The following is a 144,179-nucleotide window of genomic DNA, read 5'->3' as shown; positions in this document are numbered from 1 at the left end:
AGAACTGGAGAGACAGTGACTTTCCGCTTTCAGCTAATGCTATGCTTACAATATTTCTTACAGTTCTAACATTCTAGTCACAAGCTTGTGTTTCAAATTTTAGTTTTCTAACTAAAATAAAATTATGATCAATATTGAATAAAATAACCTGCCATGTCTCTTTGACATTAATTTTAAAAAACTCACTAACCAAGAATAGCCAGGAGTTCAAGATAGGGAGACTCTGTCTCTACTATCAAAAAAAAAAAAAAAAAAAAAAAAAAAACAGGAAGGGGAGGGATATGGATTTTTCTTTTTAGAGGAAAGTTGTTTAAAAATAGACCACTTGCTGTTTAATGAATGGCTTGAAAACTATATTTCTGTAAGTCACTATTGCTTAAAATAATAATTCCTTTTAAATAGCATTATGGCTCTCTATTTTGATGTTGTTGGTGTACTTCTAAGATTAGCCATAACATGCTCTTTCATAGGGACTACATCTTGTTTATCTTTATATTCCTGATAGAATGCATAATTGTTAAAAGTTTTACAAATGATTTTACATACTTTACATTTTGACTGAGTTAACAATACATCCTACATTAGCACCTTTCCTTACCTTCCCTGTGTTCTTTCCTCATTTCCTTGTGCTTTTTGAATAAACTACTTAGATTTCCCTCCTTGACTCAGGATCCACTTCTGGAGGAACCCAAACTAAGATACGTTTTTAGACATGAACTCAACCAACAGGTAGTTAAAATCATTTATCCTTATGAGAAATAAGGGAAATAGATGTTGCTTTTCATTATAAGCCTATAAGTGCTATTTGACTATTAATAAATGCTGTTTTGATAAATAGTCAAATAGATATTGACCAATAATAAGGATAGATTGATAGATTAATAGATATATAATATCAGGTAGGTCTGTCACAGCTGGTAGTTAATCCAGCCAATTTATAAAAATCACTGCAAGAATCAACCCCATAATTAATAAATCCAAAATTTTCTCCAAATACCAAAGCCAGGGTGGAAGGGTAGATAAGACACAAGAAATAACAGGAAGAAAGGGCGCTTGAGAAATTTCTGAGGTCACAACCCAGCTTAGCCTTTTAGATTCTCCCCCTCAAGCTCCTTCTTGTTAAACTTCAACTGTGTTCGCAGTACAAGCTCCTGCTAAAATCCAACCTAGTTCCTGCATCTTTTACGTGGTGTCAAGAAACTAAAAACTGTAGTATCTCCCTCTATCATCATTACATTTCCAAATTTCTTGCTGACTGAGACGTACACAGCTTGCTGACTGAGTCATGCTCACCTAATTCTACTGATTTAGTGTATTTCACTTGTACTAATATAACTCAGAGTATTTATTATCAAACACACAGTACTGCACGATTATATATTTTCCTCTAGAAATCCTTTAAGCAATTACATGTTATATACTTCTCACTTAACCTAATAAATTTCTGTACTTCACAACAATAGATTCCCCTTCTAATCAATATAAAAATATATTCTTCTCACTGTTTAGGCTAAAATTTATTCTCCAAGAAGGCACACCTATCTTCCAGTGTCCCTTTGTGGCTCTCATACCCTAGATAGACAGCAATATATTTCTGTTGGGGTGTTACTACACAGTTTGAACATTATAGATCACCCTCTTCTTAAGCAAAAATAGCCCTTATTCTTTTGAGCAAGGTTTGAGATATTACAAAGGTTTTCCTGGCTGACGGATTCCTGGCTGGATTTGCCTGACTGTCATGGACACGTGGAAACCGTCTAGAGACTAATAAAGTGAAGTTGGATTTTTGTGATCCCGAGTGAATGGTCTGCTACCAATGTCTTGACATTGCATGTAGACTGAATTTTTCAATGAGGATAGTAGTCACAACAAAGCAATGCTTTTAACTCACTTTTTGAGTCACACAGCAATGAGTTGTCCCCAGAAGTAGCCTAGTTTGGGATTACAAACTCCTAACTGAATCATGGGCTCATTTATAACAAATTTTAGAAATGTGAATGTTTTTGTCTTAAGGAACAGCTATTCTTAATGCCAAGCTTCCAAATTTTTATTGAAATATTAATCAGAAGAAGACATAAGGGTTGGTGATCGGGACAGAGACCCAGTCCAGGGAGCTTACAGAACCAGGCACACAGACTGATAATAATTTACAGAAAAATATGACCATGTAATAGTAAGATAAAATGTTACAAGAAACACTCTGAACTGTAACATCTCCCCTCCAATCCAAAACTGTGAAATAGCCATAAGACCAAAGAATTACTTGAACAACTCCAGTTTGATAAGTGGATGAGTTTATTAGGAATTAACATACAAGACACTTCTGGACAGTTACAGGTCAACTCTAGAGAACCTGCAGGCTCTCGTCTTTAAACTACTTTTAGGCTAATATTCTGGATCTTTGCTTACTGTGCTTAAGGGATGTGACTGTTTTTCTCGGTAAGTTCACAGATACCCTCTGGGATGTTGAGGTTCCCAGGAACATCTGCTCCTCAGCTGGGTACCATGGCCTGCCTCACTGCCTGGCCTTCAACTTTCACTAAGCAGGCAAATGAACCCTTAAGTAACCTGGTGTCCCCTGCCACTCTACATAAAGAATGTAGGGCATGCAACAATAACTGGTCTGGAAGATGAGAGAAAACTTCCCTGAGATCTGAAGGATATACATTAATTCCCTAAGTGAAGTGGAGGATGCTGCTGATAGTAGAAATAATGTTTTTCCATCTATTTGTGCCCTCTCTTATTTTCTTGAGCAGTGGTTTGTAGTTCTTGAAGAGATCCTTCACATCCCTTGTTGTGGGTAGGGAAATAGGGGAGGGATAGCATTAAGAGAAATACCTAATGTAGATGACAGGGTGATGGATGCAGCAAACCACCATAGCACGTGTATACCTATGTAACAAACCTGCACGCTCTGCACATGTACCCCAGAATTAAAGTACCATAATAAAAAAAAATAATAATGTTTTATGTGAGAGAAACAGCATGAGCAAAAGTTCTGAGTCAGAGATGAGTTGCCTCAAGAAAAGAGATAATAGATCAGAAACTGAATACCATATCCTGCAAACATATTTTGTTTTACAGCACAATATTTTTTTTTTGCTATTAGCTGCTGGCCCAGATTTAAATGTTAAGAGATAACACAGAAAACTCTACATATCTACTTTCAATTGGAAATGAAGATGAAAGGGAAATACTGCAGCCATATCCTTGTAGAGCACTGATTAGCTTAACTGTATTGGCCTCCGTCAGATGGAGACCAATATTATTCTCTATTCTCTCTCCCTCTTGCCATAGTTCACACATATTATTGTATATTGCTTTACTAACTTCTGGTCTGGACAATTTAATATTAATTGCCATGCTACATAATTATTCAAGATATGGTGTAATCATTTCACCACTGTGTCCCCAGCAGAAAACCCAAAATATAATATAAGCTAAAAAAACTATCCTGAATAGAGTATAGATACAGCATTTGAGGGACAAATGTAAGCTACAGAGTGATACAGAAGGAGAAATGTAAACACCACAAGAAAGGAGACTGAGAATTAGGCATGAGACTGTATTAAGTGATTTTTACGTTATCGTAAGGCAAGAGAAAACCATCAAAACGGAAATCTAGGGAGTGAAGATTAGACTCGCCAAATAAGGAATTCTCCCCACACTGAGGGGAGAAAATATTACATATGGGGTATACTTCAGAGTTTTTAAAGTATATTCAGTGTATCTGTTTTTTTAGTTTTTAATGCAAATTGTGAGGTATATGTTGAGATATCTCATCTATGTCCAGATGGAGAAACCAAGACTCAGTTCAGTGACTTGCCCTAAGCCACAGGGCTGGTAGATTTCTAGAGTTAAAGTCTCCCACTATTATTATGTGGGAGTGTAAGTCTCTTTGCAGGTCGTTAATAACTTGCTTTATGTATCTGGGTCCTCCTTTATTGGGTGTGTATATATTTAGGATTGCTAGCTCTTCTTGTTGCATTTATCCTTTTACCATTATGTAATGCCCTTCTTTGTCTCTTTTGATCTTTGTTGGTTTAAAGTCTATTTTATCACAGTGGGAGACTTTAACACTCCACTGTCAATGTTAGACAGATCAATGAGACAGAAAATCAACAAGATATCCAGGACTTGAACTCAGATCTGGACCGAACAAACCTAATAGACATCTACATAACTCTCCACCCCAAATCCACAGAATATATGTTCTTCTCAGCACCACATCATACCAACTCTAAAATTGACCACATAATTGGAAGTAAATCACTCCTCAGCAAATGTAAAAGAACGGAAATCATAACAAACAGTCTCTCAGACCACAGTGCAATCAAATTAGAATTCAGGATTAAGAAACTAACTCAGAACTGCACAACTTCATGGAAACTTAACAACTGGCTCTTGAATGTTGACTGGATAAACAACGTGATGAAGGCAGATATAAAGATGTTCTTTGAAACCAACAAGAATGAAGACACAACATACCAGAATCTCTGGAACAATTTTAACACAGTGTATAGAGGAAAATTTATAGAAATAAATGCCTATATGCGAAGCAAGGAAAGATTTAAAATTGACACCCTATCATCAAAATTGAAAAAGCTAGAAGAACAAGATCAAAAAAATTCAAAGGCTAGCAGAAGACAAGAAATGACTAAGGTCAGAGCAGAGCTGAAGAAGAAAGAGAAACAAAAAACACTTCAAAAAATTAATAAATCCAGGAGCTGGTTATTTGAAAAGATCAACAAAATAGACCACTAGCCAGATTAATAAAAAAGAAAGGAGAGGAGAATCAAATAGATGCAATAAAAAATGATAAAGGGGATATTACCACAGATTCCACAGAAATGCAAACTACCATCAGAAATTACTACAAACAATTCTATGCGCATAAACCACTAAACCTAGAAAAAAATGGATAAATTCCTGGACACTTGCACCCTCCCAAGCCTAAACCAGGAAGAAGTCGAAACCCTGAATAGACCAATAACAAGGGCTGAAGTTGAGGCAGCAATTAATAGCCTACCAACCAAAAAAAGCCCAAGTCCAGATGGGTTCACAGATGAATTCTACCAGACATACAAAGAGGAGCTTGTACCATTCCTCCTGAAACTATTCCAAACAATACAAAAAGAGGGATCCTTCCCAAATCATTTTATGAGACCAACATTATCCTGATACCAAAACATGGCAGAGACTCAACAAGAAAGGAAAACTTCAGGCCAATATCCATGATGAACATAGATGCAAAAATCTTCAATAAAACTGTTTTGGTTTTTAGATGTCACCAAATAAGTGAGGACATACGATATTTGTCTTTCTATGTCTTGCTTATTTCACTTATTATAGCAACCTTCAGTTCCATCCATCTTGTTGTAAATGGCAGAATTTCATTCTTTTATGTGGCTAAATAATACTCTATTGTGTATATGTACATTTTCTTTATCCATTTGTCTATTGATGGACACATAGGATGCTTTCAAATCTTGGCTACTGTGAACAGTGCTGCCACAAACATGGGAGTGCTGATATCTTTTCAACATACTGATTTCCTTTTTTTCTCTGGATATATACCCAGCAGTGGGTTTGCCAGATTTAGTAGCTATATATTTAGTTTTTTGAGGAATCTCCAAACTGTTCTCCATGGTGGTTGTACTAATTCACAATAACAATTGCATGATGCTCTCATTTATTAACTATGGAGTAAAGGAAACATGTCTATATTACATGTATGTAAAAATTGCAAAATACTCCCAAATCAGAGAAATGTACTTCTAAATTAACATTTTAACTTAGGAAAATGCCTACATTATTACTTCAGTTATATATTTGAATAAATTTACTTGCTATAAAGTATATTAATAAGTAATAACAGAAATTTGCATATGGCCTACGATTATTTCTATTTTGCTTATCTTTAGTTATTTTTTCCTGCAGCTAGAGTGATATTTTCAAAACAATAATCAGGATTTTTCATCCCCTAATACATATTGTTAAAGACCATCTGCTACTGTTAGAGCAAATCTCCACAACCCACCATGACACAACAATCTGGTTCTTGTCTATAATTACAAGCTCTTCCCCAACAGCCCCATTCCCCAACTCCCTACAAAGAGTGCTCCAGCCACAATGAATGTCCCTTCTGTTTCTCACATGCACTTAGCTTTTAGAGTTTGCACTTACTATTTCCTCAACCTGAAATGCTCTTTGAAAGGCCTTCACAAGTCTAGTCTGTTGTTGTCTTTAATATCTCAGCTCAAAGGTCACTTCTAAGTTTTGGAAATGGAACCCAAACTAAATGAAAATGTAAATCCCTGGGTTCTTGTGCCAATTGTTGGTGTATTTGCTATGAAAAGCAGACCTTGTCTTTTCTTTCTTTGCTTTTCTTTTTTTTTCTCTTCTCCTCTCCTCTTCTCTTCCCCTTCCTTCCTTCCTTCCTTCCTTCCTTCCTTCCTTCCTTCCTTCCTTCCTTCCTTCCTTCCTTCTTCTCTCTCTTTCTCTCCTTCTTTCTTTCCTGCTTTCTTTTTTTTCCCTGCCTGTGTTATAAGGAAATATAGTTTTGATGGCTGAATTTTCCTAATTCTTATTGGGTTTGAACAGTGGAAGGTACTGACAGGATTGGAAGGCAAAGGAAAGAGATGCCACACAAAGGAAAGAGATGCCATTTCTGGCAGTGTCTGCACACTGACATGTCTGCTTGAGGTTACAATGCCTTCAGCAAGCCCTAAACAATTTTAACTTCCACCCTGGGGCTTGGATTCCCATTTATGGTAACAAAGCCTCCTCTCTCTGTCCTCCAGTAAGTACAATTTTTAAAATTGTATAAGATGCCCAATTTGTAATTTGTTGTTTGTTTTTAATTCTCAGGCTTTGAAGGTGTTGATGGTATTTTCAAGTATTGATCACTGTTGTCTTGCCAAGGCAGAGAAGTAGATATATTGCTTTTTCCACTGACAGTTTTTCAAAGTATCTGAAGGCCACAACTATGTAACGACAGAGTGTTTTCTTCTTCCAGTTGAACAAGCCCGATTCCTAAGAAACAGTGTTTCACGGGTTACCTCTAAGATCTCTTTGGGTACTAAGAATCATATAAAGCATCTAATTTGGCTTTTGTTCAAAATTATGATTAAGAACATGTAAAACATTATCTGAATACTGTTGTTATCCTCAGGAAATGAAAACTTCCTCAGGAGTAAATTGTGTGTATAAAAAAGTAAATAAAAAGACCTTATTCTTATAATGACCTTTTTGGGATACGTCCAAGTCTGGTGATCTGCTCAGTCTTGCTGTATAAAGATCTGGATTTCAGTAATTTGTTTTGATGGTTTATTCCATGTTCTTATTTTAATTGTCCATTGAGACGTCCATAATGTAATTAAGCCTTTAGATTACTTTGCAAACATTTCCTTACCTTCCATATTCTTGGCATCTCTGTGATACTAGACACTAATATATCAACAGCCAATGTTGAATGAAATAAAAGTTTAATTTAGACATTTAGGAACAGTGTAACTGGAACGGTTAATAGAAAAAGTATAGTATCTAGTAACTCTGACATGGAGATAACGTAAGCTTACAAAATATATGAAGTAAAAAAGTAATCCAGTTTTGAAGTTAGTTTGGTAAGTGACACTTGGGAGAAGACGCCCAATGTGAGGTAAAACCTTCTTTTTTACCGTTTGTTTCTTTGTTTCTTTCCTTTTCTTTCTTTGCTTCTTTCTGTTTTACTTTGTATTTTTTGTTTGTTTGCTTGTTTTTTCTTTTGTTGTTGTTGTTTGGCTTTACTGAAATAACATTTACCCTGGATTTTCTGACCCCTTTTGTTTTTGTTAAAAATAGTAAAAAGAGTCTCTGAGTGTCTTAAAATAGGTTCCATTCCTTCTGGAATATTCCTACTCAACCCTCTTTATACCACCAAAACTCTGATAGAGTTGGTATTTTCATGTATCTCAAAAGTGCTTTTGGCTTTTAAATTATTTCATTATGTTCTTCTTTCTTGTCATTTTAACAGAAGAAAATAGAATCCCTGACTGCATTGTCCCTCTTCCTCCATCACTCACCTTCTGGTAAGACTTTTCTGTTTCTTTCATATTTCTAGTTGCCATCTTGTGATTCTGATATTTCTTTGATGTGTATGCTTAAAATTGATGTAGAAATTCTAAAATTATCATTTTAAAGATTGCCTTCTGATACTACTAAATTTTTTGTGTACTAGTGCAAAAGTACCTAACACACACACACATACACACACACACTCTCTTCAAAAACCTGTGGGTCTCTCAATACAATGTCTCTTAAATTCCCTTATTTATTCGCTAGGTATATTACTAAACAATTTAAATCTCACCAGTTAAAACAGTGAATTGGGTAAGTGAAATCTTGGCCTAAGAACGAAGTCCTGCAAGAGCAATTGTTAATTCTACCTTCTCTTCCTCTCTGGCATCATACACTCACAGCCACATTTCATTTTTGTCTTTTCTGTTGGTTGAATGTGTCTAAAGATTTTCAGTCAAAATTTAGGTAAATTACCTAATGTTTGCTGAGTGTATTCTATGAAGAGTAAAGTAAGGAACAGTTTAGTTCAACTCTGTCTCCTCAACCCCTCTATGATACTTGGAACCCATGACCATGTTGTTTTCTAAAGAATTTAATATTTGAGAGGAGGCAAGGATTACATTTTATATGTGTGTATAATCATATATATAGTGCATTGATGTTTTGTCAAAAATGTTAGTAGAATGAAGGAAATCATCATAGTGATGCTACTTTTGACTTAGAAGGGCATAAATAACCCTTAAATCTTATTGCAGAAAACAGATTTGTCACAAATCTTAAGGGCATTGGCAAAAATACGCTTTGACAGTACAGATCTCTTAAGAGAGAGTTTTCTGGCATTAAACACACATAAGTGGCCTGTCTCAGTCTGTTTGGGTTGCTAAAACGAAATATACTAAGTAATTTATAAATAATAGAAATGTATTGCTTACAATTTGGGAGACTAGGAAGCTCAAGATCAAGGCACTAACAGATTGGGAGCCTGGTAAAGGCCCATTTCTCATAGATATGTGTTCTCAAATGGCAGACGGTGTTAACAAGCTCCCTTAAGCCTCTTTTATAAGGACACTAATCTCATTCATGAGGACTTTGCCCTAATAAATTAATCATCTCCTAAAGGGCCCATCTCTTAGTACTGTAGCATTGGTGATCAGATTTCAACATATGGATTTTGTGGGAACACAATTACTCTGACCACAGCCTGGCTCAACTCTTGGGAGAAAGCTCCATCATGGATGGAAGTATCAGGGGGATTGAGTACTCCTCCTTGCATTTAATGGTGCTAACCCATCTTGGCATCTTGGCACCTTGGCACCTCTCTTGACCTATCTTGAAACTAATTGGGGGATTAAATGAAGACAACCAGGAATTTGATTATTTTTGTGATGGCAAGAAATCTTGGAGGCTTCTCATTGAATAATATATTACATAATATGATCTATCAGAACAGTAGACTTTAGAGGTATTTTAGATCCATCTACTAAACTTTGCAAATTAGACAACTGAGGCTAAACTACTACAAAACTCTGTGAATAAGCAACATAGAGAGGGCTCAGAATCAAAGATTTCTTGTTCTTGGCTTATTCCTTACTCTTCAACATCATATTAATACAATCACAAACGAAAGTAGAGATCACTGAGAAAAACATCTGAAGTTAGCCTTGTCATTATCACAGTAAACGTCACATTTTGTTTTCAATAAGAATTGATTCAAAATGAAGCATTTCTGTTACATATATGTATATTTTTATTAAATAACACATTATGTGGGATTTTTCCCAAGCCAGATCACAATATAATAAAGCAATCCATCTTTCCCCAGCAGAGCACAACAAAGAAGTGGATCTTGAATGAAAATGTTAACATCAGACATAACCACTGAAAAGTAATAACACTACAACAAGATAAGGCAATTTACATGAGTATTTCATAAAGATTTGCCTCTGGAGAGTCTTATATAATTTTTCTCCTAAGCCTTGATTTTGTTTTTAGTTTTTTAAAAAGTGTAGTGATTAGTTACATTGCCTTTGAGAATTAGATACATATTTATATAGAAATAATGTCTTTGAATATCTATACAGAGATGATGCACAGGGAGAGCAACGGATATTCAGAATAAGAATCTCATTTCTATAGGATGCACCAACTGCATCAGCAACTCATTGTAGTTCTTTTGTAATGTGAGCACATGAGCTCCATTAACATTTGACTCTGATTTGAAGCTTTTGAATTTAGGAGGCTCAAGAAATCCACCTGAATGCCGCCTGCTTTCATGAGCAAGAATACCTGTAACGTCGTTTGTTCACAGCGTGTAGCTGGGCTACAGTAGGATGTAGAGTTGGATACCCTGGTGTTGATTCCAAAAAGAATTTTAAGCTTTCTTTTAAAGTTCCCATGAGAGGTTTAATCTTCTTTTCTTGCTCCCTTTTTGCTTCTTCACAATGCCAGGCACCTTAAGAATCCCATTGGGTATCTATTGTCATTACAAACTTTTCTCTTGATATTATGGCTTTACCTCCCACTTCTGGCCTAGAACCTGCCTCTTCCCTTGGAGCTAAGAATATAATTATCTTTTCCAGCTTGACCTACTTCACTGTGAGGAATATTTTAGTACCTGTTCTATTTATCGTTCTACTTCTAAGTGTCTAAAACAACTTACTGATTTGCTCTAGCACATTCTCCAGGACTAATTACAGCATCTATCTAGATTTTTGAGTCCCTAATAGAACTGCCCACAATCTTTTCCAGGAAGGAATCATATGGTTGACTGTACCTAGGTCAAGCCATGCTATTCAGCAAAACCAAGTTGCAGTAGGAAAAGAAATGTTCAGATACCATTAGAGGAGGCTTAGCTTACTTTCTCAAATCCCAGAACATGCCAAGATTTCTTGAGCATGAGCTGGTGCCAAGAGGTGGGCAATGAGTATATGGATGTGATAGCAAATGGTATTTTCCAAAGATATATTCACCAATGCATATCATATCCCATTTACTCTTCTTACAGTATAACATTCAAATTCCTTGAACAATGAAAACACAGGGACACAGAGAGGGGAACATCACACACCAGAGCCTCTTGGGGGATGGAGGGAGGGGAGGAATAGCAGGGAGTGGGGGGATTGTGGGGGGATAATATTAGGAGAAATATCTAATGTAGATGACCGGGGGATGCATGCAGCAAACCACCATGGCATGTGTATACCCATTGTAAGGTATATTGCCGAGTCAAAATGAGGAAACTGAGGCCAGTGTGAGAAAATGAGAATCCAATTTATTCAGCTCTCAGGCAAGGTTCTGTGGTCCGGGAAGGGGCTAGAGAAGTTGCGCTGGGCTTATCAGGGCATGGGGTTTTATAGGGAGTGGAGGTAGTTGATTGGTCATTAGGGAAACAAAGAGCAGACAGTTTCATCGGTGAGGGGGGTTGACTGGTCATTAGAGAAACAAAGAGCAGACAGTTTCATTGGTCAGGGGAAGTCAAGGTGCTGATGGGGCGAGCTGCCATTGGTAGCCAGGTGGGGCTACTGGTGGGTTGACCGGCTGGGGAGGTCAGTGTTAAGCTGCCATTGGACAAATCTTTGGCGGGCTTTTTAAATTTTGAAGGGGTTGAGTGAGGAATGCAGGAGTGGGTGCGTGGAGTCTGCATGTTGAGGCCAGATAGGAGTAGGTGTGGGGAGCCAGCATAGAGAGGCCTGATAGGAGTGGGTGTGGGGAGCCAGCATGGAGAGGCCTGATAGGAGTGGGTGTGGGGAGCCAGCATGGAGAGGCCTGATAGGAGTGGGTGTGGGGAGCCAGCATGGAGAGGCCTGATAGGAGTGGGTGTGGGGAGCCAGCATGGAGAGGCCTGATAGGAGTAATGTGTCTGGAATGATGACTTCATTATCCGGCATGGGGAGAGATAAGTGTGTCCATTTGGCTCCCGGCGAGGCAGCCGGCCTTACACCCATGTAACAGTCCTGCATGATCTGCATATGTACCCCTAAACTTAAAGTATAATTTAAAAAAAAAGAAAAGGAAAAACATTCAAATTCCTCTATTAAGAGATAGGAGCTATGTATATTTTTTCCTTTAACTTAGGAGACCTTTGTCACTGCCTCAACTGGTGGAATATGGTACAAGTAATGCTCAGTAACTTCTGTGGCTGGTTTATAAAAGGCAATATGTCTTCTCCAAGTCTCTCTTGAGGTCCTGAATTGCCCCAAGCTGGTATGTGAGAAGGCTGGCTGCCTGGGAGCCACCATGTGCAGCCATATGGGAAGACCATGTAGAAATAGGCTGAGATGACTTGAGGAGTCTGTGTTGTAAGAGTCTTCAGCTGTTTAAATCTTCCCAGACCAACCACTAAACATAAGTAGGCAAACCTTCAGATGATTCTTGTCCCCAACTTTCTAGTCACCGCAGCTGAACCTAGTAGACCAGAAAGAAACTGACTCCACTGATCCCTGAATTACTGTTTTGTGAGCAAAATAAGTGTTATTGTTGAAAACTGCTAACTTTAGGGTTGTTCTGTTATGAAGTCATAGCAAGTAAGATACATATGTTCCTTGGTGTTCCCAATGTTTTCAGATATTGAATTAGCTATCAAACTGAAATTTGCATTTCACTTGAAAGCCCCAGTATCAAGTTATCTGGCAGGTTAGAAGATCTGGCAACATTGAGCCAACGTTTCTACACAGCAAAGTCCAATTGGAGATGAATGGTTTCTGTCTTTCAATGAGGCTTATATTGCCAAGTGTTCCACAGACTTCACCACTCCCAGCCCACTTGGTCATTTAGATTTTCTGCTGGTGACTTTTGGCAGAAATTTGACTTTCTAATTTGAACTCTAGAAATGTGGAGTATGACTCTCCTTTCTCTTCTCAAAAATGTTAAGTCAGTATAGGAAATTACGCTAGGAAATAAATCCAGGTATTGGACAATGACATAATTTAATGCTTGGCCTACAAAGCAGTGCTTAGGTATTGCTAAGATTTATATTTAAAGAGGATCTGGGTTCAAATCTGTCTATTTTCATAGCCACAACAATCTACTAGCAGGCAGGCAATTAGGAAATTGTTTCATTTTCCATGTTTAGGAAGTGAAGGGTTATAGAAGTTGCAGGGACAGTGAAACTTCTACACCTTATTCTACATAAGCAGTAGAATGTGCCCCATTAATGCTCCTGCATTTCCTGGCTGCTGTGTGATCACTTCTTTGTTGCTTCCATAGTTACCACCTATCTATATCTATTGTAAAAATGAATCTGATTCATTGGATTCTGAAAAAGACTTTCTCCTCTTTTGTAATGCCCTTTAGGGAAATATTTACTCATCTGTTTGATTTCCATTCTTCTACAAGAGTAGCATCTTAATGAGACAGTCAGGTGGGAAGGGGTCCCCAGAGAAACTACAACCAGCCTGTGCACTGGGAGAGTGTGCACAGGGGTGGAGCCCCAGAAGTTCACTTTTTGCAGTTGGGGGCAGCCTGGCCGCTTCTCTTCCTGGGTGGAACTTAAAGTTCAATCTGCGAAGTGGGAAGCATAAACTAACAAGAGTCTCACTCTGGCTTTGTGGAGAGTCCCTGTTTCTCTTTTCTTCCTTTCCACCCAATAAATTCCATTTTTCTCCCCCTTCAAATCATCTGAGAGCCTAATTTCTTGTGGTTCTATGGCAAAGACCCCACCCTTTCTTTAGCTGAACTAAGGAGATAGTCCTACACCATTAGAACAACACTGGCCTCAAGATATGTCTCAGGCACTTGGTCAGAACAGTACTAGGGGACCATCTGAGAAGGTTCCTATGTTTTTCTCAGAAGAAAAACATTTTAAAATGAAGAAGAAAGAAAGGAAATAGACAGGCAGTCCATTCCAATTGTTCATCACTCTGTAGACAAAAGGAAGAGACTGGTAAGACATGAGGAAGGAACAGTCCTCCAGAGTTTGTCTGAAGAATGGAGAAAGAGGTAGATCTGGAGGAATTTCCTGAGGCATGCTTGGAGAATGAGAGATTATCTATAATATTTCTTTCACAATGTAAACTGTTCCATCTTGTGACAATTTTTGTCATGAATTGACTCTTCAAGAATATTTGAACAATGAACAGGCCTGGAAGATACCAAGACAGAAGGAAGATTTCTTTTCTCAGCAAGGAAATGAAAATAATGTCCTCTTCTGGGCCAAAGGCAGGCAGGTTTACCAGCAGACCTTTTACAGGATTGGGGGTTTCTCAAGCTTGGGTGTCCTCTGGTGTGATACAAGCTCACTGTGTGTGCTAAGTCCGTCAGACCCACTCCACATCACTCCCACAGGACTTGTGGCAGAAGGGGAACTGGAAAGAACGTGAAGCTTATGAAGCCTGCTGTGCTCTGAGAAATAAGGGTCTTTGTCTCTGACCCAGAAATCTTGTGTCTTCTTCCAGCAACCATGAAACAGGGACAGGTTCACAATTTAGTTTGCAAGCGGGGGAAATCACAAAAGTAGCAACAGTATTTCATTTGGTCTTAAAAGGATCTTGGACCATTAGTGATAGATTATCTTTGATAAAGGGCTAGTATTTCTTTCTTTTGCAACAGGAGAAAGAAAGATATATAGGTGGCTACAATCCCATTTAATCTATACTCACCACCCCACCCCAATTCATACTCCTGGGCAAGTGTGTTCAACGTGCTAAGATCTGAAATTTGGAGTCAAAGCTGAACTGATCTGCAATTTGGGCTCTTTATGTCTTCCACTGGCTTCAAATTTAGTGCGTAAGAGAATCACATTCAGATGCCCTATCACAAGGCAGACAAAAGAAATTTGCCACTGCAATGGCACAGAGAAGATTCGGAGTGGAGGTCTCTGAAAAGTATTTTGGAGGGAAGACTGTGCTAGGCAGAGAAAATAAGTAAGTCTTTGACAGTCCGTTGTGTGAAGGCATTTGGTTAGAGGAAACAGCTTAAGGCAAGGCCAAGAGGCTAAGATGAAGCCAGAAATGTAAGTTTCTCATGCTTCTCATAATGGACAAATAAAGTAAGTCCTCACTGGTATCTCGCAGATAAGGATAACAGAAGCTTCTCACATCACGCTCAGAGGTTCCCAACTCTTTTCACAGACTCTTGGTTTCCCAGAAGAGAAAGGAGGGTAATAACCTGATTTAAAAACTTCTCCAAACTCACTGCAGTAGAAGTTCCTTTGTTTCATAAAAATAAATATATACACGTATATATGTATGTTTCATAAAAATATATACACATATGTATGTATACATACACTTGCTTTTCTTTCCAAGATGCATTTACAACACTTTCAAAAAGTTTCCAAATCATGGGTATCGGCTGAATCCTTTCTATATATTTGAGAAATCACATTCCCACAGAATGGGGCCAATGTCTTTCCCAAAGGTTATGTGACCAACACGTGACAGAGCTGGTTCTGAAAGCAGATGTGATGGACTGAATTGTTTTCCCCCAAGGCCATATGTGGAAGCCCAGAGCCTGCTGTGTCTGTATTTGTAGATAGGGCCTTTCAGGAGCTTACTAAGGTTAAATGAGGTCATAAAGATAAAGACACCTACTCCAATAGAATTGACATCCTAATAATAAAAAGAGACACCGGAAGTCATATGTACAGAGGAAAGACCCTGTGAGGACACAGTGAGAAGGTAGCCATCTGCAAGCTAAGGAGAGACGCCTCACTAGAAATCCACCCTTTGAACCCCTTCATATTGAGCCTTAAGCCTCCAGAACTGTGAGAAGATAAATTTCTGTTTAAACCACCCAGCCTGTGGTATTCTGTTATGGCAGCCTGAGCAGACTAATCACACCAGGGCTTCCATTTCTATACTCACAGCTTTTCACTACAGCAAGCTTTCTTTCATGATAACTGCCAAGACATCTTCAAATATAAAGCCATTCAAATCTATCAAAAAGTCATTCTTGTCTGCATTTGAGTTTTTCAGGGAAAAGGATAAAAGTAACTCATCGACTTGTTTTTCATTTTTGCAGGTTATTTTCCTTATTTACTGCTGGATAATGAAATGATAAAAGTGCTCAAAGCACTTTTTAGTTGGTTATGAAGAGAAATCAATACTGCTTTGTGTTTCAAAAAGGAAAGGCATGCAAGGACGCTGAGGTATTAAACACAAGTGGACTGGATAGTTATTTGTGAGGGGTTGCTCACAATTGAATTACTATTTTAATGTCATAACATGGTAGCACTCAAGATTACCTTTCACATCTAATCATACCATTTACATGGAAGTGGGAAAATGCTTGTGAAGTGGCCAAATGCTATTCACCGAATGGATAATGATACCATTAGAAATTGCTCTAGAGGAAAAATAATCAGATTTCCTGCCAGGCTCTGGGGAAATGTAATGTCCATTCATTTGGAAAAAAAAAAAAAAAGGGAAAAAAACAAAAAGGAAAAATAAAATCTACAAAACACATATATTTGTAAAAGGGCAGCTTATGTCAAAACAGTAACAACAACAACAACAACAAAAACACTGTAAGCTTAGCCACTGCCTTTTGGCTCTATTCTTGACTTTAATACTTGAGTTAGGTCTCACTGATTTTATCACTGGTAATATTAAAATTCAAAATCACTAACATGTAAGAACACTAGGCTTTAGGGTTTACATAAATTATTATGTCATTAATCTTTACCGAATCCTTTGAGAATAAGTACATTACCATCATCCCCATTTTACAGAGGAGAGTGTTGAGGCTGAAAGAATGTGAAATCTGTCCATAGTTGGGAGATGGCAGAAAAAAGATTTAAGAACAAGCCTTTATATCTCTGTGGAGAAGTAGCACAGTGCTGTCACCAAGAGCTCTTACTGCATACCCCAAAGAAACATTAAGACGGATAGTGCACATTTATGATGAGGCCCAGGCCGCCTCACTCAGGCCCCAGGCTGCTTCTGTAGCCCATGTTCACACACCTACGCCCTCTTCCCATTCCTCTAATCATAACAGACATACATTCACCAAACGTACCAGATTTTTTATGTCTTTTTGTCTTTGATTCTCTTGGAATGCCTTTCTATTTGTTTTACTTTTCTGGTTCACTTAGCTCATCTATTGCAACCTCCAGAAATACTTTTTCAACTCCCTCAAAGAGTTTGCTCTTTCCTCTTCATCTCCAATAGCATTCTGTTGCATCTCTCAGGGGAAGTATGGAGTGATGCAATTAACTGTTTACCTGTCTTTCCTGCTCAAATGTAAACCATTGGAAGCCCAGATTTGCTTTTCAACATACCTGATATCTAAATACAGAAATGTTAGTATACTTTATATGCATTGTTTGTATTTATATTTTAATTTTTGTATATTAACAAATACATAAAATTGAAATATTCTAGGATTACAGAAATCTACTCATCATAGTGAATGTTTATTTAGCACTTTTTATATCCAAGGTTCTGTGGTGAGCACTTTATATATATTAACTGATATGTTCTTTACATAGCCCTGTGATGATGGTACCACAAACTATTCCCCTTTTCTAGAAGAAGACATTGAGGCACAGAAAGGTTAAATATCCTGCCCAGGTTGACACAGATCTTAAGTGGAGAACCTGAATATTAAGTATAAAAATCTGACTCTACATTCCACATCATTAATCATTAAGCTTTTCTGAATAACTAAGAACCAAATATGCTGGAGCAAAGGAGAGCTTCTGTGTTCCTGGGTGGCTGACTGTTAGGGATATCAAACAGAATTAGGTAACCCCTGTCCATGTAAAAAATCCCTCCTCTTCTCTTTAAAGGCTCTCTACATGTAATTGGATCCAGCAATAGCCTTCTAGTGTTGACAGTTACAAAAACAAGCACCTATCATTTTAGAGCACCTATTTTCGGATGTTGATACTTGTATCAAGTGTTTAAAAAATGCACAATTCTAATAAGCACTCATGAAATGAGTGGCCTGGAGCACCTGCCATGCAAGCGATTTTCTCAGAAATTCATTGTGATCTGTGTTTTTAAGGACAGAAAATTCAGAACTTCTCTTGAAATGGCACGACTGAGAAAGATGGATCCACCCTTTTAGTGAGGTCCTCATTCGCCTTCTGCAGATTAAGGGACAAGCAGACCTCAATATAGCACTTGATCTGCTGTGAGGAGGTGCTTCTCAGTTTACTGAATGGCCTTGTGTCAGTCTGATCCTTTCCCAGGTGAGGAGCAAGAGGGGGTTAGACCAGTTGACTCTCACTCAAGGCCCCATCTGCCCTAGCATTTGGATGCAACACAAGGTTATTGTTATAAACACAGGTTCATTTGTACTAAGGCTTTGGTTTGAATCCTGCAGATTATTGGATGTGCCTGGCTGGGAAACTTGCAAAAACACTTGAGCCTCAGCTTTCACATCTTTCAAACAGGAATACTAGCAATGCTTGCATCAGATGACTGATGATTAAACGACAGAATGAATGCCAAGCAATCAACCAAGCACCAAGCACCAGCATTCATTTCATCTCATGTAATCCTCTTTACCAATCCATGATGGAGTGGGGCTATCATGATTATCATTTTACTGATACATAGAATGAGGCAAATGGTAGAGGAGAGACCTTCATTTTGGCAAGACAGAGATGTTTCTCAGCTAAATTATACTGCCTCTGTTTGCTCCATTCCTGGTGCTTGCAACATCTGCAGCATGAAACTTTTTGACTGCACTGGCTGGTGACGAAGCAGTCATAGAATGTAGCCCCAGATGTACGAGGAAAAGACAAGTGCCTAGAGACAAGCAAGCCATTAATTTCTCAAAGTAATAGTTAGAGTCATCCTTCCTGGACACTCACTCTGTACACTAGCAATATGCCAGGCACCAATCCAAATGATTTACACAGATTAACTCTTTTAACTCTCACAAGCTAAGTGTCACAAATACCCAATTTTACAAGTATGTAAACACAAACATACATATATAAAAATATAGGCACAGTAAGGATGAACAACTTGCTCAGCAACACAGCTAGTAAGTGATTGAAATCTAGATTCAAAACTAGTCCTTCAAACTTAACCATGGTTCCTCCCTAATTCTCCCCTGACCGCATTGTGTCCCTAAATCTGACACAGCCAACCATGTCCATACATTTCCCAGTGTTGGCCACTTTCTGATCAATTTTAATATTTAAAAAATGAACATCTTTCATCAACTAGATAACAATTCTTCCTGATAACTTTTGTGTGAAAAAAAGTTTGCTAAAGAGAATAATACTGAGATAAATACATACTACCCACAAAAAATATAGTGAATTTGAAGAAGTCAATGGGAGCCAAAGAGGCTTCTTATCCACCAAATTTAAACAAGATTTTTTTTTTTTTCGAGCTAAAACCTATGCTATGAATCTTCTTTCTTTTTTATCTGCTCTCACCATGGTGAAAGTGGTAGGGAATACTTTAGATTAAGAAAAGATGTCCTTACTAGAAAATACTAAGTTAAAAAAGAAAAGGAAAGAATTTACAGCGTGCAGGTTACTTCACTTGGTGAGGAAAGAGGATGGTGGGAAGAATCAGAGAGTGGATTTTGAATGACCTCATCTTCCATCTAACCTGCTCTCAATTCTATTTCAGCTTTTGATGGAGTTTTTGGCCACCTCTAACCAGGAGACACACTGTAGCCACAGAGTCTATCACTCCAGACTTCTACCTTTATAGCTGTACCCTACCGTATTCTATGGCCCTCTTTGAATGTCATCCCAACCCCTGGGCTCTGAAGAAAGATCCTTTTTGTTGCATAAAGATAACTTATCTTGCCTTCCAGCCATAGGCTGTTTTTTTTTTTTCCCCCTATTTCTTTTTGGACACTATCTTCCCTCCCGAGGATTTGCCCACTGTAAACCTGGTACTGTTCTACCCTTAATAGTGGCTTTTTCATCCCCACAATCATAGGTATTTGCTGATGATCTGCAAACTTTGTTCCTGACAAACCTGGCAAAAGCTTAGATTTCCCTTAATGCTCCGTCTCCTTAGCTTGACCCAGCTTATTTTTGGCTTGAGTTTAAGTCTCAGTACATTAGCTGAGCATGCTTAACTGATCTATAAAACAGCCAATGAGTAATAGCAAATGCCCTGCAATTCACGCTGATTAGATTCAGGTTACCAGTTTAGCCCACTTCCTTAGATTCTTTTGATGGATCATGAGTCCAGATGTAAAACATAACTTTCCTTCATTAAATGTTTGTTGATATGATGATGCATTGATACCTTAAGAGGTGTGGAGAAAGGAGAGAGAGATAAAATATAATCTATCCCAAGGAACGTGGGCATATAGTAAAAATATAAAAATAAAAATTATCTTTCTAAACACTCAGGGGAAGTGGTATAGAAATAACTATAGTGAAATGCTGTGTTCTTATTTAATTAGTGCAGCTGGCTGGAGATGAAATGTGTGGGATATGCTTTAAAAATTCCTCAAAATCATTCATTAGCTCTTATCCAGTGGTATTTACTACAGTTTTCCAAAACGTGGTCTCTTGATAGAGTCCATCCTTATGACTTTATGAACTTGTTACAAACAAGTCATGCACCCCACTTCAGGCACAAATTATCAGAAACTCTGAAGGTGGAACCCGCAGTTCTTGAAGTCTAATAACCACTACCCTATATGTTAGGTCTATTGTACCCTGCTCCCTGTGTCTCCAAAAGGTCATAAAAGTGATTCAGTCTGGTTAAGACTCAATTGAAGGAACACTCAGAATTAAACCCTGGGGCTCCAGTAATGACAGCAAACTTCTGTCTAGGATCATTCAGTGACACCTGAGCTCACTCATTGTAGTGGTATTGGCACCATATTCCTTTACCAGAGGACTGTACTACCTCCATTGTGTCCTGCTTGGTAAGCTATTGATCTTTTAAAAGTCAACTTACTTGTCATTTTCCCTATAAAGTCTTTCTTGATTTTTCAAGGCCTAACTTAAATGTAGCACTTAGATCCCAAATATTATACTTTACATCTTCTCCCCTAGACTGTGGCCACTTCAATTTTAGAAACAATGTTTTATGCCTCACTGTATTTCCCAAAACTATAGTACAGTCTGATATTTAGCAGGTGCTCTAAATGCTTATTAAATGCCCAAATTTATGCATGAAAATTCCTGGGATGGTCAACCAAAATCCTGACATTTATGACCAGCAGAATTTCTGAGTGGTCAGTGTAAACATTATATTGATTGCTTACTCTTTTGAATGTAACTCCTGCCTCAGTCAAATAAAATGTGTATACTTGTTATTAGTATTTTTATCTTTCCTTGACCTATGCCTCTGCAATTAAAAATGGTGACATATGTGGTCACAACTGTCATAAAGCTAATCTTCAATTTGCTAATCTTCATCGTACCATGTTAATATGTCAGATGAACATATTTTGAATATTTCTTTCATAGTGTCACTGGAAATTTATGAAGGTTTCTATTTCTGTTTTCCACTTGTGATTAGGAATATATTAATTTTTATTATTGTCATCATTATTTATGTTATAAATAAAATATGTTATATAACAATATAGTGCTAATTTATAGCATTAATATTAAATATATTATATAACATATTATATATTGCATTATAATATATAAATATACTATGCTATATTATATGTGATAAATATATATTATTGTTAGAAATATATATTATTTATGTCATGCATATTAAATAATATAGAAATATATATTATTTATACTATTATTAGCTCTTAAAAAAAAGCCAGACTTTCTGTAAATCCTGCTAAGGAGACAACAGTGCCAATGCTCTTGCTTATTTTTCTACACTTCTTTTTTCTGACACAGTATCTTGTTCTTTTGCCCAGGCTGGCTGCAGTGGTGTAATCATAGCTCATTGTAGCCTCGATCTCCTGGGCTGAAGCTATCCTCCCATCTCAGCCTCTCAAAGTGCTGGATTACAGGCATGAGCCACTGTGACTATCCACAGCTTTTGATGAAAAAGACAAATTTCAAGAGTATTTTGTCAAATATATATTTTTAAAGTAAAAAAAGAAGCTATGAAATTATGAAATGCAGGCATCTACTGTGGGGGCTGGCTGAAGTATTCATGGATTTGAAGTATTTTTCTCTCATAAAGATATGTGCTATGAAATATTTAAGGGCTAATTTTGCTCATCATCTATGTTTATTTCCTGACTAAGTGCTCCTGACCCTCTAATCATACAAAGTGGCAGGGCATCTACCTAGCTTCAGCTTGAGGGCTCCAACCAACTTGATTCAGGCAAAGTGGCAGCAGCATGGGCTTTCTCTATTGTTTAATAACTCACAGGACTGCTCCGAATGAAAGCAGGGGCTGATTTTGCTAAAGGTGATTTTCCTAGAAGTAAGTTTTGCAGGATAACTGAGGAGAGTAGCATTATGCAGTAGATAGAAACATGAATTTCAGGGTCAGACAATTCAGTTCGACATCCACCTTCATCATTTACAGGTTGTGTGACCTTTGATGAATTTCTTAACCTTGCTGAGTCTCAATATCTTTACTTATAAACAGAATGATGCCTATTCGAAACTTATTTTGAAAATTAGCATTATATGAGGTATCAAATGTTTGTAACCTGATAGATGCTCACTATACATTCATCCTCTTATTTCATTATTTAAGGGGAAGCTACCAAAAGAGATTCATTTAAAATAAGATAGTTGATTCAGGCTCATTAGTCAGAGATCAAAGGGAGTTTTTACTGTAATAATATAGGGAATCATTAACTCCAGAGATATGCATAGGCACGGAGGAAGGTTCTAATGCAGGAACAGTGAAATAAGTCAAATCATATCAGCCTCTTTGCTGCGATAATGATTTACTCTACAAACCAGATTCTTTTCTGGTAATATACATTTCAATAAATGGGAATAGCATCTATGTAGCTGTTTAACAACAACAACAACAAAAAAGCCAGATGCAGTGACTCCTGCCCTAATCCCAATGATTTGGGAAGCTGAGGCCAAAAGATCCCTGAGTCCAGAAGTTGGACTGCAGTGAACTATGAGTATGCCACTGCATTCCAGCCTGAGTGAGAGAGCAAGACCCTATCTCTTTAAAACAAACAAACAAGCAAAAACAAACAAAAAAACTAAACAAACACAACAGCAACAAAATCTCATAAAATCAAGGTTTACTGATAGCTTAGAATTTAGGATTAAAGAAAAGTAAAAAATCTGAGCTTTAAAAATTCAGATTACTTATTTACTGTGTCATTAAAAAATACATATATTATAGAAAGCTGTGAGGTATAAGTATTTTTAATTATTTATGTTTGTTGCTGCTGTGTTTTGGTCTGAGAAGAACCCTTCCGTTTTATAGAAACAAGAGATCAACTTGGAGTGGTAGGAACTGAGTCACCCTGAGATAATTGTCATCCAAGTATCCCCAAAATTAATCACTGAAATATAAGCGCACTTCAAAAAGAAATAATTTATATGTTTAATTTGATTTAGTTTAAAAATAGCTGTCCTGAAGCTTGTTGTGTGGGATGAGACCGTAAGAAATCCTGGATCTCTGTGTTTTGGATGATAATTCACTTTTACTTTCCCTTTCACCTGAAATTTGTACATGAAGGAACTTTGAGGCTCAGAAAGAGGAAGACTCAAAATCTAAAGGGTATATTTTACCACTGAACTGCTACAATTTCATTAAATGTTTAGAGTGTCTCTCATCTGTCCATCTATTAATTTCATGCATATTTTCTCTTGATTGTTAGCAGACTTGATTCTGAGGTGGGCTAAGATAGGTGTGGAAGTTTAAGAAATTGAGGATGAGCTGAAACACCAGACTGGTTTAAGCATCTTGGATAGCACACTACTTTACAAATGGAATGCCCTAGATGTTTTTTTCTAAGATGGTCAATGACCTGTTAGAAACTGAGAAAAAGCAAAACAAAACAAAAAACAAATTCCTGTCTCTGTCTACTTATGTTCCCTGGCCTCTTAAATTGTTTACTGTCACTGATAGGCTATTGCTCATACCATTCATTTGCTTGAAAGTACCCACTCTAGTTTTTTTCTGAATATTTGAATCTAATACACCTTTTAAAACTTGGTCAGTACAGTTCACAGAAATCCCTTTTGTTATCTTCAACTGAGGATAGCCACTCTATTACGTGTTTTTTCTTATACTATCTAGCTTAGAGAAAATAAACATGTTGACTAAACATTAGCTACCTCTTTTTTAATTAAGCGTCTACTATAGCCACATTTACACTTGTTAATTTAAATTTAAATTGTATTTGCACTTCCTACATAATTACATAAGATAAGCACCATGCTTTCCCTTTTATCCCTCCATCTGTAAGTGTCTTCATTGAGTAGCTAATCTGTAATAACCTTAAGTTCCAGGAAGACATTTTATCCTTGGATGTTTGGCACATAATAGATTATCAAAAGCTATTTTTAGTATATTTAAATGCCAAAAGTTATTTTTAGTATATTTAAATTACCTTTAATATTGAATTACTTTACTTCTGAATATATCTTTATCATGTTGAAGATACTTCCAAAGATTCTGATATCACTTGTCATTTGTCCCACAAGATAGAAGGATACATCCATCTTTAATGTGTTGGAAGGGAAGGCAGGCCTTCACTTTCACGGCAACCATCCTCCACCAACAAATAGTAGAACATTTTTACTAATATAGTGCAGGAATAATGCATCTGCAGTCAATGAGTTAGCTATTGTTTAAATCTCCAACTGAGATGCTAGATGTGTATATGAGAAAGGTAACTGAAAATGTTGAGAAAAGTTAACCTATAGAGAACTATTAATAACTTAATGATATATGAAAGGATAAACTCAGAACACAAAATTTACCATATATATATATATATACACACACTCAGAAAATAAAATTTACCACATATATATGCCATATAAATATATATATATAAACTCAGAAAATAAAATTTACCATTTATACACAAATATACAACTATATATACATCATATAAATTTATATGGTATATATAAATTATATATATGGTTATATATATATTTGTGTATATATGGTATTTATAAATGTGAATTTTATATATATGGTGTGTGTATATATATATGTGTATAAATATATATATATATACACAAACAAAAATTATATTGGGATCTAAATTCAGAAAATAGAGTTATACAGTAAAAATACAAACATTAAATCATAACATAAAATTATACATACATAGTTTACAACCTAAATTTAGTAAAACTTAACTTATTTTCTATTTTGTGTGTGTGTGTGCATGTGTGTTTCAAACAGTGGTAACTTTCATTTGGTGGAATTAAGGGCCATTTGTTTGATTGCCTAGTTTTCTCAATATTCTATATTTTCTGTAATGAAAACATAGCCTTAGCTTTTGGAAAAAAATAAACATAGTAACAAATTTATTGGACAGAAAGTTAATGTTATTTGTGTGTATGAATCTTCTTACTCTATATTGACATTTATGTTTATTGACTGAATAGTAACTTGCATTACAGAATTTTGCTATTTTACCAAAGACAGATAACAAGAATAGGAAATCAACTTCTGCTGCACTTGTCTGGTTAGATAGGCTCAGTTTATCAAAGAAAATAATTTACATAAGCTTTTTAAAAATTATATAATATTTATAAATATTTATGGAGTTCATGTGATATTTTCTTACATGTATAGAATGTGTGATGATGAGTATATTTGAGGTGTCCATCATCTTGAGTATTTATTATTTCTATGTGTGGGGGACATTGCAAGTCCTCTCTTCTACCTATTTTGAAATATATAATACATCATTAACTGTAGTCACCCTACTCTGTTATTGAACATTAGAACTTATTTCCTCTACCTAACTATATGTTTGTACCCATTCATCAATGTCTCTTCATTCTCATCTCCACCCACACACCCTTCCCAGCCTCTGGTATCTCTCATTCTATTCTCTACCTCCATGAGTTCAACTGTCTTAGTTCCCACATATGACTGAGAACATACAATATTTGTCTTTCTGTGCCTGGCTTATTTCGCTTAGCATACTGACCTCCAGTTCTGTTGACGTTACTACCAATGACATGATCTCTTTCTTTTTATGGTCAAATAGTATTCCATTATGTATGTATACCACAATTTCTTTATGTATTTCTCCACCGATAGATACTTAGGTTGATTTCACATCTTTTCTATTGTGAATAATGTTGCAACAAACATGAGTGAATGGCTCACTTTGGTACACTGATTTATTTTCCTTTAGATAAACAGTATTTGGAATTTCTGGGTTGTATGGTAGTGCTATTTTTAGTTCTTTGAGAAATCTCATGGGAGCTGTTAAGTTCATGTTCTTTGCTCTTTTGCATTTGCAGTATTGGCCTAAACACTAAATGCACATCATTTAACAAGTGTTTCTAGAAAAACTGGATACCTTCATTCCAAAACAACTGCAACAGCAACAAAAAACTTAGATACAGGTTATACAACATTTTCATATTTATCTGAAGTTAACTAGAACCTCATATCGGTAACTAATCCAGATGCTTCAATCTCAGATCACTATTTCCTGGAATGTACTTATGAGATTACGTTTCTCAAATGTTGTCATGAAAAAGTCAGCTGCATAATTTTTATGAATATTTACCAAGATTTCAGAGCATGACACCAGCACATTCAGATTAAATAGTCTTAGGTAGAACCACTTATTTTTAATTTTTAACAACATTCCAGGAATTCTGAGGCAAATCATCTGGTGAAATTTATAGGTAGTGACCACTTCTCCCTTCTCAATATTTTCCTGACAATAGAGGTCTGTACGGATTGATAATCAAACACAAATCTGATTCAAATTTGGTCTCACCATACAATTAAATTTACTCATTAAATTAATGACTTAGCATCCCTCTTTTTCAGAATTGTCAGGATTTAACTTTATTTTAATAGACTACCTTCAAGTTGGAAAAGCACTGTGAGGTTTTTAAAAATAGCTGCATCATATTATATCCCCCAAAAGAAATCATTCAAGAAAGGTGAAGAAAATATTTTGAAATTAGATACTCTTTGCAGATACTTAAATTTGTATTGCATAGACCAAGATAAAGGGTTCAAGTTTAATCTTCAAACTTTTCCCAATTAAGGAATGCAGTGTACTCTAACTAGTCTTTGAGTCACTATCCAGTGAGATACTTTAAAAAAAATTTTCAAGCACCTATTATGTGCAAATCACAGTGGGAGCTTGAAGGAAGCATTAGACACAGCTCCTTTTATGGTAAGAAATAAAAACTCTTCGGCTTAGATAATCAGGGTTTGAAAGTGTTATTGCATTGATTAGACATAAGGACCATCTCTCACATTTTTTTCTGTAATAACATACGAAATGTAGATACCAATTTCAATAGAGAAATGCAAATCAAAACTACAATAAGATACCATCCCATGCCCGTTAGAATGGCGATCATTAAAAACTCAGGAGACAACAGATGCTGGAGAAGATGTGAGGAAATATGAACACTTTTACACTGCTGGTAGGAGTGTAAATTAGTTCAACCATTGTTAAAGACAGTGTGACCAAAAATACCATTTGATCCAGCAACCCCATTACTAAGTATATACCCAAAGGATTATAAATCATTCTACTATAAAGACACATGCACACGTATGTTTACTGTGGCACTATTCACAATAGCAAAGACTTGGAACCGATCCCAATGCCCATCAGTGATAGACTGGATAAAGAAAATGTGACACATATACACCATGGCATACTATGCAGCCATAAAAGAGGATGAGTTCATATCCCTTGCAAGGACATGGATGAAGCTATAAACTATCATTCTCAGCAAACTACCACAAGAACAGAAAACCAAACACTGCATGTTCTCACTCATAAGTGGGAGTTGAACAATGAAAATACATGGACACAGGGAGGGGAACATCACACACTGGGGCCTATCAGGGGGTGGGAGGCTAGGGGATGGATAGCATTAGGAGAAATAGCCAATGTAGATGACGGGTTGATGGGTTCGGCAAACCACCATGTCAGGTGTATACCTATGTAACAACACTGCACGTTCTGCACATGTACCCCAGAGCTTAAAGTATAATAATAATAATAATAATAAAAGAAAAAAAGAGTTGTTGGATCTGCACAAATATGCTCAAGTGATTTTGAGTAAGGTGCAAAAGATTTTAATGGAGGAAGGAGAGGTTTTTTAAGAAGTGGTCCAGGAGCAATTGTATATCCAGAGGCAAGAAAATGAACTTCAACCTTACCTCTTACTTTATACTGAAATAAATTCAAAATGAATCATAGACTTAAATGAAAAATTACAGGGAAGATTGTAATTCTATTAGAAATTAAAAACACTGGAAAAAGGTTTTAAGATCTAGGACTGAGCAAAGCTTCCTAGGCTGGGCACTAAAAATGCAATCCATAAAAAGAAAAATAATAAACTGGACATTAATAAGCATAGAAAAGTGCTTTATGAAAATCTCTGTTAAGAAGATGAGAGAACAAGCTACTGATTGGGAAAGGATATTTATAACCTCATGCCCAGGAAAGGACTAATTCTAGAATATATAAATAACTTTTTAAAACTCAAAACACACACAATCCAAGTAGAAAATGGAAAAGTCTTGTGAAAAAAACATTTCACACACACAGAAATGATGTTCAACCTCATTAGCCACCAGAGAAATGCAGATTCAAACCACAGTGAGATACCAATACACACTTAGCAGATGGGATAAATAAAAAATCGTGATGGAACCAAATGCTGGTGAGCATTTTCTAGAAAATAGATCATTTATACATCATTGATAGGTATCTGCAGCTGCTCTGGAAAATATTTTGGCAGTTTATTATATAGTTGACCCTTGAACAGTATGGAGTTTATAGTGCTAACCCCCCATGCAGTCAAAAATTCACATCCAATTTTTGACTTTCTAACGTGTTAACTAATAAACTACTGTTGACGGGAAACCTTAACAAAAACAGAAACAGTCAACTACACTATAAATTGGCTAGAATCTGCATATATTTTTTTCATTCATAATATGCCTAATTTTTTCCAATTTTTAAATATTTAATAGGTTTAAGTGGTTTGTCTGAAATTTTTTTCAAACTGTCACAGATCTCCAAAAATTTTTACAACGTATTTATTGAGGAAAATTCACGTATAAATGGATCCACGTGGCTCAAATCTGTGTTGTTCAACTGTCAACCGTATATCTAGACATGCAAATATCATGCAAACTAGCAATTGCAGTTTTAGGTATTTATCCCAGAGAAATGAAAGTTTATATTTACACCAAAACCTATGCACAAATATTAATAGCAACATTATCTGAAATAACTAAAAACTGGAAACAACACAAATGTCCATATGTGAGTAAATGATTAATCAAACTGTGGTACCCTCATCCCATAGAATGCTACTCAAATATGAGCAAGCTTTTATAAATGCAGTAACTTGAATGACTCTCAAAAGAATTATGCTGCTGAGTGAAATAGCAACTCCAAAACTTTTACATATTGTGTGATGCCATTTACAAACATTGTTGAAATGGTTAAATTATAGTAATGGAGATCAGATTAGTAGTTGCCATAATTTAGCAACAGTAAGTGTGGGAGAGAGGAAGTATGATTATAAAAGGGCAAGAAAAGGGATCTTTCTGTGATGAAAATGTTGTCTCTTGAATGTATGAATTGATGTTAATTTCATGGTTGTGATACTGTGCTATATTTTTGCAAGATATTACCATTGGGAAACTTGGTGAAGTATGCTTAGGAAGTTTCTGAGTTATTTCTCACAGGTCTGTGTGCTAATGTATCATTTATCTCCGTGTTTTTTAAGTTAGTTTAATTTTAGAAGAAAAAGTGTTTGGTGAGGGTTATAAAGAACAATGAAGATTGAAATGATTTTGAAACCAGAATGCCATATCCAGCCATTTATATGTTTTCAGGCAGGCATGGCCATAGACAGTTTACATGCTAATCACAATTTTTGAATATATTATTTCAATAAGTACTTATGGAAAAGATTAAATCTTTGAAAGAGTGAACAAATACCAGAAGTACAATCAAAAGAGATGCTAGACTTAAACTAGCTTGAAGTAAGTTAGGCTATACTTAAAAATATTTATGAAATAGTTACAATGAATAAACAGAATTATTTTGTGAAGTACATACATATGCAAATATATGAGAAATTGTGTTATTTTTGAAGACAGCGAAAAGTGCCCTGGATGTGGAAGGGAGAAAAGTTGACAGTGGCAGCCATGGAGGTGTGCTGCTCAATATTCCTTGAAAGAATTTTCAGTCAGAGAAAAGTTATGCAGTTAGCTGACTTTTGCTATTACTCAAATCAGTCTCCTTGAGCATTTGGGGATCAGAGTTTTAAAGATAATCTGGTGGGTAAGGGCTTGGGAAGTGAGGAGTGCTGATGGGTCAGGTTGGAGATGTAATCATAGGGGGATCAAAGTGAGGTTTTCATTTTCATTTTTTTATTTTATTTTAAGTTCCAGGATACATATGCAGAATGTGCAGATTTGTTACATAGGTAAATGTGTGCCATGGTGGTTTGCTGCATCTGTCAACCCATCATCTAGGTATCAAGCACCACATGCATTAAATATTTATCCAGATCCTTTCCCTCCCCTCGTCTTCCCCTGACAGGCGATGGCAGTGTGTGTTGTTCCCCTCTCTCTGTCCACGTCTTCTCATTGTTCAGCTCCCACTTATAAGTGAGAACATGCAGTGTTTAGTTTTTTAAACTGTGTCTGTTTGTTTGGTGATTTCTATCCAACCTGGGATTCATGAGCAGTCTTTGCTTTGCATCTTCCCCTTGGCTACCCAGTAAATTTTCTCAAATCTGCATTGCAGTCTGAGGTTTTACAATCCAGCTTTCACTCCTCTTTCTTTTCACAGGAAAGAATCTGCATTCTGAGTTGGAGCTTTCTCTGCTCAACCACACTTGCTCCCTCTTTTGAAAGCATTAAGCCCCAATAAGCCTTTTGCATTCCTCCCTCCATTTCAGCATCTGCTTCCCAGAAGACCTAATTAACACATGCCTTCTGACTTTTCCTTCTTTTTTTTTTTTTTTTTTTTTTTTTTTTAATTGCATTTTAGGTTTTGGGGTACATGTGAAAAACATGCAAGGTTGTTGCTTAGGTGCATACGTGGCAGTGTGATTTGCTGCCTTCCTCCCCTTCACCCATATCTGGCATTTCTCCCCATGCTATCCCTCCCCAATTCCCCACCCCCCCGCTGTCCCCCCCACTCCCCCACAACAGACCCCCATGTATAGTGCTCCCCTCCCTGTGTCCATGTGTTCTCCTTGTTCAACACCCGCCTATGAGTGAGAACATGTGGTGTTTGATTTTGTGTTCTTGTGTCAGTTTGCTGAGAATGATGTTTTCCAGGTTCATCCATGTCCCTACGAAGGACGCGAACTCCTCGTTTTTAATGGCTGCATAATATTCCATGGTGTATATGTGCCACATTTTTCCTGTCCAGTCTATCATCGATGGGCATTTGGGTTGGTTCCAGGTCTTTGCTATTGTAAACTGTGCTGCAATGAACATTCGTGTGCATGTGTCCTTATAGTAGAACGATTTATAATCCTTTGGATATATGCCCAGTAATGGGATTGCTGGGTCAAATGGAATTTCTATTTCTAGGTCCTTGAGGAATCGCCACACTGTTTTCCACAATGGTTGAACTAATTTACACTCCCACCAACAGTGTAAAAGTGTTCCTATTTCTCCACATCCTCTCCAGCATCTGTTGTCTCCAGATTTTTTAATGATTGCCATTCTAACTGGTGTGAGATGGTATCTCAATGTAGTTTTGATTTGCATTTCTCTAATGGCCAGTGATGATGAGCATTTTTTCATATGCTTGTTGGCCTCATGTATGTCTTCTTTTGTAAAGTATCTGTTCATGTCCTTCGCCCACTTTTGAATGGGCTTGTTTGTTTTTTTCTTGTAAATCTTTTTTAGCTCGTTGTAAATTCTGGATATCAGCCCTTTGTCAGATGGGTAGGCTGCAAAAATTTTTTCCCATTCTGTTGGTTGCCGATTTACTCTATTGACTGTTTCTTTTGCTGTGCAGAAGCTGTGGAGTTTGATTAGGTCCCATTTGTCTATTTTGGCTTTTGTTGCCAATGCTTTTGGTGTTTTGGTCATGAAGTCCTTGCCTACGCCTATGTCCTGAATGGTTTTGCCTAGGTTTCCTTCTAGTGTTTTTATGGTGTTAGGTCTTATGTTTAAGTCTTTAATCCATCTGGAGTCAATTTTAGTGTAAGGTGTCAGGAAGGGGTCCATTTTCTGCTTTCTGCATATGGCTAGCCAGTTTTCCCAACACCACTTATTGAACAGGGAATCCTTTCCCCATTGCTTGTTTTTATCAGGTTTGTCAAAGATCAGGTGGTTGTAGATATGTTGTGTTGCCTCCGATGCCTCTGTTCTGTTCCATTGGTCTATATCTCTGTTTTGGTACCAGTACCATGCTGTTTTGATTACTGTAGCCTTGTAGTAGAGTTTGATGTCTGGTAGTGTGATGCCTCCTGCTTTGTTCTTTTTGCTTAGAATTGACTTGGCTATGCGGGCTCTCTTTTGGTTCCATATGAAGTTTAAGGTGGTTTTTTCCAGTTCTGTGAAGAAGGTCATTGGTAGCTTGATGGGGATAGCATTGAATCTGTATATTACTTTGGGCAGTATGGCCATTTTCACGATATTAATTCTTCCTAACCATGAACATGGAATGTTTCTCCATCTGTTTGTGTCCTCTCTTATTTCGTTGAGCAGTGATTTGTAGTTCTCCTTGAAGAGGTCCTTTACATTCCTTGTTAGTTGTATTCCTAGGTATTTTATTCTCTTTGTAGCGATTGTGAATGGCAGTTCGTTCTTGATTTGGCTCTCTTTAAGTCTGTTATTGGTGTATAGGAACGCTTGTGATTTTTGCACATTGATTTTGTATCCTGAGACTTTGCTGAAGTTGCTTATCAGTTTCAGGAGCTTTTGGGCTGAGGTGATAGGGTCTTCTAGATATACAATCATGTCGTCTGCAAATAGAGACAATTTGACTTCCTCCTTTCCTAATTGAATACCCTTTATTTCTTTTTCTTGCCTGATTGCTCTGGCTAGAACTTCCAGTACTATATTGAATAGGAGTGGTGAGAGAGGGCATCCTTGTCTAGTGCCAGATTTCATAGGGAATGCTTCCAGTTTTTGCCCGTTCAGTATGATATTGGCTGTCGGTTTGTCGTAAATAGCTTTTATTATTTTGAGATACGTTCCATCGATACCTAGTTTATTGAGGGTTTTTAGCATAAAGGGCTGTTGAATTTTGTCGAAGGCCTTCTCTGCATCAATTGAGATAATCATGTGGTTTTTGTCTTTGGTTCTGTTTATGTGGTGAATTACATTTATAGACTTGCGTATATTGAACCAGCCTTGCATCCCCGGGATGAATCCTACTTGATCATGGTGGATAAGCTTTTTGATGTGCTGTTGTAATCGGCTTGCCATTATTTTATTGAAGATTTTTGCATCTATGTTCATCATGGATATTGGCCTGTAGTTTTCTTTTCTTGTTGAGTCTCTGCCAGGTTTTGGTATTAGGATGATGTTGGTCTCATAAAATGATTTGGGAAGGATTCCCTCTTTTTGGATTATTTGGAATAGTTTCAGTAGGAATGGTATCAGTTCCTCTTTGTATGTCTGGTAGAATTCGGCTGTGAACCCATCTGGGCCTGGGCTTTTTTTGGGTGGTAGGCTCTTAATTGCTGCCTCGACTTCAGACCTTGTTATTGGTCTATTCAGGGTTTCGACTTCTTCCTGGTTTAGGCTTGGCAGGAGGCAGCTGTCCAGGAATTTATCCATTTCCTCCAGGTTTTCTAATTTATGTGCATAGAGTTGTTTGTAATAATCTCTGATGATGGTTTGAATTTCTGTGGAATCTGTGGTGATATCGCCTTTGTCATTTTTTATTGCATCTATTTGGTTATTCTCTCTTTTCTTTTTTATTAGTCTGGCTAGTGGTCTGTCTATTTTGTTGATCTTCTCAAAAAACCAGCTCCTGGATTTATTGATTTTTTGAAGGGTTTTTCGTGTCTCTATCTCCTTCAATTCTGCTTTGATCTTAGTTATTTCTTGTCTTCTGCTAGGTTTTGAGTTTTTTTGATCTTGCTCCTCTAGCTCTTTCAATTTTGACGATAGGGTGTCAATTTTAGATCTCTCCTTTCTTCTCATGTGGGCACTTATTGCTATATATTTTCCTCTAGAGACTGCTTTAAATGTGTCCCAGAGATTCTGGTATGTGGTGTCTTCATTCTCGTTGGTTTCGAAGAACGTCTTTATTTCTGCCTTCATTTCATTGTTTATCCAGTCAACATTCAGGAGAAAGTTGTTCATTTTCCATGAGGCTGTGCGGTTCTGGGTTGGTTTCTGAATTCTGAGTTCTAACTTGATTGCACTGTGGTCTGAGAGACTGTTTGTTATGGTTTCCGTTCTTTTGCATTTGCTGAGGAGTGATTTACTTCCAATTATGTGGTCAATTTTAGAGTAGGTGTGATGTGGTGCTGAGAAGAATGTATATTCTGTGGATTTGGGGTGGAGAGTTCTGTAAATGTCTATTAGGTTTGCTTGTTCCAGGTCTGAGTTCAAGTCCTGGATATCCTTGTTAATTTTCTGTCTCGTTGATCTGTCTAATATTGACAGTGGTGTGTTGAAGTCTCCCACTATTATTGTGTGGGAGTCTAAGTCTCTTTGTAAGTCTTTAAGAACTTGCCTTATGTATCTGGGTGCTCCTGTATTAGGTGCATATATATTTAGGATCGTTAGCTCTTCTTGCTGCATTGATCCTTTGACCATTATGTAATGTCCTTCTTTGTCTCTTTTGATCTTTGTTGCTTTAAAGTCTATTTTATCAGAGATGAGAATTGCAACTCCTGCTTTTTTTTGCTCTCCATTTGCTTGGTAAATCTTCCTCCATCCCTTTATTTTGAGCCTTTGTGTATCCTTGCATGCGAGATGGGTTTCCTGGATACAGCACACTGATGGGTTTTGGCTTTTTATCCAATTCGCCAGTCTGTGTCTTTTGATTGGGGCATTTAGTCCGTTTACATTTAGGGTTAATATTGTTATGTGTGAATTCAATCCTGTCATTTTGGTGCTAGGTGGCTGTTTTGCCCTTTGGTTGATGCAGATTTTTCATTGTGTTGATGCTCTTTACCTTTTCGTGTGTTTTTGGTGTGGCTGGTACTGGTTGTTCTTTTCTATGTGTAGTGCCTCCTTCAGGAGCTCTTGTAGAGCTGGTCTGGTGGTGATGAACTCTCTGAGTTCTTGCTTGTTCACAAAGGATTTTATTTTTCCTTCACTTATGAAGCTTAGTTTGGCTGGATACGAAATTCTGGGTTGAAAGTTCTTTTCCTTAAGGATGTTGAATATCGGCCCCCACTCTCTTCTGGCCTGTAGGGTTTCTGCTGAGAGATCTGCTGTGAGTCTGATGGGCTTCCCTTTGTGGGTAACCCGACCTTTCTCTCTGGCTGCCCTTAGTATTTTCTCCTTCATTTCAACCCTGGTGAATCTGATGATTATGTGTCTTGGGGTTGCTCTTCTAGAGGAGTATCTTTGTGGTGTTCTCTGTATTTCCTGGACTTGAATCTCGGCCTGCCTTGTTAGGTTGGGGAAGTTTTCCTGGATAATATCCTGAAGAGTATTTTCCAGCTTGGATGCATTCTCTTCGTCACATTCAGGTACACCTATCAAACGTAGATTAGGTCTTTTCACATAGTCCCATATTTCTTGTTGACTTTGTTCATTCCTTTTTACCCTGTTTTCTCTAATCTTGGCTTCTCGTTTTATTTCATTGAGTTGATCTTCGACCTCTGATATCCTTTCTTCTGCTTGGTCAATTCGGCTGTTGAAACTTGTGCATGCTTCACGAAGTTCTCGTGTTGTATTTTTCAGCTCCATCAATTCGCTCATATTCCTCTCTAAGTTGTCCATTCTTGTTAGCATTTCGTCAAGTCTTTTTTCAAGGTTCTTAGTTTCTTTGCATTGGGTTAGAACATGTTCTTTTAGCTCACGGAAGTTTCTTATTATCCACTTTCTGAAAGCTGATTCTGTCATTTCATCACACTCATTCTCCGTCCAGTCTTGTTCCCTTGCTGGTGGGGAGTTGTGATCCCTTGTAGGAGGAGAAGTGTTCTGGTTTTGGGTGTTTTCATCCTTTTTGCGCTGGTTTCTTCCCATCTTTGTGGATTTTTCCACCTGCTGACTTTGTAGTTGTTGTCTTTCTGATTTTGGTAATTTTAAGTCTGCTGTGGCAGAACTCATAAACCCCCTGCTCTTCCCCCGAGGTGTTCTGTCCCAGGGAGTTACTGTTTTCTGATGTTCCCCTGTGCGGTTGCTGTTTTCCCTGCCCACAAGGTGGCAGCCTAGTCACACTCAGGTTGCAGAGGCTTCGCTAAGCTGCTGTGGGCTCCACCCAGCTTCCGTGTGAACTTCTGGGTGTAGTTAGAACTGCTTCCGCTATGTTGGCCCGCCCCTGTAGTGACGGAGTCTCTGTAGTGGCGGATTGCCTTGGTACAGAACAGCAGGGTGCCTATGGAGAACGCCCCTCCTCCACAGAGCTGGACCGTCCCGGTTTCAGTTGTGTTTCAGGTCTTCTTGCTGGGTAAGAGGGGACACCGTCTCATCCGATCTGCCTCCGGAGCCGCTGCGTTGGCTAAAGCCGCGGCTCTGAGATTCGTGGCGCTGGCCTGGCTCCCCGTTTCAGCTCCCCTTGGTGGCTTATAGGGGACTCAGACTCTCTCACTTTATACAGTGAGCTGTTGCCTCAGGGTGCCGGCCCAGCGGCTGCGCCGTTCAAGCCAGCGGCGCCAGCGGCGCTGGCGACCCGTGTGGCTTCTCTGCGTGTGAATCTCCTGTTCTGTGGGCAGTAAAAATCAGTCTGGAAATACGGCGTCCACTCACCCTCTGTGCTTTCTCTCGGAGCTGCATTCCCGAGTTCCTCCTAAGCGGCCATCTTGGATCTCCTGACTTTTCCTTCTATCTTTCTAACAGATACCTTCTGACTTTGCCTTCTAACTTTGTTTCTCTGTGGTCAGTTATTTGCTCAGGTTCTTGAGAATCCACACATCCTAACTCTCCAGTTGTATACATGCATGCATACATGTACTTACATACATGTATGCGTGCATGTATTTTGAAGAAGTATACATATACCTATCTCTTTTTATTTCCTTTCTCATTTTAGATATTTTTCCTATTTACACCTAATACAAAATCACTATCCCCTGCATAGGCAGCCATTCTGATACATTTAGTACATATCTTTGTCATAAGCTGTATTTAAGAGGATGGTGAGTGAATTTCAGTAAGACACTCTAATTAAACATGTCCTAGAGAGAAAATGATACTCTCACTAATAAACATCGTTTTCCTCAAAGGTAGCCAGGAATATAAATTCAGTTTCCAGCCTGCTAAAAGCTAGCTTTGTTTCTAGCCCAAGTTGCTTCTTCCCCTGTTCAAAGCATGTGGTTTTACACCTCCTTCTTCGTCCTTGCCATCTCATTTTAGAAATCTCCCTAAGAAAATATTGAACATTTTGTGCTCTCGTCAGAAGTACATTCAGTTCTTTGACCTCTTGCAAACTTTCTTTATTTTCTGTTTCATTTCAAGACTTCTATTAATTGAATCAGATCTTGAATTTCACTTTGAATGAAGAAGACTTTGCTGAGAGTTCTGCATCATCTTTGATAAGAAGAGAGACTGCTGATTTTCAGCTTTTATTATAACCTATTTTGTTCTGTCAAAATGTCCTTTAATACAGGCTGTTTTTAATCTCTTTAAATTAATGGATCTTGTTAAATGGCTCTTAAGAAAATCATTTTGATAATGGTTGACAGATTTTTTTTTTTTTGCCCCAGTTGGATAGTTATAGTTTCTTTTTTAATAAAAAATAAAAAAAGGGGGGCCAGGGGAAAGCCTTTTCTAAGCTGCGTTATTTTGTGTCCCTGAAGGATATTTCCCAGTGTTGGTTTTCCGGTTTTCTGTGACCAAAGAGTGATTTAGTTGTAGGGGGAAAAAATGACTTAGATACACATCAAAACACAAGACCTCCGGGACAGAGAAGTTTAAGAAATGCTGATATTTTTGGTTTGTAACACACTTTTGTTAACTTTGTTTACAGCCTTGCTCCTTGTATTACAGTCTTTTGTACATTGACAAGCTATTTTTTGTGAAGCTACAGTTATACTCCAAGATGATCCTCAAAATATACTCACAGGATGACTTTAATTCTGACCCATGACTTCATTTAGTACTGAAGATACTAGATTTTTCATATCACTTACTTTTTAGATTCACGTTTTAATACGTTTGGAGTATACTTCATTAAAAGTCTAAGGACATGCTATATTATGCCATCATTACCACTCAGGACTGGGACAAGGAAGCAGAGGAATAGATCAGGGATTTGAGTTATTGGACCTCCTCTACTTAAACGATGATACTTTTGAATAAATTATTCATGGTTGTGTAGGCATAGCCTTCAACTACTCTTAACTTTCTCTTTCTAGTACCTCCATTCCTCCAAAAACATATGTACAATTCACACAGTATAGCAAAAGCAGATCAAAACATTAAGCTTTAAAAAAGTTATCAAATGCCCAGACATGACATATATGATATGTGGGAACTGCAGCCCTATTCAGAACAGGAAATATCACAAGGGGGAAGGAATGTAGAGAATGGCTTATGAAGGAAGCCAACAAATGAAAGATATCTAACAATAGCAAAAGGAGGATACAGGAAGATATTTACACTCCGTGTTAGGAATGTTAGGACCTCTACGTTCCATGTTAGGTTAGTTTCTGGGTCTTTCTTTCACTGTGGCCTTTCTTAAGATGTTGAAAGGCACTGAATAAATTGTAATTATTTGAATAGAATAGAGATTTAGTGAAAGAGTGAAAAAGGGGATAAAATGTTCTGGAGATCAAAGCAGGATGCTGTTCTTACTGGGCTGTGTGTGTGTGTGTCTGTGTGTCTGTGTGTGTGTAGAGAGAGAGAGAGAAATAAAAGAAGATAAATAGAGACATATGTGCCAGCCACTCCCACGTAACACCATAGAATGTAGAGAGATTGCCTTCTTCACACTACTTGTAGTCATCACAGAAGAGATGAAAACTTTTATTTCTTCTCATCTTCACAATAGTGTCCATGTCTAGAATTCTGAGTCTTCGGCTCAATAACTGTTGTATAGCCCTAGACACAAATGAGGAAAAGAAAGTTCACTAAAACAATAAGCAAGAGCAGCTTCCGCTTGTTTCTGACTTCACTGCTGTCAAATCCCTTGCTCAGTAAGGAAGATTGGTCAGGCTGTTTGGATCCATGTTTCACAGGACAGGAAGGAAGGAGTGGTCATATTTACTGATTGTGGAAGAAACCTCAGAAGCTTGTGTGAGGGGTAGTTCTAACCCAGGGCGAGAGGTTGAGTGGGTTATTGAGCTTTGGAGACTGAAACGTCAGAGTCAAATGAGGATCAGCGAATTTCTGAAAACGAGAACAGGTACGTACAAATAAAGTTAGGACAAAATATGAGATTTGTATTATTTTCAGATATAGTCTCCAGTATCTGAGGTTGTATTTTCATGTGTTTCAGTTAAAAGAATGTCGGAAAGTCAAATTGAGTTGAGAGGAAGAACTCGCCAGCTGACTGCTGGATCTTGAGCAACAGGGTCTATATATTTTTTCAGTATCAATCCTAATCCATTAATACTGCATCTCATAGGAAAAAAAAACTTGGTTTTGCAAGTTATCATGGTTTTTCCCATTTAAAGTAAAGGCAAAAGTACTTCAAATGGCAAAACCCATGATTATGTTTGCACCAACCTAATAAATAAAATAATTAACTGAAGCTTTAGGTTTTTTTTTTTTTTAATTCATAGGACTTTCAAATCACATATGTTTTCCCAAAAGGTACTAGAGAATAAAATTGCTGTACCCTAAATGCAGCAATTCTATTTGCAGAAAGGGAAAAATAGAAGACAAATCTTTTATCTGCCCTTGGAGTTTTCACAGCATACATTCTAATGTATTTTTTCTTCTTTTTCCCCAGGTGATAGATTATAAGAAGGCTGTGAAAAATCCCAGGACAATTAAGTAATATATTCATGAAACTTATAATAACAAAACTCGAAAGTTACAGAGAAAACTACACATGAAATAGTGTAAATAGTTTGGAATAGGGACAGAGGGCACTCTGTCTTTAGTAGTGAGTATTTTGCATGCACGTGTGTGTGTGTGTGTGTGCGCGTGTGTTCCCAATAAGTTAGAGAAGAGGTGGGCTAAGTCATTTGCTTTTCTTCCTCCATATTGTATTCTGTTAAATACTCACACCACTCTTATAAAATTGATACAAATGCTCTCATTTATAAAATATAGAGAGGTTAAATAACCTGCTGAGATCACTCAGCATTTAATAGCAGAGATTGAACTCACACTCAGGTCTGGATGTTGTCATGTCTTATGTTATTTGAATAATAATACTTTTTTGCTGAAAGTAATACTTGCTCATTGTAGAAAACTTAAGAAATAAAGATAAAAAGTAAAGGCAAAATGATTTTTAATGTACCACTTAGGGATGGCATTCTGTGTATGTATCTTCCAGGTTATTTTCAATTCACCACCCTTTCCTACTTAACTACTGAGATTCTCTTTTCCCTCATCTGTAAAATTGAAGCAAAAGCATTACCATTTATTTGGTTCCATATAGCTTTAAAATCCTGTGATTTTTATACCTCAAGTGCTTTTGCTTTGAATTTTTAGTTCCCTTAATGGAAAAATAAAAAGTGCTCACACAGAAAGATAAGCAAATTTCCATGAACATTTTGATGCCTCATTCTCAGGAATGACACTAAGGCATGGAAAGCATCTCCAAGTAGGTTACAAGACATCCATCCATTCCTTATTTCCTGTATGGACTTCATGCTTGTGTCCTGGCTAACATGAGACTACATCCTTGCTCATAGATAACTTTAGGATGATAAGAACAGGGAATAAGAGAAAGAAAGCTGGTGTAGGAAGGTCATAACATTTGTGAAAATGAATGTGAATATAAAATTGCTGACCAGCTGAAGAACCTTAGGGAGTTATTGGTCCAGATTTAGCAGCAAATAGATTGATCTAAAGCAGAAGCAGTGGTTAATCAGTCACCTCCACTTTAGAAGTTTAGTACTTCTGGTTGGCAGTATTTTTTTTATCCTGCATCCTGACTACTGCACCGACAGAAAGATTAGAAAGTTACATAATTGCATTAGGATAACAAGGCAGTTCAGGGAGAAGCTGATACCCTGGTGGTATTATTAGAATAAGGTGGAGGAGCTGCTATTACCATCTTGTTGAGAGCTGTCTGCATTTGTCAGAAGGGACAGAAAGAAGTGAGCCTATTATCTTTTTTTTTCAGATTACTAGTTACTTGAAAGATGAGTAAAAGCAGAGACATAAAGATCAAGTGGTTTGGAAAGACAGGACATCACTAACACTTTTTAGGACCACTTACGGGTTGTGTGTTTTTTATTTTTTTATTTTTCTTTCTTTTTGTTAAGTCAAGTACAGGGTTTGCATTATTTCGTACTTAGCCTTTATTTCTTCAGCTCCAAATTTCCCCTTATTCCCTGACTATTTCATTTTTCTTTTCTGCACACAAACACACACATACACACAAGGGACACAAAATGCAGTCATAGAAACATAGAAACATAGAGACAACTACACACAGACATGCATAAACAGACACAGATACCAATACAGGTGAACACACAAATACATTCCAGATTGCAGGAAATTTTCTTTTCCCTTGAACAGACTACACATATCATATATGTCTACACAATATGCTCAGAATGCACCTTTCTAATAACAATTTATAATTTTCCTTTTCTTTCAGCCTCAGTTTCACCAGCTGTGAAATTAGGAAGAAAATGCCACCCTACCTAGGGTGGCAATATAATTTTGAAATAGTTAAAATCTTTTCAACTGAAAGTGACCAAAATTCACAATTGTACTCCCTTAAGCAGAAATAGAGAAATGCATTTGTTTCACAGTATGGATAAACAGGAACAGGTCTGTGTAATGAGAGCTTAGATAGTCTCAGGATTCTCTCTTTCTTTCTCAATCTTTATCTCTCCACATGTAATTCACATATCTGATTCCCTGTGGTGGTCAAGATTATTTTTAGAAAAGAACATACATGCCATATTATCCAAAAACTGTTCACTATTCATGAGGTATTCAGAGAACAAAATATAAGCTTTGACAAGCACTTTCTTTGCCATCCCTCTTTCTCCTTGCCTGCTCCAATTTCAAAAGTTCTCTTCAGTAGGAAACCATTAGTGACTACTGCCATTTGTAATCTCTTCTTTCTCTGATACGTTGAAACATAGATATAATAAAAAATAAAATGAAATAAGAAAGTGGAGAACTTGATTTGTTAGAAATTAGAAACAAATTCTTACAGAAAAAGTAATTAATGAGAGAATAATGGAGTGTCCCAAGTCATTTCCACCTTGAGAAGCAAGGGAAGATAGGAGACCTGAAGTTTTAAGGTCTCTGATGATCCTAGAGCAAATTGAGATGGCTGGTGAGTGGGGGAAAAAAATGTCTAATGGCCACAACCAGAATGGAGGTCCTATTTGGTCACATGGAAAGAGAATGTAAGAAACTGGCGAGCACATTGCTAAAGAAGGGAGTACAGAGGGTGATCATATAGTATTTGTCTTTCTGCATCTGGCCTATGTCACATTGCACAATGTCCCCCACATTCATCTATGCTGTTGCAAATGACAGAATTCCTTTTTTTTATGGCTGAATACTGTTACATTGCAGGTGTGTACCACAATTTCTTTATTGGTTCATCCACTGGTAGACATTTGGGTTGTTTCTATATCTTGGCTATTGTGAATAATATTGCAATGAACATGGGAATGTGGAGAAGGCAAATATTGTATGACCTCACTTATATATGGAATCTAAAATATTAAAACTCTTAGTAGCAGAAAGTAAAATGGCGGTTACCAGGGGCTGAGGAATGCGGGAAACTGAGAGAGGTTGGTGATAGCATACAGACTTTTAGTTACAGAATGAGTAAGTTCTGGGGATCTGATGTGCAACATAGTGGTTATACTTAATATTTCATTGTTCACTTAGCTCTCAAAATTTGCAAATCTCAAGTAAACAATACGTTCTCAACATGTTCACTTCCTCCTGCCCTCACACACAAGGGTAACTGTGTGGTGAAGGATGTGTTGTTTAATTTGATTGTGGTAATCATTATACAATGTATATATATATCAAATAAGTACATTGTATATCTTGAATACATATATTATTTATTGATCAATTATACTACAATAAAAATAGAAGAAAAGAAAAGAAGGAAGCATAATGAATTAGAGAGAGAGACACAGAGAGAGAGAGAGTGAGAGAACGAGAGACTTATCCCAAAAATTATAAACCAAGCCTTCTCTGCATACTGATCATAGACCTCCTCTCATCCAAGTATATGAACTTTCACCAGTTTTTGAGAATAATCAGAGAAATGTTTGTTCTAATTCTAGTAACTTTTTGGAGGTTGATATTATTAAAAAATATTTGCACCAATTTTCACTGTGTGAATAGCAAGACTTTTTTTTGTACATGCATAGTCAATAATGATTGGACGATAAAGAAACATAATGATTTCCAGCTCACACATGTATTTGTTTCTTCTCCTTACTCACCTCCTGGCCTAAGGTCATGGCTTTCTTGAAAGTAGGGTCTTCCATGATTTGATATTGCATATCTATTCCTCATGTCTAACACGAGGTTGGAAATAATAGGTTTTCAATGCTCATTTTAGGAAATAAAAGATGAATGGATGACACAAGATACAACAGGTTGAAAGGAGATGAAAAACTGAAAAAGGAGTAAGTGGATATGGAAACGAAAGGATGAAGCAAAAGTCTACCTTCTCTTGTTCCTTCCTGGAGCAAAATAAAGGTAGAGTCCAGGCATGCTGTTGCTAACAGCATTGGTATTTTGCCTGTGCAGTAGGTGTAATACATTCACTTTTCAGCACTGACCAAAAAAAAAGAAAAGAAAGAAAGAAAACACAAGCCTGTTACATGTTTAATTTTCAGTTTCTTTTCAAGTAGGCTAACTATCCCATTAATTCTATTTTTTACTTGAAAGTTTGGCTCCCGAATCACACAGCTGTTTTGCACCAACACCAGTGATTTTACTCACATGTCTTCAGTATCTCCCTCATTAGGGTCATGTTCCTGCTATGAAGCTCTTTTGGCAACTGGGGAGTAGAGCCAGTTTCTAAGTGGAATCTGTTTCCAGGCCAAATTTTCAGACGAATACATATATTTCTGGCTGAGTACCATCTTTAAAAATACCTAGATTTTTTTTTTTTTTTAATCTTGACTTTCAAAGCAGAACCCAGCAATGGGAGGAGCTTTAAAGCACTATGCCACACATAGGTGAATTTCTTGATTGACTTAAAGAAAGAGAGCAGGTTTGGTACTCATACGTTCTAATCTTGGCTAGCCATTTGATTTCAGAATTTATAAAATGGGAGCTCAATCACTTGACTTTCCATCACTTTTGTATTTTCAATGTCTAACACAATGCCTGGTACATAAGGGCTCAGTGAGTAACTGCTGATTAAATAAAAATATATATGAGTAAAAATTTATCTTTCTTACTTGACAGAAGCTTTGTGATGGTAAACAGAAAATGCAACTCTCATTATATGTGAAAACTCTTTAAGAGGTTAGAGAGGTGTAGCTCTAACACAAAGGCAAGTTGTTTATTATGACATGTATCTCGAACTTGGAAAGAAGTTAATTGTGTATATATTGTGTAGGCGATTTACCTACCCTGCATCACAGAAAGTTAGAGCTAAAAAGGGATTAGAATATGTTTGCTTGTTTTTCAATCCCTTTTATTGACAAATAAAAAACTGAGATCCAAAAATGAAAAATGGCTGACTTCAAGACATGAAATTGGTGAATAACAAAATGGGTTAACTTGTTAATGAGGGTTTTGGTAAAACACTGATTTTCTTTTTCCCAGAGAAGAACCCTTTCTTACATGGATGCGTTTTCTTCAAACCACAGAATTAAGCTAAAATATCAAGCAGCCAGACTCCTCTTGGGATTGGAAAAAGCTCTCGGAAGTTTGAAGTGATGAAGTCACAGTCTCTGTAGGGGTTTACTCAGCCTTGCTGGGGCCTTCTGCTTATAGCAGTGGGGCTGGTGACTTTGCCTTTTAGGATCTGTGATTAAATTTCACTCTTCTCTGGAAGAAGTCCAGGGAGGAAATGTTTGCTAGGGAAGTGAGCAGAAAAGGAGATATGCTATGCCCCAGATACAGTGTCAGAATGCTGGAAACAGAGAGCTGAGTAAGGCGCATTCAGCTTTCATAAAGAACTCTGCTGTCTCACAGGTCAGACAGACAAGTAAATAGCAGCACCGTGTTACAAGTGATTTGGCAAAAGCCCACAAGTGATGCTTTGTTGGCATAGTAGAAGGGATTCACCTGTAGGTTGAGGTTTGGGTGACAGAAAGAAGCAATTAGGAAAGACCTAATGTGGAAACGCATGCCTAATAAACAAGATGACACAGTCAAGGCACAGCAAGGCTGAGAGGTGCAAAGGAACACATCCACATAACTTCTAATAAAACCCTCTATGGCAGCTTCTGGCCTCCAGGAGGTCTGTTCTCCTGACTATGCTTCTAACACAATATATGCTATCTTTTCATGAATGAAGGGGCTGTGGGATGCTGCAGGTTCTTTAAAATTTGGTATCCAATATAGGTGAGAGTCAGGAAGAAATATGTAAGACAAATGTTATGTAAGAAACTTGTCCCAATATGTCTGACACTTAGATGAGCACCCCCTGAAGCCAATATGTTTGGAAAAACAAAACAAATTATTCTCAGTCTCTAATCTCATGGACATCATGGTTCATGATGGGATGCCAGCTTTCATAAAAATATGCAAAAACTTCTTGTAAGTCAGAGACATGAAATACAATGGCAATAGGGCTTTGGTGGACAGAATTAAACATGCGTGCAAATTTTTTTCACAGACTTAGTTTGATATGTTTTGGTGCCTATGTTTAATTCTAATCCTCTTCATTTATCTCTTAATGCATTTATGATAATTTATAAATTTTATTTTAAAACTCATATTTATTCCGTAACATAGAAAATAAATAGATTACACAAATGATGGATGTGGTATCATTGAGGGCTTCTGAAGGCTAGTGATATGGTTTGGCTGTGTCCTTACCCAAATATCATCTTGAATTATAGCTCCTATAATTCCTACATGTCATGACAGGGACCCAGTGGGGGGTAGTTAAATCATAAGGGTGAATTTTTCCCACGTGGTTCTTGTCATAGTGAATAAGTCTCACGAGATCTGATGGTTTGATAAAGGGGAGTTCTGACACACTTTTTCTTGCCTGCCACCATGTAAGGCATGACTTCATTCCTCCTTTGCCTTCCGCCATGGTTGTGAGGCTTCCCCAGCCAGGTGGAACTGTGAGTCAATTAAACCTCTTTCCTTTATAAATTACCCAGTCTTAGGAATGTCTTTATTAGCAGCAGGAGAACAGACTAATACAGCCAGGTATGTGAGGGATATTAGAGAAACAAGCACCAGCAGGAAGAAACTAGTTAGAAATAGAATAATGAGTGTGAATAATTAGAACAAAAAAACCTGGGTCTCTTCAAGTAAACCAATTATTATTGATACAAAATAATAGATCATTTGCTGGGAGAAATGCATATATATGCCTACTGAGAACACAGCTCTCATAAAAATTACCCTCAGCTGATGTGCTTATTTTTGGTTCTCAATTCAGAAAATGGATGTAATTCAGCAAATCCATGTAGGAGCCGTATCTAAATGACAAGCATCTGATTCTAAAGCTTAAGTGCAGTTATTATGCAAAAATGACCTTTATACTTGCAAATATGGTAATTCTATAAAAATTACACTCCTATACAGATTTAGTTATAAGTAAATATTTTCTAATGTAAACCCAAGACTAAAAGTAAACCAAGATATCCTTTCTATATTAAGTTCCTTTATTGTTCTTTTTAGAAGTAATTCTGCATATTTAAAAGAACTTGCTCTTTTTTTCCATAACTTTGAACAGAAGGAGTTCCTTATTTATGGCTGATTCAATTCCTCTGACAAAACTCTAAAGTCAGTTTCTCTGCTGCATTCTGGATTTAAGTGTTTCAGAGGAGAAGTCTGAGACCAGCTGTAGTTTCCTTACTTATTTTGCCTAAATATGTGTAGGATATTATATTTTTTCTTATAACCAATTTTGAAAAGAATCTGTGTATGCATTTATTGTTTTAAATTAGTTGTTTTTTAAATCTTCATATCTATTTTTTGTTCAGGTTTGAAAAAACACTTTGAATTATGTTTACTGGATTTTCTTCCCCAACAGTTGAGAGATTTGTTTCATCATTAATTATAATGTTAAGTGTAGGTTTTCTTTAATGCCCTTTATCAAATTGAGCAATTTCTCTTCTATTCCAAGTTGCTGAGATTGTAATCATGAATAGATATTGAACAATTATAATTTTTGCACTATCTAATGAGACAGTCATATTCTTTCTCATTTATTCTGTTGATTTTATAACTTACATGATTTAATTTTTCTTTTTTCTTTTTGTTTTTTTTTGGATGAAGTTTCACTCTTGTTGCCCAGGCTGGAGTACAATGGCATGATGTCAACTCACAGCAACCTCCACCTCCTGAGTTCAAATTATTCTCCTGCCTCAGCCTCCTGAGTAGTTGGGATTACAGGCATGCACCACGGCATCTGGCTAATTTTGTATTTTTAGTAGAGACGGGGGTTTCTCCATGTTGGTCAGGCTGGTCTTGAACTCCTGACCTCAGGTGATCTGCCCACCTCGACCTCCCAAAGTGCTGGGATTACACATGCGAGCTAGTTTGTTTTTCTAATACGGTATCAAGTTTATGTTCCTGGATAAACCCACTTTTAATATATTGTTGGATTTATTTGCTGAGAAAAGGATATTCCTTTCTTTTTGGTCTAGGGAAGATTCCTATTGAATCAGGGTCTAATGATCAGCGATAGTGGAAGGTCAGAAAATCCTTTTGGGGTTTTATGATGTTTCCTGGGAGAAAGTGGAAGAAGGTCAGAGTAAAAGCTTCCTGTTTCTGCTGTTTTCTCAAATGCCAGAGAGCCATGTATTGGGGTAGTATGTCCTCAACTCCACAGGCATAAATGATAACCTTAATTTCAATTAGAATATTCTTACTAAGCAAAACAAAATTTTAGTCCCTTAAGTTTGAGCCAATGTTAAGTTTAGCTTAACATATATCATCATTAAAAATATAGCATTTTTGAGAATTGAGAAACAAATCTAAAAGTCTTGAAGTTTCATTGAAGTCAAGAGGCTGACTCATAAACCACATGAAAGATTTCCTAAAAATGTCATCCAGTGTCTGGAAGGGTCATTTTAATTTGGGGGTGCACATTTCAGAGCAGCATGACATTTTCTTAGAGTCTTGTTTTATGTTGTAAATTATTGCACTAAAATTGAAGTTAATGTTAACAGACTTTAAAGCCTGTTCTTTTAAGAAAAAAAAATGTCAATTTTGGCCTTTTCTGCAAAGTGAAAGCCCCCCAGAGTACAGATGTAATGCTGTTTAAAAAGGTTAATTTAAAATTCATGCACTGACTGCCCTTGCAGGAAGTGGTATGGGGTAGGAGGAAATTTGACAAAAAGTTTCGCTAATCATAATGCAATGAATAACTAATATATATTTTTTGGAAATGAGGGCGCATTAGGGTAAAATGCAACATGTATTTTTGATTACTATTGTTTCATACTGGTGAAACTCTGGTTTTGGACAGAGAGTGTGTTCATGTCCACCTGCTGAAAATAGTCTTTTGATGGGCACCACCATGGTGATAAGTGCACTTCAACTTTGTTCTTTCCACTTGAAGTCTCTCCAGGTTACTACTTTGGAAGTTATTTCACTTCTGACCTTGGCCATTATGATTTGCAGGCAAGTGACCACAATCATTAGCTGGCTTCACAAAGCTGCTCCCCGCCATGTCTTCTAAGGACAAGTGGATCTCTATTCCCTATGTCATTTGTTATTTATTTCCTTACACTGAATATATGGTAAAACTTGTATTTGAGGGATTGTAGATAAACTTTACCACTTAAAAATGAGTTTTCAATTATCTGTAAACTTTCTGAAATATCTTTTCTATGTTTTTTCCTTAAATTATTAAATATAAACAAGTTGATGCTTAACAATGCAATGTAATTTTTTTCCCTCTCTGCCCATATGCATAGAAAGAAGAAAAGTGGGAAGGGTATATGAGAAAAGGAAGAAAAGAAAGGAGAAAGAGAGGGAGGCCATGAAATGTAAATGAGCACTATTACATATTTGCTAAGCATCCTGCTAAATGATTTCATAGTTTTACCATTTATTCTTCCCAAAAGCTTATAATATGCCTATTGTTGTACACATTTTGAAGGTGAGTATATGGGGGCTCAACAGAGCCAGCAGACTTACTCAGTGTTATAAAATAGTAAAAGCTGTATAATGGGAAAGTAGTTAATTATTTAACAAGAGCAAACAATTGCATGTGATAAAAATGATAATTTAATTTTTATTTTTAGAAAATTTTGAACTAGGTCTTTAACAGTATTGTGCCATGATAAAAAAAAAAAGTGTATTTTATAGTAGATGCAAATGTTATCATTTTCAATTTGCAATCTTAAATATCTGATAAACTTCCCTATGTATTTTGTATATACAAATTATGGAAACATAACAGTGTAGCAGTCTACTTTATTAATACAGATAATATTTTAATAAGTACACATTAAGTCAGAAATTCACTAATGACACAGTAACATTTTAGAAAGTATCTTATTATAGGACTATAATTATTAGTCCTAATGATTATAAGAGAACAGGATTACTTATGTAGTTCAGATTAGATCTTTATATCCTCTTTCCTCATATGAGACCCTCACATAATTTTTTTTTTTTTACATTTTTATTTGAGGTAACTTTATCTCTAACTTTCTTTATTCAAAATCTGTGTGGGATGAAATGTCATTCCCTTCCTGTACACAGTCTGCTGTCTTGATATAAGTAACCTATCATGCTTGTCTTGGCCCTTTCTACATTTAATACAATGCACTGGAGGCAAAAAGTAACTAAGAAACAGAGAAATCACAGACAAAAATCAATCGAGTGGTCCTCAATACTTTTTATTTTGGCTTGTGTATGCATGCCACATTCTATTCATTATATTGACGCCTATAAAATACCTTTTGTAGATTGTTTTTGGTACAATAAACTGTTTTGAATACAATACATTACAACTTTCAAAGAGCAACAGGTGAAAGATCATTTCAGCTTACCACTTGAGGACGCTGCCTGCCATCCAACAGTTTAACCTACATTATTTTTACCAGCTCATCAGAATTTTATTGTGTAGTAAATGAATAGCTTATTGAATCTTAACCTTATTACTTTATAAAATTGAGTTAGAAGTAAGACCAATTATGGCATTAGTCATAAAGAAGTGTTAGTTCTCAGGGACATTGAAGCAGTTAACGTAAAAGTAATAAAAATGTAGAGCACGCATATGATGGTGAATCATCCATCTCAATCATATGTTCCTCTAAACTAAATAGACAAGCTAAGCGTTGAAATGAAAAGGCATGATTAGGATGTTTATCGTTGTTTTATCTCTTTGGGAGGGTATAACACGTTTATTGCCCAACTTTTGCAATTTTTGTCCTTATGTAAATTTTAATGACACAATTTTTAAAAATATAATGCCCATAAAAAAGATATTTTTTTGAAAAGCTAATATAAATCCTCATATGGACCTTGAAACTTCATTTGCTTATGCAGCCAGCTCTTATTCCCAAAGGTGAAATCTACCTCTTTTTCCCAAAATTATCATCTACCTAGCTCTTAGCATGTTGCTACAGTAATAGCAATATCAATAATCAAGATGACAAGACAATAATGATGATAATTATAGCAATAAATACTGACATCAATAAAAGACATTTAAATGGGTTGCCCAATTTAATCTTTGTCCTAGCACAATTTTGAAAGTGAAGAAGCAGCTGATATTATATAATATCTCTAGAACTTGACATCTCATAATTGATAAATAGTAGAAGTTGTACCTAAATCTATGTCTGCCTAAAACCAGAGTTTCAAGCTCTTAACTACCATATGTAGACTGCTTCTTACATTCAAATTATCCATTATATGTGATATTTTCTTACAGAGCGGAGGTTTTGCACTTCACCATCACCACCATCATCAATACCTCCACCACCATTGTTCACATTGTCATTCTTATCTCCTAGCATCCTAGGTGTTTTTAAAAAGAATCAGTTGTATATATCTGTAGATAGATAGATAGATAGATAGATAGATAGATAAGCATACACACCACTTTGGGGAATTTTCACACAGTAGTAACATTCAGGTGTTCACCATCCATATTGTAAAGTAGAACCTAAGTAGAACACCTCTCATGCCTCCCCTCTATCACTACCCCACCTCTTCCTCAAAGGTAATTACTCATCTGACTTCTATCAGCATAGATTATTTGGGTCTGATTTTAAAATTTATAAAATGGAACCACAATTATGTGATTTTTTTACTTCAAATCTAGTTTATTCTGCTCAATATTATAGTTGTGACATTTGTAAAAGCAGTAGCATATAGCAGTAGTTTATTCAGTTTTATTGCTGTATACTGTAACATTGTAGAAATTTACAGGTTTGTATAAGTTATCTATTGAATTTAGATCATTTGGATGTTTTGTGTCTTTGACTTTTAAAATCAGTGCTACTGTAAGCATTTTCTGCACATGTGTTTTTTGGTACATATTGGCATGGTTTTCTTGGGTTTATACCTAGTAATAGAAATGTTGGTGATAATGTATGTATAAATATCGCTTTACTGGATACTACCAAATGGTTGTCCAAAATGGTTATACCAATGTTCTCTTCCATCTGCACTATATGAGATTTCTACTTGATTCTCATCCTTTCTAACTGTTGTTTTCAGTCATTTTAATTTTAGCCTTTTCAGTAGATGTGTGACTTTTTCCACTTCTGTTTAATTATCTTTAAGTATATTTTCGACTTTTTCATAGACATGTTACGGATAGAAGGTGAATTACGAGCACTGGAAAAGCTACAGCGAAGTTCTTTTAAAAGGATGAGGTAGGTTTTGGGTGGAGTTTATAGTGATCAAACAGCCCAAACAAGTAGAACAAATTTCCACAAATGTGGACATTTGTGTGCATTTTATGGGCATCTTGAATTGAGTAAAAGATGGAGAATACCAAAAGATAAAAAGGTCCAAGCAAGACTCTGAAGAATAGGGGGGAAAAAGTCAATGTCTTACATTACCTAAGGACAGGTATGACCAGAAAATCTGAATAGAGTTATTTTGTCCTTGAGAATGCCCACACAACCTAAAGGAGTAACAGGGGATCATGGAATTATGTGAAGAGTTTATTTCCTAGCTCTCATTCTACCTGAATGAATTAAAATTCATTCAAATTGAAATTAAAGTTTTCAGCTTTAGATGTATACCACATGATCTAAGTTTTATCTTTGTGTCACAAATCCAAACGGCAGTCTCTATTCAAATCCAATTACCTAAAATTTTATTTTATTTTATTTTATTTTACTTTATTTCATTTTATTTTATTTTGTTTTTGACATGGAGTTTCGCTCTTGTTGCCCAGGCTAGAGTCAATGGCACAGTCTCAGCTCAACACAACCTCTTCTTCCCAGGTTCAAGCAATTCTCCTACCTCAGCCTCACAAGCAGCTGGGACTTCAGGCACGCACCACCATTTCTGGCTAATTTTGTATTTTTAGTAGAGATGGGTTTTCACCATGTTGGCCAGGCTGGTTTCAAACTCCCAACCTCAGGTGATCTGCCCTCCTCCACCTGTCAAAGTGCTTGGATTACAGGCATGAGCAACCGCACCTGGCCTGAAATTTTAAATAATAGTTATCTTTGTTTGTTTTTTTTGTTTTATTAACTAGCCCATAGTACTCTTTTTTGTCCTAGTCATATATTTGTATTTTGTTTTAAGGAAAATGGGGACTTTGTAGACTTTAAAAAGGTCATATGTTCCTTTGTAGGTGTCATAAAGGCATCACAGCTTAGTTAAAAACATTAATATTAGACTTGCAAACTGATAGGTAAACAAGACCGGGATGTTTTCTTCCTTTATTCTTTGCCCTGTTATGGATTTTGCCAGCGTCCATTCATTGTAGCTTCAATTATATTTGATGACTTAGAGTTACTCTCTTTTACTAACTTCCATGGTTTTTTTCATTTTTACATATCACAACAATGTAAAATTCTACTATTGAATTTTTTTTTTTCCATCACAGATTTTATGGCTTTTTTATGGTACCCAACTGCTTGGCCTTTAATTTCCTTTGCTGGAATTGTGCCATTTTATAGATTTCTACCCCTGGGTAAATCCAGGATTCAAGAAACCTTTTATCTCTTATTCACATCCCACAGTGTTCTCTAACATTTATTCTCAAATTGGTTTTCTATGTCAGTAAACAAAACACGAAGATGACAATTTGAGGGACAGTTTAAAAAGATGAGCAACATTCCATTTTTAGTTTCTGGAGATATTTTGTGCTGAAGTCACAGGCTTTCATTATTCAAGACAAATTAAGATTTATGAAATTGCATTCCATCTATATGTATGGGCACAGTGTTGGCAACTGTGGATTTATGAAATAAAAGATGAAGATACATTTTCCTTTGGCTGTTAGAAAGGCTGTTCAAATGGTAATAAGCTAGAATTATCATTTAAAAAGATCTCTTATTTTCCCGTAAAATTACAGCAGCCACTTTTAAAATAAAATTTTCTGTCTCTCAGAGAAAAATCATCTATCATTATGGTTATTGAAAATTTTTCTACCTAAACTAATGAAGGTAACCCTTCTTTTATGTTATAAAACAATGGACTGATTTTTAAACATCTATCCAAAAGTATTTTTTACATCAAGGTATATTGCAAGGATTCGTAATTTCAAAAAGTATAAAGACTATTTCTCTTAAAAACATTAAGCAGACAAAGAGTTTAATAGGATTGCTAAAGTTCAATTTTCATTTTAGCAGTTGGTTTGAAAATTAAACCTCAGCATTGAGTAACTTTTTGTTTTTAATTAGCTTATTTTTCAGCTTTAGATTTATACCATATGATCAAATGGGTCTCACTTTGTGCAAAATATGGAATTATTTTTACATGTAACAGGGTAACTATAGAACTTTGCCCACAGTTTCATTGTCAAGATTTTTCTAAGCTCATATGTGAATGAATAACAACTAGTAACATTAATAACTATCCTGTTTCCCACATAAAGTCTCATTCCTCTCCTCTTATTTAGAAGACTGCTTTTACAAAGGTGACATTAGCACAATTATACTTTTTGAAATAGTCAGAACATATGTGTCTGAGATTTGAATTATTCATGATTTAAGATCTTTCAGCAGTTGTAATCCCTTTGTATTCTTAATGACAGATACAATTACTTGACCTTTCCGTTGCCTTAGTTTTCATATGGGCCCTTATGTCTATTATTGCTCTTCCCTGATTCTAGAACTTGATATTCATTCCTTCATGGCTAGATGTTGAAATAGATCTCCCTGCATCTAGATTCTTCCTGCCTAGCGTACCCATTGCATTAGCATTAGAGTTTTCTTTCTAGGATAGCATTTAGCAGCATCGGCTTTAGAATTAGCCATAGGTGTGAGTCCAGCTCTACCTTGTTCTAGTTGTGAATCTAAAATACCTTGCATAACCTCCCTGGGTCTCAGTTTCCAATTTGGGGAAATTGGGCTAATAATGATACATAATTCAGAGGACTAAAAGGATTAGCCCAGATCATGTAGATGTAACTTTTATCATACGTAGTGCCTGATATACTTTAGGTATTTATCCCCACCTAAATCTCATGTTGAATTGTAATCCCTAGAGTCGGAGCTGGGGCCTGGTGGGAAGCATCAGGATCATGGCCGCTTATCCCTCATGGCAGCTTGGTGCTGCCTTAGTGATAGTGAGTGAGTTCTCATGAGATCTGATGGTTTAAAAGTGTGTGGTAGCTCCCCCTTTACTCTCTCTCTTGCTTTCACCATGTGATGTGCAAGTTCCCATTTCACCTTTTGCCATGAGTAAAAGCTTCCTGAACTCTCATCTGAAGCCATGTTTCCTGCACAGCCTGCAGAACCATGAGCCAACTAAATCTCTTTTCTTTAGAAATTATCCAGTCTGAGGCATCCAGTGCCTGTCACTAGTATTTGCCTAGTATATGCTCAAAACTAGAAGTAGTATTATATTCATATTTCAGCACAACTCTCTCTGCCAGGAGATGATGGATTTCTTGAGAAGACAGAGGATATTTTTGTTTCTGTTTTGTTTTCTTTAGCCTTACTATATAGGGTAGAGCTGATATAGAATAAAATCTCCATATGTGATTTTACTTTAACGACATGTAATTTGACTGAATTACATGGTGAGGTCCACCTCACCATTCTGTATGTCTGTACTTAATTCTACCGATGAAACTGCCTTTGCAAAAATCATGACAGTGAGAGAACCCTGACATGGCTGACTCCATCTTGCTTCCAGCCTCACAGGCTGGCTGTCTTTGCTCATTCCTGGGCATGAGCCAAGCCAACTTAGGGACATATTTAGTTTATAGTTTAAATGATAATAGCCCTTCCCCAAAACTAAACCACCCTTGTAAAACTAATGAAAGGTCACTAGGTTAGGAAGTGGAGAGGGGCCTGAATTCTGCTAAGATATAGGTTTAGTTAAATAATCACCAGCCATTATTTTGGAAGTCATAAGATTTATAACTTCTTCAGGTTCTGCTGTAATTAACCTTAGACTGGCCTTTTGAAATGCCTTCAAGCTTTTGCATTTCTGATGACTGAATGGTCCAACCAGTATCTGTCATTGCCTCTACCAGTCCTGCAGCCCCCACTCAGAAGCAGACTCAACCAGGAGTACCATTTTTCACACCCCTATGATTCCATCCCCAACCAATCAGCAGCACCCATACCCTAGGCTCTGCCCATCAAACTATCTTTGAAGATTACCTAACCTCCAAGCCTTCTACAAGATTAATTTCAGTAATAACTCTGTCTCCCGCATACTGTGGCCAACCTCATGTTAATTAAACTCTTGCTTTAACTGCAATGCCATGGTCTCAGTGGATTGATTTTATCTGTGCAGTGAGAAGGAAGAGCCCATAAGGTGGTTACCCTGATACTGCATCCTCATGGCATTTATTACTGCCTCCTCTTGTGGTTCCCTCTATTTGGCGATCCCAGTTCTGATCATATCATTGTCACTGAGATTTATTCTATGACTTATATGGGATAGTTAATGATACCCTTTAAATCTTTTCAATATGTTCTAACACTCAATCACCACACATAGCCACTTAAGTGGAACTGAATGTGTTGCTTAATTTTACCCAATTCACAGTTGTTTGTTTTTTCAACAACTTGTAGCTTATAAGTTTGAGTCCTACATCAGCCATGGCCTTTGCTAGTCTTCTTCTCATCTGTAGAATTTATTTTAGCATGCTAATTAATGCCCAGAAATAGAATTATTTATGCAATATATGCATCACTCAAAAAAATGGCTGCTTTTCTCATAAACCCAAATGATAGGAAATTCATACTCTCCTAAGACTTCCCCTTCCTTATTACTACTTAGAAAGTTTTCCTTTGCTAAGCTGATTTCTACCTTCAAGAAGCTTTATTCCCATAGTTCCAATTCTATCACTTAGATCCAATAAAGGTATGCCTAGTTCACTTCCCAATAGAAGCTTTCAACAATTTAAAGATAGCTCTTGCTTACTATCTGAGGCTGTTTCATTGAGAAAGCAATTGCTTCTTTCACCTACACTTTTTGGACCTTAGTCTTGTATTTTCTAAATGATAATCACTAGACAAATTTAGTTTTTCTGTGTCCTTGTAAATGACCCAAACCCAGACCCAATAGTAGTGTGGTCTGTCCAACATGAAAAGGTTTTGCCAAATATTCTCTGGGTACCAAACTTCCTAATCAATTTTAGACTAATTTAGTAATCCATTAGTATTGATTTTTGCTGAAATTACCATTAACTGGAACGTTAACACTTTTTATTATTTGCTTCTGATATTCATTCACCCCTCTCCTACCTTGAAATCACCAGATTGTTTTAGCAGACATATGTTTTGCCCTATTAAATTTTATTGCTAATTTCTGACTCACTCTTTCAGCATAATGCCAAAATATTTTTGGATCTTGATTTTATCAGTATCTGAAATATAGTCATTTTCCTCCTTAGGCTCCCAACCACTTACCATCCACCTCTGGAATTACTTGTCCTTCCAGCTACCTGGTAGCCAAGCTCATTAATATTCATAGCATTTCTAAAATGACAACACCTCTTCTGAAACATCTCTCACTTTCAAAATAAAATATACTTGGTGATTTTCAGATTTCAAGATATTAAGGAGAATGTCTAATTTAAAAACATATATGCATATAATCTTACATCTGAATGCTTTATTACCATGTTTACACCATGATTTCTTTCATGTACTTCAAAAATATTTATATGAGTACAAATTCGTTTTTTTATTTTCATCGTAAATATAACAGAAGGAAGATACGTATTGTATAAGAATATACTAATTGTCACTTTTCTTTCTAAAATTGTTTTAAGTATTCAAATATAAAAATTATTTGTATTCTTGACTAATTTTATTTTTATCATTACTATAGTCTCCATAACTTATAAGAGCCTGAATTTCAATTGGTAAAAATTTTCTGAGATAGTATGTTTTAAAATGTATAGAAACCCAGGTCTTCTGAGGTGGTGGTGGTGGTGTGTAAATCCAAACAGTAGAGGAGAAAAAAGCATAACAAGAAATTCTCTATTGGCTTTGCATTCGCCTTGGCTTGTTTCAGAATGAGCTTATTTTAGACTCTATCTCTTCCCTTCACTTTCTCTACAACACGTTGTATCTTCTTTACCTCCCTTGCATAACTTGAGCTAAAATCAATAACAAAGATCTCCTTTATAATGCCAATGGGTTCCTAACCAATGTCTTTAAGACTCTACCACCTCAACTTGGGAAATTAAACAGAAGTTTATAAGTTAAAATCTTATTTTCATGCCTCTGCTCTATTACTCACAGAAAACAATTACAACAAATATCTAATTACTGAACTCTGAAATAAAGTCTCTGTGATTTGACACCCCCACCCCAAAACAAGTCCTCCCCCGTGTCATTTTTTAGAACTACTCATAGTTCAACTTAGTAGCCTGTTTTTTTTATACCCACTAATTCCTTTGCTCCCATTGGAAATGCCGTTGGTTTTCCCATTCATGTCCGTTTCTTATTTTCCTATTGGGCTTACAATTATCACTATTTCAAACTAATGGGTATAGTTATTTTAGAGAACTTTCACATTTACAGAAAAATTGAGCAGGAAGTACAGAGATTTTCCATATACTCTCTCCTAACCCTCTGCCGTAGAGTTTCCCTCACTATTAACATCTTGCATTCATATAGTACATTGTTTACAGTTGACAAACCCAATATGGATGCAGTATTAACTAAAGTCCTTAGTGTTTATTAGGTTTCACTCTTTGTGTTATTGTTCTATGGATTTTGACAAATGGGTAATATCATCTGTTCGCTGTTAGAGTATAATACCAAATAGTTTCAGTGCCTCCGAAATCATGTTATACACCTATCCATCAAAACCCTGGCACAATTGATCTATAATTTAATATTTTTCAAAATGTCATATAGTTAAAATTACACAGTGTGTGGTTTTTTTTTGATTGGCTTCTTTCTCTTAGTAGGTTTCTTTCTTGTCTTTTCATGGTTTTATAGATCATTTCTTTTTAGTGCTGAATAATGTTCTCTTGTCTGAATGTACTACAGTTTATCCATTCACCTACTGAAAGACAGCTTGGTTGCTTCCAAATTTTGGCAATTTGGCTGCTGTGAGCAGTCATATGCAAGATTTTGTGTGGGCAAAAGTTTCAACTCATTTGGGCAAATATCTAGAATTGCAATTGCTAGATTGTATTGGTAAGACTACGTTAGACTTTGTAAAACATTACCAAAATTTCTCCCAAAGTGGCTAGTTTTTATTTCCACCAACAATAAATGAAAATTCTTGTTTCTCCACATCCTCACCAGCATTTGGTATTGACACGTTGTGATTTTTAGCCATTATAATAGATGCACAGTGGTATTTTGCTATTGCTTTAATTTGTAATTCTCTAATGACACATGGAGGCTAGCATGTTTTCATATCCCTATTTTGTCATTCTTATATCATCTTTGGTGAGGTATTTGTTCAGATAGTTTGCTTCTTTTAAATTGATGCATTTTTTTTCTAATTGTTGTTACAAACACCTTTTTTAAAAAATAATTTTATTTATTTATTTTTTTTAATTTATTTATTTTGAGATGAGGCCTAACCATGTTGCCAAGGCTGTTCTCAAAATCTTGGACTCAAGTGAGACTCCTACCTTGGCCTCCCAAACTGCTGGGGTTTCACACATGAGCCACTGCACCTCAAACATCATTTATAAAATAAAAATTTCAAGAAAATCCTCTTAAAGCATTGCTTATTCCCATCAGTCATAGTAGTCTGTCATTCCTTGGATAGCTCTTTAAATTGTATACCTAATTCTATGAAAATGCTTGTAATAACGAATCGAAATGAGCTACTTACATATTTTCTCCTCTTATAGATGATTGTAAAGGCTTTCAAAACAGAAACATATCTGTATCCCCAGCCATGTGCGTTTCCAGGCACAGGAGAAGCATTCAATAAATGATTTTGAATGGATGAATTCAGCTAACACAGTCTCTAGAGCCAGTTGTCTAAGTCATTGTCTAAAATAAATGGTAAAGTTTCTTATTTCAAAAACAGAACAATAACAATTGAAGGCTTTTCAGAATAATAAAACATTTGAAGGAGGTAACTAATCTATCAGACATTTAAAAAAAATATTTGATTCTTTGTTCCTAGTACGTCCTATGGTTTCTCAACACTTAAAATGCCAAGGAGTTAGCTAGCTATATCATTTTCATAAAATCCATTCCCTTTTACATGAACTCTTTACCAACGAATAAACGAATGTCTAAGCACTTATTGATCATTTTCAGGTAGTCAGTAATCAATTCTAATGGGAAGAGAAAGACAGTGGTGGCATTATTTTCACTTCTTAAATGGACCCAAATTCATTGAACATCTTAAAGAAAAAATTATCATCATTTACTTATTATTATTATTATTATTTGAGTCAGTGGTACAGTTTGGCTGTGTCCCTACTGATATTTCCACTTGAATTGTATCTCCCAGAATTCCCACATGTTGTGGGAGGAAGCCAGGGTGAGGTAATTGAATCATGAGGTAATAGCACAGTCTTTCCAGTGCTATTCTTGTGATAGTGAAAAAGTCTCACAAGATCTGATGGTTGTATCAGGGGTTTCCACTTTTGCTTCTTCCTCATTTATCTCCTGCCACTACCATGTAAGAAGTGCCTTTAGCCTCACACCATGATTCTGAGGCCTCCCCACCAATGTGGAACCATAAGTCCAATTAAACCTCCTTTTGTTCCCAGTTTTGGGTGTGTCAGCAGCATGAAAAGGAACTAATACAATAAATTGGTACCCGTAGAGTGGGGTGCTGCTGAAAAGACACTGGAAAATGTGGAAGCGGTTTTGGAATTGGGTAACAGGCAGAGGTTGGAATAGTTTGAAGAGCTCAGAAGAATAAAGGAAAATGTAGGAAAGTTTAGAACCTCCTAGAGACTTGTTGAATGATTTTGACAAAACTGCTGATAGTGATATGAACGATAAAATTCAGGTTGAGGTGGTCTCAGATGGAGATAAGGAACTTGTTAGGAACTAGAGCAAGGGAGACCCTCGTTATGTCTCAGCAAAGAAACTGGTGGCATTTTGCCTCTGCCCTAGAGATTTGTGGAACTTTGAACTTGGGAGAGATGATTTAGGGTATCTGGCAGAGGAAATTTCTAAGCAGCAAAACATTCAAAAGATGACTTGTGTGCTGTTAAAAGCATTCTGCTTTAAAAGGGAAAAGGAGCATAAAAGTTCATGAAATTCATAGAAAAGAAAAACCCTTTTTTAAGGAGAAATTTAAGCTGGCTGCAGAAATTTGCATAAGTAGCAAGAAGCCTAATGTTAACCCTCAAGACCACGGGGAAAATGGCCCAAGGCCATGTCAGAGACCTTCACAGCAGCCCCTTACATCACAGGCCTGGAAGCCTAGGAGGAAAAAGTGGTTGTGTGGGTCAGGCCCAGGGTCCCCTGGTTGTATGCAGCCTAGGGACTTGGTGTTCTGTGTCCCAGCTGCTCCAGCAATGGCTGACAGGGGTGAATGTAGAACTCAGGCAGTGGCTTCAGAGGGTACAAGTCCCAAGCCTCAGCAGCTTCAAGTGCTGTTGAGCTTGCAGTGCACAGAAGTCAATAACTAAGGTTTGGGAACCTCTGCTTTGATATCAGATGTACGTAAATGCCTGGATGCCCAGGCAAAAGTTTGCTGCAGGGACAGGGCCCTCATGGAGAATCTCTATTAGGACAGTGCAGAAAGGAAATGTAGTGTCAGAGCCCCCACACAGAGTCCCTACTGGGGCACTGCCTAGTAGAGTTGTGAGAAGAGGGCCACTGTCCTCCAGACCCCAGAATGGTAGATCCACTGACAGCTTGCACCATGAGCCTGGAAAAGCTGCAGACACTCAATGCCAACCCATGAAAGCAGTCAGGAGGGGAGCTGTACCTGCAAAGCCACTGGGGCAGAGCTGCCCAAGATCCTGGGGACACACCTTTTGCATAATCCTGACCTGGATGTGAAACTTGGAGTCAAAGAAATCATTTTGGAGCTTTAAAATTTGACGGCCCCGCTGGATTTCGGACTTGCATGGGCCCTGTAACCCTTTATTTTGGCCAAGTTCTCCCACTTGGAACAGTTGTGTTTGCCCAAAACCCATACTCCCATTGTATCTAGGAAGTAACTAGCTTGCTTTTAATTTTGAAGGCTCATAAGCAGGAGGGACTTGCATTGTCTCAGAGGAGACTTTGAGCCGTGGACTTTTGGGTTAGTGCTGAAATGAGTTAAGACTTTGCAGGATGCTGGGAAGGCATGATTGGTTTTGAGATGTGAGGACATGAGATTTGGAGGGGCCAGGGGTGAAATGATTTGCTTTGTCTGTATCCCCACCAAAATCTCAACCTGAATTGTATCTCCCAGAATTCCCACATATTGTAGGAGGGACCCAGGGGAGTTAATTGAATCATGGTGGCCTATCTTTCCTGTGCTATTCTCACGATAGTGAGTAAGTCTCACAAGATTTGATGGGTTTATCAGGAGTTTCCACTTTTGCTTCTTCCTTATTTTTCTGTTGCCACTGCCATGATTCTGAGGCCTCCTCAGCCATGTGGAACTGTAAGTCCAGTTAAACCTCTTTTTGTTCCCAGTTTCTGGTGTGTCTTTATCAGCAGCGTGAAAATGAACTAATACAGACAGGGTCTTCCTCTGTCACCCAGGCTGGAATGCACTAGCATGGTTATAGCTCACTGCAACCTAAACTTCCCAGGCTCAAGCGATTGTCCCACCTCAGCCCCTCAAGCAGCTAGGGCAACAGGTGTTTACCACCACACCCAGATAATTTTAAAATTTTTTGTAGAGACAGGGTCTTTTCATGTTGCCAAGGCTGGTCACAAACTCTTGGGATCAAGTAATCAAACGTGTGTGTGTATCTGTGTGTGTATGTGTTCATTTATAATTTGAGAGGATGGGAAGGTGAAGATGAATTTAGCAATATCTGGTACAACTGAGAAGGTATATACTTTTATCTGACCTAGAATTCACGTCTAGGTATTCATTTTTTGAAAATGATCACACACTTGAATGCAACTGCCTATGAGATATCACTTTTAATTGCAAAATACAGGGAATAACCTAAATGATCATCAATACAGTCATATGGCGGAATGCTCTACAATAGATAACATAAATAATACAGGTTGCACGAGCATCATGAACAGAGCTCACAAACAATGTTAGGCAAGTTAGAATGTGCAAAATGGTAGAATTTATATAAATTAAAAATTCATATATTTAGTCTTTATACAAACACAAATTATAAAGTATATGTTAAAAATAGACTGGCAGTAGAGGATTCTGGAAAGATGGTAAAGTAGAAAGCTCCAGAAATCTGTCACCCCACCTATATAACAATTGGACTGGCAGAATCTGTCTAATGTAACTATTTTGGAACTGGAGTATATTGAAAGATCCCAACTTTCAGAGGAAGACTTGAATGATACATTATGGTTAATTTCAGTCAATTCCAGCCCCTGGGGAAAGGTAGATTTTTTCAAATTAAAAACAGGGTACAGTTTGTGGAAAAGGTTGCTGACAAAGCAACACGTAGGGCTCATTACAGAGACAAGGTGAGACCATGTGGTATCAAACCTCATTTTGTTTAAAATTAGCCTGTGCATCTTAGGGCACTGTCATGGAGGGTAAAGGTTATTTCCCTTTTAGCTACCTAAAACCACCATGTGGGACTTTTCAGATCCTTAGCAGAGCATATATGTCTAAGTACTGATTCCAAATTCCTCTAGTCTTCCAAATCCCGTCCTTTCTCCCTAGGGCATATTGCCCGTTCTTTTCAGCCAAGCTATCCTTCAGCATTCTGGGCTGCATGAGTGCAGCTCAAATGTAATGCCAAACAAATCAACAGAATAGCTGTCAGGCCTTCACTGGAAACAATATTAGCCTTGTCTGTTCATACTGAGAGCAGAATGGAAGTGACACAAATAAAATGTAATGGGATAAAATATATTGCTCAATGTACAGTAACAAGGAACTATTGGTTGACAATTTTTTTTCTCTCTCCTCACTACATTTCAATACATTTTCTCCAGGATTTCTACATAGTGTTAGTTAACAGAGTGCCTATATCAGTGTCAAAGACATAGTTGGAGGACAATAAATGTACTTTTAATAAATGAATCGATGAATTAAATCAGATTCAATGAATTGGTTATAGAATTTGTACTAAAATTATATGCAGAATCCCAAAGTTAAAAACAAAACAAAATAAAACACTTTGCTTAAAATCCATTGGAAGGCCAGGCACAGTGGCTCATGTTTGTAATCTTAGCACATTGAGAGGCTGAGGCAGGAGGATTACTTGAGCCCAGAAGTTCGAGGCTACAGCCAGTCATGATGGTGCCACTGCACTCCAGCCTGGGTGGCAGAGGGAGACCCTGTCGCATAAAATAAATCAATAAAAGTAAAAACCATCTTGTACACCTATTTTCCCTAATAATAAATTCTTTCCACTAGGTTCCTCATGTGTACTTATTTTGATGCTGGTTTAATAGAAAATGTATTACCACATGAATCACTTAATTCCAGTGATATACCATGCCAAATATCTGAAAGTTTCTTACACTAAAGTGTAATCATGGCCCTTGCACTGAACCCATCAGAGATGGATTGTGGGAATTACATAAATATGAAGATGATCACATAAGTCAATACTATTGCATTTGGATCTATGGCAAGCCTATACGCCCAGAGGATTAATAACATATGATGCATTTTTAAATAACAGAATGTCACGCCTTTACATCTACAATTTTATTTCCTCAATGTAGCTTTTTTCTGTTTCAATAAATTGCATTCTCTAAGTTTAAAAAGCAGGTGAAAGTCAGAGGAATTGATAGGTATTTTTGGAAGTCCAATATGTCTGTGGTACTGCTTTGCATTTCATGCACAAAACCTCTTTTCATCTTTCCAATAAAGTAGGAACTGCTATTAATTCCACTCTCAGAGGAAACGTGTAGGAAATTTAAGAATCACGTTCAAGGTCACACAGCAAGTGCATTGTGGAGCTGGCACTTGAACTTGTGTCTATCAGGCTAGAAAGTCCATTCTTTATTCCTGAGTTCACCACCTTCCAGCTATGTTTATCATTTATTTCCTAAACTGCTCAGGAATAAAAAAAATCCACAGATATTCTTGGCAAAGAATTCACTTGCTAAAACACACATGACATTGGTTCTTCTCTAACATTTAACATTTGTGATACTGTTTGCCGAACAGAGAGAAATGCTAAGACTCGAGACCAAATGTTTACTGAGCAGATTATTCTTGATGGCCTTCTGCTTAAAAGTTTAAAATTAAAAATAGAACACTACTCACTATTTGTCCCCTGCCAAACTGTGTGGGAGCAGCAACACAGATTGCAGGGCAAGGCTTCGAAAGCTCTAAGCTCAGCAATACATCTTCCTTTGCCCCCAGTGTTAATATCCTCTCTCCTTTTCTTTCAGGACAGAAAATGGTAACTAATAGCTTTAATAGCTGCCACTTCCATCACTTTAACTGCGAATAAACTCAGTTTTTCTTTCACCCTTCAGAATCTACAGACCACAGATGGCCACCTACGGCTCTGTGGAGTCCTGGAACTGTTACTTTGAGGGAATTACCACCGTGCTTCCCAAAATATGTCTTATCACAAAAATGATAAATGCTGGTACAGGAGCAAAGATGGGACTTAGGAGACTGTAATTATGTCCCTCAGTTCTCTGGTTATACTATGGGTTTCTCACCCTGAGGGAATGTGTTTGCAGGTGTATTACGTGGGAAGAGTAAATGCGCGTGTTCTTTTCTCCTTTGTCAGACATCATGGAGGAAGGAAATTTTGCCTGGGGAGGAGGTGGAATGAAGCGAAATATGTCCTTTTCTCTTAATCTGTGTAGCTAAGCAGCAATGTTTGTATTGGTGATGGAGGGCATTGCTGTTGATTTTGAAACAGCAATGCTGTGTGCTGGTTAGGTAGGAGGGGAATTCTGGAACAAACTGTGAATACGGAAGACGGAGCTGAGTTTTATTTCCACCTCCGCCACTTGCTAGCTGAGTGTTCCAAGCCGTGTAATATAGGCTTTTTGAACCTTTGGTTTCCCAGTTGTACATAAGATGGTTTTAGCCTACCTTGCTAAAGGTGGGCTAAAACCCTACCTTTAGCCTGCCCTAAGAATGGGGTTGCCAGATTTAGCAAATAAAAATGCATGGTACTTAGTTAAATTAGAATTTTAAATGAAAACGTTTTTTCAATGGAAGGAAGTATTCACCTAATACTACATAGGGCATACTTATACTGTATATACTGTATACTATGTAAAATATATGCTTGTACACTATATACTATATATATATATTTTTTTATCTGAAATTCAGATCAAACTTGGTGTCTTGTATTTTATGTGCCAGTCTACTAGAGAAGTTAATAAAGCACCCATTAGCACAATACTTGACACAGATTTGGTACTCACCAGAATTTACTTTCTTTTCCAGTTTCTGCATTTTAGTTTCATGTTCCAAACAAGAGCTCATTTTTTTAACTGTCAAAATTGAATTGTGTTTCCCTGAAGCCACAAAACAGTAAAATATCAAATGTTCTCTTTGATGAGGGCACTAGCTAAGGAATTTCTGCTCCCTGCCACTAAAGATTCTAGGGAAGTTCAGTGTACCGAGGTTGAATCTCTTTCAATAACTGACTTCGGAAGTAAATTAGTTTGTCAACTATAGAAATAAGTATTGCTTGAGTTTATGTGGCATCATTTTCAGTGGAGGGACAGATATTTAATTTCATGATAATGCCTTTGGCTATGCAGCAAAGAAGAAATAGCAAAGGTAACTCTCATTCCATACCTAGAGAAATTGATGCACTGATTTAATTAGCAAATCATTTGCTCACAAAGACGCAGTCAATCAAAAGGCAGAAACAAAATAAAATCAAAAGTAAATTCTCTTAATTATAATCAAATTTTATTTTTCCATTAGACTTCATAAGAGGACGAGAAGAGAAAAGAAGACAGGATATGTGGAAGTATTTAAAAATCTTCATGTAAAAGGGCAGTACAACAAAACATTGCTTTTATGTGGAAACCAAATATATTTGTCACAATTAAGTCTGTTTTCTATCCTTACAATATTAAAATAAAGAGTAAGTGAGCTGTAGTTAAACAGCATTTAAATTAGATTAATGTGCACAAAGGTTGGTAGTATGAAATGTAGCTCTAATTTCATTTTACAGTTGGATTAAATCCAGCCTTCTATCAATGTGTTATTAAATTCAATTAAAAACATTCCCTCAGCTGCTAAAAATAAACACATTTTCTTAAAAGGATAATTATTAGAAAAGTGTACATTTATTTTTAATGTTTACCTATTAAGTGTAGTAAATACTACAATATGTGCACAATTGATTTATCTACTACCCACAGGCAAATGAATATTAAGCTTTTTTAAATGGCCTGATATTCTAGAAAAGAACAGTTAGAATTCTTTACAGCCCTTAGATAGCAGAATACCTATGCTCTGAGTTTGATATGGAGCTTGACACTTGTCCCCATTTGTATTTAATCTAATTTCTTTTCATTTTTCAAGTTCAAAATAAAGACCGTTTTATTCTTGTAGGAACTATTTTGCAGTACACTAAAAGTAAATATATAAGATGAGCAACATATAACCTCAATTGGCTTAGAATCAGTCTCTACTTATGTTCAAGAGAAAGTGAATATATCTAAACATATAAAAATATTTGGAGCAAATCTATTTTATTTTGGAGTTGGCATCATTAACTGAGATATTAAAATACTGGCCATGCTTTTGGGCCAGAAATCTGCAATTATGCTTCCTGGCATTTTTGGAATTCTCCTTCATCCAGATCTTTCAAAGAAATAGAATATTCATTGATGTTCTATTAATGCCAAATAATTGTTTTCAGAATTGTGTTTTTTTCAACCTAAATATTTCACCTTTTTGTTTTTCTAAAGGCAGTGTGAGGTCCACAGGAGGAAGTCTATAGCTTTCATCTTGATTTATAGAGATGATGATAAAAGTTTAGTCTCACAGCTTGTTCCCCACTCATCTGGTAGAATGCAGCCTACAGCATATGTTCAAAGACAGGTTTTCCATAGCTGAATGTAGTTTGATTTTGGTAAACATAGCCTACAGTAGGAACATATTGAATTTAGGTTCAATTGCACAGGAAAGAAAAGTAAGAATATTCCAATATGCAATATATTTTCCAATTAGTTTTATACCTAAGATATTTGTCTCATTTCACCCAGCCCCCCAATCCTTAGGAAGTTAAACTCACAGCACACAATGGTCAATATACACTAGAAACATATTGATGAAATATTTAGCCTAAATGTAAATGTTATGACATTATTTCATTCAGAAAATGATTTTCTTGAATGCTTTATTCATGATAAATTCTGTGATAAGGATGAGGTCTACACCGTCTCAAATCGTATCAGGTTTATAATCTATTATGAAAAATAGATACATATGCAAATTAAAAATAATAAAGCATGCTATAGTGAAAAAGTGCAGCATACTATGAAGTAATATAACAGAATATTAGGAAAGACTTATTTGGGGAAGGGATATTTATGTGGAGACTCTACAGAATGAGGAATCAGCCAAAGAGTGGAAGAAAGAATGCTCTTGTCAGAAGACTCTGAAAACTTGAATGTTTTTGGCAAAGGAGTATGGTACCAATCAAAGATGAAGCCAGATCTTTCTGAACCTTTGGAAAGTCAATATCAGGGAAATGACAAATTGATTTACATTTTCTCTTTGCTGTGAAGAGAGAATGCACCAAAGTTGCCAAGGAAAGAAGGAAGAGAATCAATACAAAGCTCACTGGAATTGTGTGCTGGTGATGGAGGTGGAGAGAAATGTATTGTTTGGTATATACCTGAGGTCATTATTCTCAGTGGATAAGAGAAAACAAAACAAAACAAAAATCCCAGGCATAAAATTAACTGGAAAACATATTGAATACTGGAATATTTTCACTTACAGAAATATCCTTCCAGTAACCCCAGAGAAGCCTAAAACGCATACTGACAATGAAAACATTAAAGAAGCCCTCTGAAATAAACGACAGTAATTGAAAGATAAAATTAGTATTATATCCTCTGCAAAGGCATTATCTCATATAAACAGGGTAAGCTCTCCTTTCTTCTTAACACATACTTACAAGGCCAACTCTGTACCAATAGTGTAGAGAAATGATGTCCTCTCTTGATGGCCACCCTTACAAGGGCTCCTCATTCATGTTTGACCTTCTCTTGCCTTGCTACTCAGCTCCTTTAAAGTATTTTTCACACAGCAGATGTTCATCATGTGTGTAAACAGGTGAAATAAATGAATGACAGCTTCTATTTCAAATTGATGTGGGGCAAGCAAGCCCCAAAACTGATATTAGCCTGTGAGAGTTCTTGGCTTTGCCCAGGGAAGAATTTAAGAGTGAGATGGTGGTGGTAGACAGCAACCTTTATTGATCCCAAGCTGCTCCTTGTGGAGCAGGGCTAATTTATAGGCTGTGCACTCAGAGTGAGCCCTTGAGGGCTGTTGGCTATATGTATTTATACCCATTTTAAACTGCATGCAAATTAAGGGGAGGGTTATCCAGAAATCTCTGAAAAAGGGGCAATAACTTTTAGATGGCTGCCATGGAATGGGGCAGTAACTTTCAGGTCATTGACATGGTATTTGTAAACTGTTGTGGCGCTGGTGGGAGTGTCTCATGCTGATGAGTAAGAAGGAAAACTAAAGGTTGCTTTCCTTGCCATGTGTTGGTTCTGACCAGTTTCTTTACTTTGTCCTGTCTGAATCTGGAAATGAGCCCTGTAGGTCTCCTACCCTCAAAATAACTGGAATGAATGTGGTTTAATGTAGTTGTTACAAAACAGTCCCACTAAGACATGTAAGATAGAAACCCACCCATTTCTGTATTCACCCTAAATTAGGATGAATGTTATTCTACAGGAGAATCCCAAGCACAGCTACAAAACAGATATGGCTAAAGTGACTACATGGGAACCTGACAGAAGATGTCAATGAGATGCTGGTAATGGTCAAAATGGAGCATCATTGTGAAAAAAAATCAGTAAAATGCTTGTCTATAACTATAAATGTAAAACAGAGAACATGATGGGAAAGTTATACAGTTATATTTGATATTCTATAGAAATGAAATATTCTAATCCTTAGCAATTGGTAGAATGTTCTTTGCCATTGGTTTGGAGTGATATACCTTGTGATTGCTATAAAGTCTTTTAGGTTATAAAGATGATTAATATATCAAAAATATTCAGGATATAAAGAAATCATAGCAGTGAACTTCAGATGAAAGTTTGTCACTGCCACTTATTTGTAAGGAAGTAACCTATACTGTCTCTCATTCTCCAATACATTTCTGTCTTAGATCCATGGTAAAAGTGATCTGTTTTCAGAGGAATTCCATTCACAGAGAACTAAAGTGTGATTTTAAGTTCTCTAATTATACCTCTCATTTTCACTATCATCTCTAAAAGTATTTTAAGAAGCATGTAAGCCGTGTTGTTTAATTTTGTTCATTTGATTTTACAGATTAAACACAAAGTCGAATAAGAGTGAGATGGGGTCACTGTTTTTCACACACAAAATAATTTTTTTGTCATAAGCATTTTTAAACTTTAACCTCTTTTCTTTATAGTATCAAGTAAAATAAAGATCACTGTAGGTATTTATGTAATTTTACAAGCACTTATTTTTAGGCAAAAATGGAAATATTAATGAATTTAAGCTGAATTGACTGATGTGCAAATATCCATAGTTCCCTTAGGAATGTTTATTTAGTGGTGTCAGTGGAAACAATCAGGTAGTTTGGAATGACTTAAATTGAAAATTGAGATTATGTGAGCTTTTCACAGTTTAGCATACTGTTGGAATATCCTTTTATTCTCTGATTGAGCCACCAAGTGTCATCTCTTTAGAGCACCGTTGGTTATCCAATTAAACCCTCTGGTTTTACAAATGGCACTAGTAGTGTGATATCTCTGTTAAAGTGATTTGAAACACACACACAGACACACACACACATTTTTTCACAGTATATGTACACTGACACCAAGACAAATTCCCTTTGTAGATCACCTTGTAGTGGTTATTTCTACCCTTGGAAAGACACAGAATGGGCAAGTAAGGTCAGCTGGAAGTCATGTATCAATATTTTGAAAAATATCAGGTAAACATTAGGTTGTGCTAAGAACTAATAATCTCCTGGAGGAAAACAAGAGAGAACATGGCAATGTGTAGCAATAAAATTTACATCAGAGCATTAGTGGGTTCAGGAGGGGAAGTAGTCAAAACTATAGACATGGACGTTATTTATGAATGTCCCTGTCACTAATAAAAAGTTTTAGGGATGCACTGGCCATCACAAAAGGCACATTTGGCCCAAAGAGGGTCAGATTGTGTTTGCATTTGTTTGGTACTATCCTCCACATCTAACCAACCATCTGCAGAGCTGTAATCTCACTTTCTGCCAGCCACTAAACCAAGCCCTGAATTATTGGGTTTTCTCTTTCTCCTGATCTTTTAGTATACAAAGAAGGATCTCTTAGTATCCACGTTCTCATTTCCAAATACGAGGAAGATTTTTTTTAACAATGATGCTCCATTTTGACCATTAGATACTAGTGATGGAAAGAATTTCGGAAATTTTGTTTATCTTCTAGAGACTACATAGCTCAGGAGTAACTCTGCCATTGCCCAAATAAACTCTAAAAGCCTCTGTAAAATAGCACTAGAGATAATTTATGATTCCTAACAATTGCACGTGAAAACTCATTAGAAAGAAGCTAAGCATTAAAAGCTATTTCTACCCTCTCTTTTATCGAGGTCTTGGTCATCAGTAGCGGTCCAGTCTTTAAACAAGCGAGAGTGAGAAACTCTGACAATGCTTCTTACTGTGCTAGCTCCTGGGGTACAAAAGAAAGTAATTCAAATGTGGCTCCTTTCCCAGGGGCCTTAGGTTATGGTTCTCTTACATTTATTTCCACTATTTGCCATTTTTGTTTTGTTTTGTTTTGCTTGTGTAACAGCCATTTCCTTATTTTTCCTACCCCTTAACAAAATTATCATCCTTAACTTTTCCTCTGTCTGGCTCCTTCATCAACATTACCAATATAAATTAAGATTCATTCGTAAAAGAAAATGGCAATATCAGGTGGTCAACAACCAGAGGCAGTGGAACTCATGTAGAGTTAATGGTATCGGGCTACCCAAGCAGGTATTGAATAGTGCACCCATGTGCAGAGAGGGAATAAAAAAGAAGTAAAAAGTGTGAAGGATCTGTTAAAACACAATTGCAAGCAACGTGCAGTAACTGTGAGTGGCTGAAAAATCACAGTGGTTTAATAGACCTGCTGGGCATATCTAAGGAGAGGAGTGATGTTTTTTCTTTGAATAAAGTAGTTGCCTATGCCTAAAGCTCTGTGGGGTTTCGGGACTGGGACTAAGGATCAAACTAACCACTTAGATCCTGCTCTGGATGAAAAAAATAAAGCTGTATTTATTGTTACATTCAGCCACAAGTAATAATCAACAGCAGGAGTAACAGCAACAGTAAGAAGAGAAATAACTGTGATGGATCACTTTTTTAGGAAAAACATCTTACTGTGAATTGATAAAAATGCATTATCTATGTATACTTTACATATTAGTATTAAAGAAAACACTTCTGTTAAGAAGAACAGAATTCATAGTGGCCTATGCTAACAGAAGAATGAATTGTCTCATGTAGTTGGAAGCTTTCAGGGATGGCTGATTCCAGGCACTTAATCAGTTGCCATCAGAACTCAGACTCTTTCACTCCCCTCTCTTCAATGGGGGCTCCATCCAAAGACAGACTTCATTCACACCAGCAGAAGCTACAGGCAGTTGCAGATGTCAAACCTATCTTCTTAGTAAGCCCTAAAGAGAACATCTTTCTCCAATTCTTTTAATCAAAAGTGTAGCAGTTGAGTTTCAATACAGCTGATGATTTCTCAAGTCACCTAGTTTTTAAATACAGAGCTAGAATTTGAACTGAGGCTCATTTTATTCTAAAGGAATTTTTAAGGAAAAAACCAACTAACATCTATACTCCAGCTAAACTAAGTAAAACAATGTTTAGCTACATATTAACTACAAAACAAAAGTAGTTTTATGGTGTTTTCAAAACTGTTGTTTTGAAACAGTTTTGAAAAATTATTATAAAGTGAATAACATTTTGGTAATGTTATGCTTATGAAGACATTTATAGATGAGGCAGAAAAATTAATCTATATTCTAAGGTAAAAAAGACTACTTATTGACAATTAGTAATATGTTTATGTTTGTACAAATCAACATATTGGTTTAAAGGTGTAGAAAAGATAAGTATTTTTAAAATAGATTTCACATTTAAAGAAAACGGAATCATATTTTGTCTCAAAATGCCTTAAATTGAGTGGCTGGATTTGAATGTCAAAATGCTGACCTTCCTGGGAAATGCCAGAAATAAAATTGTTAGAATGTGACTCTTTTTGCCTTGTATTGCACAGTATTCAATCCTTTCTCTCCTCCCCATCTTCTTGGTGGCCAATGTGAGAGAATATTTGACATGTGAAAAATAACCTTTTTTTTCCCCTCTTCCTGATGGTGTTACCATATGGCTTTAGCATTTGGTTCCATCCTTTTCACCCTCCTACTATTTATTTATTTTAATCACTACTCGTGATTAGTATAAAGAAGGACTCTGGGAGTCTATTCCTGGCTGTATTCTCACTCACAGTTTGGCCCTAGATCATTCAATTTCTCTTAGCTGCAGAGTCTTCAATCTTTAAATGAGCATAATGTTACTCACCAGTTGAATGAAATTCTTAAAAAATGGTAGTTTCTTATGTTTTAAGAGAGTTTCTATTATCTGTGATTTTTTTTTCTCCCTCAGTTCCAAAACCATCTGTGCCTTCTCATTTATGACCAAGACTTTTTTGAGTTTCAAATCTGCTTAGAGCTGACAAAACACAACATCTGGATTTCAATTCAAGGAGGAAGGCTCATTTGAAAGCTTTTTAATGCCCCTGGACCACAATGAGATCAAATTGAAGAACATTTTTTATGAGTTGAGTGCAAATGAATTAGAAACATGTGGATAAAATTTCTCTTAAACCTCAAAGGGAATTTAAATATTAAGGAAAAGTGCTTTGCAAACTGCTTCTTGGCTTCTGTCAAAGTCAGAACACTTTAAGAAAAAAGAGTTGGTGATATCTACTGAATCCAAAATGTACCCAGCATTTTCTTCTCCAATGTACAAAGAACATTTTGATCTTTGAATAAAAGGCAGTACAACCAAAGATTTGCAAGTTTCATATTCAATAATACTTGGTTTCAAACTAAGTATTATTCCTAAGTTTCATACAGCGTTTTCTTTTTTATTATTGTAGTCTCTGTTTTGTTTAAGAAAAGCCCAGAATACAAATGAATTATATAATTGCATTGATGTGACACAACCTCTCAGCCATTCTCATACTTTATTTTCAAGAGGGGAGGCATGGATTAGTAAATATTTGTTTCAAATTTGTGGTATATAAATATTTTGGTTTCAAGTCAATTATATTTTGTTGGGTTTTCAAAGGCTTCTCTGATTAATGGAAAATAACTCCACCCCCCGCCCGCCCCACCTTGGATACATATTAGTCATTTAAACACTCTCATAGCCATTATTGTCAAAACAACATGTGTGCTTTAGGTGAGGGTGTGTACAGATATATAAAAGCAGTGTTAAGAATACTTCAGCTCACTTCACTGGACCTCGAAGCCTCTCTATACATGGAGGAAGTAATTTTTTCAATTATTTCCAGGGGAAGCTCTGCCATGACCGTGGACCTCAATAGAGTCCCCACAGACAACAGCCCTGAAGAGGGCAGGCTGAGGGGAGCAATTATCAATGTAGGAGCTGCTATTTTTTCCCAATTTCCTGAGTTGCAGCTTAAAATGATCCTTTGCTGGTAGCCTTAAAATCTGGCAGTGATGAGGAGTAATTCTCCCTCTCTGCCCTCTCCTCCAAAAGCCTGGATCTACTCTTATCCTGAGGGCAACCAATGTCATGACATGCCTGTAGCCTTCCTTATCACTGCTGCTGATAACAGATTCCCGCCTGGAGACAGCGCCATGAGTACAATTTGAAATAGTCTCTTCTAGCACAAAATGGTTTTGTAACGCAGACTCTGTAGTTGAGGCAAATATTCACAAATGTGCCAGTGATAGCTCCAGAAGTCACTTGACAAAATTAAGATAAAACATTATTACTGACAAGTTGCTCTTTTTTTTCCTCTACTACATCCTACATTTTAATGTGAAACCTTCAGAGACATCCCTGTACAACCACTCTCTTTATCAAGGCATATGGTTGTTAATGCAAGTGAGAAAAGAAGTCTCACAGACACACTTGTTCTCTGAGAGACCAATGAGAGCTACCATTTAGGAATGGAAAAGAATGAGCCAAAATACATACTCCAAAATTAAAAAAAAACAAAAACAAAAACATAAGATAGTTTTAGAAAATAAACTTGTATTTTCAAGAATACTATAGACACAGGAGGGGAACATCATACACTGGAGCCTGTCAAGGGGTGGGAGGCTGGGGGAGGGCTAGCATTAGGAGAAATACCTAATGTAGTTGATGGGTTGATGGGTGTAGCAAACCACCATTGCACATGTATACCTATGTAGCAAACCCACATGGTCTGCACATGTATCCCAGAACTTAAAGTATAATTTAAAAAAAAGAAAAGAAAGATGTATTTTGTCAATTATAAAGCTGGAATTGAATATGCTGCAGTAAAAGATACAAACAGGTTTGTCTACCCCCTGCTCTACCTGAAGGAAATCTTTAAAGAAGATAAAATCTGCAGATTCACAGCTTCTTACTTATCCATAGTGGAAAATACAAAAAAAAAAAAAAAAAAAATGCTTAGAAAAAAATTCACCATGCAAATGACAACTCTAACAAGGAGAAGCCCTCTACTTCAGTGAGGGCTCAGGAATAAGATGAAACAAGAGAAGAGGTGAGTTTAGAATAAAAGGTCTCATAAAAAGCAGAGAAGTGAAAATGAATCACTCCAGTGGATTTTAGTAAAAGTCATCAATATTGCACGTTTGCTGGAATGTGTGCTGGACAAAGGAACAATTCAAAAATTACAAAGCATTCCTGATCAATTACAGTGCAGTGATGGATTTAACACTTTTCTCAAGACTTCTGGGATGATTCATTTCCTTTTTAATGCTGCCCAGTATATTCATTAAAGGAAATGTTAGGTGTCTTTTTATCTATATTTTAAAAACATTTCTGAAGCTCAAATCTTCACAATATGTGCTTAGTTGTAGTTAATAAGAATAGTGTGTTTTACCCAATCTAGGTGTCAAATTCTAGTGATATCTAATTTCTAACTCCACTCTTAGACTATATTGTCCCTTGTGATTAAGTACAGAAAGGAAATTCTGTCTTTCATGTCAAGACATCTATAGGGTGGTTCTCAATGAATGTTTGTGTTCAAGAGTGAACTTTCATGATTTACTGAAGTCTTACATCTTTTCATGATAATCTATGACATTTTTCATATGTATATATATTCACATTGGCAACTATTTGTCTGCAAATGAGTACTAACAGTCATTTCATGACAAAATGAATAAATAAGTGATAAACAAATATCAACAGGAAAAATGAAAAATCCTAAAAATAGTCTACTTCTGATTTCTGAGCATTATATTTAATAATATGATTTTCCAATTAAAGGTATAAATTACTCAAATTATAGAATAAAATAAGTTAATATTACAAGGCTGAAATCAAAGAACAGATTTATTTGATTGATTTCAAAACCTATGTAAAGATACGGTAGTTATTCACTCATTCCTTCACTGAACAACCATTTGAAGGCCGCATGAATTGGAAAAACAGTGCATAAAGACACAATCTAAACTGACAGATTAATAGGAGAGGAAATACTCAACTTTCATTAGTCATTAATTATGACAGCTACCGACTAAACACTTTATATGTTGCCTTATTGAATTATCAGAATAACACTATAAATTAGGTGCTACTGTTGCCCTAATGTGCAGCTGAGTAAGCTGAGGCGCATAAGAGGTTAAACAGTTTACTGAAGACCACACAAGTGGGAATAACAAGAGATGGGATTGGAATCAACACGGTCTCTAGAACTCAGTCTCTCTATCACCGTGCCTTAGCACCTTCGTGACAGAGATCTAAAACATGCTGCTCCTTCTTAATAAATTGAGCTAAGCTACAGAAAATAGATATGGCCAAATATCTTAGTGCAGCTGCCTCCGCTTTGCAGCTAGAGCATCTCTTTCAGGCATCTAATTTAAAATGTGTAATTTCTTGTGCAATGTGTCGTGTTGGTAGCATGGGTTGTGCATAGTTGTATGAGGGGTCTTGGCAGGACAAGACTGTGCAGATTCTCTGGGACTCACACATAATTCCAGTGATGGAAAGCTCAAGCTGCTTTTCAGCACATCCTGTGCTCTCCTTCTCCAGATTTGCCCATAATGAATTTACCAGCTGTGGCAATTATTTCACATACTTTTTTAATATGCAAAAGAATTGTTGTTTTTTTTTTGTGATACTCTGTCATCTGGATTTTCTGGAATAACAAGTTGGGGAGGGAGTCTCTAATATGATGGCTGCTCTAGTTTGAGAACTCAAAGGTAAATACATACTAATAATAGGATTTAGTTTCCATTTTAATATTTTAAATAGAAAAGTTGTCTTGGGTGGAGAAGCAAGATTTGGATAAGCAAAATTGTAAGCAAGATCTGTAAGCAAGAGTGACATTTACTTTTTGGGATTTTTTTATTTGTTTGTTTAACTCATTTTAACTCAACCTGCACAAAAGGAGTTGTGGTGAAACAGAGAAAGAGTCAAAGACAGACAGACAAAGAGAGAGAGAGCAAGAGACAGAGACAGAGAAAGACAGATATAGAAACAGAAAGAGACAGAAAAAGGAACTACTTTTCAAAATTTATTACATTCCAAAGAGCCTAGGATAGACAGATCTCAGGCTCCGTTACATATGCATTCAGCAAATAGTGCTCCTTTCAGTCAGATATCACTTCTTCCATGAAGACCTCCTGAACAATTCCTACCCATCCATTAGTAATGATTATTCCATCATATTTATTTCCTGTATAATGTTCATATAATCTGTAATGTTTGTTTGCTGTCTTTCCTACCACACTGTGAGCTTTTCACATGCAGTAGATGTGCCCTATTTACCTTTACATTCTTTGTTTCATCTCAAGAACCTGGCAAGTTATTACAGCTCAAAAATAAATGGCAGTTTAAATAAAGGATAGGAAATCAACATTCTCTGAATTCAGTTTTATTAAACATCCCAAAATATTTTCTGTAAGACATTCTTGAAGTTTTACATTTGTGATGTTTTAGAGGTTCAAAAAAGAGCAGGAGTAGGAACAATTAAAGTCAAATAATGTAAGTAACTAATATTTGTTGACCCTAATCTACCTGCCAGATGTTTTGAAAAGTGCTTTGCAAGGTCTATCTCTATTTACCTTACCAACAACCTCACATGATGATGATTTTCATTATATATACCTTACAGATCAGGAAATGAAGATGCACTGAGGTTCAATGACTTGCCTAAGAAAGGCAATTCAGCTCAGAAGTTTTCAGAATTAATGTGAAGCACAGCAGTCATATTTAGAAGCCCAGGCTCTCAACCACTATATATACTTTTTTCCTGGAAGATAGTGGCCCTTTTGGCACCTAAATCCAGCAGAGGATATTATGGAATCAAGAAAAGATTCACTAAGCAAGAACTTATAATACACTGAAGGTATAGAAAAAGAAAACTGGGATGGAACAAATACAAGCCAGCTGAGTGTACAAATCATCAGTATATTTCTCCATTGGCTGCTGAAAACATTCATTGTGCACCTATGTGCCAAGCTTTGGACTAGCTCCAGCACAAAGCAAAATGAGATATAATGCAAGCATATCACATTTTAACAGATCTTTATTCTAGAACTGCACTGTCTGATATGGTAGCCAGTAGCTATGGATGGCTATTTATTTTAAATAATTATTAATCTTACATAAATTAGAACATTTAGTTCTCTATCTTTATCATATTTCAAATGCTTGGTAGCCACATGTAGCTAGTGACTACCATATTGGCAGAACACACATAGAATGTTTTATTCATTAAATGCAGTTCTATTGAGCAATATTGCTCTAAAGAACTACATTCATATCCTTCGCCCTGGAAACCATCATTCTCAGCAAACTGACACAAGAACAGAAAATCAAACACTGCATGTTCTCACACGTAGGTGGGTGTTGAACAATGAGACACATGGACACAGGGAGGGGAACATCACACACTAGGGTCTGTGGAGGGGAAATAGGGGAGGGACAGTAGCGGGTGGGGAGTTGGGGAGAGATGGCATGGGGAGAAATGCCAGATATAGGTGATGGGGAGGAAGGCAGCAAATCACACTGCTATGTGTGTACCTATGCAACAATCTTGCATGTTCTTCACATGTACCCCCAAACCTAAAATGCAATAAAATATATATATATATATATATATATATATGAACTACATTTAGGGCAAGGACCTTTAATCTATTTGGAGTTAATTTTTGTATAAGGTGTAAGGAGGGGGTCAAGTTTCAGCTTTCTGCACATGATTAGCTAGTTTTCCCAGTACCTTTTATTAAACAGGGAATCCTTTCTGCATTGCTTGTTTTTGTCAGGTTTACCAAAGATCAGATGGTTGTAGGTGTGTGGCTTTACTTCCGAGGCCTCTGTTCTATTCCATTGGTCTATATGTCTGTTTTGGTACCAGTATCATGCTGCTTTGATTGCTGTAGCCTTGAACTGTAGTTTTTAGTCAGGTATCATGACACATCCAGCTTTGTTCTTTTTGCTTAGCATTGTCTTGGCTATGCAGGCTCTTTCTTGATTCCATATGAAGTTTGAGGTGGTTTTTTCCAGTTCTGTGAAGAAGATCAATGGTAGCTTGATGAGGATAGCATTGAATCTTTTACTTTGGGCAGTATGACCATTTTCACAATATTGATTCTTCCCAACCATGAGCATGGAGTGTTTAAACATAAGACCCAACACCATAAAAACCCTAGAAGAAAACCTAAGCAGTACCATTCAGAACACAGGCGCAGGCAAGGACTTCATGACTAAAAAACCAAAAGCAATGGCAACAAAAGCCAAAATAGATAAATGGAATCTAATTAAACTTAAGAGCTTCTACACAGCAAAAGAAACGATTGTTAGAGTGACCAGCAATCAACAGAATGTGAAAAAATATTTGCAAGCTACCCATCTGACAAAGGGCTAATATCTAGCATATGCAAAGAAATAAAGCAAATTTACAAGAAAAAAAACAAGCAACCCCATCAGAAAGTGGGCAAAGGATATGAACAGACATTTTTAAAAAGAGGACATTTATGTGGCCAACAAACATGAAAAAATGCTCATCATCACTGGTCATTAGAGAAATGCAAATCAAAACCATACTGAGATACCATCTCACGCCAGTTAGAATGGTGATCATTAAAAAATCTGGAGACAACAGATGCTGGAGAGGATGTGGAGAAATAGGAACATTTTTACACTGTTGATGGGAGTGTAAATTAGTTCAACTATTGTAGAAGACAGTGTGGCGATTGCTCAAGGATCTGGAAATAGAAATACCATTTGACCCAGCAATCTCATTACTGGGTATATACTCAAAGGATTATAAACCATTCTATTATAAAGACACATGCACACGTATGCTCATTGTGACACTGTTTACAATAGCAAAGACTTGGAACCAACCCAAATGCCCAACGATGATAGACTGAACAAGGAAAATGTGGCATATATACACCATGAAATACTGTGCAGCCAGAAAAAAGGATGAGTTCATGTCCTTTGAAAGGAAATGGATGAAGCTGGAAATCATCATTCTCAGCAAACTGAAACAAGAACAGAAAATCAAACACCGCATGTTCTCACTCATAAGTGGGTGTTGAACAATGAGACACATGTACAAAGGGAGGGGAATATCACACACTGGGATCTGTGGTGGGGTGGAGGCTAGGCGAGGGATAGCAGGGGGTAGGGAGATTGGGGAGGGATAACATTAGGAGAAATACCTAATGTAGGTGACGGTGGGGGATGGAGGCAGCAAACCACCGTGACATGTGTATACTATGTAACAATCCTGCAGGATCTGCACATGTACCCCAGAACTTAAAGTAAAATAATAAAAATTGAAAAAATGAACAAGGACCTTAAATTCGAAAGGCAGGAGTTCAAATGCTAGCTACATTTCTTTGAGTAGGATACTTAACCTCTTATACATCAGTTTCTATTTTCTTTATTGCTAAAATAAATATAATTATAATACCTTCAAGGGTCATTGCAAGGATTATTTTACTTGCCTGCATAAACACTTTTAACACTTGTTTAGTCTATAGATGCACAACAATTATTGAACTTTAAACTATTAAGTGTCACTGGTATTATCAATAACAATACATTATCTATGCCTTATAAGGTACATGCTTTCGTCATCATATAAGTTCTGAAAGACCAGGGTCTCCTTTCCAATTTAAACATGAGAACATTTAAATCTCTAAGAAACTACCTACATAAATCAGACTCACATGTGTGGGATGATGAAAGCACAAATTCATGCCAGACCCTTGTACTCCTGCCACCTACATAACTACTCTGGGCACAGATTCTTTGTCCAGAGATTTCTCTGCTAGATAAGGAAAGGGACACATATATGATATATAGCAGTAAGATTTTTAAAAAACCGCTGGGAATAGATACTATTTTAGTTATTTATTTAAAAAAATGAGAGTTTCTTCTATTTGGCTTGGTTGTAACAGTAATCATTTGATATCCTTAAAAATATCCTTAAAAATACCTAGATACTATTTTAGTTATTTATTTAAAAAAATGAGAGTTTCTTCTATTTGACTTGGTTGTAACAGTAATCATTTGAAGAGTTAGGATTTTATTACCCGTATTTTTTTCAACTGCGTTTGCCACTTAGTGGGCTGGTTCCCTCTAGCACATGAACTTGAGGTTACTTTTAGATATCTGGAATAGATCTTCCTCAAGGGCAGGCACTGGAAGGAGACAGTACAGTGTACCAGAGGGTCTTTCATAGAATATTGAAGAAGCAGATACATTGGGCAAATGACAGAAGCTCCATGAATCTACTCTTCATTCATCTCAGAACAATTCGCTGAGTAAGGTGTTGAGCATCTGGTAACATCCCATAGATTGAGTACCTGAAATTCACCTATGGATGCAAATTTGTAAGTGTGGTTTAACTAAAATACTGCACTTAAAAAAGTACATTGCTGTAAGAAATGAATATATTATTCATTAGAATGATAATTTTGTTTGACTCATAGAAAATCACTTAGATGTTGCTTTAATGCTGATGATCAACCTTCTAACATATGTAATAAATGAATATAGTGACCAATTATTGTGTGTGTGTCTGTTTTATTTCTGGCACGTTAGACTCATATTTATATTAGGAAATATAGAAGCAAATAAAGCAAAACAAAAGCAATGATATAATAGATACTTTCTATTACTTGCTAGCTATATTCACATGAGCACATTATTCAATGTTGCTCAATATTCTTACTGGGATAATTCCACCTACCTCTATTTCTTGAGTAAGGATTAAACTTGATGTTGTATATGAAGCACTTAATACATCATTGCACATCCCTGTCACTCAACAGTTAGAATCTAAAATTAAAAAGAATAGGGTTATAATATGTTATTCTCACAAAAATTTTAGAAGGTAGTTATTATTATCTCTTATAATAAACCAGGAGCTTGAGGTTCACCAAGGTAAAATAGCATATTCAAGCTCAAAAATTTCAAAAGTATATCTAGTAAAACCAACCATTTATACTCAGATCTTCCAGATGCTGTTTGCTGCATTAATTAAATATTATGAGACAATATTAAAGTCATTTTAATGTAATGCTGAACGAATATAAATTCTATGCATCTTCAGAAAAAGAAAGAAAGGCATACTGAAAAAAATATGCTATGTGTCAATGACTCCAAATATCATTTCTAGCTTGGATTTCTACCTAAATTCCAGACTTACATCCAAATATTTCCATCTCCAAATTAATGTGCCTAAAACTGAACTCCTGATTTCGCCGTCTTCCAGTCCCCTATATCTGCTCTTGCATTGTTTTTGTTCTGTCTCTTTATCTGGAAATTCCAACGTACCAGTTGCTCAGGCCAAAACCTTGGAATTATCCTTGACTTCTCTTTCTCTTAAACCCAATATCCAATTATTCAGCAAATTTTGCCAGTGCTATCCTTAAAAATATCTTGAAGCCAATCACTCCTCACTTCCTAAATTATCTCCTTACTTCTCCCCTTTTTCTTTTAATTTATGCTCAGCACAGAAGCCAGAATAATCCTCATATCTCTTTGAGAAAAGAGAAAAAAAGCCAAAGTGCATAGAATAATCTACATGGTGCTGCATGATTTGAGCTCTCTCCCCTCATTAATTCTCTGGCCTCGAATCTTAGGACTGACCTCTTGCTCACTCCACTCTAACTACATTGGTATTCTCCTGTTCTATCAACTGTCCAGGCACATTTCTACATCAGGGCTGATGTGTTGGTCGTTTCTTTTGCCTTGAATATCTTTCTCTCTTCAGTTACCCAGTAGGGCGAAAGTCACAATGTCTCCAAGCCTCCTTTATACATATTTTCTTACTGAGTCTTTCCTTTGTGATTTTGTTTAAAATTGAAATCCCTTATATGTCTTCTTTCTCTTTTCTTTCTCATTTTTCTCATACGTATGTATATATGAGATAAATATACATATATATACACACATATATACATATGTGTGTGTATATATACACACACATATATACATATGTGTGTATATATACACACACATATGTATATATGTATATGTGTGTGTATATATGTACACATAGTATATATGTATATGTGTGTATAATATATATACACATATGTATGTATGTATATATGTGTGTGTATCACCCTCTGAGATATAGGATAGAGTAGGATAGGGCAGAATAGGACACACCATAATATGATATTCATTCTTTGTCTTTCTTTGCTAAAATTCAATTTGTAAGAAATTTGTTATCAGTTTTGTTAATTTATTTTCCCTAGCATCCAGACTAGTGACTGAAATATTAGGCAAGTTTAATAAGTATTTGTTGAATAAATGAGTGAATACACAAGTGAAAAAGTTGCTAAAATGGTAGAATGCTATTTCATTCTTTCTATTTTTCTGCTCTTTTATGTGAGCAATAATTGTTTATACTTTAACTGCCATGTTTTCTTTCATGATAGATTGTATTTTTGAGTTTCTATCAGCATGCCTGTAATATTTCATTTCTTTCTGTTTCCTTGTTTTGATTTTAGAAGCTCTGCTTTTGGCAAGCATTTGAAGAATCTAAAAATGTCCATTGTTTGAAAACAGACATTAATGATAAATGTAGTAATAGTTAATGGCTTACTAGTAGTGGTGGTAGCAGCTGCAGAGCAATCACTTATTGAGGGCGTTTTATGAGTTATGGACCAGAGCTGATCCTTCATTTACGTTGATTTATTTGACCATCAGAAAAAAAAATATGAAGTAGTCATAATTAACAGAGATGGAAACTGGTTCAGAGATATTAGATAATTTTCTCAAGGCCACCACAGAACCTGTGTTGAAGAGTTGAAATGTTAATGCAAATGAGTTCTTACCTATACAATTCACAGCATCTCTATTTAAAAAATTAAAGTACAATATATTGAAAATGATTTTTTTGTTCAATACATCTTAACAAAACTAACCATCATATGGATTGAGCATAATCAGAAAGAGTACAGTTTTCTTATGTATTTACTACAGCAAAGTTTTAAAAATAATTTATAGCTCTCATGTAAACTCTCCTTCTTTGAGCTAACAATACTTTAATCTTTGTCTGCTTGTATTTCTTTTTTCTTCTGCTTCTAAAGGTCTTGTAGGATAAGCAAGTGACTCTACACAGCCTGACTTTCTTTTGGAAGAATGGTCTTGCTGCCTTGAAAAGAACTCATAATCACTCCATTACCTTTTCTTAGATATGTTTGCTGGACTCCTTGGAGAGACTTTAAAATCATGACACTTCGTGTAAGTGCAGTGTGTTTTCCAAAATATATTCTTTGTTGGGGAAGCTGAGGACTTTTTTTTATTTGCTTATGGACACAGCATGGTTTATAGCCTCCCAGAGTGAGGATATGAAAAGGGAAAATGGCAAAAACAAAATCGAAACCCGCTAGCTGGTAAAATAACTTATGTTTGTACAAAAAGAGATGGAGAAACTGAGACAAGAAACTTTTAAAAAATTGAGAAAAATGACTCAAGAGGAAATAATATTTATTGAGCACCTATTGTGTACCAAACCATGTATAGGAGTGCCTATGTGAGATTTTACCACGTGTCTTTGCAACAAGAACTGATGAAGTTGTTATCCTTGATTATCTTTTAGATAGAGGCATTAAGATTCAGAGAGTTTAAATAACTTATTCAAAATTGACTGCCTAAAAGTTTCTTCCATTTGAAAATTGTGAGCCTCCAGAGTCAAGCACAGGGTAGGAAAGTCAGGAGAATGCTAAAGTTAAGGACACTGTTCTGTTTACTGGAATATGGTTAACTATTTTGCTTTTTTCAATATTCAACAGATTTTTCTTTACCTTTAGATTTCCTCTTCCCACACTAGTTTTAGGACTCCAGAGGAGTGAAAAGTAATCCAGGTGAAATGCTCCTCTTGATGGTCAAATACTCATTCAGTTAATAGCAACATTCTGTAAAACCACTGGTAATTGTGAGTATCCTGTCAAAGTTCTCTAAAATGTAAGCTAAAACGTGGATGGCGTTACAGATGCCAGATTTATCATTTCACTAGAAACAACCACAACAAAAAGACAAAATATATGAAATAACATTTTTATGATCTTGAACATTTAACTGTACAAAAGAGTGATGCCTGAGAGAGACAAACCCTATAATTTCCCCCAGGTCATGGTCTGGTGAGGTTTCTAGACTGCAGCGGTAGGAGGAGAACCCAGTCAGAGCCTAGCCTCCCCAGCAGTTGAGGGATTTGGGCTGGGGGTCTGGAAAGTGTAATGTAAGATCTAAAATTTAGATCCAATATTATATGTTGCCTTTGCATCAGGTGAATCCAAGAGGACCTTGAAAAGTTTCCCTCCTAATTCTGCTCCCACTAATAACCTCCCCTAGCCAATGAGCCCTCTTAACAAAGGGACCAGAAGCAGTTTATGCTTATGTCTGAATAGCAGGGTTCAATTCCCTGATGGACCATGGGATTATTCCAACAAACCAATAATATTCTTCCACAGGAACCAAGAGTCACACGCCTTCTTAGTTATATAAAGCCTGACTCCCACAGCCCAAAATGGTTCACTCTATTTCCAAGTGCAACTCCTATGTGGCCCTGTGTTGTGTGTGGTATCCTCCTCCCCAGGCTGAGTGTACACGTGGCTAATAAACTGTCGTCCGCTTGATCTGTCCTTTGTTATGTGTTTAGCTAGCTTCATAACTGTTGGGTAGAAATTTTTCCCTCATCAATGAGATAAATAGGAGACATTTAAAACAAGAAGGATAAGATGAGCAGAGTTTGCAGGTCAACATACTCTAGGGAAAGCTCTGTAGAGAGAAAATTCTGGAGATAAGTAGAGCATTCCTTCAAATCTTCATTTTTCTCATTACTGACAAACACACATATGAGAAAAACTACCTTAGGGAAAGGAAGGAACCATGCAACCAGAAATAAAAAACCTCACCATTCACAGGACATCAGAAACAGAATCCAGAAAACTGATGCCTCAGTGGGCAAAATTAGATGTAAATAAGTCTACTCTGATGTTATGTAGCATAGCATAATAACAATTATAAAATAATCTTTTATATGTCTATGTCTTTCCAAGTGGCTTATCTTTGCTTCAGAAGAAAGCTTAAAAATGTTTATTGAAATATGATTATATCCAGTGCCAAAAATATTAAAATTCACTGTGTATGGCATATCATTCAAAAATGGAAAGGCAAGCACTAGATGAGGACATATGACTGTTATATTTCTCTGTGTTAAAGGGGAAGTATTAGACATGTTAATTAGAAACACAGGTGATGCAGAAATTTTCAAATTGAACTTCTAGATGTGAAAAGTACAGTGTCTGAGATGACATCTGAGATTTGGATTGACAGCAGAGCAGATGCAGCAGAAGAAAAAAAATTAGCGAACCTGAAGACATGGCAATTAAATCTATCCAAAGTGAACCCTCCCCCTGCCCCTGCCCAGAGCAAAATTACTGAAAATAAATAAATAAATAAATAATCAAACAGATCATCAGTAGGCTGTAAACCAACTTCAATTGGACCAATAGATGTATAATGGGAGTTCTGAAGGAAACAAACTAGGCACACGAGGCAATATAAAAATATATTTGAGGAAATAGTGGTTGAAATGTTTCCCAATATGATGAAAATTTTAATCTCACAAATCCAAGAAGCTCAACAAAGCCCAAGTACAGGAAATATGAAGAAAACTATGACAAAGCACATCATAAACAACTTATTTAAAACCAGCAAAAAAGGGAATGTTTTAAAAACAACTTAAGAACATGACATTTTCAACAAATAAATAAAGATAAGAATGACAAATTTCTCATCAGAAACAGTACATGTAAGAAGATAGTGGAACAACAAGTTTACTTAAAAAAAAAAAAAATTAGGCCAGGCGCAGTGGCTAATGCCTGTATTCCCAGCAATCTGAGAGAAGAAAGCAGGTGGATCACAAGGTCAGGAGTTTGAGACCAGTCTGGCCAATGTGGTAAAATGCCATCTCTACTAAAAATACAAAAATTAGCCGGGCATGGTGGTGCATGCCTGTAATCCCAGCTACTCAGGAGGCTGAGGCAGGAGAATCACTTGAAGCCAGGAGGCAGAAGCTGCAGAGAGTTGAGATCGTGCCATTGAACTCCAGCTTGGGTGACAAGAGCGAGACTCTGTCTCAAAAAAAGAAAGGAAAAAAACCCACACAAAGTAAAACAAAAAAACACTGTTAACTGATAATTCAGTACATAGTAAAGTGAGCTTTCAAGAATGAAGAATGAAATAAAGACTTTCTTAGATATATAAAGCCACAATAGTTCACCAGCAGACTTGTACCATCAAAATGTTAGAAAAAAGTCCTTCAGGAAGAAAAAATAATACTTGATGAAAATGTAGATCTACACAAAGCAAAGTCAGGCATCAGAAATTATAAACATGTGAATAATTATAAAGTATTTTTCTTCTTAATTTCTTTAACAGCTAATCGTGTAAAATAAAAAGTAATTGCGATGTATTACTAGGTTTATAATATACCTAGAGGTTAAATGTATGACAATAGCATTACAAAGGTCAGTAGTGGGGCTATGGAATTATAGTATCATGAGGACTGATGATGTGCATGACATCATGTAATTTTACTTCAGTTATAAGAAGTTAGACAATGAAAGATAATGAAGATTTTTCAAAAGGACACAGAAACCAGTTGATTTGACTCCCATTCTGGGATATCTTGAATATCAAAATAATAATGATTATATTATATAACAATTCATGAATAAATTAGAAATTCATGAGTCTATTCTGATACAATAAATGGACATAAAATAAATAATTAGGGCAGGAAGTAAAGTTCTTTACTGTGTCCCTTAATTTCATCCTTTCCTAATGTATGAGTTAGCCATTTTCATCAAACTACCCATGAATGGAGTTCTGTAGATCTAGCCTAAATTCTACTTACTGTTATAACTTTTTCTGATATAGTAAAAGGTTCATTAAACTGTACAGACAGCATATTTGATTAAGGAATGAAACAAAACTTCATTATATTTTAATATTTTTCTTGTTATTGATTCTGTTGCTTTAGAAACAGTTTAATTTTTTAAATTGCTTGTACACTTGTCATTTAAATCTTTTTGGAATCTTTATGAAAAGTCTATCTTCATAATATGCATAGTCTAGTTTCAAGATTGAAGAAAAAAAAGACCTATGACTTCAATAAACAGACAAGTGTATTGACTCTCTAAACTTTTAAGATGCAGCTATGTGCTCAGTGTTAGAACTTAAGCTGATCTATTTTGGTTTTTGAATTCAAAATAACTGGTTATTTGTGAAATCATCTGATGTGCCTTATCTCTTTCTCATAATTGCCAGAGATCATATTTATTGCTTCTTATCAAAAATGAAATCAAATTAACTGCTACATTTTTATGTCTAGCTACAGAAATTAGATAGAAAAGTCTTTTTAGTCTCTCCTTTTCTAAAGGAGTGAGTGTTATCTAATATCATATATATTGCAAAAAAATGACTATTCCAGTAAAATATAGCAAACAAATTGGATGATAGAGCCTTATCTTATAGAGACATATAATAAGCTTCAGATTTGCATATCTTGGGATAAAGGAAAAAGCTAACTCAGGCAGAAAATGACAGTAGGAGAATTCCATATCCTTCTTTCCTTCTACCCCCATTTTTTGAGTGTCAATTATGTGCCAGTTTTTCTTCTAGGTTTGAAACACAAACTCTGTACATACAAGCCTCCTATGTTAGTCATCAATCATTGTCACACCAAAATAAAAAAGAAAGTCTAAAATAATTTTATCCCTTGAACTAAATAGGGAATTTTTTCAAAATAAATATATAAAAATTACTAAAAATTCATCTAGATATCAAGATTAACATTTAATAAACAATAGTATAAAAATAATTCAAAGTGACTTTGGTAGAAGTTATAATAAATAGAGGTTTTTGGCTTTATTTAAGGATAACTATTAGACATACCTTTGAAAATTATCTTTAGGTAATAAGAAAACTGAATGAGAACCTTAGAAAGGATTTGTAGCAACTGTTACTTCTTAGAAAAATTAATTAACTGTTTATTTTTCTTTCTAGATATATTTTAAGGTATAATTGCAAAGAATAAATACATATTTTCTAAACCAAGAAGCTGGCTATTTTAAAGAGCTTAAAATTTATTACATGTGACTTTTACAAAAACAAGCAAACAAACAAAAAACCCAAAAAGACCTCTGCAAGTATATGACACATAAAGAAAGAAAACAATTTATATTTTATTTATTTTATTTTGACTACAAATCGTTTACCAGTACCTCCCACCCCCCACTGAAACACACATACATATCTACACTCAGTGTGTTTAAATTTTTTTTAACTTCCATATTACATTCAAAAGTAAATGTGAAATTTTCTTATATAAATAAACTGTATGTCATAGGGATTTAGTGTACAGATTATTTCAACACTCAGGTGATAAGCGTAGTACCTGATAGGAAGCTGTTCATTTAAAGAACAGGTTGAATTAATAAGGTAGCTAAATTAGTTACAATAGTTAATTGTACAATTGTACAATTCAAGAATGAAGTATTGAACTTTGCCAGATGAAGCCATCATTATCCTTCTGGAACAAACCTCACCTCGTTCCTAAAGGTATAAGCCTCTAAGCCAAAAGATGATTTGATTTATTTGGCTACTCTGTAGTAAATATGTTAACAAAATTTTGATATTGTAATTAAACATAGCCAAAAAAAAAAAAGCTTCCTTGTCAATTATAATGTGCAGCCATGGTTTAGACCCTCTATTTAACCAGAACACCATACTCTGCACTTCCTTTCTCTCTCTCTGTTATGCTACAATGATCATAATATTTATATCCTACACCTTTGGTGCCAATTGCCATATCCTAGCTAAATTGTCAACCAACAAAGAGCACCCCACTACAAAGAAACATAGATATGATTATATGTCCGTGTATGCATGTATGTATGCGTGTGCACACCATTACGTGTGTCAAGGTGATTTATTTCCTGACGACTTACTAAGACATCCCTACATAATTCTGTACTTTAGACAAGAGCTACTCCATATTCTTTCTAGTGAGACATGGAAAAAAGAAAAGCCTCTTCCAAAAAGATTCCTAGGAAACTTTCTGTAGATAAATTCTTGAGGGAGGCTTAAATGGAGATGTTTCATCATAACTGAAGTGAACTGTGCCTAACATACACCTTGAATCTTTTACCACCATCAGACTTTCTGTATCTCAGTAGAGTTTTTATGACAGGAACATTTCTTGTTATAATTTCCTGTTACTATTAGAATATAGATAGGTGAAGTATCTTGAAATGTATTAATATTATTGCCAGTTTAAAAATATATATATTCAAGCTGTACTTGAAAATGTGCTAATTATAAAAAACAAAAAACAACTTAAACTAATTTTTAAATGATACGAACAAAAAGCTATTATAATAATAGAGGTCACTTAACCACTCAACAGTCTTAATGCCTTTCCCTGGGTAGGTCAGGGTGTGTTCTTCAAAAAATGCTTTTGTGCATTGTTCTTTTTTTAGAGAGAGAGGGTCTGGCTCTGTTGCCCAAGCTGGACTGCAGTGGTGCCACCATAGCTCACTGTAACCTCAAACTCCTGAGCTCAAGCAATCCTCCTGCCTCAGCCGCCAGAGTACCTAGGACTACAGACACACCCCCATGCCTGGCTAATTTTTGTTTTTAAAGATGGAATCTCATGATGTTGCCTAGGCTAGTCTTGAACTCCTGGCCTCAAGCTATCCTCCCAAAGTATTAGGATTAGAAACATGAGTCACATTCCCAACCTGAATATTTTTTTTCTTTTTTCTTTTTTTTTACTTTATATATCAACATGGTTCAGCTGCTGTGCCCAGATAATGTGGACAAAAATTATTCTTAATGTTTCTGTGAGGATGTTTTTAATGAGATTCACCTTTTTTGGTAGAATCTCACTCTGCCACTGAGGCTGGAGTACAGTAGTAAAATCTCTGCCCTCTGCAACCTCTGCCTCCTGGGATCAAGGGATTCTCATGTCTCAGACTCCCCCATAGCTGGGATTACAGGCGCCCACCACCATGCCTGGCTAATTTTTTCATTTTTTTTTTCCTGAGATGGAGTCCTGCTCTGTCACCCAGAATGGAGTGTAGTGGTGCGATCTTTGCTCACTGCAACCTCTACCTCCCTGGTTCAAGCAATTCTCCTGCCTCGGCCTTCCGAGTAGCTGGGATTACAGGTGCCTGCCACCACACCCAGCTAATTTCTGTATTTTTAGTAGAGGCAGGGTTTTATCATGTTGGCCAGAGTAGTCTCTAACTCCTGGCTTCAAGTGATCCTCCTGCCTTGACCTCCCAAAGTGTTGGGATTATAACTGTGAGCCATAGTGCCCACCCTAAATATTTTGAACATAGTTTTTGTTTTGGTTTCGTTTGATTTCATTTTTTAACTCTTTCCCCATTTGCTACATGTGCTTTCCGTCACTCAGTGCCATAATATTGAGAGGCTCTCTACCTCTGGACTCTTACAGGGCTCATTGCTAGAACAAAATTTAAACATGTCAAACGCCCACAAGAAAAGCATAACTTGAGAGGAGACATTAAATAAAAACAGTAAAATATGTAATCATTTTGCTTCTTTAGATGATGACTGAATGTTTATAATAAAACATGGATTGTTATGTGATCGGAGGAATGTGTCAAATGAAAGAAAATGGAAAAATGACTTCCACAAAAATTTCTTTTGAGCTAAGATTAAAGCTGCAAGTTGATAGTCTTATTTTGTTGTCTTATTAAGATTGAATAGGATCACATCTTCCCTTCTTTATAGTCCTCTAGAGGGAAAGAGTAAAGACCAGAGCTATTAGTGGGGGCAGGAGGGGAGAAAGAAGTGATATTCCTCATGGCAGTAACACAAATAAGTGGCATTTTCTCAGTGTGTGGTCCATGAAATGCCTAAATATAAATGACAGTTGATGCCTGTTTGAAACAAGTATTTCTGGGCTCTAATCCAGGAACATTGAATCAGAATATCTGGGGGTGAGCCTAGAAATTTTAAAGGAAAACTTTGAAAATCTTTATTTTGAAAGAAAACTTTTAAATCTTCATTTTGAAAGAAAACTTTCAAGATATTTTAAAAGTGTGTCAGTCGATTCTAAAGCATAGGGAAGTTGGAAACAGTTAAGATGTGCCTTCTCTCCCTTTTATTTTATTAGTGCCCCCTCACTACTCTGGGCTCCTCCACACTGGATTGGCTCTTTATAAGGCATCTTGATAAACTGGGACTGAGGCACCCGAAGAAACCAACACAAAGCAAAATAACAGATCTCTGTAACTTGCTCATCCTGTAGGTGCTAGTAAACAACAACAATCAAATGAATATCTACTAGGGATGCAGTTCAGGGGAGGCTGTTCTGGAAACTCAATGAAGTGTGGAATTCCTGACCTTAAGGAGTTTACAATCTGATAGGAGACAAAAGATACATAGAAAGAGTTATTTGAGGAAAAAGAATCATCACTCTAATTAACTGGGTAATGATCTTGATATTTACTTCAACTTTGGCTATAGAGACATAAATTATGAATTGAGTGTTCTAAACTCTAGTCTCAGATTTTCCCTTAGTTACCATAAATGCATGATCATAATATAGTCCAATTTTCCAGTCTGTAGTCTAAAATTTTCTATTGATCTGCTATATGTATAAACAGACTATATTCTGGACTTTCAAGCTATGTCCAGTTTCAGATAGCCTATATTATTTTCTTGAGCTGTTGAAAGATTTCACAAAGTCTATGACTGTAAAGCCTTCTACTGTTTTTGTATTTAGAAATATTACAAAATATATGTTATTTTTTATTCACTCATTCATTCATTCTTAGACAAAAATTGAGTAGAATCTCTGTACTGGGATACTAAAGATGGTTAAAACGTGGTCCCTGTTCTCATGAGCTACAACCTAAGACATAAGGCAGATATAGCAATGAATCCTGTGCCCTAAATTGGGGTTTAGGAAAAAATATATATATATATATGATCTGTATATAAAACATACATTGTCCCTGTTGCTTGGCAGATAATCATGACTTTAGAATGCATAAAATAGATAACATTTCTACACAAAGTAGTTATATACAAGTTTAGGAGAGAGGGAACATGCATTTAAAACCAGCCCAGATATGGGTAGGCGATAGATAAGGCAGGGAACCTTATTTTAGCCATGGAGCAGCAAAGGACCTGTAATGATCTGCTCAGCGAAAGTGATGTGCTCCTTAAATAGTCGCTATCTGACATGCTTTTTCCATTTGATAACTAGATTAACTGTGACACAATAGGATTCAGAGCAGGAATGAGGGACAGAAAGAAGATGAGCTCTCAATATAGAATGAAAATAAGGCTAAAGTACGAGATTGCCTCGCCCCACCGAGGAGATATGTCCCTTGAGAAGGAAAGTACTCATCTAAGTGTTTTCAGCGTAGAATCCTGGGATGCCTTCATTTGTCACTGTTCTCGTAGCTGTGGCAGGAGTCTCAGATACTAATTGCCACCACGGGTTCCTAGATGTGCACGCTATATACTATGACATAATCCTAGAGGAAGATAGTGAGATCGGGGAAGACAGGTCTCTTCAGTGCTGCTATGAGAGATAGATACGCAAACCAAAAGCGAACCTGACAACTTTCCCTTTAATTGTTTTAAATTAGGAATTTCTCCAACTTCCAAACTGTTTCCCAATTAAGTTCGATACGAATAGTAGCCCATATTGTAGATGGTTGAAAGGTGACTTTTCAAAAATAATAATGGAACATCTAATTTTGTGGAGGAGAAATTCACGCTATTCAGATGACATCTTGCAACATTTTGTGTATTGGTACCTACTCATTTATTTTAGGTTTCAATATAAACACAGATCCCCTTCAAAAAGCATTCCAAACACTAAGGCTCATCTTCAATTTCGTTTTAATGAGACTTATTTTTATCAATTTAAACAACTGATGTGCACTCATCAGAAAATATTTGGAATGCAGAAAATAGAGTATCCATAATGTCAGTTACAATCATTGATAAATATTAACATTTTTGGTATACTTATTTCATGCTTTATGCTTTAATGCATGTGTTATTCTGAGCTCATACTAAATATACAAGTACAGTGGACCCTTGAGTAACACAGGTTTGAATTGCATGGTTTCACTTAAAAGCAGTTTTTTTCAATAAATTCCACCTAGTGTGCCTGTCTCTCCCGCCTCCCATTCCACCTCCTCCACCTCTTCCCCCTCTGACACACCTAAGACAGCAAGACCAACTCCACCTCTTTCTCCTCTTCAGCATGAAGATGACAAGGATGAAAACTTTTATTGTGATTCCGCTTCCACTTAGTGAATAGTAAATATGTTTTCTCTTTCTTACGGTTTTCTTAACAGTTTCTTTTCTTCAGCTTACTTTATTGTAAGAATGCAGTATATAATACATGTAACATATAACGTGTGTTAATCCACTATTGGTAAGGCTTCCAGTCAGCATTAGGTTATTAGCAGTTAAATTTTGGGGGAATCAAAAGTTATACACAAATTTTTGACTGCATGGAGAGTCAGCACCCCTAACACTTGCATTGTTCAAGGGTCTATATATATATCTTATCATGTGATATAAAGTAATCATGTTCCTATGATATTACAGTAGTATGCAAAGATGAATTTAACCCTGGCATAGTATTTATTTGTATAAGCATGCCATAAATTATCTATCCACTTCCTCCCTTTTAATTACAGATGTCATTTTCAAGTGTTCAGTATTTTGAATAAAGCTATATAATATGTGTGCTAATGTGTATACTTTAACTTTTTATGTTTTTTAAACTTTTTTTGTTTACTTCTCAGAATATATTTCCAGAAGTAAGAGTAATAGTTAAGGATTATGAAAACACTTAAGAGTTTCAAATATTTTGTGATGTTATTTTCTGATAAAATTACTCCAATTTTTGTTTTACTGTCAGGGTAAGGCTTCCAATTTTACTGTAAACATTTTCATATTAACTGTCTGGTTTTCATATTTGCTTGACCAGTCCTATATAAAGTACATTTCTCTATGTTAAAAAAATATGGTTTTCTTAGCTGATTGTTCTGAAAAATTTGAGATATGCTTCTTGGGGAATATTGAAGTAACTCAATAAAAAAATACACCTAAAAATTCCATTTTTTTCGGTTTGTATTTAAGAAAAATATTTTACGTCTTGAAATGAACTTGAACTATGAATATAACATAAACTATTAGCAATAATATTTTCCCTGTTAGAAAGTGAATAAATGGAATGCATTTCTCTCTCAAGCTCCTCTCCTCCATGTTCTGTTTCCATGAGGGGCTTTTATTTTCATTTATTTTCAATCTTCTGACATTAGTTTCCTTGATTGAAAAATAAGGTTACTGGCTACCTCTTTGCATCTTTGTGAGGATTATAAGAGATATATGTAAACTGAATCCTAGGAGTGGCATTTGGTAGGTGCTCATCAAATTGTATTTCTATCACATATTTGTTTTAAGTACTATAAATTATGTATGGCATAATCCATAACTTTTCAGTCTCCGAGTTGAGGCAATGGGACCTACCTGCTGTTTTAGCATTTGAGAGAAAATGACAAAACATAAGAAAGACACTCTCCACTATGAAAGCTTAAAGGAATCAATTGATTCATTTTCCCCAACAATGTCCCTCTGTTTTTCCAAGAAGATCAATACAATGAGATGCAGAAGAGAATTTCTCTTGTGATCATTGATGATCACAAGAGTCTTAGCTGTGCTTTTTAAACACATGTGGCTGGCAGAGAGAATAGGGACTGACAGAAAAGTACCAAAATGGAATGATTGTGGAAAATACTGAGGGGCCTGTTAAGGGAGCCTCATAAGTGAAGCCTGTGTTAGGTGTCTGTGTCACTGTTCAGCTGTCAAGATCTGTTAGCTAATGACTCTTAACTTGTTAATTTTTTTTTTTTTCTTTTTTGAGGTAGAGTCTCTCTCTGTCACCAGGCTGGAGTGCAGAGATACGATCTGGGCTCACTGCAACCTCCACCCCCTGGGTTCAAGCAATTCTCCTTCCTCAGCTTCCAGAGTAACTGGGAGTATAGGCACGCGCCATCATGCCCAGCTAATTTTTGTATTTTTAGAAGAGAAAAGGTTTCACCATGTTGGCCAGGATGATCTCAATCTCTCGATCTTGTGATCTGCCCACCTCAGCCTCCCAAAGGGTTGGGATTACAGGCTTGAGCCACTGCACCTGGCCAACTTGTTAAAATGTTAACTGTGGCTCCTTTTGCTTCATTTTAAAAGATTAATAATGTCTTTTTTATTATTTGTATTCTGTGTTTGAAGAGATGATGTCACATGAGTATTTTTTTTTTTTTTTTGCCATTTAATAACATTGGACAGTTATTTAATTCAGTTCTTCCGCTCCAGTTTAGCTAATTGTTCTCCTTCTAGAAGATTCGCTCTGTAGTTTTTGACCTGGTGTTCTAGATTTCCTCCTGGATAAGTTCGGCATACAGGTACTGAGGAAGTGGACTGAAAGTGGAGGGGAGGAAGTGACAATTGTAATGTTGGGGAAATATCCTAAAATTGTTCAAGTAGTTGATCATTTCTAGAAATAACTTGCTAAGAAATTTAGTTATGTTATCTTATCCAATGGCCTGATCATCTTAAGAAAGTACCCTCATATCCATTTTGCAGATGAGGAAACTTAGTCTTAACAAGTTTAAGTAACTTATTCAGTGTACACAACTGATATGTTTCCAATAAACCTTGACTTCTCTTTGAAAATAATGGTTCTGTAGCAGCTTGTATAAGTTCATGTGAGTGACATAAATGCATTTAATTACAAATTTATTAACTTGATTTAAAATATATTCCATAGTTCTTGATTTTTTAATGTATATCATTGGTACTTGTCTCATAATGAGTATTGCAAGTGACATAAAAATTAATAAAACTTGTCCTTCCTCTTCATATGCTCAGAGTCTATCAGGAGCAATACATTTGATATCTTAATAAAGTCTGGGATGAAATGTAGATAGTGATAATGGTCACAGGATAAGAACAGCAGGTAACTATGGAATGGAGTGGGAGTGAAGGGATTTGAAGGAACTGAGTAAGAAAATGGGTAGGCCTCTGGCCACTCGCTAAAAAGTGTAAAAATATCTGTATTATTAATTATGAAATTAATATCAAAGAACTCACCCTATGGCCATTCTAGAAGAATGATGCTCTTAATTTGGCCTATGATACATATAACTTTAATACTTTGATATCCATCTATTAAGAGAGTTGAATAATGTTGATAGTGATTGTTCTACAATTTATCTTAGGCTTAATATGATAAAAGTTCGCTTAGAATTCTGGAATGAAAAAAAATTAGAATGGTTATTGATGTACTTGGTATTTATAATCGCTTGGAAGAAACTTTAAAATAATTTGCCTATTACATTTCTTTCTATATAGAAACTACATTTGAAAAAATGTTAATTGTACAATAACTCTAAGAAGTGCAGTTTCATGCTCTTCTAATTGTTAGGATATTTTCTGCCCTGATTGCACTAAGTTGGTATTGCTGAGAAGGTAAACTTTGAGGGTTGTTCAGATCTATGTTTAATCCATATTTCTTACACTTCCTTACTGTGTCTGTAAACTTTCTGAATGCATTTATGTTTTCTCCCTTTAGTATTTGTAATTTTTAACATCTTTGAGCCCATTGTTATACATTATGATAATGCAAAAGAAGCTTTCTGTATTCTCTCTTCATTGTGTCAGCTGTGGACCATAAGACACACTAGTTACAGACTAAACAAAACATGCATCAGCCATGATTTGTAAATAATGAAAGTCATCATCATAATTAAAGATTGACTCAGGCATGAAGACACTGAATTTGATGAATAAATAGGGGACTCAGCTAATATTTAACTTTAATTTTCTGTCAAGCAGACTATTGGAAGTAGCTTTTAAAACTGTGGAAGAAAAGTGAAATTTGAATGTCTTTATCCCAGAGAAAGAAAGGTAAGACACTTGAGAAAGACAAAAATTACATATAGGCACATAAGGATATGTGATGAAAAGGTAGATTCCTGTAACAAAAGTATTGGTAACCTGGAAACCCACTAGTGTTGTGATGTGGCAAAGGTTTAAGGAGAAGGAAAATAATCACTTGGTTTTCTCTAGTCCTTTGAGACATAATGCTATTTGCATTCTTTGATGGGCTGCTTTGCAAGAAAATCATGCAATTCTCAAAATACCAGTGTGAGTTATTCCAGTTTTATTGTGTCATTAGGACAAAAGAGAAAGAAGAAATATGTTGTTTATGGAGCACCAACCTAGTCCCATTATTTTTCATGGATGATTATTGCACAAAGTAGATACAGTTGAGAGAATTGAGGCTCCAAGGTATTTATGAATTACTCAAAGTCACAGAGCTAATACATGAGGAATAAGGAATAGCATCTAGATAACTCTGAGTCTTAAGTCTATGATTTTTCCATTACACTGCTTTGTCTCCCATCCCGCAAATCTGATTGCCATCAATTCACCATCTTCTCTAGTCTGTTCTGAAGACTTAAGTGCTACATCACAGAAATGAGGCATTTTTAATTACCTAAGTTGAAAAACACTCTTACTCATGTCTCTTGTCCAATTAACAAATGTAGCCATCAAACAGGGTTCTTGGAGTCTTGGAAAGAAAACAACATAGAGAAGTAGTTGGGGCAGTGTCCATTCAAAGGCTCTCCTGGGGAGTGACTAAGAACAAGTTTGCCCCACCTTAATTTTAAATCTGCACTGAGGGGACAGAAGCACATATTAAAGGCACTGACTTGGTTGCACATTTGGCTCAGGTAATAAACCACTTTAAGGCACGTTCTGAGAATTTGGTTTTTACCCAACTTGATTATTTTGCTTTGGGAGTAAATGTGGAAAGTCACTTCTCTTGATACTTAGAACGATTTCCTTTAAAGTTTTCATTTGTACATAGTTTTTTTGAGCCCTTCTAGAGAAAGCAGAAGTCCTGAGAACCATATTGCCTCACAAAAAAATAAAAATTAAAATTGATTCTCTGAGCCTTCAGTGTCAAAGACGTGAGGCTTAGCTAGGGTGAAGGTAACATTCCTTTGCAAAATTTGTTCATTACCCTTTCCCAGTAAAAGATCTGTAAGATATCCCTCCTCTTCAGAGAGATGTTCTGATCTCATGTGTCTGTAGCAATATTATCAAAACAATGGAACAAATACTTTATTAGCATGTTACTTAGTGGATTATATTTACATATGTTTCATCCCCTAATCTAATCTGTTTTTGTTTAGCTTAGTTTAATTTTGATCCAGATTCTACCTCTCCACCAAGGTCTATCTAACTGCTCTGTGAAGTTACCTCAGAGTGGCAGAAGGTTAATGGTGGTAGAGAAATGTTTCTTTTTAATGTGTAATCTCAAAATTAAAGCTAAGATTTCTGCTTAAAAAGAGAAATGCAGTTTGGAAGCCACTGGTTTGTTACATTGATCTGCTTTACATATCAAGGAGGTGAAATTGTATTATATTAAGTATATTTTGGTTTAAATGATTTCCAGGCACAGAACCACACTCTTCTTTGTTACCTCTTTATTTTTATTTATTTTAGAGATGGGATCTCCCTGTGTTGCCCAGGTTGGAGTGCAGTAGCTATTCACAGGTGTGATCACAGCCCACTGCAGCCCCAAACTCCAAGGCTTTAGTGATTCTCTTTCCTCAGCCTCTCGAGTGGCTACGACTTACACAGGTGCACACCACTGTACCCGGCTTCTCTCTTCTAAATGAAATGTTTCTTATCAAGTACAAAGTCTTATATGATCACTTCAATATGCATGCAAACTTAATCGAAGGATACTTGATACAACATCCGAACATGTTACAGTGTGTTAAAAGATATGCTTTTGTAGTTATGTTTTTGATATAGAAATCTGCTTTGTATAATATTCTGACCATTATTTCCTATTAAAATATATTATTTCATCTTAAAATTATTACGTTACACAAAATCAGTGCCCCTCCAAGGTGCAAGTGTGTAAGAAATGGTGTTTAACACAATCCATGGATGATTTGAACAGTTTCAATTAGTGCTATTTTCTGAACAATTGTAAATGGCTGATGTTGTGGCTGCTACTAAGTGCTTGGCTGCTTCCGGAATCTGTTTAAATGTTAGTAACTTAGTGACAAAATTTACAGTTATCTATAGTATGTAAATATAGATGCATACCATCAATACCACCACAATGATGTTTGAGCTTATTTTTCCGGGAATAGAAACATTGTCAGTTTTAAATTAGTTTTAATAGGAATTTATGGCTCCTTAAATAAATTGTGGTCGACAAGCAACACTGTCTGATTCAGGTATTCTAGATCAGTGTTTATAACTGGTAGCAATGTCTGTATATGTTTTTTGTATACCAATTTCTCATTAAGCTACTCATATTTAAAGAGTTAGCATTACATCAAATTGAGGAATTAAAAAATCTATTGAGTACTACTACAGGCAAGGCTCTATACTAGGCACTTGACATCTTTTCAATACAATTCTTCAGTATCACTGTGAACCAGAACCTATTACCTTTCTTTTGTATTAGAAAAAATGAGGGGCAGCAAAGGTGACAGTGTTGCTGCAGGTTGCGTGGATGCGGTGAGCGAAAGAACATTTCAGAGGTAACTATTATTAATTACTTATCTGTTACATGCCAGGTACTTAAAAAGGGGCTTGCCATTTAATCTTTTCAACCTGCCTGAAGAGATATGCTTTTAATTAAGTAGAATTTACCTCCATTCTTTTTATACATAGAAAAGTCATCAGGTAATTATTATCGTATAACAATATGTTGTGTTATGATGATCTGGAAACGTAGCAAGGGTGGAGGAGGGAAAGAACGCCACACAGTTTTCACAGACATATTTTTTGAATTATTAACATGAATGATTTTTATAGCTGGTCACCTTTTCATTTGAAAACTTCGCATGCTTGGAGTAGTACCTTGTAAACAGACATTGTGGAAAGTCCCTCCAGGCACGCAAGAGTACTTTTAGTGAATTGAGAGCAACTATTTTCGCATGTATCCTAAACTTCTCTAATTTAAGTGACAGAAAAATTGTCAAGGCAGATGTAAAGTCAACCACGCACTGGTTGGTGATGATGGCCTCTGTCAGAAATGTGTTCCTAAATCAGAGACCGAATCCATGGGAATTCCTCAGACTTCAGGCACTCAGCTAAAATAAAAAACATTCCTTGTTTTTATGCTGTCAATTTGGTGTCCTCCATGGGTGGCTTGGGTATGGCCCCAACCAGTGTTCCAGTCATGGTAATCAGGTACCATGTTGTATTTCAATTATACTACCAGTTGTGAAAGGTTAGAGCTTCATCAATTTAGTAGTCAAACTTCTTTGCTCTATTTATTCAACTTTTAAAGCATGGTGAGAACTTTATATATCCCTGTTTCTTTGTTTTCTTTCCTTAATACCAACCACACCCCTTACCATCCACTCTTATACACATAGGACTATACACACAGGTTTGCAAACATTCTCAATTTTAATTAAATATTTTGATGTCTGAAAGTCTTTTTGACTCAGTCACAGGTGTTGTGGCAACCAGAGAATATTCTTAGTCTCTCACAAATGGAAGAAGGAGCCAAGCACTTTGGAAAGAGGGAGAAGTTTGATGGATGAATGTGTTGAGCCTCAAACTAATATTTTATCAGTATCATGGCAGATATAGACATATGTATCTTTTATAAATTGACTTATATAATCTTCAAAAATTATCATTGAGTCTAGTATCAATATTCTTTCTTTACAAAGGAGAATGCTTTTTTACATAGAAGATAAGTTAGTTAAGAATCACTATTCCTTAGGTAAGAGGAGACCTGGAATTTGAACATATTCTAGCTTACTTATTCCAGGAGCACATCTTTCAAGTAGATACAGTAAACTAAGATGATGGTAGACATTTCTTTAGAACATACATAAAAATAATGAAAAGAAAAAGATCATCCTTTGATTCTCCAGAGCTCAAACACTCCTATTTAAAGTAGATAACAATGCATCTACAATGTTCAGATTCCAAAAGTAAAAGATACATTTTTTCCATTTTTTCTTTAAAAATTTTTTTTTCCACATATTTTTGTAAGAGAAAAGAAACTGCTAGTTTTACACAGGCACAAGCCTCCATCATTGCCTTTGTAATCGGGTCACTCATATTGTATGTAATTTGGAATGTGTAGTATCATGGTGTTGTCAGATTTATATGTAAAGATTTTGAATTAACTAAGAGTTTCAATCGTGTTTGATATTCATTTTATGTTCCCCAAGATTAGCTCTCTGTTATTTGTCATTATTCCTGGTGTATCACAGAGCTGACCTACATGAATTGTATCAATGGGAACTCCTTACCCTCTGTAGTTCCCATTGGGTCCATCCAATGGGGAGGTACTGGCTGGAGATTAGAGAATGAGAGGAGATAGAGATTGTGGCATTATATTACTGATCCCCTCCATGCTGGACCTAGGTTTTAGAGTGTGTATATGATTATTCAAGGTCACATCCCATCTTTAAAATCTCTCTCCCATGATTAATACTCTCCCAAGATTTCAATAATGCCATCTGCTTACCCCTAAAACGTAGGAGTGGTAATGACTTCTTGTTTTTCTGAACCAAGGTAGATTCTCCATAAGGGGTTCATTTCCTTAACCTGAATGACAGTTTCTTAAGTAGTTGTTTTGTTAAACTCTCTTTAATTTTCCCTTTTAAATGTATTATCTTTTTTTGTTCCAGGACCCTGATTCAACTAATATAGAAGACATTTAAATGCAATTGAAGAGAAAACTCTAAGACTGCATCACCTGCCTAATAAAATTCTAAAAACGAAAAAATAGAGGGGGTGATCAACACTAAGGAATGCCTCTGGAAATTTATTCTATGTAGTAGTGTTTCCCTCTAATCATATGTGAAATGGATGTATATTGGACTGTCACTTTCAACTAATAACACTTGCATTACTTGGTTTTTTTGTTTTGTTTTTGGTGGAGTCAGGGTATCACTATGCTACCCAAACTGAAATCAAGCATCTGGGCCCAAGCGATATCCACACAGCTTCTTAAGTAGCTAGGACTATAGGTATGTGCCACTGTACCAAGAAATATTTTTGAAAGCCTAATAAAATCCATATACAACTTTCTATCAGATAAATATTTGTATCCCCAGTAAATTCCAGTTCACATGCATTCTAATCTGGCACAGCATGGCATTACATTAAAATAAGTAGAGTCCAGAAAATAAAAATAATAACAGAAAATTTCCAAATACACCTCACATCTGTTAGTGAATATTAAGGGGATCCTATTTATATCATAAAGAAACACTCCATTATATACTCTTTCTTTTTAATTTTTTTATTTTTTTTATTTTTTGAGAAGGGGTCTTGCTCTGTCACCAGTGCAGTGGTGCAATCTCAGCTCACTGCAACTTCCGCTTCCCAGGTTCAAGGGATTCTCAGGCATGAGCCATAGGGCCCAGCATCCATTATATACTCTTTAATTTGCATTCAAATAATTTCTCAGCTCAGCATTGCCCAAGCCACTCACTTACTTAGACAGGCATTCACTGTCTCTTTCCTTGAATTGCCAGCCTACACAGAACTTACGTTTTTCTATCTCTTTGCATTTCTTCCTGCTGCTCTATTCTTGCTTATTCCTTCCTCCTATCTGTCTACATTGTGAATTCCATATTATAAACATGACTCAAAATCATACTCGAGGGTAAAGCTCATTTAAATGGACAGAGGTAGAAGAAAGATAACTGAAAATAAACATTTTGATTTTCCTCTTCTAGTAGAAATTGTGCTGCTGTGTTAGAAGAAGGTATATGTTGAATAAGTCTTTCTATACCACTTCAGTTTCAAGAACTCTATAGGGACAGTGAAGCTCCATTCATGGAAACACTAGACACTCAGAAAGTCATGAGTCTGAAGTTTAAAACCAATAGGAACAGTAGAAAATGCATAGCAAAAATAAAAAATAGGGAGTAGGGGAGAAAATCTATATTCACAAAGTCTAGACATAGCCAGTGATAATACAACTGTGTATGAACTATAAACAATAACATGTATAATATTTCATGTGTCTGCAGATGAGTTTTTTGGTGAATATTTGTGTGCATGTGATTTTTGCTTTGGCATATTTATCACTTTAGATGCTCAAAAAACAAGATTGTTTTTTATTATACTTTAAGTCTTTAAAGAGAGAAATGCAGTTTGGAAGCCACTGGTTTGTTACATTGATCTGCTTTACATATCAAGGAGGTGAAATTGTATTATATTAAGTATATTTTGGTTTAAATGATTTCCAGGCACAGAACCACACTCTTCTTTGTTACCTCTTTATTTTTATTTATTTTAGAGATGGGATTATATTATTATATTATTATATTATTATATTATTATATTATATTATATTATCTGCACATATATATTATGTGCAGATAGTGCAGGTTTGTTACATAGGTGTACACATGCCATCGTAGTGGTTTGATTTTAAAAATTGATTTAAAATATGCCATATAAGGCTTATAACATATTTTCCAATTTCCCTTATAGATATTTATGTTATTTCAATTTTCATAAACTACATATGTTATCAAAATCAAATATAATTGCCCATACGTATGACTACCTGCCTGATAGATTTCTCAGCCAAAAAATGTACTCGATAAAATACTAGAATATTTGTTGTCTTCTTATTTATATTGCTAAAGAGATTTTTAGAGAAGATGCAATCAAACCACTTTTACCAACAAGATGAGAATGAGGCTCTTTCTTCACAAAATCCCCAGCAATTTGTCAAGCCTCCTTAGTAGCTGGAGTAACTGGGATTACAGGCACGTGCTACCATGTCCAGCTAATTTCTGCATTTTTAGTAGAGACAGGGTCTCACCATGTTGGCCAGGATAGTCTCAATCTCCTGACCTCATGATCCACCCACATCGGCATCTCAAAGTGCTGGGATTACAGGCAGGCATGAGCCATAACAACCATCCCCTATGTCGGGTTAATTTTTGACATTATTAATTTATTAAATTTTCTCATATCTTATTTCATATTTTTACAACTCTATAATTAAAATTCTAAGGGTATTTTGTTGGCTTTATTTTCAAACTATTTACATTCATGTCATAAAACAAATTATATATGTAATAATTTGTTCATTTATTATTATTCTCTCTGCCCTTGATCTCTCAGCCTCAGTTAATTCAGGCAAAAATATCTTTCTTGCTAACACAAGTCTGCCTGCTGTTGAGTTTTCTTCATCAGCTCTGGTCAATTCTCAGTCTTCTTTACAAGTATCTCTTCTTTATCTGACCTCCAAATGTTAGTGTATCACAGAAATCAGCCTATCACTCTTCTTTCTACATATATATAGTTAATATATATTGTATATTCACAATATATTTAATATATTATATATAATTTATAATATATATAAATATAAATGTATAATTTTATACATGATTACATATACATTAATATATAAATTATATATTTATGATATTTACATATGTTATATTTATAATATTTATATATAATATGTTATATAATATATAATACATATGCATATTATATATTATATATAATAAAATTATATATATTATAATTTAATATATAAATCTGTGATTTGTATATTACATTAATTTATATGTGTACTTATATATGTATATTTATATATTGTAATTTTTAGATAATCTATTAAAATGTTCTTCTTAATTTTGTTTAATTTCTCTGTTTTGCATTAATTTCTAGTTTTATTCTTACCAATTGCCTTTCTTTGATACCTACTTATCTAATATAGTGTTTTCTTTTGGATTTCTCAGTATTGCCAACAGTCCAATATACTGTAATTTATGTCATGTAAACATATTATAATAGTGGCCAGTTATTAAATTCAGTTAGACTTAGATAAGAGAGTGTTATGTTTTATGCTGCAGGATTTATTAGACAATACAAATTACCTAGACTATCAGTAAGTCAAACATAATGAAAACAAAATCCATTGGTGTTAGTTGTATAATCAACTATTTTGAGATGTAATATTGGCATGGTTATTAGAGCATAATAAAGACTATTTCATTTCTCTTTGGGAAAGAGGCTTGGATAAAATTATTCTGTGTCTATTGTGAACCTGATGAGCCTCTTTGCATACTTTCCTTCTCAATTCCGAAGTCACTCCAATGACTCTAAAGGAGGCATGAGTGTCTAAAAAAGGGGGTTCAAGTAATAACACCTAGTCTTTTTTTACATTGAAGACTGTTATTCCTAACCTACAAAAGCTAATATTTTATTTTCTTCACCCATCGTTTATTTGTCATGATTTTCAATCCCATTTTCAGTTACACCACTATTTTCTTCCTTCACTATAATATCTCTCAGTATTCTGTTCTAAAATCTGCCATAACTTTGTTAGCACAACCACGCTCAAAGTCTCAGCTCCGAGGGTACACCACAGTACCTGATACTCATGTTCCCATGAAGATTAAACCCAAATAGAACTTAACTTAGGCACATTATTAAAAAAAACTGTTAAGAATCAAAGACAAAAAGAGACTTTTGAAAGTACCAAGAAAAAAAAAAATGTGTCTTATATCAGGGAGTGTCTGAATGTCTGTAAGCATTCAGCAGATTTCTAGGCAGAATATTTACAGGCCAGGGGAGTGTGGAATGACAAATTTAAGTGCTCAGAAGAAAAAGAAAAAAACAAAAACAAAAACACCAACAAAGCAAACTTTATCTACAAAGTTGTTCTTTAGAAATAAAAGAATGATATTTTCCCAAACAAAAGCTGAAGGAGTTAATCACGACTAGACTTGCTTAACAATAAATTATAAACAGAGTTCTTCAACCTGAAATGAAAAGGTGCTAATTAGTAACATGAAATTGTATGAAAACATAAAATTCACTGAGAGTGACCTTTCCATATGCTTCCCCTCAACTGTCTAAAAGAGAAATAAAATATTTTTTTCAGAAGAAAATAAAAGGCAGTGGCTCACGCCTGTAATCTCAGCACTTCGGGAGGCCAAGGCAGGCAGAACACAAGGTCAGGAGTTCAAGACCAGCCTGAGCAACACAGTGAAACCCCCATCTCTACTAAAAATACAAAAATTAGCCAAGCATGGTGGCACTCACCTGTAATCCCAGCTACTCAGGAGGCTGAGGCAGGAGAATCGCTTGAACCTGGGAGGGAGAGGTTGCAGTGAGCTGAGATCGCGCCACTGCACTCCAGCCGGGGAGATAGAGTGAGACTGTCTCAAGAAAAGGAAACAGAATTTCATTTTGCGGTGATAAAAATGTTCTAAAATTGATTCTGGTGACAGTTGCTCGTATCTCTCTGTGAATACACTATAAAACACTGAATTATACACTTCAGGTGGATGAACTTATAGTATGTGGATTGTACATCCATAAAGCTGTTTTTAAAAAGAAAGAGAGAAAGAGAGACATTCTTCTCTATTCTGTCTAGTAACATACATTCCACAGAGCAAGCGGGTAGGTTTTAAATAAAAATTAGGATTAAGTAGAAGTTATTCGATTGTTACTAAGTTTACCTTAGGGCCCCTGGCCTCTTCTAAACAGATATTCTGACCTCCCAATTCATATGTACCACTTAGTAGTCTTATCAGTTTCCATGAGGAGAAATAATTGTTACATGGTGGTGCCTTAGGTCTTAGCGCACATTTAGAAAATTTTCTGGAAATACTGATATTAGTAAGTCCCTATTTTTAAGTAATATTAATAATGCCAACAAAAAATGATAAAGAAATAGCTTAAATCTATGAACAATTATATCTATGTCTATTATATTTTGGAAGGATATGTGTGCCCAGAGAGGGGGGCATGAGCAAAATAATCTTACCAATGAAGGGCATTTGATTCTCATTTTGCTATGGGACCATGCAGATGGACTTGTCTGGATTCTGTATATGCTATGAACATTCACTTGGTCTAGAATAAAGTCGGACTTAGTCTTCCTTATAATTGTTTTGTCGCGGACCTCATATTGGTTTTCATTCAATCTCATAAGTAAAACTAGATTCCATATGCCACCATGTGCACTGATTTCCAGGAAAGAATAAAAGATCAAAAGTGAAGGACAAAGTTAAAAAATAAGACAGGAATTCTCAAAAGACTAAGCACTCTACTGTGGACATAGCTTTTTAAAATCTTTGCTGCTTCTTCCAAACTGTCCAAAACTTTCTCTCCTCCCTCCTTTCCAGATTGACTGGGTCCTTACTATCCTTGACACACATCAGCAGAGTCAGCGTACTTGAGCTCCCCCTGCAGGATAAATTGCACATCCACCCTTGAAGAGCATATAAACCTGGTTTCACTCGAGGAAAATTTGTAAAAATCAGTTAGTTGCAGGTACCTCATAATGCCTGTTATAATGCACCATGGTAGGTCGTTTTTTTTTCCCTTGAAAAGTCTTCATTTGAATGCTTTTGAACCTTACCCTTCAACTTCACCTGACCAATGGAATTTATCCTGCTTTCTTAGGACTTTCTAACAAGTAGGTAAGTGACACAGTAAGCACAATCTGGGTCTTTGGTTAGTATTTGCATGATTGAGAAAAACTATTTTCTGTTTTTGGTGGCACTATTAAACTGGGAGGATAGAACTATCTAGCTGATAACATCTTCTCTGGTACAGAGAGAGAGCTAGTCTTGGAGAATGAACCTAGGAAAAGACAATGGTGAGAGATTGATGGAGACAAAGATCTTTGAGATGTTTGCTGCTGGGATAGAAAGATTAAGGAAAGAAAAGGCGAGAAGGTGACTCTACAGTTGAAACAGGTTTATTGAGAATAAATATGAGAAGAGCTTCTGGCTGGCAGGGTCAGGATCAAACTTCTCTTAGAGTCTGACGCTTTTAAAAGGTGCTGGATTGGGGAAATGTACTCTGAGAAAGTTTCCTATCTGGGAGGGGTTGAGGGAGTGCTGGCTGGTTGGGACTGCTGGGGACTTTGATAAGCTTTGTTGAGGTTTGGATCGGTATGCCCTGTCGCAGATATAAGTGGGGCTGATATTTGCAATTTGGTCAGGTGGCAGTGGACAGTTCTGAGAACTGGAAACTTGATACTTTAAAGTGGTGGAGTCTCATTAAGATGGTGTTACTCTTTTTTTTTTTTTTTTTTTTTTTTTTTTTTTTTGAGACAGAGTTTCGCTCTTGTTACCTAGGCTGGAGTGCAATGGCGCGATCTCAGCTCACTGCAACCTCTGCCTCCTGGGTTCAAGCAATTCTCCTGCCTCAGCCTCCCAAGTAGCTGGGATTACAAGTGCACACCACCATGCCCAGCTAATTTTTGTATTTTTAGTAGAGACGGGGTTTCACCATGTCGACCAGGATGGTCTCGATCTCTTGACCTCGTGATCCACCCGCCTCGGCCTCCCAAAGTGCTGGGATTACAGGCTTGAGCCACCGCGCCCGGTCGGTGTTACTCTTTTCCTATCATTTGCTTCACTTCAGCTCCTGGTTATCCGATTTATTCAGCGTATTCTTTGATATTATGAAATTTCCCAGCTTCTTCCTAGATAGAGCAGTCTATAAATTTTATCATAATTTCAATTTGGTCCCATTGGATACTAGTTACTTGCAATAATTCTTTTTGGCATTCATTCTGCTAATGCCTTGTTAATGAATATTAATACAAATTATACAATTTTATAGTAATCTCAATAGTTTATTCTTTGTGAAATGGACCTTTCTCTACCTTGGAATGTTCATCTGTAAGTTCATTACATTTTACCCATTCTACATGGTTACTTAGAGACTTGTAAAAGCATTATCTAGACATCTAAACAAACCCTTTTCCCAAAGCAACATGAAGGCAATGGAATTTGGTGAAGATAAGTTAGGGAAGTTTAATAATAAACAGGCCAGCAAGTAAAACTTCTTCAACACTTATTAGGCAATACCTGCACTCGTACTGGCTAGTTGCCTCCCTCGTTCCTGACATATACATTTCCGTGCTTCTTTGAACCTGCCCTCAAATTCTGGAATATGCCTGTTTATCATGCATTTGTACTGGAATAAAATTTTGGCAACTCTTTGTTTTATTTAGTTGAAACCACTGATCAGTATATGTAACAGGTAAGTAATAATGTTCCCACTGACTTATCTTACGTTACCACAATCACTTTATTTCATAATTCTCTTGAATAATAAAACATTGCAACTTGTTCTTGCAATTATGTTTAATTTAAAAAAAGAAAATCCACACTGTAGATGTATCATCTTAAGATCTGTAGGTATTAGCTTTCTCACTGAACTGGATTAAGGAAATCATGAGACACAGTCCCTTTTCTTTTTTCTCACAAATTATACTCTTTAATGGAAGTGACATGTAGTTAATGTACTTGCCTAAAGGGCAGACAATAAGTTGTCTGTACTCCTTTTCTTACGGAGGCTAGGAAGAGTCTAATTTATGGTCAAGTCTCTGTTTTAAGATCGTTTTTTCTAGAAATCCTCAGTGATGCCATAGACTAGTTAAATCTGCAATTTATGTAGTGAAATAACAGATTCTTTATATTCTTACCTACAGTTACCTATTTAATATATCTCATGTTAGACTATAAGCTCCATGAGGGCAGGGACCATATGGCAGCGACCAGTCCATCAATGGATTCCTACAATGAAGTGCAAATATTTTTTTAAAATTTATAAATGAATACTGTTACTAAATGTTTTGATAAGGGAAAACACAGAGACCTATAAGCAAAAGAGAAAAGGTGCTTTTATTAATACAGATAAATAGAAACAAATGAATATTTGTATCATGCTGATTATATTCTGAAAAATCATGACATTTTTCACATTTACATGACATCACATCAATTGCAAAAAGAATCTGGGTCTACAAGTGGAGCATATACAATATTAATTTTTTTCTGATTAATTTTTTACAAATGTTCTGTAATGGAAGCATTGGGGAATGAGTTGTATTTCATTTTTTGCCACAAGTGTTAAAAAGAAATCTACAATGCAAATATTCTTTCAGAACTCTGAACGAAATCCAAATGTTTTCTTTGAGGGCAGGATAAGTAGAAATGCAGACAGAGTATAAATACAATGCAGTGAAAAGAATCCTTTTTGGCACTTGGTTGTGGAGGCTCAAATGCATGGACATTAAGATATGAGAAGGGATTTAGGAGTGAATTCACAGCAGGCAGATTGCTTCTTATGTCTTTCAATTCATTCATGTGTGAAACAATATCATATCGTAAAATGAACCATTAGGAAGTCAAAGAATGGAGCATATGGGGAATAAATTTCTGAACCAGATTTTTTTAAAAAGTGTATGTGGTTTGTGCATGAGTGTATATGCATTTGTACAACGTGTGGAATGTAGAAACCTATCTGTTCTGGGTGCTGTATTTGGCTCATATGTTTAGAACCACAGAAAGTTCTGAGGAAGTTATTTCTGCTGTTGTAAGGATGACATCATTCGGAAAACCTGTTTTAGGATCACCAATGAAAAACTCATCCCTTAACCTCATATTTAGCCTGAACAATAGAATCTTATGAATACATATTTTCCTGTGTTTGTTTTTCAGACTCTTCGGCATTTAAAAGTTGTTGAAGTCAAAGGCAGCTTACAAAGTCAATTTGGTGAACTGTCAATTTTGTTAAACAAAAACAATTTAGTAATTCAGTGTCACAGTGACTAAGGAATACCCCAAACCCTAATCTAATACTGACCCATCTACTCACCTCATGGGGTTTTATACATTACAGCCAATTGTTTAAGACAATTATCCTAGACCCTCTAGCTTCACCCATTTCTTTGAACACAGTCCCTGTATTTCTCTATCTCTAGACTTATTTCTTGTTTCCTATTCTTATAGCAAACATTGTCTCATATCTAGCTTCCATTTTTTTCAGCACATTTTTATTTGTATATTGCTTGAACCACAGCACCATTATTTACTAGTCTTATGAACCTGTAAATATCTCTTTAGTCTTCTAAAACTCAATTTTTCCATCTGTAAAATTGGTATTATGCAAATTACCTCTCCCCTCCAAATTCAATATAAACACCTACAAAATCTTAGGTGGTAAATGAAGGGTAACTTGTCTTCCCTCTCTGAGAGCTTCATGGAGTGCTGTAAGAATGCTACCTTCACAAAACCGTGTTTCTTCTTATTAATCATCAGTGCCCACCCCAGATTCTCCCAGGTCTGATATGGGATGGGGTGGGGCTTGGGAAAGTGACAAAAAGCAAGGACAGTCTTAGGATATTAATTCAAAATTAGATTAGAGAAATACACAGGCCAGGTGCAGTGGCTCATGCCTGTAATCCTAGCACTTTGGGAGGCTGAGGTGAGAGGATTGCCTAAGCTCAGGAGTTCAAGACCAGCCTGGGCAATATGGCAAAACCCTGTCTCTACTAAAAAACACAAAAAATTAGCCGGGCGTGGTGATGTGCACCTGTAATCTCAGCTACTTGGGATGCTGAGGCACAAGTATCGCTTGAATCCAGGAGCCAGAGGTTGCAGTGAGCTGAGTTCGTGTCATTACACTGCAGCCTGGGCAACAGAACGACACTCTGTCTCAAAAAAAAAAAAGAAAAGAAAGGAAAAAGAAAAAAGAAATAAATAACTGAATTCAGAGAATGTAGAAAGTAAGGAAATAATAAAGATAAAACTGAATTAAATAGAAAACAAACAAGAGAGAGAATCAACTAAACCTAATTTTTTTTCAAAAAACTGAGAAATAGAAAAGCTTCTGCAAAAGTAATTTACAAAAGAGAGAAAGAGCAGAGTTTAACATTAGGAATAAAAAGAGGACACTAAATGTCAGGAGGAATTTCATTAATTATAGCAAATTTCTAAAAACAACTTTTTGCCAAAAGTTTTAAAGACATATAGTTCTTGTAGAAACATTTTATTCATTTTCATGATTATTCACTCTAAAATAAAAAGAAAGTCTCAATATAGCCATAATTATTAAAGAAAAACAATAGACAGAAAGAAAGAATTCTCAATCAAAAAACAGAAAAGGAATGCTCAACTTTAATTGTTTGATAGGCAAAAAATAAAAATAAAAAAACTAGCAAAATGAACTAAAATCTTCACTATTTTATGTCATCCAGATTTCTATTATTGGCTATACCTGAAAACCCAGATACAGAAAAGCAGGGATTAGTCATAGTGAATTATTTTGAGAATTGATTTGCATATACACACAAAAACTGCTCAGTTTAATTCATTTACATTAACTAGTTGACACTCTCTCTTGTCATGAGAATCAGGCTTATTCATCCCAAAACAACAAAAACCACTACTTCCTCTATACCAGAATAAGTTGAGTGAAATGTTTTATCTCAACTGTCAGACAATTAAATTGAAATAAATAATTTAAGAGAAGAGAAAGGACGAGAATATAGTAATCTCCAAAGGAGGCGAATAAGTGTCAGTATAAAGTATATACCCACCAAAGTAAGAACACAGAGATAGAGTGTGAGAGGCACTAAATGGAGATGGATTTTAAGGAAATATTTCCAGGAGTTTTGCTTGATTACCTTAATGGGAAGTGGGAATCTATAAGTCAGAGGAATAAAGAAGTTTTGAGAAAAGCATTGTGTACAGACAATTGGCACTTCCTGAAGATAAAAAGCATAAAGAAGTGTGGTGTTTGAGAAGTGAGTGAAACACACATACCTTGGATGTTGTTTCAGATATCTCCTTTATAATCATAACCCTAGGGAAGCTGAGTGAAGAGATATAGGTGAAGAGAGACAGATAAATTAATTCAAATGACCCCAAGTTCAGGTGAGTACGAAAGCAAGCTACCTCAGTCTCCTAGAGATGGAAGATGTTAATAGGGTCACACAGAATGTTAAATCTGGAAGGATTCTTAGGGATCTCATCTCCCCTGCTTCATTTTACAGAGGAGACACCTGACACCCACCTATGCTCAAGGTTATATGTAAAATTAGTGACAGAGCAATGGCAGGAATATTGATTTTCTTTGTAGATGCAGGGCCTTGCGCCTGTATCATCTTTGCTGAGAATAATTCTAAATTCCTTCTATACTCGTGTGAAGTATTATCTGTGTTCACTGTTCCTGATACAGCCAGATACCTTCACTGAAGCTGTTGATTAATTACCAAGAATCATCAAATTCGGCAGTGACATTCCCCAGGCAAAGGCTGTCTTCCTGCCTGAAATGCCAGTCTGGGTGAAGGTCTGGGACACTCCATGTTTTCTGACATTTTTGGCTGCATGGCCCCTCTGCCTGGGGCTGCTTCAGTGGGAAGAGGGTTGACTTTAACAAACAAGATGCTGCTTCCCACCAGCAGGCCTGCTGCTGCTGTTGTTTCTAATCCTCTAAAGGCGGGATCCTCCATATGTTCACCTACCCCTGCCCCAGCACAGTGCTGAATGAGTGAACAAGTGAGAGGGAGGGGCTGGGACCAGTGGAATTTTGAACGAGGGCTGGCATTAAGCCTAGTCAGGCAATAAGAAAAGACAAATTCTGTATTACAAAGGAATGAAAATTCTGGGCCCAAATGCTAAGAACTGAGTTTCCGGTTCTACTCTGCACCAGACAATGCCAAAGTAGACCCTCACAAAACAAAACAAAGCAAAACAACTTCGGAATCAAATCTGAATATAATTTTATGATTTTCAAACTCATAAATAACATTATTTTGAAATAATAACATTATCATTTTAACTGATAATAACATTATCAGTTTAAAATAATAACATTATCATGCAATTATGACAAGTGTAAAATAACATGCATTTAAGCCTTTTATGTATGATCACATTATACTTTGCCCCCTCATAATGTTGTACAATTTTGGAAATATGTATGCTGCATCTTTAAAATATTTATATCATTTTTACAGAATTATAAGATAATATTATGGATCTGGACACTTAAGAACAAAAAGAGAACAGAGATCCATGTATAATGTAAGTCACAAAAAAATGTTCCTCCTATCTCCTGCTGCAGATATGAAGACACTCACTGCTACCCTTCTGGATTTTCCACAAAGTTTGCATCAAGCTAAGCTTCTGGAGGGTTTATCTAAGTCAGTCATGGAGCATGATGGGATTGCTTGGGGGTTATCTAGGCAGATGAAGAACTCTTCGAATAGATTGTCTTAGCTTGAGGACTCCCCAGTGATCTGGCTGAAACTTTCTTGGAACTGTGCTGCAGTCTAAGTCTTCTAACACAATTACCCTACCTTCTGTCTCTCCCCTCACGGAAGCCAGACCTCAAATACATTGTTTCCAAAAAGCAGACAAGTCATTATAAAAAATATAAGTAACCTAAATATACAGTTAAGTTATACCATTAGTCATTATAAATAAGTAACCTAAATATACAATTGTGTAATGAGATTTTTAATGATTATTATAGTAAAACCTACAGATATCACATTTTTAAGCTATAAAAATCATATTTTGGGCTTAAATGTCAAAATATATGTAAGAAGGCTATATCTTTTTTAGAATGATACTCATTTAATTAAACTAAAAATCAAACAATGGGTAAAGATGGTAAAATTTTACAATACATAGGATTAGAAATGACAGGAAAAGCTGGCTCTGTCTTCCATAATCCTTTCATTAAAAAGTTTTGCTACTAAAACTAGTTTAGTTCCCATATTAAAGGGTTACTTTTCCTTTGTATTTCTCCGTGTAACTTAGGTATTGATGCCTACTTTCTTTCCTAACCACTAAACTTCATAAGAGGAAATCTACAGCATGTCTTTAAGTAAGTCTAAGAAATTATCATGAATTAAAAGGTCCTTTCTACTTTTCCCAGATCTTCACATTATGCCCCTGATGTTTTGTGAGGCAAATATGGAAACTTTAAGTTAAAAGTGAGAAGAAAAAAAAATGTTTAGAGACAGAAGTGAATTGAACAAATAAGGAAACTAAGTCCCTGGAATATAAATAATGAAGTTATCCTATCTATTTAACAACATGCTTTTATTGAAAGCCATTTGATAGGTATCAACGTAGATACTTGATTGTATGAAATGCTTAAACATATATTTATTTATTGCATATTATGTGTCAGTTACCAAGGTATGCATTGAGTAAACAGAGGCAATCGACAGTTGTTTGCAGGCTTAAAAGTATTTCAATTTATGTAGCAGAGTAAAGAAGTAACAACAAAGTATAGTAAACTATTAGTGTTACTATGAGAAATATGTTTTAGGAGTACTCAAAAACTGTCTCACTTAACTCACTTGCAGCCATCTTATGTGGTTAAAACTGTAAAGGATATATTAAATTATTGCTATTCTTTATTTTTGAAACAATACCAAGCATTGTGTGACACACACTTCAAGAGCTTCATAAAAATCACTTTTATTTCTGTTCCCACATTCCAGCATATGGCCCTAACAATTTATCATTTACTATGAGAATGATTTTTTAACATTCTCCACATTTCCACATTTACATTCAACACTTTTTAAACAAATTAGTTTACTGATAAATATTCACTGTGGAAGGTTTCCACCTGGCCTCATCTTCTAGAATTTGTCCAATTTGGGGGTCTAGGCACTGAGGGTAGGAAACACTGGGAATCAATTACTTCTTTATAGTCACGCTACTCACTTGCTTTTCAGCTTTTCATTGACTCACCCTTGTCTTAAGTATGAACTTCAGACACCCCAGCATGGAGTACAAGATACTCATTGATGTGGCTTCTTCCTGTTTCTATTTTCATGTACCCCATTATTTCTCCACTCTATTAGTGTCCATAAGTTTCAGATAAACCCAAATCATTGTGATACCAATGGCTGGTTCTCTACTCCTCTTCTTTCTCTCTCTTCTTCTGCTTCTCACAGTCTGGTTTTATAATATGCTGTCCTTCACTGGGGGTACCTTTACATTTCCTCTCTTAAGTTCAGCACAGGTATTTTCATTGGTTCTTTAAAAGCCATCTTCAGTTCTCCTTCTGCATCAAGGTCTCCTACGCCCTTCCCATGCCCAATGTCTCTAAAGTAAACTTCCTATTAGAACACTATGCACTTGTCTATCTTCTCCCTTACTATAGAATGTTAATACTAGTTTCAATCTCCTTCATAAGCCTGGGAGCCACATGAGAGCAGGAGCCTTCTCATTGTTTATTGTACTTTAGGCACATGACTAGAGATACATAAATATGTCTTGGATAAATGTTGAATCAAATGAGTGCTCCACAACTTCAATATAAAAGCTATTGATCATAGTAGAGAACAAGTAGTAAATTACCAATTGCTTTTTCTGTTTTTTAAAGAAAGTAATTTGTTTAACAAAGACATTTCCTTCTCTAGAGCTTCTAATGCTCATAAAAAATTAAAATATTTGAATGACTACTCCTGCTAATAATGTCTATATCAGACTTTTCATTGTAAATTGCTAATACAGCAATAAAACTTTAAAAAATTCTAGCAGTATTTTTCAAAGTGAGTTGAATAAAACATGTTTTTTGCTTATTTTTCCCAAAATAATTGATGATATTGATAATATATGTGTGTGTATACATATATATATATTCAATTATTATTAACTTGTTAGGTACTCTGTGTGTGTGTGTTTGTGTGTGTATTATATACCAAAAAAGTTGAGGAAATGTTGTGATGAATATCTTTTTTATTTTGAGATGGAGTCTCACTCTGTTGCCCAGGCTGGAGTGGAGTGGCACGATCTCAGCTCACTGCAACCTCTGCCTCTCAGGTTCAAGCAATTCTCCTACCTCAGCCTCGGGAATAGCTGGGATTACAGGCATGTGCCACCACACCTAGCTAATTTTTTTGCATTTTTAGTGCAGACGGGGTTTCACCATATTGGCCAGGCTGGTCTTGAAATCCTGACCTTGTGATCTGCCTGCCTTGGCTTCCCAAAGTTCTGGGATTACAGGCATGAGCCACAATGCCCAGCAGTGATGAATATCTTTGAATAGATTTTAGTTTGTCAAAGGTTGTTGGAAGTCCCAAAATAATATGCATTGTGAATTACTAAGCTGGGTAAGTTGTTTTTTTTGAGACTGAGTCTCTCACTCTGTCACCGAGGCTGGAATACAGTAGTGTGATCTTGGCTAATTGCAACATCTGTCTCCCCAGTTCAAGCAATCCTCCCATCTAAGCCTCCCACTTAGCTGGAATTGCAGTCACATGCCACCACACCCTGCTAATATTTTTATATTTTTTTGTAGTTACAGGGTTTCACCATGTTGCCCAGGTTAGTCTTGAACTCCTGGGTTTAAGCAATCTGCTCACCTTGGCCTCCAAAAGTGCTGGGATTACAGGCATGAGCCACCATGCCCTGCTAAAAGGAGGATTTAATATATATTGATGAGGGGTCTTTTTTCTTAAAACATTCAGCCAACAATTTAATTAAAAACATGTCTTAATTTAACATGTGCCAAGGCATTTCCAGAGTTAGTATTCCACGGGAAGCACTTCAGAAAACATTCAAAGTAACATTTCATAAATGCCAACATTCTTCGTAAGCCCTACAAATGTGTTATATTTCTGATAATAAAACTTACTTTGCCACAAACAGATGAATTTATACATCAACTTAATAGACACATCCTTATTCTTATTACATTTGTCCCCTTCCTTAGGATCCAGTAAACATCCTTACACCTAACAAGAGTTAAGGAAATACTTGCTTTTTTGGGTTTACCCAATTTTAATTCCTAATCATGACTAATTCGTAATCAAATCAGAATTTTACAAAATACTAAACTAATCCAGGATACAGAACATTCTTAAGAAGTGTCCGACTCCTTCCATCTCTTCATGTAGTTTCTAATAGACCTGACATAGTTTCTCATATACCTGAAGTTAAAGTGTCTGAAGTTTCTCATATGCAAGTAAGGGTGGAAGACTGCCAAGTCATGGTGAGCTGAGGGTCTTCTCCTGGCATTGCAGATACTGCACAGTAATCTCACAAAAGTTCTGTGATTTAAATAAATACATCAGAAAATACTCATGGTAATAGGTCATAAAATACTTGTCTCACAAATTAGAATTGTGAATGATAATCCACAAAAAGCAAGAATGTGCTCAGTACTATTAACCAAGTCACCATTTTATACCTGTTGATTGCATTTTGGCTTTTAATGCATATTCACTCTGACTTCTTTTCTGCATGTATCTATCATTTGTATTATTTATACAACTGAAGTGAGACACACTCTAATAAGCACAGATTAACACTGACCTTTTTACTCAGAGCTCTGAAACTTTGACCCATTTAAAACTTTAATATCTAAAAATAAATTTAACAAAATCGAACATGCTCCTATTAAAAGGATTTAATTATTTCAGCAATATGGTATTTACTTGGCCCAGTAAGCATTAAGAGATAATAGATATTTTTTTTCTTATATAGCATGAACATAATGAATGAATGACATTTAGAAAGTAATTAATATAATTTCCACAGTTAATATCTTTTTCTGTATCATGAGGATGATATCTCTTGATCTGCCCTCATGATGTGTGACATTCTTATTTTATAATAGAGGTATTATTGCTTTTCAAGAGTCTTCCATTATCTAACTTTTAAAGTTCAAATTATTTATATCACAAATGCAGAGGCATGAGACAGGGTTGTAGAAATGGCTTTTCATGGTAGTCTGCCATGAAGGTCATAACTCAACTCCATTATATTTTTATTTAAGAATTAGGTATGCTTTTTATGTCCATGAATCAGATTAATTTAACCATCATGCTTGGTATTTATTTTAAAACAAATAATATCATCATTAATAAAAACTAGTTACTTTCTAATTTCATATCTAATTTCACATGTTGCTGTCTCGTTCTTTTTGAATAATTTACAAGAATTTTATTATCTTCTAATAACAGAACCTGTAATTTTCCATGTTTGATAAAATCATTTGATATTAACTATTTTGGGCCAAAGATCTTTTAATTGCCTTCTGTCCTTTTAATAATTTATATTTTAATTGAATTTTTGTCATAGCTGAAAGAGAAACTGCACATTGAATTATACACTCCTATAATCCATGAACATTTTGGGCAAAGGTCTACTCATGGAAGCTCTACTTCAACTGCTAGATTTTTTTCTATATTACATATATGCTGGAGCTGTATTTCTTTATTCATTTGTTATATTCATTGAAAAACTATTTGTGACTACTAAAAAGAAATGTTAGGTGCTTGGTACACTGCAATGAACAAAGTAAATTAGTTCCTTATTCTCATGGGGCTTATATTTGGAAGGCATAATTAAAACTCGCAATATTATTTTCTGAGAAAAAATAGAGACACCAACAGAAAACAAGAGAAGTCTAAAATTAAACTGTCCAAGATGATAACATGCAAGAGAGAACAGCTCATGAAAATGCCTGGAGCTACAAAGAGTGCGGTTTTCTTCATAGCGTGTGAAGATGTCAAGCATGGTGAAGGAGCCCAGTGTGTTCTGAGCCAGTAAGGGGAGAAAATGGTGGCAGGAAATTAAGCTGAAGAATGAACAGGGGCCAGAACTGAAAGAGTCTTGTAGGTGTCTGTCATCATTTGTTCAAATAAAACTCAAAAGAACTTCCTTAGGAGCTTAAGTTTTCCCTTTTTATGTTCTGTTCCTTGCTAATTAAACAAATATTACTCTTAGAGCATGTGTTGTCTGAATGCATTGCACCAGGCAGTCCGCCAACATGAATGCTGTCATTTGGTGATATTGCCTTGCAATGTGATGATAATCTTTGGCTGACATTTGAAGATGTGGCCTTTTTTAACACAGTCTATGTCAGGTTGTGGTATCAATAATGCTGTTGACACTAAAAAAGGAAAGTATTTTCATAACATTTGCCTGGAAACAAAGTGCTTGTTAGTATAATGTTAGCATTTAAGAGTTCTATACCTTGGTGTCTACATATGCATGCATATATACATATATAAAATTATTATGTGGGAAACAGGCAAGTCAACCTAAAGGAGTTTATATAAGGATAAATTAAGATTATTTCTGTGATCGTATTTATGCCAGTCTTAAACTTATAGCAGCTACTCAATAAAATATTAGTTTATTTTCCTCATCTTTTATTTTCAAGGCACTGGAATGGGCACTCTGTATCTTACATAAGGCAGTAAATTTTTTTGTTTCCCCTTTATCTACAAAAGAATGAATTTTATTAAATTATTATGAAGCCTCTTGAGTAACATCATTTTATAAATAGTAGATTTTTACAATAGCCCTGTAAAACAGCCAATTTTCCCCTCATACAATCTCTTGACTATCATCTAAAGCAATGGTTCTCAACCTTGGCTGCTCATGAAAATCTCCCAGAGAGCTCCTAAAAATCCCTATAAGCAGGCCTCTCCTGAGATCAATCAAATCATAGTCTTAGGGGCAGGGACTGTGACATGTCTGTTTTAAAAGTTCCCCAGGTGATTTAAATAGGAAGTCAGGGTTGAGAAGCAGTGTTCTGAGTACCATGTATAGTGAGGCCAAGATTATCTTACAAAAATGCATGTGCTCATCTTTTCAGAAAATGTATTTTCCTTTTGAAATCCTACTCTGCTTTCAAGTCCAAAAAGAATTGTCAGCTCTGTTATGAACACTTTCTGTCTGAAATAGCCTTTATTCTTTAATAAACTAATCTTTGGGTATATGTCTATTATAGTACTTACAGTGACCTATAATGAAAAAAAAAACTGAAATGTTGGACTCTTTTTTAGAAGATAAGTTCCTTGAAGGCCAGGATAATTTCTAGAACCTTTTTACCAGTTAGAATAGTGAATTTCTATACAATATAATTTTATTATTTTTAATCAAAATTAAAACAAAGAAATCTCTGCATAATTATAATTTTATAATATAATTTTACAATTATTATAATTTAAAATTATTGTAATTTAATAATGGTCCTTTAATAATGTTAATAAATAGAGGTAGACTTTCAAAAGTCTACCTGTCTCATAGAGGTACCTCTATATCAAAGTCTACCTATATTTATATATACATCTTTATCTCTATATGCATGTTTATAATGATACATATGTATATCTAGATATAGATATAGATCAATATGTATCAATATAGATATGTATAAAGATATAAATATAGGTGTATATAATCAGTCCAACAAATGCATATTTTTATATTATCTTGGAATTTTAAATTGATTTTAATACAAAAACTTTTTGAATAACTTCATATTTTCTTAAAATAGTAGGGATAGAACTTTGTTTTTAAAATGTAATTGATGCTCAAAAATATTTGATGGTAATTTTTTTCATGGCATTAATACATCTTTTAAAATATTTCTTTGAATATCTAACTGAAAATTATAACATACTCATTGTTTCTCAATAATTATCAGAGAAGGGGAAAGGGGCAGTGAATTATATAGATTTAGTTTTTAAAGGACTGTTGGAAGAATGAGATCACTTTTGAAAAGGAATCAATACGGTTGAATTGGGAACTATGGATCCCAGTTTCAAATCTGACAAACATTTACTGGTTGTATTCTCTTTCTGCATCTCATTTTCCTTCTCTGTATTTGTACTTTTTATAAGACAAAACTGAAGTAAGCAACTTTTTCTATCACTTTCATGAAGGAGAAAAAAAAAGTTCATGAACTTTCGATTCTACATAACTGTAGTTGGATAATGGCAGATTCGAGTCAATGACCAAGCCTCCCTCTCTAGATGTTTTATCCTTGATGATTTAGGAAAGAGACTGAAACGTTCTTACATGTTGATGATGACTTTCCCTTTAAATTTTTATCAGGTAGGAAAGATCTAAAGAGGGTAACTGGAAAGTACCTATTTGAAAAGAAAAAAAAAATGCCCTACGCACCACTGCACTCAGCCTAGGCAACAGAGTGATACTCTGTCTCTAAAAAAAAAAAATGTAAAAAATTAAAATAAAGAAAAAAATAGCTTCAAAAAATTGCATCTAGTATGTCGCAAATGTGAAAACGTCTATATTCTGGAGATACCAACATTGCTAAGATTAAAAAGAAAAGAAATAGGGAAGAAAACATGAACCTGTATTTGTAGATATCAGTGATAATTTTTTTTTTAGTTAATATTTTATATGCCTATTGAAGCCTTGAAATTTCACTAGATCAACTAAAGGACTAAATATTTGATATATTTTTAATTAGTTTATTAATTTTTATTGTTTTTTTCAACTTTTATTTTAGGTTCAGGTGGTACATGTGAAATTTGTTACATGGGCAAACTCTGTGTTGCTGAGGTTTGGCGTATGTATGAATGATCCATCCAGGTAGTCTAGTATAGCCAAGGAGACAGGCTTCAGAAGAAGCCAAATCTGCCAACACCTTGATCTTGGACATCCAGCCTCCAGAACTGTGAGAAATAAATTTGTTATTTAACCCATCCAGTATGTTTTTTTTTTTTTCTTATGGCAGCCAGGCATAGTACCACAAATAGACTCTTGCTTCTTTAGTCAGGCAGATGTGGACTGAAAACCCAGCTACTCCATTTGCTTTTTATTCTTGGAAAATTTAGCTCCCTTTTTTTTAATGTAAAATATACATAGTAATAATATATTAAATACCTCATGTTTTATCTACAAGGAGTAATAAATATGCATTGCATGTAAATGGTATATAACAGGCAGTGAAAGTTTATGTCCCTACCACTTATAATATCTTCCAGTTTGCTCTTATTGACCTATATCCCTCTCAAAGTTTGGTATACAGATCTAGAGGCAGTGTTCCATGTATACTTTCATGTGAATTTGACCATAGGCACAAATGATAACTTCATAAATAGTTGACCTCATACATTGATATTATTTTAGGAAAAGTAGCTAACTATTCTTTCTCTTCAGTGAAAGGGAGAAAGGGAATGCTTTGGTAACAAGTTTGATGTTTCTAAACTTTCACTGAGGACAGGCATTGCAGGATTTATTGAAGTCATCTTGTCTCCATGTTCCTGAGATACTTGCTGTTCCTGACTGCAACAATTTGTCATCTACAGGACTCCCACTCTTACTGTGGGGGAAAAGAAAGCAGTTTTATATCAATAAACCACAGGCAGCTTATTCACTTGCCCCCCAGAAATTGTTCATTACTTTTAAGAGGAAAGAATGGCTGAAAAATGTGTAGGTTTCCACAGATGGTCATTTGGAAACTACAAACTGCTCCACCTGGACGTAAAACTGCGCATCAAAAAGAAAGCAGTGGAATTCCTTTGAAGTGAAGGACAAGCTCATATTTTGAGCTATGTTTGAGATTGTACTGCTGTTTAAATGTGTTAAATAAGGGTATATACATATATATTTAATATGATTTTAGAGAGTTCAGGCAAATCTAATGGTAATGAACAAATATTTTAAAAAATAATTACTGTTAAACAATAATAAAATTTAACGTGATCTTCATCATAAGTAATTTATAAGTTATATATTCAATTTGTAAGCCACTTTACCATCCAGAAGCTTGCCTTATTTTGAACTTAATTTTTACCATCCAGAAGCTTGCCTTATTTTGAACTTAATTTAACTTTCATAAAGTATAAATGATAAATAACATCAGTGACCTGCAAATATTTTAGTACAAAGTAATCGTTTTACAAAACATTTTCTCTCATAGCTCATGCATGCAGTAAAGCATTGCCTACAAAATAATATTTATATATACTAATAATTTATTCATTCTTCATGTTTTCTTTAAAGGCATACATAATACCAATTTTAGCTTTTTGTTCATGAGGAAAAATCAGACTAATCACATATAACTAATACATTTATTTATTTTCCATCTTTTATTTATTCAACATAACTATGAGCATGATGCAATTGTGATACAACAGTGAAGTGGGCAAACATGAAAATTTTCCCCATGAATTAAACAGTCTACTGAAAAGACAAAGACAGTTGATAAGTAGTAACAACAACAGCAGCAAAAACATGGTATGCCTGAGAAACTGACACAGCCAAGAAGAACCTAAAGAAGTAATGATTATTAGATATAATATGATATCTTAACCAGCATCTGGGACAGAAAAAGGGCATCAGGTTAAAATTAAGGAAATTTGAATTAAGTATGAATGCTCTTTGTGACAAATCTATCAAACAAATATAAGATTTTAATAGGGGAGATTGGGTGTGAGGCAAGTTTCTATTACATTCAAAACTTTTCCGAACATTTAAAAGTGTTCTGAAATAAAGACTATTTGTAAAATGTAGTCAGAAGGATTAGTGAGAGAGCAATATGGCAGCAATAGCACTGGTCTTAATATATTTTTTCAAATCTCCTAATACAGAAAGCAGCTAGGAGAACTAGCCCCTACACACACCCTTGCAAAAAAATATTTAAAATAAATAAATAAAAGCCAACATCTTAAGACAACAACAAAAAATAATAAAAACCTGAGGGGAAAGTATTCTTGCAAAAGACAGAAACAGTAAGGCCAACCACCAAGAGTAAAAAGAGGTATGTGGGTTAAGACTGCCATGCAGGCACAAGCTGAGGTATGACAAAGGGAGCTTCTGATCATCCTAAAAGCTGTAGAATAGAAAAATGGTTAACAAGCACTCATTATCTAAAGAAGGGCTCCCTCCTGAGAGTGGCGGCCACAACTGGGTTTCTGAGTACTACAGTAAATTTTGAGAGTGGGCTTCAGATGTTCCAGTACATAGGGAAGTTCAAAGGGCTCTAGGGCTCTCTTTTATATTGTTACATAAGGTGTAAGGATCGTGTGGGAAGGTCTGATTGTCTGGAATGGCTTGAATTCTCAGGGATATATTGAATAACCAGCAAAAGTCAGAGGCTCCTAATGAGGAGAAACTACTGGAAATAGAACAAAGGTATGGACTTCAGGGGAAAAGGAGAACGATGGTTCAAATAAAATGGGAAGTGAGGACCAGAAGAGGCAGATAACAAAATGTGCTGGAGAAATCTAGATGGAAAGGCACTCTTTTTAATTCTTTTGTGTAGCCGGGTATGGGGAACCCTATAACCACAAGACTAATAACCCTATTCTTTCCCACTCTTACCATCCTGGGAAGAAGCCACTTCCCAAGAAGTAAGTCTATGTAACTTTAAACAGCTTTATTTAGGTAAAATTTGTATGCAACAAACTGCATATGTGTTTTTGTGCCATTCGTTGAAAGGACATTTTTCTCTACTAACGTTTTTTTGCAGCTTTGTTGAAGATTATTCCATCAAGTATATCTGGTCTGTATCTGGGCCCTAGTGTGTACCTTTGATCTCTCTATTGTCACCAATACTATATTTTTCTTAATTATTGTAACTTTGTAACATGTCAACTGAGACAGTGTAAGTCTCACTAATTTGTTGTTCTCATTCAATTTTGTGTTCAATAATCTAGGTTCTTTCCAATTTGATATGGAGTTTAAAATCAGCTTGTCATTTTCTAAAGGAAAATAATATGCTCTTGGAATGTTTATTGAGATTGTGTTGAATCTATAATTTAGAGAGAACTGATAAATTATCAATTTGAGTCTTCTGATCCAGGAAAATGAGAATACCTCTCCATTAATTTACTTCTTCTTCTTGTTTCTCTCAAAAATATTGTATAGGTTTCAGTGTACTGGAATCATATATAGTTTTTCATATTTATCCCTGAATATTTATTTAATATGTCTGACATAAAGGGAATCTTTATTTTCAATTTCTAGTATTTCTATATCAGTATCTGGAAATACAATTGGATTTTGTTTATCTACATTATATGCTACAATGTTGCTAAATTCACTTCTCCTAAAATTTTTGTTTTTTATAGATTCCTTGTGATTTTCTTATAATGTAAATTATTTTGACTACAAATAAATTTCTGTTTTTTTACTTTCAAGTATGACAACTTTGATTTTCTCTTCACATCTATTACACTGACTAGAGAATCTGAGTATGATGTTGAAATCAAGCAGTGAGAGTGTTTAATGTTGCTTTGGAACAAAGCATTCAGTTTTCACTATTAAAGTATGTTATTGGCAGATATTTTTCAGGATGTGCTTTATCTGGTTGAGAAGATTCCTTATTATTTCTAGTTTATTTAGATGTTTTGTCAGGAATTGATGTAAGATTTTGTCAAATGTGTTTTCTGCATCAGTTGACATGATACAAATTCCCATTTTATCTCCTTTGTTGACTTATTGGGTTTATTAGTTACATCTCCTTTTTATTTTATTTTAGAGTTTGATTTAGGTTTGATTGTATTTAGTGTTTGATACACATATATGTGTGTGTGTGCATGTATATAACATACATATAAAACTTATACATATATGTTGCTAGAGTCTATCTTTTAGTAAAATTATACTACTTCTTATACAGTATAAGGACCTAAAAGGAATGTATCCATTTATTCCTCTCACCACGTTTTGTCAGCATATATTATAAACACCAAAAGATATTGTTACTAACTTTGCTTTAAAGACTCAATTATCCCTTTCAAAGATTTAAATGATAAGAAACTACCTTAGCATTTACCCATGTGGTAATCATTTCTGATGATGTTTTATTTGTGTATGTTCGGATTTCCATGGACTTTGTCTTTCTACTTGAATTTCTTCTTGCACTGCCAAATTGCTGGTGAAAATTCTTTTAATTTTTAAAGATCTACAATGTTTTACTTTATCTTTGTTTTTTTTGGAAAACATTGTCTCTAGCCATAGAATTTAAGTTCTCGTGTGTGTGTGTGTGTGTGTGTGTGTGTGTGTGTGTGTGTGGTGTTTCCTCCTTCAGCACGTTGCTCCTTTTTAATTTTTTTTTTATTCCCATTGCTTTCTGGAATTTTTTTTTTTTTTTTTTTTGGGGGGGAGGAATGGTTTGACTCTACGGCCCAGGCTTCAGTGCATTGGCATCATGTGAGCTCACTGCAACCTACACCTCCCAGGCTCAGGTGATTCTCAGTCTTCTGAGTAGCTGGGACTACAGACAGGCATCACCAAGCCCAGCTAGTTTTTGTATCTATTTTTAGAGACTAATTTTCACCATGTGGCCCAGGCCGGTCTCAAACTCCTGGGCTCAAGCAATACATCTACCTTGACCTCCCAAAGTGTTGGGATTACAGGCCACTGTGCCCAGCCTATTCTGTTATTTGTATCTTTGTTCCTCTCTATGTATTGTATCTTTTCCTCTCTGGTTCTTTTAAGGTGTTCTTTTTACACTGGTTTTAAGCAGCATGTTTATAATTTGTGTTATTATAGCATTCTTCATGTTTCATGGTTCATAAGCTTTAGTCTGTGTCTTTATGATTTATATAAAATGCCAAAATTTTTCTGATGTTATTTCTGTTATATTATTTATGTTCTTCTTCCCTTTATTTTCTTTGGGAATTCTAATTGCACATATAGTAAGCCACTTGAGGTTGTTCTGCAACTCACTGATGCTCTGATTTTTTTGTGATGATTATTCTTCCTTTATCATTTTAGATCATTTCCATTGCTATATCTTCAATTTACTAATCTTATAAATGATAGGCATTGGGGTTTTTACTCAGAGTTCTCTAATCACATTATGCATTTTTTTTTGTTTTGTTTATTTTCTTTAGACAAGCCTTTGGAGACTTTTGTGGAAATGCTGGGAAAGGTGGTAAAAGGACACTGTATTAGTTTCCTAGAGCTCTTGTTACAAAGGTCAACAAACTGGGCAGTTTAAATGACAATAAAATTATTATTATTTCTCAATTCTAGACATTAGAAGTCTAAAATCAAGATATTGGAAGACTTAGGCTCCCCCCTACCCCCTCCTCCAGGACTCAGGACTCTGTCCTTTTTTTATTTTTTTTTTAAACAGAGTCCCACTGTGTCACCCAAGCTGGAGTGAAGTGGCATGATCCTGGCTCAATGCAACCTCCGCCTCCCTCCCGTGTTCAAACGATTCTCATGCCTCAGTCTCCCAAGCAGCTGGGATTACAGTCATGTGCACCACACCTGACTAGTTTTTGTGTTTTATAGTAGAGATGGGATTTCACCACTTGGCCAGGCTGGCCTCAAACTCCTGACCTCAGATGATCCACCCGCCTTGGCCTCCCAAAGTGCTGGGTTTACAGGCTTGAGCCACTGTGCCTGGTCTCAGGACTCTGTTCTATTGCTGTCTCCTAACTTGTGGTGATGGCCAGCAATCTTTGACATTTATTGGATTATAAATGCATCACTCTAATACACTAATCTCTGCCTGCATCTTCACATGGCGTTCTCCCCATGTCTTTGTGTCTTCACAAATTCTTGTAAGGGCACCAGTCATATTGGAATAGGGGCCCATCCTACTGCAGCATAACCTCAACTAAATACATCTGCCTCAGTTTATTTACAAATAAGATCACATCCTGAGCTAGCAGGAATTTTTACTTCTACATGTCTCTTTCACGAGAAGCAATTCAATCCCTAACAGATGCACTGCTATCTGATGTAAGAAGTATTCCCCCAAAGGCTCACAGGGTCAAAACAGAGGACAATGCCTTAAAAGGTGATTAATCTTTACAAATTGCAGGGTGAAAATAAATAAGTCCTTGGCTTCAAGAAAAGGTTATTTTTGAACAGCAGTTCTTAAATGCAGCACTTATATTTTATTAATAATTAATAAATGATTAATGCAGATTGCTTTCTTCCAAATAAATTATCAGAATGTGTTATAACAGATGTGAATAAATCATGGACTTTAGTTCAGGAGTTGTCTGCAGAAATGTCAAGAGTATAATATATTATATTTAAATATTAGTTATGTATCTGAAATATGGGCTAGGACTCAATTGTAATATATTAACCACTATTTCTATCAATGAGTCATTAATTATTGAAACTCAATGTATTCTGAAATAACTTTCTGGATGTTTTATTGTTTAAAGCATGTATTGATGCTGATTTAATTTCTCTTTTCCTTTTAGTAGTGTGTAATTAGATTGGAAAAAAAATCATCTATGACAATTAGAGACAGTCCAAAACATTAGCAATACAGTAAAAAAAGTTATACTACATTGTTCTTTCCTATTAAGAAATGGAATTGTTTATTCAAAGAATTTTAAATAGTTCTTTTCACAGAAATAGCATTTACATGAGAATAAACAAGCAGCATGATCATGATCTAATTGTCATCACCATCATCATTGACACTATCAGGTGCTGACTTTGTGTTTGGCGTTGAGAATTATGTTCTAAAAATATCATTCTGGGCCTGGCGCAGTGGCTCGTTCTAAAAATATCATTCTGGGCCTGGCGCAGTGGCTCATGCCTGTAATCCCAGCACTTAGGGAAACCAACGCGGGTTTATCACCTGAGGTTGGGAGTTCGAGACCAGCCTGACCAACATGGAGAACCTCCATTTCTACTAAAAATACAAATTTAGCTGGGCATGTTGGCACATACTGGTAATCCCAGCTACTTGGGAGGCTGAGGCAGAAGAATAGCTTGAACCTGGGAGGCAGAGGTTGCGGTGAGCTGAGATTGCACCATTGCACTCCAGCCTGGCCAATAAGAGTGAAACTACGTCTCAAAAAAAAAAGTATTCCAACCTCAAAACAATCTTAAGAATTAACTATTATTTTATTATACATGAGAAAACTGAGTTTTGAAGATGTTAGAAAAATTCCAGCACACAGTTCACAAGTAAGAGCTAGTATTCAAACTCAAAACAGCCTAACTCTAGAGACAGTGCTATTAATTTTTTATATCCCAAGAGGATCTGGGCTTCAGGACAATGAAATTTGAAAAGGTTATGCTGTTTGAACATGATAATTCATTGAAACACTTGGGATTTGATGTCCCTTACTTATAATTTGAAAGTATTAAAGATAACAACTAGTGTGTATAGTGCAGTCAATAATGCACTTCTTAGTGCTTTACATATATTAACTCATTTAATCCTCAAAATAACAGAAGGTGGTAAATTTCACACTTCTGTTTTACAGATGACAAAACTAAGACATGGTGATATTAAGTAACTTTTCCAAGGCTATACTTTAATAATTGTACAAAAATGTGAAACCAAATTATCTCTGCAAAGACTCTGCTTCTAACAACTACACTCTATTATTCTATGTATTTATATGTCTATGTACATATGCCTTCATGTACATATGTGTTTAAATAGAAGATTCCCACTGTCTCTGAACTATGAGCATCTGTGACTCTCTGTTTTATATCTGTTATTTTATTTTTATGTCTGGGTCTTATTTCCATTGCCCAAGAGCATTTCAAGGTGAGTTGTACTCCAAAATCTCATTAGAAGAAATATTTTTGTCAATTGGGAAGCACTAAACAAGCGTTGGAAATCGTCCAGTTTCAGAAATCCAAATTAGCCCTGGAGGACTAAATGTCCCAAGAACATGATGGTGAGCAAAGCAAGAATGAAGTATCGCTAGTCCAGGTTCTCCATGATTATTTCCAAAATAATCTTTCATCCTTATCTCCCATCATGCTCTGCAAGACTGCCAGACCCCAGTTTGGTCCAAATTCCTGAATGCCAAATGCATACTTCTTCTCTTACTCTTGTGTCTTTAATGCCTTGGCCTAGAAGTAACAAATCCCAGAATTAAAATCAAAGACAGTAAACCAAGGACCTGAAAATTCAAGAAGAATTGAGTGGTGACATAAAGCAGGTGTTATGTGTCATCTTCAGTTGTATATTTTGGTCTGAAAATGATATTTTAGTTGTGTATTTCAAACTGCCTGTCCTAATGTTATTTCATCGTAGGTTTAAGTAACAACTATTATGTGGCAGAGAATAGAGCTGTGCACAAAATCCATCTCATCTTCTTCCTAGATCTACAGCTAACCCACATTTACCAGCTACTCTGGTGATCATGTGAATAGCTCATGTAATATTCTGCCCCAGTAGTGAGCAGAATTGATGCTCACTGCAACTGGGAATGGTTCACAGAAAGCTTCATGAATCCTTGATGTCCTTTAGTCCTTTTCTGAGGAGGATAAAAGATAATACAATGGTCTCATGGAAAGTGGCCAAGTCACCAGGAAGAAGAGACCTCACTAGGTTCCTCAATTTACCGCTTGGAGTTGAGTTGCCTGCTGATCTTTATTTCGGGTGAGCAAAAACAGGCTTTTCTTATGTTTGAACAGGTATATCCTTCTGAGGCATTTGTTGCTGTAGCCAGTTATCTTAAACACTTTATAAATTAAAATAAATAAGTAGCCAAAAGTTGTCATTATTAAAACATATACTCAGGGAGGCAGGCATTATCTCCACTTTCCAGATAGCTAAATTTCTGGGTGTACAATTTTTTGCTAACCTCTCCAACTTCATCCTGTTTCAATCTTTCCTCAAGCCCACTAAATTCCAAGAGAATGCTAGAAATAGATGTATAATTTTTTCCTCTGTATCTCCTGTTTTCTAGGCCCAGAGTGTTGTTTTCTGGCATCTTTTAATGCCTAGCTCCTTTTTTAGCTTTCAGGTGTTATTACAAATATGGAGATTGCACTACCTAGTACCGCAAGACTCTCTGGCAAAAGCTGGTAGTATGGCATGATGGTTACAGGCTCCAGCTCCAGAGCTAGGTTGTCCCATCTGGAAGTTACTAGCTAAATGTAGCATTTTCTCAGTTACAGTAACCACATTTCATGCACTCATTAGTTACATGGGTCTTGTGACTGCTATATTGGACAGGGCAGATTAAAAACATTTCCATAGTCACAGATAGTTGGACTAAACAGTGCTGCACTAAAGGTAGACTTGAAACTATAAACAACTGACTTGGCTCTTGGTATCTCTATTTTCTATAATATCTCAAATAGTTTGAAAATTAAATGAGACATATGTAAAATACATAAAATAGTGCTTAGTGGAAAATAAAAGCATGAATTATTATTTTCATCTCTAAGCACATGTTTCAGGGTTCTGTAAGGTTCTTCTAACAGCTTCAATCTTAAGCAACTTGTACTAACCTATTTTGTTTAACATACCATGTCCCCTATTCCCTTAATTTTGTTTTGCCATAAAATAAAAATAATTTTTATTTTATCCTTCTCCTTGAATCTAGTACTTGGCTTTACTTCTGGTCACCATTTTTACTTTTATTTGAAAAAATAATTAGATCCCCCCAACAGCCTGACTAAACTGTCCCAATGATTGTTTAAGTTAAATTCTTAATTTGCAGTTCTAAAGACAAAGATTTTTGCAGATTCTGGTTCACTAAATGAATTCACTCTTGAACAGAGAAGAAAGGCTCTTACTTACAAGTGAATAAAAAGCATATGTGAATGCTGCCTTTCCACCACCCCCGGAATTCAATGAGAAATAAGCCATGGGGATTAGCCCAGAGAGGAGTAAGACTGACAGGATTTGCCGCTGCATTCAGGGTATGAAGAGCAGAAAGAAAGATGTGCTGATCGTTTCAGAAGCACTCCGCCTATTTTGTCATTTTGGACAAATATCCCAACTCTACATAAAATTCCAACAAACATAATTATAATCATGTGACCCAGAATTTAATTCTCGTTATTCAGGTTACACTAGAGAAATGCTGTGAAGAACCAGCATCTTTTAGTCTACCTGGACATAGTCATGGTTGTTACAGAATATGGGGGTGAACTGTCTGTCCCATACACAAGCAGCCAATCAATTCTTTAATTATATCACTAAAAGCTGATTCTTTCCTCTATCCATTTATCCCATAGCAATGTTGTATTATTGACCTAAGGAAGAGAGTCTTCCTCACAACATGGATAGTACTGGGCACCTCTACAAATATCACATCCCTGCCTAACTAGTCAGTCCCCTAGACACCATGCAAGCTATTACTACTAATAATAAACAAAATCTATGACAACTTCTGCCGTTTATTGAGTGTCCTACATGTTAAGTACATCACTTGGCATTTTAAAAAAGACAAAATAGCCGGGGAACCGTGGCTTACGCCTGTAATCCCAGCATTTTGGGAGGGCGACGCAGGCAGATCAAGAGGTCAAGAGTTTGAGACTGGCCTGGCCAATATGGCGAAACCCCATCTCTACTAAAAAAAAAAAAAAAAAAAAATGCAAAAATTATCCTGGTGTGGTGGCACACACACACCTGTAGTCCCAGCTACTCAGGAGGCTGAGGCAGGAAAATCGCTTGAACCTGGGAGGTGGAGGTTGCGGTGAGCCGAGATTGTGCCACTGCACTCCAGCCTTGGTGACAAAGTGAGACTCCATCTCCAAAAAAGAAAAAGGAAAAATAAAAAAGACAAAATAATAAAAGTATCTTCAAGTTGAGAGAATAAAAGGCAATGTATCTTGAAATAATTAAAAATAATACTAGAAAGTTTAAAATTTTCACAGAAAAGTTTTGCCCCCTATAAGAACAGCAACTAATGTTTAGGCCCAACACTATCAACTCCATGTCTGTGTTTTAGAGAAGTGGCTAAGAACAAAGATCTCCCAATCAATACAGAGGGGGGATGATCAGGTACATTAAAGAAAACTCTTGGAATAGGGTATAGATTTTCAACTCTGAAGTGCTAAATGATTGCCTGAGTGCTCCTTAAAGACTTCGTAATTCGAAGTATTTTGGAGTGAACCCCTGGGATATATATTTTAACTAGGTAGCCAGGCAATTAGGCTATCTTTTCTTTCAGAGACCATGCCTTAGAGAGAGAGGTATAGTTTTCTTCCTTTGAGCCAAATGTGCTTACTGAAAGTCAAATTCCAGATGATGAACTGGCCTACTAATAGCAGCCAATGATAATTTTCTGCCAAAATATCTTAAAAATGAAAAGGGGACAGGAAAGCAGAGGTTTTAACTTATTAAACAGAGAGACAGATTGGCATATTAAAAAATTCATTCATTTACTCAGCAAGTGCTGATGCTAGCCAGAAACTGTGCTAGATGTTTGGATTATAATAAAAATTGCATGGAAATTACAGTCTAAGGGATAACGCCAAATGAGTTAATCTCTACAAACTGAAAGGCAAGCTGCAATGAACATTACAGAAGAGGATCCTAGGATCTGAGGGATACAAGAAGATGACGAATGGAAATACCAAGGCATCACCTTGAATTTACTACAAAATCCCCCACAAGCTGTGGTATGAAGGGCCTAACTGATGCTCTCCTGCTTCAGAACCAGCTATTCATGAACTCTTACGCTGTGGTGGAAAAGACTTTATGGCTGAAGGTTCACCCCAGGCATTCAGAGGGTTTCAGTTTGGCCTAAGGTTCAAGGAAGCTCAAACTGATGCTATTACTGGAGATTGAAGATTGAAGATTCTTTGAGTAGCACAGTGTACAGCAGTCTTTAAGGACTGTCCAATATGGTTTTGTATTTCAACCCTCTCCAGTGTTTGTGCAACTTTGTTCAATTTACTTAACTTGCTCAGTCATAATTTCTTTCTTTGTATAATACAAAAGACAATACTTATCATCTATAGTTTTGTGATGATTAAGTATATATTTTTTATTTCATTTAATCGCTACTTCAAAGTAATTCAAGTAGCACTTTTAAATAAAATAGAAAATAGGGCCAAGAACAAACTTTCTTCTCCATCTATTTTAGCCTTTTAAATTGCCTCATTTAATCTCCTAGCTTTAAATGACAATATTACACTGGTAACCCTTTAAACTCCAGACTAAATACTCAAGACTTAAAATTTCTACCATATTTTATTGCTCATTCTTGAATTGTTAGCATCTCAGTAAACAGGACAATGTTTAGCCAAAATAAAATTTTATCAAGTCTTTTCTTTTAATGTCACACAATATATAGCCTCTCTGTAAAGCCTGTTAGTTTTATCTTTAAAATTTACTCCAGGGTTAAGGTGAAGGCAACCGGGGTCATGTGGACCAGGGACAGGGTGTCAACACTCTACATGAAAGAAACTCCCCAGTGACAGCACCACAGCCACTTAGCGAAGAATCCCAGGCTCTGCCCAAGTCATCAGCCGTACCATGGACTCCCCAGCTCATCTACTTTCATTTACCCATTGGCTCCACCAACCCCAATACCGTGTGCTCTTCTACTCAAAGGAGCTCAAAAACTGGCATGAATTTGAAAACATTGTACAGGAGAGGAGGCATGTCAGTGACTTGAAATTTGCAATGAAATGCTACACTCCTCTTGTTTATAGGGAATTATTCCATGTAAGCCAAGTAATATTAAATGCAGCATTCTCAATTGTGAAGAGATTTATTAGATGTTTGTCTACTTCAAATTTCATCTTAAAATTTGATCCCAAACGTTGGAGGTGGTGTCTAGTGGGAGGTGTTTGAGTTATGGCTAGTAATGAGTGAGTTTTATCCTACAAGAACTGAGTGTTAAAAATAGTCTGGCACCTTCCTTCCCTCTCTCTCCTGCTTCCCCTCTCACCGTGTGACAGGTCAGCTCCTCATCCCCTTCTGCCATGAGTGGAGGCTTCTTCCTGAGGCCTCACCAGAAGCAGATGCTGGAGCCACGCTGTACATCCTGAAAAGCTCTAAGTCAAATAAACCTCTTTTCTTTATAAATTACCCAGCCTCCGTTATTCCTTTATAGCAGCACTAAAGGACTAAGACAGTCGTTAAACAACTTTCTAAGGAATTCCAAAGGAAGTTAGTGAGATCTTCAATTAAATGAGTCACAAACTACATCAGTTTTTAAACCATTCAGTTTTTCATCTTTTCCCTGAGCAAAATATTTAAACAAATTTTCTCAAAGGTGTGTACAAATGAAGAAGGTATTCAGAACTGTAACAAGCCAACCAGAAGCATCTTGTTCTTCTGCTTAGTCATCCAAGTGACATTGACTTTCTGGTGTTGACTTTCCTTTCATACAACTATGATTTGTCAGTGCCAGTTATAGTAGCAGGAATGGACTTCCTGAAAATGAGACCAGTTGGTGAGCTGCTGTGAATACCGGGTGCCTGTTTCACGTGGTGCATTTCTGGTGGCAATAAACTCTGCTGAGTTGTACTCTCTAAATATGTAAAAACTATTTTATGAAATGGTTATGTGTCTGCTAAATTTTTCCTAGAAAAGACAAGAAGCTGCTCTGCCAAGATTCATTAACAATCATGAATATGTTACTGATGAACAATATTCATCAATAACATATTCATGAATATTGTTATGAAGTCATTTTTAAATAAGTTTTTGAGATCTGCCTTATCCCCAGTTAGCAATAGTTATGCTAAATTACTAGGAGAAATTGTGCATGTGTATATATATATATATATATATATATATATATATATATATATATATGTGTGTGTGTGTGTGTTTCTAGAGGTTCCTAAACCAAAACAACCTATACAATTGGATTGCTGAAATCCAGAAAGATTCTCTCTAAAATTTTTGAAACTTTTGTGCACACTTTGGAGACGCTGTGTCACTTTGATCTCTGGAAGCTGGGTGGATGAATCCTATTAGGCCTACAAAATTCAGCTTCTGCAAATTGAAAGCCCAGTTCTGAGACTCTGGGCCTAATAGTTTCTGTTCTGCTTCAGAACCAGCCATCCATGGACACTCATGCTCTGGTGGAAAAGATTTTATGGCTGAAAGGGTCATCCCAGGTGTTTAGAGGGTTTCCATTTGGCCCAATAATAAACCTGCCAAAGATGTGTCCACTTCAACATACTTCTGCATTCCAACATCACCAGCTTTGTCAAAGATCAAGTGATTCTGAAAGTGGACTCCGGAGACTCAGTAGTGGCTCATGGAGTTATTTTCCAGTATGTCACTATCCTCATTGCTCGACTTATAGGAACCTGTTGCTCAACACTTTTGTCCATTCTTCTTTAGTAGCTATAACCATGCAGATGACATCTGGGTTCCGGAAAGAGGATGTCTACAGTTGCTTTTTTTTCCTATTTGATTTTTTTTTTTCAGAGGAGTTCATCTTCCTTCCAGGAAACACACTAAAACACTTTGAAGAAGTAAATGTGAAGAGAACATTCTAGTTACAGATAAAGGAAAATACCATTTAGAATTTTTAATAGGACTCTTTACATTTTTGTGGAATGTTATCAGATAATTTGCAAATACCTCTTAAGCAAAGAAGAGGACTACTTTACTTAAAAATGGTACTTGGCTGTAGTTAGAAAATATATGTCAGCCTCTCGATCAAGGTGCCTCTCAGTGCTATGATGTATTATCTTCTGACGTGCGGAAAAATGCCTTAGCAGCTTTGTTAGTAGAGAAGAAAAAGATTAATAATGACTGTATATTTAATGTGAATAAACTTGCCCCAACCAAATTAGAAGAAATGCTTGGTTGTAACACTCCAAAGGGAAAACAAATCATTGCAAACTTGAATAATCACCAAAGAGTTATGAAAAATTTGGTCACATGATTACTGTCATCAAATCACTCTTATTCCAACAAACACGGAAGTCAAGGGGCAGACACATTTTTTCTTACTTTATAAGACTTTGAGAACAGACCTCCATAGAGAGGAAGAAATGATCAATGGAAGAAATGAGGAAGTAATCTTCCCAAACAACATGGCTATCAGGCATTTGTATCCAACTCTCTGTGTTTAAAGTAAATACATAAATGAATAAATACATTTCAATTCTGACCACTTTTCCTTGGCTCTGTGACAAATTTAAGCCACCAACATCTCCTACCTCGTCCACTGACACAGCTTCCCAATAGGTGTTCCTATTTCAGCTCTGACAAAAGACACCCTGACTCTTCCACTTAACAAAGTTGTCACTATTATGGTAAATTGAAATCATGTCATCACCCTGTTTAAAACCTTCCAATACTTTCATATTCCATGTAAAATTAAATGTATTTCTTTAATGCTAGCTTACATTTCTAACATGATCTGCCTCTTCTCACTTCTCTGATTTTATCTTTGATCATAGCTCCCTTATTTCCCTGCATCCACTGTGGCTTGCAATTCTTCCAACAGGCCAAATGGTGCTTGTTTCCACTAGCACCCCTTCATACATGTTGCTATCTCTGCTTTGATATTTCATCTTGTTCCCCTGACTACCCTTTATAAAACAAAATACCTTCCATCAGTTACATTCTATTTCTTTATCTTTCTTATATTATCAGTACTCCTTTGTCTATTTATATTATTACATGTACCACTGCAGTTACCTTGCTTTCTATTTTTTGATTAATTGTCTTATATTTTTTAATTATAACTGCAAGAATGCAAAAAACAATGTCTGCTTGGTTTCTACTGTATCTTCAAAATATATATGGTCTAGCACATATATAGATTACAATATTATTTCCACTTTAAATAGTATTGGCTATAAGACATGAATGTGCCAGGCACACAAATCATTCAATAGATGGCATAGTAACCAAAAATGCAGCAGATATAATTGTCAGTTTCCTCTTTCACTCCCCCTCTAGCTATTTTAAACTACTTGTTTTCCAAAATCACTATACTTTTTCATGCCTCCTTTTCTTCAAATAAACTATTCCTTCAGATCAACTATGGAAAGGCAGCATAGGCTATGTTCAAGATTCAAATAAAATATAGTATTTTCTCTTTGGAGTATCTTTTACTAGCCTTCCTTTTCCTTTTCCACACCCTAAGTGAGATTTCACTGGGTCTTTACAGAGAATCATGAACACACATATCTTCTTAAAGCTCTTCATGTATTATATTTCAGTGATCTCTTATATTTTTCATCACTCTCTATAAACTATGAGGACAAGAGTAATCTGAGGCAAAAGTAATCTCTAATTTGTTCCATTCAAATTAAACTTCTGACTAAGCCACCTCCGAACTTTTTGATTCCAGGCAATTTCTTTTTTCTTTTCTTTTCTTTTTCTTTCTTTCTTTTTTTTTTTTTTTTTTTTTTTGAGACTTTTGAGTCTCACTCTGTTGCCCAGGTTGGAGTGCAGTGGTACAATCTTGGCTCACTGCAACCTCTGCCTTCTGGGTTCAAGCGATTCTTCTTCCTCAGCCCCCTGAGTAGCTGGGATTACAGGCACCCATCACCACTCCCGGCTAATTTTTGTATTTTTAATAGAGACGGGGTTTCACCAATTTGGCCAGGATGGTCTTGATCTCTTGAAATTGTGATCCACCCATCTCAGACACCCAAAGTGCTGGGATTACAGGTGTGAGCCATGGCATCTGGCCATCCAGGCAACTTCTTAACTAAACCTATGTTTGCCTCAGTTTCCAAATTTATAACACAAAGGATTAGTTGCAAACACCTTATAAGATTTTCCTAAGAATTAACTGAGAAATACATAAAGTACCCATCATTTGCTACACTAGGAAATTAAGAATTCTCTAAATACCATTATCATTAATTATTATTATTATTAATTCCCAAAGTTAGCATGAAGCATTGAATATCATAGATGCTGAATAAAGGTTTGTTAAGGTCAAAGACAAATTGCATTGGAAAGAGTTAAACAGTCAAGAAAGACTTTATTGGTATATTAAAAATGTTCTCAAAGTAGATTCTAGATGTTATTATCACAAAACAGAGAATAGGAACAAAAATAGGTAATTCAGGAAAGTAATGGATCATTTCCCTTACCATAATAATCATTTCACTATGCATATATATATCAAAACACTGTGGTGTACCTCTTACAGTGTCCATCTTACAAAACACTGTGGTGTACAACTTTTTTTCTTCAGTAAAAGCCTTGCAAAGGGAAAAGACACTGAACTCAATTTCACTAAAACAAAAGGCAGGAGAATTTTTAAGCACGGCAATGAGCTAGTGGAAAAACTGGAGGACATTAGGGAGAGAGATCAGTCAATGTGTTGAGGCCATCTCTGTTTACCATTTGGCACTTGTTGAAGTTAGACTCCTGCTCTCCTTCAGAAACTGGAAGATGTGGGTACTACCTGCCTTGATGATACATTTCAAGGGATGGCTCTCGAGTTCTTAAGAAAGATATATCTGGGTTTCAAAACTGGCAAAAGGCTAAAAGATTTTACATCTCTAAGGGACAGAGAAATGATTTACTATAATAAGTTTTCTAAAGTAAGTTCTCTAAGAAAAGGAAGATAGGGGGCCTATAACTAGGAAGAAAACTGCCTAAGTTTGAGTCAAGTGGGGGAGATCATTAAGGCCATCCTGATCACTGAATCTATAAAGGTTCTGATCTCATGTCTTAAATGAGTCAATCTAATCATAGTACAGCTAATCACTGCATTATCATAAAATCATGCAGCTAATGCTATTTGGAGTAGGTATTAGTGATGTTCACCAAATATGTCCAAGTTTGCCTTTGGAAACGTAGCAGGATATCACTTCCCATTCCCCTTAGAAGTGATGGGAAACTTGTGAATTGTTTTGTGCAATACATTGCAGAAGAAAGAAACATCATTACTCACTGCTGGGCTGGAGGTTTTAATTGTTAGTATATTAACCCCAACTAAGGCAACCTTAATGTTCGAAGGGGGGTTGCTTCGCCTGATTTCCAGATTGAGAAGCTGCAAAGCTGAGTGCAAGCCAATCCACAATGGACTGTAGAATGAGAAAAAAATAACCCTTTGTTGTTAGAAGATACTAATATTGGGGTATTGTATGTTGTTTTCGCATGCCCTAGAAATCTCCTTTATAAGCATCCCAACTGATTTCAATCAGGAAAACAAAACGGAAAAATAAAATTATTTTAAATGTCATAATTATCCACCAAATCCAAGTGATAACATAGGAATAGGCCCCAACTTATGAAAAATGTTTTGTGTGGGAAGGGCATGGTGGGCAGGAGATGTGTGCTTGAAACATTGGTCCCTTTTCTATTATTAAAAGGCACTTATTTTTCCTTGTTCATTTTGGAAAGAAATATGAGCCATCAATTTTCTTTTATTTCAAGATCCTATAGATTTTCTACAAATCCACAGCAATGAAAACATTTATATTTCATTATTATAAATTCCACTGGGACCCCTTCCTCTCCCTTTTATACACCTTCTCAATTTCATTACATAATTAAAATGGGGAAGTTGCCTTGGGGAAATAATAAAATATACTAGGATATACCACCTCTTAGGTAAATGCATAGACAGTATATTTTTACTGAATATTTTAGATTACTTTAAGCTTCCTTATAGAGGTATACCTAATGAATTGACATAGAAAATTACTTAAACTTGTGCATTAATACACTTTGAATGGTAATTATAGTTTAATTAAAATGCCAAAGTGGTCTAAAGGTGAAGAATAAGATATTTATGGTGTGGAGTCTGAACAATGAAATAAATGGGGAAAGAACTTAAGTCTTTATGATTTTTTTCTTAATACTGAAAAAGTGATACTGAGAGCAATTATTATCTTTTTTCCAAAATACAGTAATGCATAAATAGAAGCAAATTAAATCTACCACTCAGCAAATTTCATTTGCCATGGGGAGATTAATATGAAAAGGGCCTCTGAATTTTTATCAGAGCAGAAAACTTAATAGGATATTTCAAAAATTCAGCTCTGGCTGGCTTGAGAATAGATAATGGAATTTTACAGCTTAAATCTTGAGGTCACTATTTCAAAAATGCCCCAAGTTGGCAGTAACTAAAAGGCATTACTATCTGATGGCACTGCAGTGCCTATGTGAAATGAATTATTGGTTTCACTCTGATGGTTATGAGATAGGGATCTAATACCATCCGAACGACTGAAGCTAATTGGCCCAATTGCTGGTATTTCAAGGAGGCATCCAACAATTGAAAATTGGAATTACATCCTCTCTCTGTACTTGGTTGCTTTCCTATGATGGGCATGACAGGTGTGACGTTTATCTGGGCCTATCTTGGGCTTTGATGTAAATAAATCAAAAATTCATTCTGGCAGCTCAAGCTTTTGCCCCACAGGGTCCTGGAGATCTGGCTTATTAATTTCTAGACAGTGTGCCTTGTCCCATTTGCCAGGAAGAAAACCTTTGCAAATGAAATGGTGATGTTAGAGGGCCGGAGCTCCGTGAATAAAGAACTTGCTCTAGGCTAAAGGGATTCTGGGAAGGTCAATATGGCTGCCTACTTTCCTATTGCTCAGTTTGTTTTAATGCTAAACTGACTGTTAGCATTTAAGATTGATACGGTAGCAAGAGAAACTGAGTCAAATAGATACGTGAATTAAGGACAAACACTAACCATTATACTGTGTGCAAGGTAAGACAGTGGATATATAAGAGCATTAGCTCAAAAACAGACAGCCTGGGTTCAAATACTGATCCCATCAAGAAATAATTCTGTGTCAGGTGTGTAGTTTATC

General features: G+C 35.9%; 1 pseudogene; it reads left to right on the top strand.

Annotated features, from left to right (window-relative positions):
• The first annotated feature begins 39,362 nt into the window (after positions 1-39,362).
• On the top strand, positions 39,363-139,321 carry LOC105724160 (dihydroxyacetone phosphate acyltransferase-like; annotated as a pseudogene).
• Positions 139,322-144,179: the final 4,858 nt, after the last annotated feature.

The sequence above is a fragment of the Aotus nancymaae genome, unplaced genomic scaffold (assembly GCF_030222135.1).
Source record: "Aotus nancymaae isolate 86718 unplaced genomic scaffold, 86718_ANA_hifiasm-v0.15.2.pri h1tg000030l, whole genome shotgun sequence".
NCBI lineage: Eukaryota > Metazoa > Chordata > Mammalia > Primates > Aotidae > Aotus > Aotus nancymaae.
Note: the sequence above shows the minus strand (reverse complement) of the source record. Positions and strands in the feature narration are given on the sequence as shown.